General features: G+C 43.0%; 2 protein-coding genes and 3 non-coding genes across 8 annotated transcripts in view; 3 read left to right on the plus strand and 2 right to left on the minus strand.

Moving 5' to 3' along the window:
- Window positions 1–541: 541 nt before the first annotated feature.
- GNPTAB (N-acetylglucosamine-1-phosphate transferase subunits alpha and beta) lies at window positions 542–75,129 on the minus strand. 4 transcript variants are annotated; one of them, XM_066262938.1, is made up of 21 exons: window positions 74,891–75,128; window positions 53,680–53,765; window positions 43,679–43,798; window positions 40,738–40,779; window positions 38,651–38,856; window positions 31,225–31,289; window positions 30,825–30,959; window positions 20,251–20,412; window positions 19,035–19,214; window positions 18,667–18,837; window positions 16,931–17,054; window positions 15,774–15,977; window positions 13,969–15,074; window positions 11,631–11,830; window positions 11,189–11,408; window positions 10,401–10,514; window positions 8,460–8,545; window positions 8,113–8,211; window positions 6,746–6,913; window positions 3,683–3,773; window positions 542–1,987 (listed from the first exon to the last, which is right to left on the minus strand). In XM_066262938.1, exons 3-21 carry the CDS (start codon window positions 43,783–43,785, stop codon window positions 1,910–1,912), a joined length of 3,558 nt encoding a protein of 1,185 aa, XP_066119035.1. In that variant the 5' UTR covers window positions 43,786–43,798; window positions 53,680–53,765; window positions 74,891–75,128; the 3' UTR covers window positions 542–1,909. The 4 variants fall into 4 exon arrangements, with proteins under 4 accessions (XP_066119035.1, XP_066119012.1, XP_066119020.1 ...); XM_066262915.1 differs by having other exon boundaries at window positions 74,824–75,128; XM_066262923.1 differs by lacking the exon at window positions 53,680–53,765 and having other exon boundaries at window positions 74,824–75,129.
- A 1,768-nt stretch (window positions 75,130–76,897) lies between these two features.
- Window positions 76,898–76,999, plus strand: LOC136321698 (U6 spliceosomal RNA). The gene has a single exon (XR_010728827.1). It is a non-coding gene; the product is annotated as a U6 spliceosomal RNA (small nuclear RNA).
- Window positions 77,000–90,126: 13,127 nt separating this feature from the next.
- On the plus strand, window positions 90,127–90,230 carry LOC136321640 (U6 spliceosomal RNA). Its single transcript, XR_010728785.1, has one exon. It is a non-coding gene; the product is annotated as a U6 spliceosomal RNA (small nuclear RNA).
- Window positions 90,231–93,119: 2,889 nt separating this feature from the next.
- TRNAT-GGU (transfer RNA threonine (anticodon GGU)) lies at window positions 93,120–93,195 on the minus strand. Its single transcript has one exon. It is a non-coding gene; the product is annotated as a tRNA-Thr (tRNA).
- A 47,805-nt stretch (window positions 93,196–141,000) lies between these two features.
- The window catches only part of DRAM1 (DNA damage regulated autophagy modulator 1), a 62,149-nt gene continuing 58,970 nt past the window's right edge, over window positions 141,001–144,179 (plus strand). Inside the window, exon 1 of the mRNA XM_066262952.1 lies at window positions 141,001–141,495. Within this exon, the coding sequence (XP_066119049.1) occupies window positions 141,365–141,495 (131 nt within the window). The 5' untranslated portion in view covers window positions 141,001–141,364. The remainder of the gene's footprint in view (window positions 141,496–144,179) is intronic.

Genomic DNA, 144,179 nt, shown 5'->3' on the forward strand with positions numbered 1-144,179 from the left:
CTTTAAAGATTTTTTAACCACGTGACTACTCATCAACCTCTGAGGTTCCTCTGTACTTAATGATTCTACAGAATCATTAGATTCCATGGAATCCATAGAACCATTAGATTCTATAGAACCATTAGATGCATGGTTCTACAAAATCATTAGGTGAATGAGTCTATGAATATTCTAGGATTCTATAACCCATCGGATTATCTATTAAACTCCTAATTAGATGTGTATTCATCTAACCACAGAAATCTTCACCACACCCAAATGATCATTGCTCTACATTTCTGGAATCCTTCATTTTTAAAATAATTGTGATACCCCCTAAATTTTTACCATATTATAAATCCCAAGTAGAACTTACTTCCCCCCTACAAAATGATATCCTCTATTGTTATAATACTACCATGGCCTTACACTATTATCCATTTATTTTCAGTAGTGCTCCACACAGGCTGTGACACACTGTATAAGCATTTAAGTGACTAATGAATCTGGATAAAAATAAACTCGTTCCTCAAAGATTTAAAAATCAAAGCTTCAGACAAAATTTAAGTTGTTGAGACTTCAGTTGTTTTTTTAAGACTTCAGTTTTTGAAATACATAACAGCACAAACACAATATTTACATCACAAGTTCTTTTTACAAAATGTGTCAATTTAAAAGAATACTGTTGAGATCCTGATCTGAAATACCTGTGACAGTTCAAAGAGGACTCGTGGAATTTGGTCTCCAGAAATCCACTTCATAATGATATAAATAAAATATGGCTGAATGTCAGGGCTTACCCATAAATAAAATACTAATTCTCTTTCCCAATGGTCAGCAAACACTAGCTTGTGGCCCAAATCCAGCTGGTGGCCTGTTTTTGTACAGCTATAAGCTAAACATGGTTTTGATACTTTTAAAGGTTAAAAAAAATGTTTTAAACTAACTAAACAACAAAGAAGAAAATTCAAAAGAGACAGATGTGGCCTGCAAATATTTACTAAGTGGCTTTTCACAGAAATGCTGATCCCTGTATTATACGAAACCAATGGGAATATACTGATGGGTATAAAAAAGACAACACTGTACAGTGCCATTACCATCAGCAGAACTCATTTCTAAAGTGAGGCACTTCTGTTTCATAAGTACATTTCCAAAACATAATTACATCTGAAAAGTAGCTCTGCTACTTAACTCTAGCCCTTTTAATTAGGCCTCCAAATGAAATCACAGTTATTAGGGGCTAAAGTAAACAAGGACAAAGTATTTCAGATGTCAGTCATTGAGCTTGTCAGTAGTTGTAAAGTCACTTAAGACGACTTAACAGTCTAAAATATGAATAAAATTCATAATTTAAGATATTGCCAATAGGAGATAATATCACTGAATTATTTAAATAACATCTATAAAAACATTTTTAGATATCCCAATTCATTATTTTCAGAAGCAATAATTAGTTAACTTAGTAGCTACTTATTTTTAAAATGAGAAATGGAAAAAAAACACAGACCAAAAATGTAAAACCATAGCAAAAGGCTTTGGAATGCCAAAACCAGGGTCTCTGAGCAATCCCAAACTGGCCTAGGCTTTTCGTATTCAAGTTATTTCATCATGGTTGCTGTGGGAACTTTACAGCTGCCTCTTGTCAGAGAGCCTTTTCACTAAAAGAATGACAGGTGTCCATGAGCAAAAACCTTTACAAGTAAAACCAGTTCATAACTGCTCAACATATAAGTTTTCAGTGTGTTGGTTAAACAATTCCTGGTCAGTAGGCTATATTCACATGATAAAACAAGTATTGTATTGGATGTTTTTTTCTTCTTCCGGCCAAGCTGGCTAAGCATCATCACATCATGAAGACATCTCTGTGATGTCAAGCTTTCAAATGCTCAGTGAATGCTGAGGTAGATGATTTTCAAATGAAGATCTTCTACACCCTGATTCGATCGGGACTTGCTTCCTTCTGTATTCTTCTTCTGGGAAATATCTTTCGCTTAAGTGCAATTAACTAAATGATGAGAGACAGGAAATAAATTTTAATTCCATATTAACAAACTTTAAACTTTCTGAGAGTCATCTGACTGTAACCATTTCCACAGTCTTAGACATTAAAAACAGACAGCAAATAAGTCCCTTCTGAAACAAAATCAACTATTTTTGTTTGACTTGATAAGATTAATAATATACCTAGGTATGTGCCCACAAGATATTTAAACCAACAAGGATTGAAATTATTTTGGCCCAATCTCCACTTTTTAAAGACCTATAGCTACAGATTTTTACACTGTGATCATTAAGCATATTTATTTTAAAGATGTCTGTCAAGTCTTTCTATTGAAGAAAACTGGCTGTTTAGCCATTAAAATACTGTCTCTAAGTTTTTTTGTTTTGTTTTGTTTTGTTTTTTAGCAAGAGAGAGGGGTTGGGGGGAGGGACAGAAAGACAGGAAGGGGAGAGAGATGAGAAGCATCAATTCTTCATAGCAGTACCTTAGTTGTTCATTGATTGCTTTCTCATATGTGCCTGACCGGAAGGCTACAGCTTAGCCAGTGGATCTCTTGCTCAACCCAGTGACCTTGGACTCAAGCCAGTGACTTGGGCTTCAAGCCAGTGACCATAGGGTCATGTCTATGATACCATGCTCAAGTCAGCAACCCTGCGCTTAAGCTGGATGAGCCGGCACTCAAGCTGGTGACCTAGGGGTTTCAATCCTAGGTCCTCAGTGTCCCAGGCCAACACTCTACGCACTGTACCACCACCTGGTCAGTCTTCTCCAGGTTTGAAATGACTACATATGCAAGACAGAATTCTTTAAAAAAAATTTTTTAAGCCTGTATTAAAATCTTATCACCATTTTCCCCATACTTAAACATAGCAATAATCATTTGAAAACAGAGGTAATATCCAATTTATGAATTGGTTACAAGGCAAAAAGTTCTTATGTAATTTACTAGCTTGGAATTTGGATAAACATTTCTTTCTCATAGAAACATGATACACCTGAAACAGAAACTTGGCCATCATTAAAATAAAGTTTTGATGAGAAAAATAAATGTGTTTTTATGATTTCAATTCTGTCTGCTCCTCCATCTCAACTGCCTCCTGTTCCCCTCCGCGGCCAACAGATGGTCGTCCCTCTGCTGCCTTAATGCTGGCCAGCATACAGCAGGCTCATGGTTCCTCACTGGACTCCTGTTTTAAAAGCAGGTACCGTCGTCCTTTTAAGATTTTTTTTTTTTTAAGATTTTTAACTGCTGGGAACAATGGCAACAAATATCAAGAATAAGACTTAGAGCCTGGTCTGTGGTGGCTCAGTGGACAGGGCATCAATCTGGGATGAAACCCTGGGCTTGTGGGCAATATGATTTTATAGATGTTATTTAAATAATTCAAGGCACAATGAACAACTAAAGTGCCACAACTACAACTACGAGTTGATACTTCTCATCTCTCTCTCTTCCTGTGTCTCTCCCGCTTAAAAAAAAAAAAAGAATACTGGTAATGCATCTTGAAGATAAATGAATAAAAGGCTATTATGTTTGATGCTTGATTATTATGAAATATATGTGGCATATTGACATATAAGTTATAAACCGATAGAAATTCAAATTTTCTTGTGACTTTGTATCATTTAAAAAAAAAATCAGATACTAATATACCAAAAAATACTGTTTGATCCCCACATAAAATATATAAAACTTACCTGTTCAGCAAAAAATGAGAATATAGTAAACATAATCAGTGTTGCTAATACACAATGAGTCCAAAACTTCAATTTGTCTCGATATGCTCTCCTGTCCAGGGAGAGAAGAAAGCAATTATGTAACCCTGTGCATGGTTTCACTATATTATGTAGAATTATTTAAATACCAGTTTAGCAAAAACAACAACGTGAAACCAAAATAGTCTACAGGCAATTCTAAAATGTTAACACAATATATATCTAACATGAGTTCTGATTTTTCATTATATTTGAATTAGTAAAAGTTATTCAGGCAGAGAAGAAGACTTCTAAAGACAATTACTTCTAGCCCTGGCCGGATAGCTTGCTTGGTTAGAGCATCGTCCTGAAGCGCAGATGTTGCCAGTTCGATCCCTGGTCAGGGCACATACAGGAACAGATTGATGTTCCTGTCTCTCTCTCCCTTACTCTCTAGCTGAAATCAATAAATAAAAATTAAAAAAAAAAATTACTTCTAGCATTTAAACAAAAGCTCATTCATTTTTATTTATTCATTCATATTCATTTATTCACTCAGTCACTCAATAAATACTTCCTGTGGCTACAGAGATGAATTTCCTGCTCTCCAGTGTTTATAAGCCTGGGAGGTCACTGACATGCAGACAACTAGCCATCAAACGAGATGAACAGAAATATACATTATCAAAAGCAAAGTCTTGTGGAAAAACTTAGAGAAATGAGGAAAGAATCTCAGAGATGAGGACATTTCATTTCAGCCTTGAATGTAGGAAGGAAAGCTGAGTCCCACAGAACTGAATGAAGCCAGGCATGGTGGCGTCAGGGAGAGCTAAGCCAGGGGACAGCCTGTGGGCATGACCTTCACTGTTCTGTAAAACCATGTAATGGGATTTGAAAGTAATACTCCAGGGAAAAACAGATGAAATGGCAAGAGAAAGAGAGCGAGAGAGAGAGAGAGAGAGAGAGAGTGTGTGTGTGTATGTGTCAGAGTGAAAAGAGTGACCATTTGAAGGATGATGTCACAAGTTGATGACCAAAGGCAGGCAGTTGCATTAGTCTAGGTGTGAGAAAAGAGTGAGGGGCACAAGCAACAGGAGAGAGATTCTGAGAGTACAATCAACTGAACTTGGAGAGAGGATACTGGGGACAAAGAGCAGTATAGCAGCACAGTTACCTCATCTGTAACTTAAAAATAAATGAATAATTAATTATGAAGCTTAAATAAATGCTTAACATATGGCTTGGAAGATACACTAATAACTACCAAATTCAGGGCTTTGTGTTGAGTTCCAGATTCTCACGAACAACTGTTTGGTAGTAGATGACTCTTCCTCAAGTCACATATTCATAACGGCACTATCTCCCATACACTTTTTCCTACATCTGTTATCACAAGCTCAGTTAGTTCTAGTATCTATAGTGTCATTCAGCAAGAGTGTAGTTTAAAGAGCTAAGAAGCCATAGCTGAGGAGTTGCCCCGTAACCAGAGAACTCTATAATGGCTGGTGGTGAACCAAACTTCCCTCAGTCACCCATCCATTGAGTACCTACTATGTGCTAGGGAGGTATGGGGCACTGAGACACAGCTAAGACACCATCTCTGCCCCAGAAGAGGACTCACGGTCTACCAGCAGAGACGGGCACACCAGTCCAGACTGCTGTACAATGCACAGAGTGCTATACCCAACAAGGACAAGAAGAAAGCCAAGCAAGAAACCAGGGAAAGGTGACAGGGAACTCAAGAGCACAGTGTCCTGAAAGGAAAGAGAGAAAGGAGTTTCTAGAAAGCAGGGTAGGCATGGTGGGTCTGCAGTGAAAGACCACGCAGAAGCAGGATGAGGAGGAAGCCCCAGATCAGGGAGCTGCAAAGAACACCCTACGCCTCACTTGTCTCACTTGTACAACACAGACATCAAAGCTCTCTCAGGCTACTCTTAAGCCCACTTGTTTCTTATTCAAATTGAGCCCTTGAAAGTAAATTTAGGCACAAACTGGATTTGGGGAGGTAAGACTTGGACATCATCCAAAGTCTTTCTCCTTTGAGCTAAAGGAGAGTAACGGTGAGAAGCCATTCCAGTCATTTCTGGAAGACAAGACCCATTACTTAGTAATAGCTTCTTCTTACCAGAATAAAAACGTACAGATTTTAGCAATAAACACGCTAATTGTCTCACCCAACTACAAGACACCAAAGAGTTCTGCTCATTTCCTCTCTAAAATCTCTCCCAATTCTGTCTACTGCTTTCTCTTTATTCCTGGGCTGTGTCCTTGGTTTCAGAAAAACTGAAATGCTTATTATTTGCTCCTTGCCTCCAGTTCCCAGACTAAACTACCTCACTCCAACAACTCCCTCACCAATCCAACCCCCATACTACCCGTTAGTTATCTTTTCAAATCAGAAAGTCTGATCAAGACAAACATCTAAGAAAATCATCTCTATTGGGGAGCCCCATTCTCTAAAGAAAAATGTCTAATTCAGATGCACCCTTCCCAAGCTCTCCTTTACACTCCACAGCACCCGGACACCTCTGTGCCTTCGTATTCCTAGTGGCTGGCATGGGGGGGACAGGTATAGGGCCCAAACTCTTCCTAAATGAAAAGACAAAATTATCTTTCAGTGTTGGAAATGGTACTAAAATAAAGGATGAAAGGAACATTATAAAGCAGCTTTGACACAGAGTGGAATGTGAGGAATCAGGCTGGATTTGCCACTCATCAACCACTTCACCTGAGCAAATCAGCCCGCTCCTATTACCTTGTCCTCACATGTGACATGGCAGTAATGGTACCATTCATTGTAAAGAGCAGAGTAAACACATTGTCCAGCACAGTGTCTGCCATATAGCAGTACTCAAGAGACAAGGTAGCTACTCTGATGACAGTGATGACCATGAATAAAGCTTGGCAGGTCTGCTCAGCCAGTGAACTCAATAACAAGTATATTTCAGTAATTAAGCTCAATAAAAACTGTAAGTGTACCTCACAAAGAAATTACAGAGCAAACAACACACTGAAGAAATCTCATCACTCTGAAACAAAAAAATACACATACGCATGAGCACTTACCATTCCTGCAGCTCATGCATGTGAAGGAAACGGTTTCGATACTCCCTTGGCAGCTCAAACTGGGATGGTACGGGGAACATGGACTCATAGAAGTCCCTGAGAACAGCTTTCACTGTCTGGGCATCTTTATGGTTGTGATCAATGTTGTCATTCAGGCAAACAAACTTTCTGAAAATAACAGAGACCCAGGTTACTGGTTATCATAAAAAAGGATCCTGACCTCACAAAACAAGAAAATGAAAATTTCAGATATATTTTAAATGGACTTCTGTCCCAAGATGTTCCATTTACTGATATGATCCTCTAGGACAGTAATATTCTATAAAATTTTTCCTTGGATATTCCACACCTGTAAAACAGATCCTGGAAAGATAATCTTGAAAAGTGTCCGCTAGCTATAGAATAAATTAATGATTTCCTCTTGTAGTTTATTGACTGGGTCATTTTATTAGCAGTCAAAAGAAAAAATAGTAGATACCTAAAACCAAGTTTTTTGAACTTGTAGTAATATTGCTAAGAATAATCATGTAGATAATTCAGATAGCCTTATAGCTACAGATTCTATAAGTTTGATGATTTTTTAATATTTCTCCAACCAAGTTGTAAAATGCTGGAGTTCAGGCAAAATGCAAATTACAGTGGTACTTCCTGAACGTTTTGCCTTCAAGGCAAAAGTCACTAAACTGAGGGTCCATTAAAACAGTACTTAGGATAACCTTGCTTTTAGAGTACACTTGTTAAAAAACAAGAAACAAAAAAACAAACAAAAAAACCCCAACTAACCAAAAAAAACCCCAACTAACCAAAAAAAAACCCCAAACTTAAATCTAATAAAGACTTCAGATCCAACTGCCAATTTACAGGAAATACAGGGCATAGGCACATTTTAACTGAGATACAATCAGAGAAGTCTAAGGTGCAGAAATATATAGGCCTAATTATTTCAGCATATATCTTCTGAAACAAAATCAATCTCCTCTGTATAACAAGACCATTAACCCATATCTAAGAACCTTAACATTGACTAAACAATGCTACCTAATAGCTGGATGAAATAGGTGAAGGGAATAAGAAAAAATAAAACAAACAAAAAACCCAGCTCAGATACAGACAACAGTATGGTGATTATCATGATTATCAGAGGCAAGGGGGCGGGGCAGGTAGAAAAGGGCAAGGGGATCAATGGTGACAAAGGAGACTAGACTGGGCAGTGAACACACAGTACAATGCACAGATGATGGATTACAGAATTGTGCACTTGAAACCTATATAATTTTGTTAACCAATGTAACCCCAATAAATTCAATAAAATACATTAAAAAGTAAAAAAACCCAAAAACTTTATTAATTAAAAAGAAAAGCAGTACCTGGGGTTTTTTCTTATATCATCCAATTGGCCAACCACATGAGAAACATTGGTACGAATCATTTTAAACGCAATTTCTTCTTCTCCCATGATTTCAAATCTAATTATCATATATAAAGAGTATAAACACTTATGTGGATACGACAGGTTTTCAATAAGAAAAACATCTTATAAAACTTTAAGAGACTTATCATCCTTAAAATGAGTTAGTCTTTCAATCTTACTAAAGAAAACAATCTCACATAAATTTCAAAAGAATGATTAAACTGTTATAAAACTATGAAAATGCCAGACTCTTATAATAATTATTCTTAAACTAAACAAAGAGAAAATTGGACGTCTACTTACCGGTATTTGTTTTTGTCCTTGTATGCTTTGTGGATTTTGTCAGTCACCGGTTTACAGTTGGTTACCAGACTCTTAGTGACGGGTGGCTGTGAGAAGAGGCAGACATCACAGCGGGGCCAAAACCAGGATGAAGCAAGTGAAATACTCAGCTCAGGGGTAAAATTTAAGAGGGCATCAAAAGACTCAGTAATCAAGATGAGTATTCTTTTTTTTCAATTTGAAATTTTAAGGTCAGTTTATTAAGTTCATGCAAGGCAAGATGAGTATTCTTAAAAATCAAATTGGTGGCCCTGGCCGGTTGGCTCAGCGGTAGAGCGTCGGCCTGGCGTACGGGGGACCCAGGTTTGATTCCTGGCCAGGGCACATAGGAGAAGCGCCCATTTGCTTCTCCACCCCCCCCCTTCCTCTCTGTCTCTCTCTTCCCCTCCCGCAGCCAAGGCTCCATTGGAGCAAAGATGGCCCGGGCGCTGGGGATGGCTCCTTGGCCTCTGCCCCAGGCGCTAGAGTGGCTCTGGTCACGGCAGAGCGACGCCCCAGAGGGGCAGAGCATCGCCCCCTGGTGGGCAGAGCGTCGCCCCTGGTGGGCGTGCCGGGTGGATCCCGGTCAGGCGCATGCGGGAGTCTGTCTGACTGTCTCTCCCTGTTTCCAGCTTCAGAAAAATACAAAACAAAACAAAACAAAAAAAAAAACCAAATTGGCATACTATGGCCTGCAGGCTGATTGCCTGTTTTTGTAAATAAAATTTTAAGGGGCACATATCTGTTTACTAATCCATGTCATATGCTGAACTAACCAACACGTGATTGGGAATACCTCTAGTTTGCCCATGTATTTCCATCACTTTTGTGCTGAACTGGCTCACCAACAGCCACTGCTCAACACACTGTGTCCCCTCATAAGCAAACCTTCACAGGGCTCTCTCAGGACAGCAGTGAGGAACCCCGTCCCTGGACTGCACGATGACTGATAAATGGTTTCCTTCTTTCCAGAACCTGATTTTAACTGATTTCTTACTCTATATTCATTTACAAATGTGTTAGCAGAGGTTAATTATTATTTATATATGGCTTGAACACTTGCAACATGGTAAAATTTTAAAATAACAGCTAATTCTGATTTTGAAACTGAAAACTATTCATTACAGAAAATATGGAAAATACCAGTATAAAAAAAGAAAACTCACCTATGATTTAATCTATTGTCATTTCCATTACTTTTTACAGTGGTATGTGTGCGTGTGTGTGTGTGTGTGTGTGTGTGTAAACATTTAGGAGTTTTCCTTAGTTCTTACTGTGTATATGCGTCTACCTATTTCCCCCTAATTTTATTTTATAAACATTTTTCCATATAGCAGTAAATATTACTGTAAGTATCACATTAATGGCTATATTATCCCCCTGTTCCATCAATTCTAAAAGCACATCCCCCCCCCCACACACACACACACTTCTCTGAAACTGAGATGCAGCTTAAAAATCAACAGTCCTCCAATCAATTCAAATAAGTAGCGCTCCAGTATCATTGTGTGCACCTAGCGGTAAGATCAAGAAAGTGCCAGCATCAGAGCAACTCAGCTTTGATGAAAGACGGTATTCTACTTGATGAATATTTCCTTTGTTAATGTTTATCCTTTAGATTGTTCTCCCAAGCCAATGAGAATACTTTGGGACTACCTTTGGCCATCTGTCATGAATAAGAGGAGTCTGCTTATAGAATATAAGCAACTAATGCAAATATTAGCTTAAAATCCATTAGGGAGGAGAAAGATATTCCAAAGCAAGATATAAAATATTCTGGATTATCTGTGCTAGTACTTTCCACCAAAGACATATACATGTAGAACCCGCTTCTAGTTTCTGAAATGGCATCTAGAAATGGTGTGTATAACACCCGATCAAGACACACTTTCTGTTTTATATAAAAGAAACCATGTCACTTACCAGATTGGGGTCATAGTATGCTTCCTGAGTTGGTGGAATGTTGCTCAGTTGAGTGATATTAGCAGGAAGCATTTTTGAGCAATTTATTAACATGTGTTCCAGACCTGTTAAATCCTAACAAAGCAAAATAAAAGGATAAGCCTTCTATGTGCATTACAAGTAATGATTATAGCTTTAAAAGTAAAAACTACATAAAAGTCTCTAAAATTCTTTGAAATGCTTTCTTCAAAGAGAGTTTGACTATATGATTCTTTAAGAGAACAGAATGAGACACTATGAATATAAATATTTCAATTTTGTTTCAAAGTAGAATATCCTGAACTGAGAGGCACCCTTTCACACAAGCGAGTCCAGGGGATCACCAGACGGGATGCCCTGCAGTTAGTCAGGTTCACCATGGCACTCTCCAGGGGAGGTGCCCACTCCTGGGACTAGAATAGGCCATGAAGGGACTGGGAAGCACCCAGGGCCTGGCTGAGAGACCCCGTTGGCCACACCTGAGGCCCCTGAGTGAACTTGTCACAAGAATCTTATATGCAGGTCTGGTCTAGCTCTTCTCCAGACAATACAATAGCAATCCCTACTGCTAGCCTAAAAAAGAGTAATCTCAGAAAATATGAACTTCAATTTGATTTTAATTCTGGCACTAAAAACAGGCTAATTGTGAACACTCTTATTAAGATTACTTTTATTACATTAAAAAATGTAGAGGCAAAACAGAGAAAATATCAAAATTTAAAATTCCATTTAAAAATGCTGCAAAGCTTAGGGGGAAAAAAATACAACACCTGCAAACTTAAAGGCAGGTCATGAATTCTGGTAGCCAGTGTTCGGATTTCTCTGTCAGATAAGACACCAGATTGGTCGGTATCGACTTCATCAAAAACTTGAGATATATTCAGTGGCTGAACTGCACTCATGAGATAATAAAAATAAGAAAACGCAAACTGCATATCCTCAGAGTGGCGCACTTTGTGAAATGATGTCTTGTCAAATTCTTCAGGGAACCTGTACAAATATAACATATAATGAGCTCGGGATATTTAAAATATCTACAGCACCTAATGTTTGTAGAGTTAGCATATTTTTCCTTCCCACTTAACTAGACAATACATTCAACATATTAATCATCAAATATTAGAGCCATGAATTGAGCACAGCAGAAGATATAAATTTCAAGCAGCTTGGCTCCAAGCACAGGCGAGTGACCCAAACACAAGCCAGACTTACATATCTTGCAATTCTTGCATAACGGTTCGGTCAATCATGTGAGGCATGTGTGCAGGGACTTTCCTAGATGTGAATCCAAACTTGCTGTTTAGAATTTTATTTACGTATCGAAGAGAGTCTGCAAACGTATCTTTTAGTTGCCTCCCAGTATGTTTGCTGTCAGTAAAGTAGGCCAATTGTGTCTTCAGTGACTCTTCTTCCTGAAAAGAGAATTCCACGTAACACAGCATTATGTTTCGTGCACAAGCATACCTGGTTAACAAGAGATAAAGCTACCATTTTATATGTAATAACTAGTCATTAACCGTCCATGAGGGGCAAATGAAATGAGGACCCTAAGAGCAAGACTAGGTTTCAGTGGAAGTATCACCAACATTGGCTTGAAAACAATGGTTGAATAGGGAAGGTCTATTTATAAGGTATTTTTCAAGGACTAGTTGAGCAGGAGATTTTGTAGCCAATTCAATGCAACTTCTAGAAAACTTATTTACAATAAATTTGATAGTACTTTTGATATGGAGCTATTTCTACTGGTGATTTCAAAGCAGCAATTACTTGAGTTTTGAATACAAAGACAAGAATACAAAACTGGTTTCACCTTATAATTGTGTTAATACATATTATAAAAGGTAAGGGACACCACCTGACCAGGTGGTGGCGCAGTGGATAGAGCATCGGACTGGGATGCGGAAGACCCAGGTTCAAGACCCCGAGGTCGCCAGCTTGAGCACGGGCTCATCTGGTTTGAGCAAGGATCACCAGCTTGAGCCCAAGATTGCTGGCTCGAGCAAGGGGTCACTCAGTCTGATGTAGCCCCCGGCCAAGGCACATATGAGAAAGTAATCAATGAGCAACTAAGATGCCACAATGAGGAATTGATGCTTCTCATCTCTCTGCCTTCCTGCTGCCTATCTCTGTCCCTCTCTTTGACTCTCTCTGTCTCTGTCACACACACACAAAAAGGTAAGGGACACTATCAGAACCAATAAGAGGCAAAACTGAATGAACAGGCAAAGAATATGAATGTACTTCACAGAACATAAAATGCTTCTCAAGCTGATAAAAATGTAAAGAGATTAATAATAACTGGTGTCGTTTAGCCTATGGAGAAACAAGCAGTCATACTATGTGTGAAAGTAAGAAGTGGCCCAACATTTTAGAAGGAGATATTTAAATTTTTATGCACAGATCCTGTAAGTTAGCAATTCTACCTAGAGAAATAACTTCCTCAGGAGTAAGAAATGCTTACAAGAATATGTACTGCAGCATTATTTATACTTGCAAAACATTGGAAATAACTTGCAACTGTTAAAAAGAACAATGGCAGTGACATGGGCAGTTTGCCCGCACACCACGAAATCAAAAGGCAAATGAAGAGCAGTATAAGTACAGTGTAGTTCCACTGTTACAAAACAAATGAGTATATAGTTTGTACGTTTGCATAACCTACAGAAAAATACTAGAAGGACACCCACCAAACTACAAGAAATTTGGAAGGAAGGGAACTTTCCCTTTTTTTACTGTATCATATTTTGCACTGCTTACAATTTTTATCACCAACCTTTTGTAACTGAAAAAGGAGGAGTGCGGTGAGAAAACAAATCTAGACAAGAACTTTGCAGCCCTTCACTCAACGATTAGTCAGTGCCTCCTGCACAGGTACAAGATACTTCCTGAAGACAATGAAAGGAGCAGGGCAGTCCCCCTCTTCATCCTCTCTTCTTCCACCGTGACATCCAATCATGGATGGCGCACATCTAATTACCCTGCGTTTCCCAGCTGTCTGGGGAGTGATGGCCTTGAGAGACATACAAATGCCACCCCAGCACCGTGAGGGCTGTGGTACGGGAGGGAGGGCGCCCCAGCTTCGAGGCTCTGCTCATGCTGACCTGCTGCTGTCATGCTGGGGAAACCAGATAATCAACTTCTCTGCACCTCGGTTTTGTTCATCAGTAAAGCTGGGAAAATATCAGATCTGACTCGTACAATGTATACAAAAGCATTTCTTAAAATCACAACATGGCAAATAAAGATTACGATACCATCGCTATTGTACTGCTTACTTGGTGGGTGCCCCTGGCTGAATACCTTGTTCATTCACAATGAGACTGTTCCCTGCACTGTAACATGGGGACAATGATAGTAGAAACTGTTATAAGCTCTTTCTACCGCTAAGGTCATTGAGATATTAAATGAAACTGCTTAAGAAAAGCTTTTATTTTAGTGGCTGGTACAGAGGAATGCTGAATAAATGATAGCTACTATTTTGTATTATCATCACTTACAGAGTTATTCATTTTTCCTGAGCATGGGATGGGATATAGCTAGTGTAACTTACATCAAGAAGATCTTGGAAATACTTTTTTTTCTCCCACGGTAAAAAGCCCAGGTAACTGTCTGTGTAATGCTGCAGCTTTCTTCCCGGTAATACTTCGTTATCACCTATCTGATTTTTAGCACTGTCCTCCGTTATGTTTTTCTCAAGTTCTTTCCCTGTGATTTTCCTTTCTCTTGGCACATGTTTTTCCAGTGGAACAATGAGAGATGACAGCTTTTCTTTTGACACACTTTTGCCTCCTAATTTTTGGGTCTGAGTTTCAGATCTAAAGTTTGCTGCAGTTGCCACGCCCGGGGGTAGAGTCTGACGTTGGTAGTGACCATTCCCTTTCCTCGTCTCTGTTGGAAAAACTGATGTCTGTAGTCTTTCAGATGCCCCTAAGCTGCTTGGCAAGGTGCTTTGGTGAACCTGTTTTGCCAGTGGGGCCTCCAAACTCTCGTTCCTTTCATCTGTTACGACAGTGGGGTTCATTTTTACTTCAGCGTCCTGTAAGGTCATCAAGAAGGATTTCAGCAAGGCTGACTTGGAGATGTTGTATCCTTTCACAGTGATATCTCCACGTTCTAGTTGCAAATCCAAGTTTTTGAGACGCAACTGGGTCTCTTTTGGAAGGAGTGAAACATTTACCAGGGGAATTTCCACCTCCTCTTGGGATCTCCCTGTGGTGTTAACATCATGTCGCTTGAACTTTGGGAAGCGTTTTTCTTCAGGAATATCCTCAAATGGAATTTCCACCTCTGGGAGAAGTGTTATGGGACTAACCAAAGTCTGGTAAGACCTCTGGGTTGTAGAATTCAGTTTTGGTTCCTCTCTTGTGTCAACCTCGACTGTTATCTGGATTTTGAACTCTTCGTCATTTCTGTTCTGAAGTGTGAGATTAAAATGTATTGTAGTCGCATTCATGCCACTGTGCATTATGAGGTGGATGGTTTTCCACTTGTTGGCTATAGAAGCGTGTCGAATTATTGGGTTGTCACTATAGGCGCCTTCAATTCCCCTTTTGGCTATTTCTGCAAAGCTGAAATAAGGTAGGCATTCACCTTTTGGAATAACATAGTGAGTCTGGTTTGGGAGGAGAGTTACTTTATACAATTCATGAAAATGATCTAGAGAAAAAAACACAAACATGACTTTTAAAAAACCAGCAATTCCCCTCCCTCCCACTTCCTTTCATTCTTAGGGTTTGAGTTTTCACTTTCTGATAGTCACTTTACATGAAGTGACTTTACTTGAAAATAATTAGAAATCCTAACACGAGCCACCAGCATAGGGCTCAGTTCACTACGAGAAGCCATCACGATCATCAACATGGAATGCTTGCTGAGTCTGACTCACTACCAAGATATGGCAAATTCTCAAGCAAATTCTAATAATTGACTTCCATCTTTTTGTCCACTTGAAAAATACAACTTTCTGCAGAAACAACCTCTGTTAATAAGCTATCAACAAGATCCTGTATTCAAACTGTCCGTATTTTTATAAATTGGTCTTTTATTATTTCCAAATTAAGCCATCCCCATGTTTTCAACTAAAGTAAGTCAGCTTAGTAAAATAAATGAATAAATAAAAAATAAAAATAAAAAACAGACTCGAGTAACAAAGGAAAAGATATAGCGTAAGTATTTACTATTTTCTAAAGAGTTGTGTCCTTCTCTTACTTTAAACTTACAACTAGTTTGGATGCAAGGCTGGGAAAGGGATACACAAGAGAATAATTAATTTAACAACAAGGCGCCAAACTCTTTCTACTGGCCAAAGACTTTTATCCTCTTATTCTTAACATATTTTTATGACAATAAATATACCTTGCCCACAGTCGCCAGCATCAAAACCACAGGACAATACATTGCAGGCTTGGTCACAGAACTTATCAGCGAGCCAGGAGTTGGCGCATCCTTGATTACAGTACGAGACACTGTTTATTCCTCCTCCAAAGTGCCAGGGCTGTCCAGCTCCAATGTTCCCGGTCCCCCCGCCGACTGCACCATAGCGACTCCCTCCACTGTTCCCTGTAGAGGGAAGAGGAAAACAGAAGCTTGCTGTGCTTATTTATAATCTTGAAAAAGAGACACCTTATTTTTTCACAGTATTTTCAAGATTGATGCATGAAGTCTCAGTCAGAAAGGGATCACCCCGTTCCTTAGCAGAAGAGTTCATGAAGCTTAAGAAGAAAATAAACTATGGCCTGGCCTGTGGTAACACAGTGGATAAAGTGTCAATCTGGAATGCTGAGGTCACTGGTTATAAACCCTGGGCTTGCCTGGTCAAGGCACATATGTGAAGCAATCAACGAGCAACTCAAGTGAAGCAACTCTGAGTTGATACTTCTCAAGGGAGGGAGGGAGGGAGGGAGGGAGGGAGGGAGGGAGGGAGGGAGGGAGGGAAATTGAGAAGGGGACATAACCGAACAGTAGGCTGGGCTCATACTAGCTGTGCAACCAAGAAATAAGGACCTCATATATTTAAATGCTTTATAAACTGAAACTACATTTTTATTTTATAAATAAAAATAAAAAACTTGTTATCAACAAGTCAAAATATAAGCATGTAGGAAAGGGAGGCAAGATGCTGAGGAGAAAAGACATTTATTTCTTTGGCATCTCTTTGTCACTCACTGACCTAGACATTTGCTGCTGGAGCCCACCAGCATGAGCCCCTATAAGAATCAGTTAGAGTTGTTCTTGCTCTTGAGCTTACATATTAAGGGTATTCCCAATTTTCATATTTTCTATGAGAAAAAAGCATTTTCAAGTACAGGAACAATGTGGGAAAATGATCTCAACCATGAATAATATGAATAAACCAGGTCACAGGAGGACACTAGTCATCACCTCAAGAGAGTCTACGGATTACTGATTATCTCAACACATGAAAATGTTTAATTTATTGTACATGTTCAATAATGACTAGGAACGAAAAACTGCCATAAACAGAAGCAAATTCTACATGAACACATCCTCACCGGAGCAATCACCGCCGTCCCAGTCACAGGCTGAATTATTACAAGCCTTGTCACAATACCCATCTTTAATCCAGGAGCCCGGACAGCCCTCAGCACAGTTTGGCACTGGCCACGTCAAATAAACCTGGGAAAAAACAGAGACTATGAAGCGGTTTCTGACACTTTCCCTCTCAAATCAGAATTCCTTTAAAATGAAATTAAGCCTCTAGAAAATGTTAATATTTTCCATGGGCTGGTGACTGTACTCAAGTGGCATATTTTGCTTTAGGTTTGCCTGCACCTGTTGTCATTCCCCAAGTTCTGCCCTTCTGACGATTCTTACTGAGCACATTCATTCTGTTCAAAGGAGCGCAGACAAGGACTCAGCTCATAGATTAGTTTCTCACACCATCGTCTTAAAATACAGAGCATGGCAAAAGTAGGTTTTCAGTTGTGAGCAGCATGTGAAACAGTTTATTCTTGTATTATTTACTTAACTGTTGCACTATTTTCCATATGAAATGTAAACCCACTTTTGCCCCACCTTGTATATTTTGAAATAAAATAGCAACATGTCAGACTTAAATGGGAGTACAAATGCACGCCAAAGTAGGTGGATGTATACCACACAAGTCACTGCCTTGCTGTGACAACGGTCACTAACTCCTGACTGTATTAGTGCACGATCTTGCATCATGGCTGAGAAAACCAGCAGATGAACTCGAAACACCCTTCTCTGCAAGCATAGGGTTCTGTGACAAATTAACCAGCCAGCAATCTGAGTTGTAAGCCCACCACTTTCACAGTGAGTGATATGGCACATGGTGACTTTCTAAATTAAAATCATCAAAAAAAGATGCTTCCCTTTTAAAGTCTGCAGGCCTCTGCACAGTCTATCTATTTGGAATCTTAATTAACTTCTTCAAAGTTCATCTCAATTCAGATGGGAATTCTTCCCTATTCCTGTCCAATTTCAACCTCTTGTGCTCCCACTGCCCGGCATGGAAATCACTGTCCAGTGTCACTGCCTTCGTGCCTCTGCTGTCGAGCCACAGCTCAACTCTGCAGGCCCACAAGCTAACCAAGGGGAGGCCTGTGAACAGGGGCACAGGACAATGAGCACGCTGGAGTGGCTTAAACAGCAACAGAAAAAGTAGCTTTGTGCATTCAGCACTTATTGTTGCAGAGTTCTATCACAAGTTCATGGTGATAAGTCTCCAGCTTTGCAATAAATCCTTCTAACAATGCTACCGGAGTGTTCTTTTTTCCCAGTAGGCAGACAGGGAACACAGAGGTCAGGTCATTGCCCAGGACCGTCCTAAAGAGTTGGCTCCCGGGTCTGTCCTCATAACCACTTCTCAGTCCTGCCTCTCAAAGACAGAGTAAGACCAGCTTCTATAAAATATCCACATTTTAAGCAGAAAAATATGAACTCTTTCTATATTGGTCACCTTGGTGACAACATAACCATGATTCCATGTTTTATAGTGATTCTGCTTTTTTCTGCTATTGTTGTAGTAGAAAATATAGAAGGTCAGGGAAAAAGAGCAGGTTCTAGGTGTCTGAGAATGTAGACAAGTGAAAAATGACTAGGAAGTAGTTTTCTTTCTCCTAAATTGTTAACTACCCTGAGCTTAGCACTCAAAATGCTTACTTGACCAAATCTGAATACAGAAGTATATCTACTGATTCCTGACTTCTGCTGATAACTTCAAAGTGTCTTCCAAGCTAGGCATCCCTTCTTCTGGGGTACCCACCTTCTGACCTTTGGAGTGACTATAAAAATCATCTGGCCAGACATCCTTCCCAAACATGACGTCGTCATTCAGGTAAATAAACTTCTGGGACAGCCCTTCGATGCGATGAATGTGACTTTCAATAGCTGGTGAACTAAAGGTAGGCAAGTGGCTCAAATTTCGAAAAACATCCTTTTAACAGAAAAAAAATAGAGAAAACAGGTGGATGAGAATTTTGTTTCATTTTGATTTTGGAAGCAAGGGAGGCAAATGGAAGTATTAAAGGAAAGTGGAAATGGAGGTGAGGAGGGTGAAGAGAATGAAATTAGGGAAAAGTTTAAGAACAGAAAAGAAAACCACAGCCTTGTGATAGATGGCAAGTCACGTACCTGGTGTGTTACTATTGTCACTCGAGGATTATCAAGATTCAGCCAGGATGGAATCTGCCCATTGGTGACAATGAAAATATTCCGAACCCATGGCGCATGCCTCTCAATAGACCGCAGAGAGTATCTCAGTTCTTCATTATCTTCAAAGCGACTGGCAGAAACATCTTCATCCTGTTTAGACTGAGAAGAACATCTGGTGCATGAAGAGGTAAAATACCCGAGTGGCACCTCCTCCTCCAGTCTCCCCTGCCCTCTCTGCGCTCAGGGAGCTCCGGCAGACTTTTAAAGACCCAGCCTTACTTTGAAGCATTACGAAAACTGCAAAAGACTCAGCATAGTTACAACAACACAAATACACAGCATTTCTTTAACACACTTTTTAGGAAAGGTTCTTGGATCTGATTCCAAGTCACTTAAGTTCATATTAACCATTGGCAGTGACTGAAAAATTAAAAGCATTTGCCTGACCAGGTGGTGGCACAGTGGATAAAGTGCTGGCCTGGGACACTGAGGACTCACGTTCAAGACACCAAGGTCGCTGACTTGACAGCAGGCTCATTTGGCTTGAGCACAGGGTCGCTGGCTTGTCTGGAGCCCCCCAGTCAAGGCACATATGAGAAAGCAATCAATGAACAACTAAGGTGCCACAACTATGAGTTGATGCTTCTCATCTCTCTCCCTTACTGTCTCTCTCCCTCTCTGTCTCTCTCTCTGTCTCTCTGTCTGTCTCTCTCTCTCTCTCACTAAAAATAAAAGTACTGCTTGACCAGGCGGTGGCGCAGTGGCTAGAGCATCAGATTGGGATGCGGAAAGACCAAGGTTTGAGACCCCGAGGCTGCCAGCTTGAGCATGGGCTCATGTGGCTTGAGCAAAAAGCTCACCAGCTTGGACCCAAGGCTGGCTCCAGCAAGGAATTACTCAGTCTGCTGAAGGCCCCCGGTCAAGGCACATATGAAAAAGCAATCAATGAACAACTAAGGTGTCGCAACAAAAAACTGATGATTGATGCTTCTCATCTCTCTCCATTCCTGTCCGTCTGTCCCTACCTATCCCTCTCTCTGACTCTCTGTCCCTGTAAAATAAATAAATAAATAAATAAATAAATAAATAAATAAAAGTACTAATCAAGTCCCCTTCTTTCTCCTAATATAGTGACTTATAAATCTTAAACAACCCAAAGCAATTCAGGGTTTAAACACAACTCTGCATCCCTTACCTGGCTGATAGCACTCAGATCCCATAATAAGTATGCAGGGCTTATGGTCAGTTCTTTCCCATCAATGGTCATGTTCTTCTTAGTCTGCTTGTTCAGTTCTTGGAAATCTTTGGGGTTGTTCAATTTCAGAAGTGCTACACTGGCCTCCGAGTACAGCTGCAACTATAAAATAACAGGTTACCAGTGAGAAACTGAGCCCTTAAAGAAGAGACACCTTGAAATTCCCAGTTTGCTCTTTAAACTTTAAGTAGGTACATAATATAGACTATATTTTATATACAGTATACATCTAAATAAGTATTATACATATGTAAAGATTAAAAGTGAAATAGCAAATCATTATCACCCCCCAAAAAGAAAACCTAAACATGCCACTTATTCTAAATGAATAGAACAGACCAGAAATTACAAACAAGAGTGGCAGGGCTATGGTGAGTGGAATACCTCAGGCCTCATCTGCAAGCTGCATCACTACTCAGTGCCAACCAGTATGCCAGAGCCCCTGAATGGCCAGAATCTCTAAGGATACAGGAAATCTCCCAATTTCCTTTTTTTAAATTAAAAAAATTTTAACCTGACAAGTGGTGGCCTAGTGGACAAAGTGTTGTTCCAGAACACCGAGGTCAATAGTTCAAAGTCCCAAGGTCACTGGCTCTGAGCGTGGGGTCACTGGCATGAAAAGCCCAAGATCACCTGCTTGAGCAGGGGAACACTGGCTTGGCCCCAGTCAAGGTACATATGAGAAGCAATCAATGCACAATTAAAAGTGAAAGCAGCCTGACCAGGAAGTGGTACAGTAGATAGAGTGTCAGCCTGGGATGCAGTGGACCCAGGTTCGAAACCCCAAGGTTGCTGGCTTGATTGTGGGCTCATCCAGCTTGACCATGGGCTCACCAGCTTGAAGGTGGGGTTGCCAGCTTGAGTGTGGGATCATAGATATGATGCTATGGTCGCTGTCTTGAGCCCAACGCTGGTTTGAAGCCCAAGGTCACTGGCTTGAGGAAGGGGTCACACACTCTGCTGTAGCCCCTGGGTCAAGGCACATATGAGAAAGTAATCAATGAACTAAGGTGCTGCAATGAAGAATCAATGGTTCTCATCTCTCCCCCTTCCTGTCTGTCTGTCCCTATCTGTCCTCTCTGCCTCCTTCTCTCTCTCACTAAAAAAAAAAAAAAAAAAAAAAAAAAAATGTGAAAGCATCCATGAGTTCATGCTTCTCACTCTCTCTCTTCTTTCCTGTTTCTCTCTCATAAAAAATATAAACAAAAACATTTCTTTAAAAATACTTCATTAGGCCCTGGCCGGTTGGCTCAGCGGTAGAGCGTGGGCCTGGCGTGCGGGGGACCCGGGTTGGATTCCTGGGCAGGGCACATAGGAGAGGCGCCCATCTGCTTCTCCACTTCCCCCCCCTCCTTCCTCTCTGTCTCTCTCTTCCCCTCCCGCAGCCGGGGCTCCACTGGAGCAGGGATGGCCCAGGCGCTGGGGATGGCTCCTTGGCCTCTGCCCCAGGCGCTGGAGTGGCTCTGGTCGCAGCAGGGCGACACCCTGGAGGGGCAGAGCATCGCCCCCTGGTGGGCAGAGCGTTGCCCCTGGTGGGCGTGCCGGGTGGATCCCGGTCGGGCGCATGCAGGAGTCTGTCTGTCTCTCCCCTTTTCCGGCTTCAGAAAAATACAAAAACCCCAAAACTTAAAAATACTTCATTAAAAAATTTTTACACCTGACCAGGCAGTGGCGCAGTGGATAGAGCGTCAGACTAGGATGCCAAGGACCCAGGTTCAAGACCCCGAGGTCACAAGCTTGAGCACAGGCTCATCTGGTTTGAACAAAGCTCACCAGCTTGGACCCAAGGTCGCTGGCAAGCAAGGGGTTACTCGGTTTGCTGAAGGCCCGTGGTCAAGGCACATATAAAAAAGCAATCAATGAACAACTAAAGTATCGCAATGCGCAATGAAAAACTAATGATTGATGCTTCTCATCTCTCTGTTCCTGTCTGTCTGTCCCTGTCTATCCCCCCCCACCCCCTCTCTCTGTCTCTGTAAAAAAGAAAAAAAAAATAAATTACAATTGACATTCAATGGAAATCTCCCAGTTTTCAATGCTGGGTCAAATTTTTTTGATTGTCATACATTCCAACAAAACACGTCTGCTCACTAGTTCTGGAATATTACTGATCTGCAATGTAACCTCACTTGAATTGGTGGGGAGAACATTGCTAGCAGGGAAACCAAACAGCTTTTGTCCCCAACACCTAAGAGGAGTATCTTTGGCAGAGCTGAATGATGAACTTCCAAAAGCACATTTGGGGTCAAAATGTTAGAAGTAATAGTAAATCTAAAAGGGAACATCATATCCATCAACACGTTAAATAAACAGGCTTTCCCCACCTCTATCCAAGTCTACACCACCCTTGATCTGTTTATCTTCTAACCCTATATTATACACTTTCCCATGAAAAAGGCCTTTCAGAACTTAAAAAGGCAGGGAGAGGATTGAAAACCACTAATCGAGGATAGGGAAATCCTTCCACTGAACTGGCTCTTCTAACAGAGCCCACGGCCTTTTTTTCTTTTTTCTTTTTACTTTATTGGGAGTGGGGAGGAGAGATAAGAAGCATCAGCTTATAGTTGCAGCACTTTAGCTGTTCACTGATTGCTTCTGATACATGCCTTGACCAGGGGGCTCCAGCTGAGCCATGACCCCTTGCTCAAGCCAGAGACCTTGGCTCAAGCCAGCAGCCTTGGACTTCAAACCAGTGGCCTTTGGGCTCAAGTCAGTGACCATGGGGTCATGTTGATAATCCCACATTCAAGCCAGTGACCCCACACTGAAGCTGGATGAGCCCGCACCCACGCTGGTGACCTCAGGGTTTCGAACCTGGGACCTCAGTGTCCCAGGTTGATGTTATATCCACTGTACCACCACCGGTCAGACCCAGGGTCTTCTTTTTTAAATTTATAAACAGAAGCAAACATTATTATGGGCTCAGACTAAACTCTTGCATTTGTAACATACAGAAGCAAACATTATGGAATCAGACTAGGCTGTTGTATTTGTAACATAACTATACTTAGCTCATCTTTCTTTTTTTTTTATTTTTTTATTTTTATTTTTTTTATTTATTTATTCACTTTAGAGAGGAGAGAGAAAGAGAGACAGAGAGAGAGACGAGGGGAGGAGCAGGAAGCATCAACTCCCACATGTGCCTTGACCAGGCAAGCCCAGGGCTTCGAACCGGCGACCTCAGCATTTCCAGGTCGACGCTTTATCCACTGCGCCACCACAGGTCAGGCTACTTAGCTCATCTTTCAAAGGTTCCTGAGTTTATGTAGGCCCAAAATTACAGGTTAGAATTAGAATTTTTACTTATATCTTTCCCCCTTATTATGTAGGCCATTAACTCTTACCAGAAATTGTGTGTGTGTATGTGCTTGCATGTGTATTGTCTTCCTAACTAATTACCCTTTTTCCCTTTGTCAGTGCATGGCATGGACAAGCACTCACTGAAGGTCAGCTCTCACCGCTGTCCCCATCCCACTTCAGTGCACGGGGCAGATGGGATCAGGCCACGCAGGGCGCAGTCTTCTATCGGGGTACCTACAGTCTCAGTCCCACTTGGGCCTCCCCGCTCCTTCTCTACCTCCCACTGTGGCTTCCACAGCACCTCTGAGGGTTCCCTAGAGTGTAAAAATCACCATTCTAGAATAAATAAATACACTACTTTCATATTCTAATTTAATTTAAAGTTTATTGGGAAAACAATTTTGAAATTACAGACATTTTCCTAAGATCACTATACAATAATTGGAAGAGAGATGAAAAGTAGAAAGCATAAGGGAATACTTATGCATGAAAAAGATTTTCTGTCACCTTAATCAACCAACTTTTAAGTAGTATTGAAAAGGGTGGGAAGAAAGTACCCTGTGCTAGCCACTAGGTGGCTCCCTAATCCTGGCATCTTACTTTTCTGGAAAAGAGACAGAAGGTGGTAAGGAAATGTGGCTGTAATGATTGACAAAGGCTGGAGGTCTTACTTAGCTTGGGCAACTGTGGGCAACTGTGGGCAACTGCGGGCAACTGCCTCCATACATAATTTCTTACTTGAAATTATAAGTGTATCTAAATTCTTTAAAGCATAAGTTTCTCAAAGAGAGAACAGCTAGACATCAACTCCCTGCAGACCTACAAGGGACATGTTAGCATGATTAAGAAATAAAGCTTTCCAAGCCCTGGTTGGTTGGCTCAGTGGTAGAGCGTCGGCCTGGCGTGCAGGAGTCCTGGGTTCGATTCCCAGCCAGGGCACACAGGAGAAGCGCCCATCTGCTTCTCCACCCTTCCCACTCTCCTTCCTCTCTGTGTCTCTCTCTTCCCCTCCCGCAGCCAAGGCTCCACTGGAGCAAAGTTGGCCCGGGCACTGAGGATGGCTCTATAGCCTCTGCCTCAGGCGCTAGAATGGCCCTGGTTGCAACACAGCGACGCCCCAGATGGGCAGAGCATCACCCCCTGGTGGGCATGCCGAGTGGATCCCAGTCGGGTGCATGCGGGAGTCTGTCTGACTGCCTCCCCGTTTCCAACTTCAGAAAAAAAAAAAAGAAAGAAATAAAGCTTTGCTATTTTTAAGCCCCTGACACTTCAGGATGTTTGTTACTGTAGCATTATTGAGAATGATGTGATTGATAAATACCTATATATGGTGGTAGTACATGGTTAGGGAAAAACTATGCCAGCTGACACAATTGGAAAGCAAATAGGTTTTTTCTAGTAATTCTATAATTCAAACCTACTAGATCTTTAATATGTCCTTCTGGTTTTCTAAAGCTCAGTTCCAGAGTTTCTTGTTTAAGTAGTTAAGTATTTATTTTAGGAATAAAACCAAAAGAAAGGGCGCCATGTTTTAAGAAAGGTGCGTAAGACAGGTTCACGGAAGTTGCTAAAAGAAGGGGCACTGATATAGTATTACTACAACTTGTTACAACTTTGAACGTGCCCTGACCAGAGGTCTAAGGGGACAGAGTCCAGGCAGGACAACGTGTTGTTCCCACTCTGCTGCACTGTCCTTCCTGCTGAAACAAACGACTTGGTCAGCCTTCAACATCCCTATACCTAACCCTAACCTCTCTTGTTTTGCTACTTGAACATTTACTGTGCAAACAAACTGCTCCCAAAAAGAGACAATATAGAGGACAAACCTATGTCCTCCAGCTCTTCTGCACACCCACTCAGCAACAACTATCATGGAATTAAACCAAACATGAGAATACACTTGAGAACTTTGGGAAGATTTTCCACCTTCTCTAACATAAATTAAAGAAATAAACAAAATAAAAAAATAAAAATAAAAAACACCATAAATGAAAATGTCTAGCCTGACTAGTCAGTGGCACAGTGGATAGACCACTGGCCTGGGATGCTGAGGACCCAGGTTCAAAACCCAAGGTCGTCGGCTTGAGTGTGGGATCATAGACATGACCCCACGGTCGCTGGCTTGAGCCTAAGGTCACTGGCTTGAGCAAGGGGTCACTAGCTCAGCTGGAGCCCCCCCATCAGGGCACATATGAGAAATTAATCAATGAACAACGAAGGTGACACAACTATGAACTGATGCTTCTAATCTCTTTCCTTTCCTGTCTGTCTGTCTCTCTCTCACTTGCTAAAAAAAAATAAAAGTCTAAAAACACAGAATGATTTAGAATGTGCTGAAAATTAAGACCAATGGACAATCTGATTTCTCAACAGATGAATGAACCATTGTACCATAAAGCTCAAGCGACTCCTTGAGTCATCCCTCTAAGTGTCAGGCCCAAAACAATCACTATAGGTTTGAAGGTGAACAGGCAGTTCCTGTCCTGAGACGCTGCGCCCAGGGAGGGGTCTCTGGGGCAGAGCAGAGCTCTAGAAGGCAAAGGCCTCCTGGAGGAGCCTGGTTCAGCTGTTCAGGTCATGAAGTCTAATGCCTAACGGCTCTTTCCTCCCACGTGCCACAAAGCACCTCTAATTAGACACACCCTGAACTGAGGTCTGGGTTTCCTTCCTAAAACAGCTTCCTTTCCCCCCTGAAGCTCTGAGTGTGGTTAATGCCATCACTCCCAGCTTCTCTAGAAACATCCACTTCCTTTTTCATTTCTCCTTCCCATGCCCCCACCTATTCAGTCACCAGGTCATGTTGAGGGGACTCTGTCAGATGTTTCTAGAGCTACTCTCATCACTGTATCACTGACAAGGCACTTGCTGAACTCAAATGTCTTGCTGGGCTTGGGCAGCAGCGGTGGCTAAACTGGTTTTCCTGCCTCCAAACTCACCTTGTCTAATCCTTACCTGCCACACCTTCCCCTGCTGTTTCTTAGAGGGTCCCTCCCCCTCCTCCTAAAGCTGCTCCCGGAATCCAAAACAAAGGCCTGGCACCTCCCCAGGAGAGCTTTATTGCTCTGACCTTCGTCTATCTTCCCAATCAGAACACCAACAGACACCCTGCCTGGGCTCTGGCCTCCAGGAATAGTTTCCTGATTCTCTGCAAACACCATTGCTTTGCCTCTGCAAACACCATTGCTTTGCAAGCCTCCAGCCCTTTGCTCAGGCTGTTTTCTCTTCTTGGAGTGGTCTTCCCTACTCCCTTCTCTGCTGGGAAAAATCACTGCTATGCTCATGATCCAAGTAAAATGCTTCCTATTGCCCTGGCTAGTTAGCTCAGTCAGTAAAGCGTCATCCTGAAACACCAAGGTCATAGGTTCGACCCCCAGTCAGGCACATACTTTGGAAGCAATCAACATACGCACAACTAAGTGGAATAACAAACAAATGCTTCTCTCTCTCTCTCTCTTTCTCTCTCTCTCTCTCTCTCTCTCTCTCTCTCTCTTCCATCCTGCCTCTTTAAAATCAATCAATAAAATAAAATACTTCCTATTCTGCAACACCTTCCTTGCCCCCAGTACACCTAAAGCCTAGGTGCTCTCACAGCACTTTATCTATAAACACATTTGGAAGTGATCACACCCAAAAATTATTTAAATGTTTTTATTTCCTCAGTTATGCTTAGCACAGTACCTGCACACAGCAGGCATTTAATAATACTCCCTAAACAGAGTGGGAAACCAATGACAAAAAACTTCATTCTCAGGGTACTCATAATAAAACCAGGAAGTAGAACCTAAGGAAAAAGTCACTTGAAACATTAGGCTCCAATGCTGACACAGAACTTCTCTTCTTCCTCTTTCTCACTTTCTCTCTAGTCTCCCAAAAGTCCTAATCCCGGAAGCTGATTGCAGGTGTTGACATCATGAGCACAACCTGCAATGAACATTATGGATAGTTAACTTGACCCTCTGATGAGATGCTGGCCTCCACAAAGACATATCTAGGAATCCCAATAAATCTCCACATGGGTGAATGAACAGTGGAAGTGTTGTAAGGTACCAAAGGCTATAGAATTAATATTAATATTTTAGAAAGCTTAAAAAACATTTTGTTAATTTGGGCTAGGTGTACAGAGAAATTTTGTAAATGATCTCTGTACTTGTGACTAGCATAAAACTAAGACAGCCAATGACACTGTATTGTAAATGCAGAAAGAGAAAGGAGACTTGGATTCTCTGACCTTCCTCCATACCTATGGGGAAATGGGTGAACAGCTAGCCAGGTGTAGGGAGAGAAAAAAAAATTGAATTAAACCTTTTCTTATACTAATGGACCATTTACAGGCATTTGACCCCATGGAAACTACCTCTCCCCTCCTGAAAGCATGTAGTTAATGTATGTATCTCTGGACAAAGGAATAGCAAATGAACACCAGAAATTATAGGAATGTCTTTTAGTATGTAAAGTGACATTTTTACCATTGTGTTGCCTTGTAAGTTTTAATGTGTAGAAGCATCTTTTTATGAATCCTATGGACAGATGTTATAAACTTGCTAATGAATTGTGTCCCATCCCCCCTCCCTTCATCCTTTCCCCAAACCTGTATAAGAGAAAACAAAAGATATAGGCTTACACCATAATGTCAGGTTATTTCCCCGCCCATGTATAATTAATAGTATATAACCAACCCCTAGAATATTAGTAACATACAACTTGGGACTTTGGAACTGCCCCATGTAAGATATGTGCGGCTCTAACCAACTGAGCTCCCTTGCCAGGGCCTCCATAACGTTTTTGTGGTACCTGGAAATATGCTAGTGTCCAGCTAGATTAGTGTTGAATTATTTCTTAATGTGCAGTTATTTTAAATAGATATTGTATTCCTCCTTCCCCAAGTTATGTTGAGTACTGATTTAGGCAGATAAAGTCATAAATTAACATTGATTTCAGATTTCTTGGCTTTTTACTGTTGGTTCTAGAATTACAGACACACATACATCTTTACTTTTGATTGTCAACTCAGATTTCTTATGCAGAAAGAAGGACACTTTTTTTTTGAGAGGGGAAGGGAGGGAGTGAGGGAGAGAGAGAGAGAGAAACATCAACTTCTTGTTCCACTTAGTTATGCCATTTATTGCTTCTCACGTGTGCCCTGACCAGGGCTTCAACCAGCAACTGTGGAGGTTGAGCTAACACCCTCAGGCTTGAGCTGGCGATGCCAGGATCAAACCACAGACCTTGGCACTCCAGGATGACTCTTTATCCACTGTGCCACCGGCCACGGCAAGAATGACATTGGTGATTCTACTTACATAATTCCAAGTATAATACATTTTTAAGGAAAAGGAGTTTCATGAAACTTGTCCCTTCTCCAGTCAGGTTTGACAAACCCATGTGTCTTTGCCTGCTAGCTCACTAGTGAGTGCTGGTAGGTTTGTGCAGTCAAAGAATGTCAATCCAAGTAGTGGTGGGCCCTTTGGCAAACTAGTTTTGGGTGGGATGGAGTGGTTGATGTGAGTAGAGGGAGGGTGGGAAGTAATTTGAATTGGACAAGGCGTACCAGTAGGCTCCGTGCATGATTGTACTGCCTGCTGTTGTAAAGTATTCAATCCACAATTCCGTGGGTTTTCCTAGAGGCACGTAGTCCAAATAAGTTTTTGAAAAGTTTTATTAAAGGCCGTGGCACAATGGATAGAGTGTCGGACTGGGATGAGGAAGGACCCAGGTTCAAGACCCTGAGGTTGCCAGCTTGAGTGCGGGCTCATCTGGTTTGAGCAAAGCTCACCAGCTTGGACCCAAAGTCACTGGCTCGAGCAAGGAAGGGGTTACTTGGTCTGCTGTAGCCCACGGTCAAGGCACATATGAGAAAGCAATCAATGAACAACTAAGGTGTTGTAACGAAAAACTGATGATTGATGCTTCTCATCTCTCTCCGTTCCTGTCTGTCTGTCCCTATCTGTCCCTCTCTCTGACTCTGTTTCTGTAAAAAAAAAAAAATGCCCCCCCAATCACAGCTCTCCTCCACCACAACCTCCAGCTCCATCTTTTACCTCCAAATTGTTCAATGACATCAACATCAACAGGAACAAGAATTAAGAATCAGTAGGCTGCCTGACCAGGTGGTGGCACAGTGGATAGAGCGTCGGACTGGGATGCGAAAGGACCCAGGTTCGAGACCCCGAGATCGCCAGCTTGAGCACAGGCTCATCTGGTTTGAGCAAGGCTCACCAGCTTGAGCCCAAGGTCGCTGGCTCAAGCAAGGGGTTACTCGGTGTGCTGAAGGCCGCAGTCAAGGCACATGAGAAAGCAATCAATGAACAACTAAGGTGTCGCAACGCGCAATGAAAAACTAATGATTGATGCTTCTAATCTCTCCATTCCTGTCTGTCTGTCCCTATCTCTCTCTCTCTCTGTGTCTCTGTAAAAAAAAAAAAAAAAAAATCAGTAGGCTAAAAAGAGTGGAATTTAAGAATTTAAAGAACATTGCTTTATAATATCAAGAAAACCAGGGCCTAACAAATTCTCTAGCCAAGAACTTGATGCCCTCTCTTGTAAGAGAAAAGACATCCACGTTTCACAACCTGGAACGCTGCCGACAGACAGCAGGCATCCTGACATAAGGTCAAATGGAAAGTACACCTAATGGACTGCGCCCTACGTCAACTAGTAAATGGCTCTGAAAATAAACGTTAAGGAAAAGGCATGTCACAGGGCAGCCTCCAAAGTTAACTCTAACACAAATGGCACACTGGTCAAGCGTGAGGAGTTAATAAGTATAAAGCCTAAATACATTAATGGCTCAACTAGCTATTAATGAATGAAGGTTTCACATTATCCAATATTCCAAATATATGAAGCACACTTCCTTTGAGGGAAAGCTCTCAATAAATATGCAGGGCAGAGTCCGTGAATACTGACCACCTGTGTGATTTCTCCAGTCTCCTCCTGCCACGCTGCCATTTCCTTACACTGTAAACTCCATCTGGGCCTGTCTTTGTAGTTCACTGCTATATTCTCAGCAGGTATAACAGCACCTGACACATAGCAGAAGCCCATTTCTTAAATAAATGGTCATGCCTCTAGCTAGGAAACCAGCAAACCAAATTACTCTTATAAACAAAGGATCTCCTAAAAACAATGGGCCCTCTTCCTGTGGCAGAACAGAGAAAGAGTTATGCATTAAATCAGATGTTCTATACTGGTTGCTCTGTTTTCTAGGCTCTTACCAGTTTTATTTTAGAAGAAAGATTTTCTGGCAGTTTTGCTTTCAGTTGATTTGTTTCCTTAAATGTTGGTGGAAACCCACTCAGGAAAGCCAAATCTTGCATTAGCACTAGCCCAGGGACTTCTTTGTCTGTCGTCTAAAATAAGAGGGGGAAAAACAGAACTCACTTTCCACGTCATAAGGCTGGTGAAAACTTACAGCTGAGAAAACTAGCAAAGATCTAAAGTATCAGACAAGCTTCAAAGTAAAAATTAAGATTACATAAATCAACATTCATTAACACTAGCAAGTTAGCCTTAGAGAAAAACTAAACATTAAAAGCCTCTTGAAGAAAAACAGCTTATTACTCATATTTGTATTCTAGTCTACTGTAAAAACAAAATTAATTTAAAATAACATACCAAATAGCCCCTCCAAACTGTCTGTTTGCTGTTTCCCTTAGACATTTCAGCGTGGGCATCTTCAACTACAATAAAAAATACAATAAACAAACCTAATTTTTTTTTTTTATTTATTCATTTATTTTTATTTATTCATTTTAGAGGAGACAGAGAAAGAGAGAAGGGAAGAGGAGCAGGAATCATCAACTCCCATATGTGCCTTGACTGGGTTAGCCCAGAGTTTTGAACCAGCGACCTTAGCATTCCAGGTCGACGCTTGATCCACTGCGCCACCACCGGTCAGGCCCAAACCTATTTTTAATGAACACTTAACTCTAATGTCTGGCAAGACACTGTGCAATGCATTTTGAGAGCTGTTAAATCAGTATAATACATGGTCTCAAAGAAAGGTAGTTAGAGAAGACAAAACCATCCAACAAAAGGAGAACAATGTAATTAGGTGTATGATCAATGTTAAATTTTACAATATGGAAAGAGAGATTCATGTGGGCAGCAGAGATGTGGAAATGACAATCTGACAAATCACACCTGTAGGAGCAAACAGAAGGGGGTTCTTGAAAGTCAGGCCCGTGGCATTATATTAACAGTAAGGCCCTGGCTGGGCAGCTCAGTTGGTTAGAGCATCATCCCAACATGCCAAGGTTGAGAGTTCAATTCCCAGTCAGGGCACATACAAGAATGGACCAATGAATACATGAATGGGTGGAACAACAAATCAATGTCTATCGATGTCTCTCTTTCTCCCCCTTCCTCTCTCTCTCTAAAATAAATAAATAAATAAATAAATAAATAAATAAATAAATAAAAATTTGAAAAGTTATCTTAACAGTAGGAACACACTGTGGACCCTAGGGTTCTTTAAGAGTCATAAGGAATTGAGGTAATGCTGAATAGAGCAGACTAAGCTGGGGGTGGGGAGTGATGACACAGCCCAACTGGGAGAGAGTTCTACAGTGATGGGGACAAATGAGGTCAGCAAACTAGCTGCTGACATTCAGGGATCAGAGAAAACAGGACAGAGTCAGAAAGGGTATGTTTCTAATATTCAAAATGGGCACAGAAAGCCAGTTCTGTAAATGATAGCGTGGCGAGATGAACATCAATCCTGGCTAGTCTCAAATATACCATAAAAATACAGTTGGTGAGGACTGAAGAAAAGAAAGCGTCTGCCATACTCTGTTAATCTTTACAGGAAGCACTAGGGTTTGAGTTCATTATGAGTAAATTTATCAGCTGGCAAGACACTGTACAAAGGATCTGTCAGCACCCTTATCTCTCACCATTGATATGGTGGGTTCTACACTGATAGATCAGAGGATACTAACAGATGCCACCTGTGTATTTGTACATAACCTCAGCAAGGTAGCTAGCAAATATCATGCCATCTTTATGGATGTAATGGAGCCATACAGGCTAGACCAGGGGTCCCCAAACTACGGCCCGCGGGCCACATGCAGCCCCCTGAGGCCATTTATCCGGCCCCCACCGCACTTCCGGAAGGGGCACCTCTTTCACTGGTGGTCAGTGAGAGAAGCACATTGACCATCTCATTAGCCAAAAGCAGGCCCGTAGTTCGCATTGAAATACTGGTCAGTTTGTTGATTTAAATTTACTTGTTCTTTATTGTAAATATTGTATTTGTTCCTGTTTTGTTTTTTTTTACTTTAAAATAAGATATGTGCAGTGTGCATAGGGATTTGTTCATAGTTTTTTTTATAGTCCGGCCCTCCAACGGTCTGAGGGACAGTGAACTGGCCCCCTGTGTAAAAAGTTTGGGGACCCCTGGGCTAGACCTCAAGTTGGGCAGGTTATAACCAATTTTGACTGGAGAGTATGGAATTATAAAGCTACAATCAACCTCAAGAGAGGTTTTAGGCATCTGCCATAGGTTCTGTCTTGTTCAACAACCCATTAAGGTTTTGGAAGATACAGAAGGCATGCTTATGAAATGTGTGGCTTTACATAAAACTGACAAAGGAGGTATTTTCTTGGATAACAGACTAAGGGCTGCCCTAGTTCTCACAATTTGGAAGAATGAGTCCAATCTAGCAAAACAGGAGCACAAACAAAGGTAAGATCTTTAACTTCCCACCAAAAACCATCCACATGAACATGAATTAAAAGAGGTATTTGAACATTAGCACATGCAAGTTTTTTTCTTTAAAGATTTAGAAGTTTTAGTTGATAGTGATTTCAGTACGAGACACCAATGTGCTGTGACCATACTGAATTTCCATAGCAATTTTGTACTGTTAAACAGAAGAATGCTTAGAATAAGGTAATACTCCCCAACACTGATGACAGACCCATCAGGAAACCCTGTTGGGTTAACCTTCAGAATATCTAGACTCCAGCCTGACCAGGCAGTGGCGCAGTGGACAGAGTGTCGGACTGGGATGCGGAGGACCCAGGTTCGAGACTCTGAGGTCACCAGCTTGAGCATGGGCTCATCTGGTTTGAGCAAAAGCTCACCACCTTGGACCCAACGTCGCTGGCTCGAGCTAGGGGTTACTCGGTCTGCTGTAGCCCCACAGTCAAGGCACATATGAGAAAGCAATCAATGAACAACTAAGGTGTCGCAATGAGATACTTCTCATCTCTCTCTGTTCCTGTCTGTCCCGATCTATCCCTCTTTCTGACTCTCTGTCTCTGGAAAAAAAAAAAAAAAAAAGAATATCTAGACTCCAACCACTTTGCAACACCGTTTTTGATCCATGCCCCCTTCTCTCCTGCCTAAATTATTACAAATTTGTCTTTCCTCAGTCTCTTCCCACCACAGCAGCCAGGATGATCCTTCTGCAACATGAGTCAGATCCCATTATCCCTCTGCTCAAAACCTTCCAGTGATTCCTCATTAAACCTATTGATAGTTAAAGAAGAAGTCCTTCTCATGGCTACCAGGGCCCCCTGTTAATTCTCCAGACTCACTTCTTGTCCCCTTACCTCTTGTTCACTCTATTCCAGCGACTGTAGCCTCCCTGCTCTTCTTCAAACATGCCAGGCATCTCCTGCCTAAGAGCCTTCACACTGGCTATTCCACAGACCCAGGTCACTCCTTGCTCACCTTCTTCAAATTTCAACAGTCACCTTCTCGGCGAGTCTGCCCCAACCACCCAATTCCCCCTGCTCAGTCTTCCTCTCTAGTATTTATCCTCTACAAAGAATATAATTTACTCATATGTTGTATTTATCGTCTCTCTCTTTCTACCACAACACAGACTCGATACGGGCAGAGATTTTTGTCCCCCTGCTCACTGTTACATCTTCAGCACTGAGAACAGTACCTGGTACTCAACAAATACTTGTTGAATGGCAAGTCAATGTGCAGCTGGAACTACACTGAAATAGAATGTTCAATTCCAGTTGACATACTTCAAAAATAATAGAAACTAAAGCTCATTCTGAGAAGAGCAAACTAGGACAGAGCCAAGTCTTTTAAGACCCAGCTAAAGAAACAAGAATAAAAAGAAATGTCATGTGGGAAAGCGATTACAACATTAGGTCCGTAGAATCCTAAGGGGAACAAACTTAACCAGTGTGAGAAAGCTGTGAAGAAGCTCTGTGTAATTCCTTGTAAAAGGCAATGAAAAGTCAATTACAAACCATTTTGTGATTCCTTGTAAAAGTCAACTTAACAAGTGTGATAAAGCTGGAAAGAAGCACTTTGTTATGCCTTGTAAAAGTCAATGTAGTCCAGACGTAACATGAATTGCCACAAGAAAATTCACTTCCTATACATCAAAGGGGGATAAACATGACCACTTTGCTGAGGAGACCAGGTCAAGGCCACCGGGCTGGACTGTGTGACTGTGGAACTACCTTCCGAAAGACAGGGTCTAGAACACAAGTGAGGGGGAACAGAAGTGACACTTGAGAAGGAAAAGAAAAAGACAACAGATCTCAATGATTATCTAGAAAAAGGTTAAATGAGATAAATGAAGCATCAAGTAGGGCTACAAACTGTTTAGTCTAAATCAGGGGTTGGCATTGGCAGTCCAAGGTGAAATTCTAGCCTCTGCCTGTGTTTATTTGACCCCAAGCTAAGAATAGTTTTTACATTTTAAAAAGGTTAAATGATAAATTCTTATATAAATACCTACATAGCATCTGTCAATTTGATTCTGGCTCATAAAACCTAAAATATTTACTATCTGGTACTCTAAGAAAGGATTTGGCAATCCCTGATCTAGGTAACCGAGAACAATAAGGAGTGAGATTGTGGCCCACTATAAATGTAACCTCTGTGAAGGCAGGAATGTGTCTTTTTTGTTCTCTGCACTTTCCCGGTTACCTAGAACAACAACCAACTCAGAGCAGTGGCTCAAAAAACCTTTCCTGAATGAATGGATATAAGCAGAACAGTCAAATAGAAACCCAAGCAAGAATTCAAAACACAGCGTTTAGAGGTCTACAGTTTAATTCAGATTTTACTTATCAAAATTCACAACCTTTTAAGTCTTTGTGATGTTATAAAATTAGTAGAAGAAAATCCAAGATTCTCTCCATAGATGTTATAATTGAGTTATAATGGTTAACATATTGTCACTTATTTATTTATTTATTTATTGTATTTTTCTGAAGTTGGAAACAGGGAGGCAGTCAGACTCCTGCATGTGCCCAACCGGGATCCACCCGGCATGCCCACCAGGGGGCGATGCTCCGCCCATCTGGGGCGTTGCTCTGTTGCAACCAGAGCCATTCTAGCGCCTGAGGCAGAGGCTATAGAGCCATCCTCAGCGCCCGGGCCAACTTTGCTCCAATGGAGCCTTGGTTGTGGGAGGGGAAGAGAGAGACAGAGAGGAAGGAGAGGGGGAGGGGTGGAGAAACAGATGGGCGCTTCTCCTGTGTGCCCTGGCTGGGAATCAAATCCGGGACTCCTGCTTGCCAGGCCGCCGCTCTACCACTGAGCCAACCAGCCAGGGCCTATTGTCACTTTTTTTATTTCAGATGAAATGTTATCAGAGTATCTTCATTTTTATTCAGATGAAATATTATCAAATTGCCTTAATTTAAGAAAACCTTAATTTAAAAAAATAAAACTAAATTTAGCCAAACAATAAATTAGATAACATTATAATTTATCAAAGATTATCTCTTTACTTTCCCTATATACTTAAATATAACTTAAATAGAAAAACATAAGTTATTTATATTAAATAAGCCAGAAATAGATCTATGGTGAAAAGAAGGGGTAGAAATTTGTACTTGTAAAAGTTATAAATTTCTTTCAAATTATAGATACCTTAAGTACTAGGAAGTGAGTACTACACTAGATCCGGTTCAGGATACAAACTGCTGAGGGCTGAGGTTTCTGCTCAATAAAGAAATGAGAAAAGAAAACCACAGACTCCAGTGCAATCAAAAACTAAGTTGTGCCTGACCAGGTGGTGGCGCAGTGGATAGAGCGTTGGACTGGGATGCTGAGGACCCAGGTTCGAGACCCCGAGGTCGCCAGCTTGAGCGGGGGCTCATCTGGCTTCAGCAAATAAAAAATGCTCACCAGCTTAGACCCAAGGTTGCTGGCTCAAGCAAGGGGTTACTCGGTCTGAAGGCCCACGGTCAAGGCACATATGAGAAAGCAATCAATGAACAACTAAGGTGTCGCAACGAAAAACTGATGATTGATGCTTCTCATCTCTCTCCGTTCCTGTCTGTCTGTCCCTATCTATCCTTCTCTCTGACTCTCTCTCTCTGTCCCTGTAAATAAATAAAAATAAATAAATAAATAAACCATAAAAAAAAAACAAAAAAAAAACTAAGTTGTGAGCTGGTTTAGAAGCACTACAGGAATGTGGAAAAGTAAAAAGAAAATCACTAAATGTACTACTCCAAGACCTTCGTGGAGGAGACAGAGCTTGAGGGTAGGGCTGGGAAGAACAGGGGCTGCTAGGCGTGGAAGCGGAACAGGAAGACAATGTCACACACGGGAGAAGACAGAGCCACTCTGAGGAGATGCAAGGAGGGCAGGGGTGTGAGGGTCAATGGGCAAAACTGAAGCAAGTAAAGCTGAATGCTGAACACCAGGAAGAGGAGTGTGTACCTGTGAAAAACAAATACTATATGCCACTCCACTATTCTCTTTAGAAAGGGAGTGAACTGAGAAAGCAGAGTTTCCATTAACTGTGTATGCAGCTGTGTGCTTGATGGATTAGAGAGGAACTTCACAGAGCAGTGAGGTGGCTCACACTGGCGTCTGTATAAAGGAAGTCAGTCTGGTGGACAGGAAACGGGTTAGAAATGTAAGACTCTAAAAATCACTTGAAAAGTACAAATCAAATAATAGGATGAGATTAATGATTTGTTATGGAGGTAAAAAGTAAGAATAGTCAAAGATAGTTCCAAAGTTTTTGTTTGTTTGTTTTTTATTTTTTTGAGGTTAGAAGCTGGAAAGCAGTCAGACAGACTCTCGCACACGCCAGACTGGGATCTACCCGGCAAGCCCACTAGGGGGAGATGCTTTGCCCATCTGGGGCATTACTCCATTTCCTCTGGAGCCATTCTAGTGCCTGAGGCGGAGGCCATGGAGCCGTCCTCAGCGCCCGGGCCAACTTTGCTCCAATGGAGCCTTGGCTGCGGGAGGGGAAGAGAGAGAGAGAGAGGAAGGAGAGGGGGAAGGGTGGAGAAGCAGATGGGCACCTCTCCTGTGTGCCCTGACTCGGAATCGACCCCAGGACTTCCACACGCTAGGCCAATGCTCTACCGCTGAGCCAATAGGCCAGGGCCTGATAGTTCCAAAGTTCTAAGCAGGAAGGTATGACGTTGAAAGAAAAGAACCTTGAGAATAAGACTCAGTGCTGAAAAGGGAACATCACAGTTTTCAGTTTAAGTGAAAACCACAGAACCTCCACATAGAGGTCTCCACACAGAGGTCCAGCGCTGAGGAGGAATGAGACAAGAAGCTCGAGAAAGAGATGCAGGCATGGGGCTCAGCAGCTCAGCGTCTACGTGGGAGGAGGGGATCTCTAAGGATGCGGTGGTCTATGGAATTACAATTTAATTTTAATTCTGTAATCTGGCCAAACCAACTGTATAACCAGATGTTTCAGACTGTACAGGATGAATGCTCTAGGTATGTTGTCCAAACTATAGAAAACAACCTTGCAGAGTAGTTATTTGGTTTAAAAAAAAGTCTGTAGAATAACAGAGCCAAGAAATAAGGCAAATGTGAGTTCCATGTTAAAAGTCCTGACCTTAAGACCTTAAGCACAGAAAGCATGTGTATCACCCAGAGCAAGACACATGCAATCGCAACCCCTCTCTGTATTTTGCCTCTCTTTGTATTTAGTTAAAATTGAATTTCAAAAAAAAAATAAATTAAATAAAAGTGAATTCCTTTAAAACTGCATCACTTCTGTTCCATTCAGAAATTTTAAATTCAAACATCCAGAGATAATATGACTTTAAAACACTCACAAGAAGACCTTACCATTCTTAGCACTGTCGAAAACAACGACTGAAACATTCATTGAAGGGTTTTTTGGTTTTGCGACATTGACTAGGTCGCTGGCAGAACGAAAAGAAGGGCAGAGAGACGGCAGGTCCTTCAGGGTAATGCTGGCCGGCAGGGCTGGGTCCAGGACCAGCATCGGCACCTTGATGCAGTGGGTCAGCAGACACTCCAGCTGCTTCTCGCTGGAAAGAAACCCCAACATGCTCACAAGGACCTCCTTGAAAAACTAACCAACACTAAAGAGCTTGTTGGTACTACTAAATTTTCCAGATAATTTCTCTACAGCCTATTAAAAAATCATACTTTAATAAACAAGGGATTTTATCTCAAGAATATAAAACTTAGTAAGTTAGCAAGTATGATATAGAAAATCATTAAACAAGTGTAAATCTAGAGATTTCAAATTATTTTGATAAAATATGCCACCAAAATTTACTAACTCAGAGTGGCACAAAAATGAGCATTTCATTACAATATTTTAAAGATTATTCATAATCCTAGTGAAGCCCATTTATTAGGCTGATTAGCAAGTAGATGAATTCTGGTTGACAATTTACCAAGTCCATTAGAATACAATTAAATGCACTGGACCTGACAGGACAATAATGCAAACAAAAGCAACTAGGACAAGATTCTAAGAAGATTTTATGTAAAACATTTCTATCTAAACTTTAGTAAACTATAGTACGCTTACTTTATGGGATATTAAAAACTATTAAAACTGAAAAGTAAGAAGCATGAAGATCATTTTATTGACACAGAAAAATGTATTATGATATAAAAAAATTAAAATAGGGTAGGATACAAAATTGCATATAGATTATAAACTATAACTACAAAACATGAAAAGAGAATAATAAAACAATCATAGTTGCTGAATGAGGGCCACAGAATTTTCTGAGTTTGTTCTTTTCTTTCCTCTCCATCTTTCTATAATGCTGCATCATTATATATTTTAAATAATTTAAAAGGCATTTAAATACTTTAAATAACTTAAAAGCCATTTAAAAATAACAGTATTAACAGTGGTATTTATAAATAAGTATACATAATTAACATAAACATGATTCAAAAGGTACTTCTGGATCTTAGAATTGCTCAGGATCATTTTTCCCATGAATATCTCTTTTAAGCCTAATGGGGAAATGGGGAAGTGGCCACGAGCAGAGATTTCCACTTCTCAGTGAGACAGTCTTATTTTAAGGTTCTAAGTCATATATGATTCAAATCAACATAGAGATATTGACTTTTGTCACTGAGCTGAAATTCCCTTCCCAGTCCTCAAATATAAGTTGCATACTTTGATGGCATTTAAAGATAAGAGCCCTGGCCAGTGGCTCAGAGGATAGAGTATTGGCCCGGCGTATGAATGTCCTGAGTTCAACTCCCAGCCAGGGCACCCGGAAGAAGAGACCATCTGCTTCTCTCCCCCTCCCTCTCCCCCTTCTCCTCCTCTTCTCTCCCACAGCCAGTGGTTTGATTGGTTCAAGTATGGCCCCAGGTGCTGAGAATAGCTCCATTGGAGCGCATCAGCCTTAGGAGCTGAAAATAGCTCAGTGCTCAAACTTCAACCCCAGATGGGGTTGCCAGGTGGATTCTGGTAGGGTGCATGTGGGAGTCTACCTCACTATCTCTCCTCCTCTCCCCTAAAAAAAAAGGTAAGAAAATATACATTAAACACATAATTAAATAATAGATATAAATAAAAACACTGGGTATAAATTGAAGTTTAAGCAGACTAAGAGAACCATACACCAAGACAGATTAATGGAAATGCTAAAGAAAAAAAAACGTTCTAACCCTTCCAAAAAATGATATCCTTTGGTTAGCGACAACCCAAATAACCAGAGTTCTCAGTCAAATTCGCCTTCAGCACTGCAAAATTTTCCATCTAATGGATGCGTGTAATTTGGCGGTCAAAAACTAGCCAAAGAGGGGTTGAACAGGAGCAAAAGAGTTAATACAAAATACCGTGTTTCCAACAGAAACAAGTGAGAAGCTAGCTGGGAGTTTCACTTCAGCCCTTCAATTTTTATTCCTGGGAGGAAAATCAAACTGCTTACCTCTTTTTGGTTGGTTCTGTTGTGTTCTTCCCAAGGATTTCTCTAATGAAAGCAAATACATTTCATTACATATGCATGGACACCAGCCCTAAACTTGAATAAGAGATGACTTACAACACTGGTTTTCTTGATCACACCACTGGAACTAACCAGTAGGTTAGGAGGTACTATGATGCTTATAATGTTATAAATTATAGGTTTCAATGAAAATGCGATCAACAAATATCATCATGCACCTTCCACAGTAACCATGACAGTTTACTTTAAATCTAAGCTTTCACATTTTACTAGTTAGACATGGTAGCAGGCTGTCAAAGTCGTTTTCGTGCACTAGGAAGGTCTTACGTTATTCTCTAATGCTGAGAGAGACTGTTTGTTGCAGCATAACCTGGCCAGTGACCTGCAACTGGGGTGCAGCCATAATATTCACAGAGAAGTGCATGGGGCTCTCAGCAAACACTGCAGAGGACGCAGAGGGGAAGTTAAACAGCAGCCAGGTCCCTAGCTCTCAGGTTCTCCAGAAGCCTACATTGCCTTTCCCAGGTAAAGGACATAATATAATCAAAATTTCACATTAAAAAAATTACCAAAGTTTCTAGTTCCACAGTGACCTGTAGTGGCACAATGGATTAAAACCTCAACCTGGAATGCTGAGGTCACCAGTTCAAAACCTCGGGCTTGCCCAGTCAAGGCACACATTAGAGAAGCAACTACTATGAGTTGATGCTTCCTCCCTTTCTTTCTCTCGCTCTCTCCTTCCTCTAAAATCAATAAATAAAATCTTTTTAAAAAGAGCCCTGGCCGGCTGGCTCAGCAGTAGAGTGTCAGCCTGGTATGTGGAAGTCCCGGGTTCAATTCCTGGCCAGGGCACACAGGAAAAACGCCCATCTGCTTCTCCACCCCTCCCCCTCTCCTTCCTCTCTGTCTCTCTTCTCCTCCCGCAGCTGAGGCTCCATTGGAGCAAAGTAGGCCTGGGCGCTGAGGATGGCTCCATGGCTTCTGCCTCAGGCGCTAGAATGGCTCCAGTCACATTGGAGCAACGCCCCAGATGGGCAGAGCATCGCCCCCTGGTGGGCATGCTGGGTGGATCCCAGTTGGGCTCATGCAGGAGTCTGTCTGCCTCCCCAGTTCTAACTTCAGAAAAATACGAAAAAAAAATCTTATAGAAAAATACACTTTTAACTGTATCAATTGGAAAAAGATTTAAATCTGTAGGCCTATTTTGTTTCCTTTTTAGAGAGAGAGAGAGAAATAGACAAAGACAGAGGCAGACAGGAAGAGAGAGATAAGAAGCATCAACTCGTAGCTATAGCGCTTTAGTTATTCACTGATTGCTTCTCATATGTGCCTTGACTGGGTGGGAGGGTAGGTGAGGGGCCTCCAGCTGAGCCAATGACCTTAGGCTTCAAGCCAGGGACCTTGGGCTCAAGCCAGTGAGCCTGTGCTCAAGCCGCTGAGCCCGCACTCAAGCTGGACAAACCCGCACTCAAGCTGGACAAACCCAGGCTCAAGTCGGCAACCTCGGGGTTTCAAACCTTGGACCTCAGCGTCCAAGGCTGATGCTCTATCCACTACATTCCATCCACTGAGCCACCACTGGTCAGGGTAGGCCAGACATGGCCAAAATACGGCCAGTGTAATGAGTTTATATGGCCCGCGATTAAATTTTTAGTATTCTCCACACAACGCACTGTGAAAATAAAATCAGTGGTACTTTTAAATTGTTATACATAAACTACAATATCTTCAGTAATCTTCAGCTCAACTTGTATTTGTGAACAAACTTTTTCTTTAATAAATCTAAATAAAAGTACAAGATCAAGATTGAATGATTTACATTTGCAGGCTGTGTTAAGAATAGCTACTACAGGCCCTGGCCGCTTGGCTCAGTGGTAAAGTGTCGGCCTGGCGTGCGGGAGTCCCGGGTTTGATTCACGGCCAGGGCACACAGGAGAAGCGCTCATCTGCTTCTCCACTCCTCTCCCTCTCCTTCCTCTCTGTCTCTCTCTTCCCCTCCCGCAGCCAAGGCTCCATTGGAGCAGCATTTGCCCGGGTGCTGAGGATGGCTCTGTGGCCTCTGCCTCAGGCGCTAGAGTGGCTCTGAGTGCGGCAGAGCGACACCCCAAGATGGGCAGAGCATCGCCCCCTGGTGGGCGAGCAGGGTGGATCCCGGTCGGGCGCATGCAGGAGTCTGTCTGACTGCCTCCCCATTTCCAACTTCAGAGAAATACAAAAAAAGGAAAAAAAAAAAAAAAAAAAAGAATAGCTACTACAAGTATAGAGCCAGATATTAAAAAAATAATAGGCGATGCAAAGCGCCTCAACATGTCACATTAGTTTTTTTGTTAATTTGTTGTACTAAATTACTTATATTTATTCATAAACAAATTATATAATAAAATTTTGTTTTCTTAAATGAATCGTTTTTGTATTTAACATTTTAAAATTTTAATATTTTGTCCGGACTGTGAAAAATGTTTCTAATCTGGCCCGGGCATAAAAACTGTTGGACTCGCCTAGGCTAGGCCTATCTTATTTTTTAAGAGAACAGTCCATCTTCCTGTACAGCTATTTTACATAATAAAACCTTACTTCTTAATGATACCTGGGACTCAGACTGAGTGAACAGAAAGCCCAGAGCTCGCTTGGGAGGCTCCTCCACCTTTAGGCTCCTCAGAGACCAAGACCACCACTAGAGAACCACAGTCTAAAATGGCCACCTGACCAAATGAGGCCAGATCTCACCAAAGTGGCTGAAGCCTCATCAGGTACCAAAAAACAAGGGTCAGACATATAGTTGCTAAGAGCTTGCAATGGCATAAATTTGAGGTGCAAACTTTTGTTTGGATAGCATGGTAAATGTCACCTTTCTCTTCTGAGCTGTATTGTGACTCGTACTTACAGGACTTTTTGTGTTTTGTTTTTCAAATCTCAGTTTTACCTCATTGCTTTCTGCTCCTCTTCCATCTGTTGCCTGACTTGCTGTAGTTCCTTCAGTAGTTCAAGATCGGTGCCATTCACCCACGTGTACACCACGTCAATCGGCATGGGCAGACAGAGCCTAGAGCAAACCCACAAGTCCTCCAGTTCATATGCATTTTCCAATACATTTGCAAATAAGAAAGAGTATAACAGGTTTAAACTTAGAGGTTATGAAAAAAAAATCAGTGAGCAGGCAATTCCACCATGGCATTATGTCACATAATTGCATGTTTTCAAACTGGGGCTGAGGGACTAATATATGTTGAGAATATTCTTTATGCAGTTCATGTACTTTATGAAGTTTGCATGGTTTAATTCTCAAAACCACCTTGTAAAGAGGGTGCTATCACTCTACATTTGAGATTGTGGGGAGGTCTCAGAAGCTCATATTAAACTGTTACATTCTTAGTTTAGCAAATTGGTATACAAATGCAGCCAAACATAAGGGAAAAAAAATAGAAGCTTAAAATGACCCAAAAAAGAATCCTCAGGCAGTCCAGAATGAAGACTTAGCTCTATTTAATGTGATAGCTTTCCTGTTCCTTGCTGCCCCCAAGCCTAGAATGTCCCTCTCCTAGAATATAAGCTCCAAGAAGGCAGGAAACTTCCCTGTTTTGTTCCCTGAACAAGAGTGCCTAGCACACAGAAGCTCAGTATTTGCTGAATGAGTCGATGGTTTCTACAAGACACTCGCACAGAAGAACTTCTCAAACCTGTGTGATTTTTTTTCCTTATTATCTTATCCTCAAAATAAGGAGTCAGGCAGGCTTGTAATTCTTGAGTATCCTGTGTTTCTGTTCAGGCTATACCCCTGGCTGAAAGCCTTCTTCCCTGTCTTTCATCAACCTACCCATCTTTCAGGGTATGCTCTGAGCCTATGACACAGGTGTTCATAGAGACACATGACACATACTTTCTAGTTTGGTCTTTTCCAAGTAATGGTATGGTACAGTTCTGGGGCTTTTGTTTTTATTTTGAAGGCCAAGGACCAAAGCTGACCCTCCTTTTGTCCTCCTCACAGGCCAGGCCTAGGTCAAGGCCCACAGCAGTATGAAGGGCACAGGAGCCTGACCAAAACATCACGCCTTTGCTTGTGGCTACAGTCACATCACTCAGCACAGGGTTAATTAGCTCATGGAAAAATAAATGTGCTTTGGTGGATAATTCTTTCATTTTATCAAAGGAAGAAATATCGACACAACAACCACTTTTCACTTAAAAGAAGCAGGTGAGATGAGAGGAAAGTAGTATCTACCCATTCATTGAGTAATTATTTATTGAGCACTTAGTATGTGCTAGGCACTGTTCTACATGCTGGGGAGTCAGTTTTAAAAAAAAAAAAGAATCACACATTCCAAGCTTTCCTGTAAAAGTAACTATCTGCTAGTGAAGATTTTTTAATAGAATCAAGAGCTATCCACACATGTTCACTTGAAGAAAACAAGGTAAGTATATATAATGCATGTATGTGCTGGTTCTTCTAATAAGGCTATATTATATGGTCAATTTAACTCTTTGGTGTTAAACTAACAAACCTAAGGAGATCGTGTGATCTGCTCCAGGTCAGTGAGTCAACTTGTTTTTCTATTAGACATGGTAACAGTGAGTGTGAGCCTTCAGTTCTAACCACAAGACCACTATCTTAGTTTCCAGAAGAGAAGGAAGTCTTTATCTTAGACTGAAGACTATATAAGTCACCTATGACTCAAAACCAAAGCTGTGGTGACAGTGACACAACTTTCATTTTAATGAACAAAAAGGCACTTAACTGTCTGTAGGTTCTATATTCCCTAAGTAGGAAAGAAAACTTAGAACTTAAATAGTATCTTAGAACCAAAGAGTTGGAAGAGGTATTATATTTAATCTAATACCTATGTTTTAGAGATGACAAAACTGAGCCCCAAACTGACTTAAGGCCTCACAATTAGTAGCAGTAAATAATTTATATATTCACTTGTTACTGACACATAAAACAATTATTTTTCATTCAGGGCAAACAATATTAAAAGACAGAAAAACTAGTAAAACAATGAAATTTCCTATAAACATTATGCTATTCTAAAATATATTAGAACATGTGATATGTTATATATGATCCATTAGGCAATTTTAAAATATCCCTGCATAAAAATCAAACTATATTTTAATACAATCGAAGACTAGATAAAGAAATATTTAACATACACACACACACACACACACACAATTCTTCAGAAAGAGAGCAAGAATGATGAAAACTGGTATCTTCAATATTTGGATTTTCTAAGCTAGTTTTCCTTCTGTTTTGAAACCCCCTCGGGTCAGGGATTTATATAACTGCACCATCAGCGTCTAGCACAGCATAAGGCACAGTAGGTTGAAAACGTACTCAATAAACGGTTGAGTGAAAAAAAGAAAGACAATCCATTTTGAGCTTTTCTTAGAAAAAGTCAGTGCTATTAAAATGAAAACTGGAGAAGCCAGGAGATTATATTTCACTAAGGACTCATTATGCAATAGCTCTCAAAGTGTGGTCCTCAGGCCAGCAGCTTCAGTATCCTCAGAGAACATGTTAGAAATGCAAACCCCTGGGTCCTTCCGAGACCCACAGACTCAGACACTCTGGAGGTGGGGAGAAACTATGTTTTCCAAGCCTTCCATGGGATTATGATGCACACTAAAGTCTGAGAACTGCTACACTAAGAAGATGGTTCTCAAACTTTTTAGTCTCCTGACTCTTCACACTCTTAAAAATTACTGAGTCCCTGAAAAAGCTTTGGTTACAGGTTATAACCATGCATACCTGCCATATTTAAAGACAAGATATTTAAAAATATTTCTTAATTCATTTTAAAACAAAATAAAACTCTCACATGTAAACTGTTCATACAAATAAGGTTGTTGTTTTTTTAATAAAAATATTTCCCAAAATAATAAAAAACTTCAGTGAGAAGAGAGGCATTGTTTTCCTTTCTGCAAATCTCTTTAGTGATTTAGCAGAAGAAAGCAAACACCTCAAATCTCCTGTATTCAGGCTGTCCCCCTTATGCTGTTTTGGTTGAAGTATATGAAAATAATGCAGACTCACATAGATATGGGGTTCTCGGGTTACGACAGTTCCATTCCTAAAACAGTGACGTAACCCAAATTTTGGTGTAAGTCGAAACACACTCAACACAAATGGAACACTTGTACTTTTAACAGACCAAAATGACGTAGGTAAGTGTACTAGGGGACGCCAGCTCTCACTCATACGCTACATTACTGTGTATTCTTCTGCCACGCACAACTAAACTAGTTCACTCACGTAGTCTGTAAGTACAACGCTAACGGCATAAGCTGAAAACACGTCTCAATTTTTTTAACTTTTTATGGGAGTGAGCATCATAAACTAGAAATGTCGTATGTCAGACTGTCATAACCCAAGGACCCCCTGTATAAAGTTGGAAAGAGGAGTATTTTAATAGCCCTTTCAGATAACAGTGGATATTCTTCTTTGCTGCTACACTAAAATAAGTGGTAGTATTTTTATATTTTATTATTTTATTTTATTTTTTCAGTGAGAGGCAGGGAGGCAGAGATAGACACCTGTATGTGTCCTGACTGGGATCCACTCAGCAAGCCCCCTACCAGGTGATGCTCTGCCCATCTGGGCTGCTGCTCTGTTGCTCAGCAACCAAGCTATGTTAGTTCCTGAGGACGAGGCCATGTAGCCATCCTCAGCGGCCAGGGCAAACTTTGCTCAAACCATTTGAGCCAAGGCAGTGGGAGGGGAAGAGAGAGACAGAGGAGGGTATAGAAACGGGGAAGAAGATGGTTGTTTCTCCTATGTGCCCTGACTGGAAATTGAACCCGGAACTTCCACATTCTGGTGGACGCTTTACCACTGTAGCCAGGGCAGTAGTTTCTTAAAAATTAGTTACACTGTGCCTAACCAGGCTGTGGTGCAGTGGATAGAACATCGGACTAGGACGTGGAGGACCCAGGTTCGAACCCCTAGGTTGCCAACTTGAGCCCAAAGTTGCTGGCTTGAGTGAGGGTCACCTGCTCTGCTGTAGCCCCCCGGTCAAGGCACATATGAGAAAGTAATAAACGACCAACTAAGGTCTCATCTCGCTTCCTTCCTGTCTGTCTGTCCCAATCTGTCCTTCTCTCTGTCACAAAAAAACCCAGAAAACAAACAAACAAAATGGTTACAGTGTGATTTCTGAAACCACATTAATAAACTTTCTGTGCTTTTACATTAAAATTCATTGGCAGTGGCGCAGTGGATAGAGCATCAGACTGGGATGTGGAGGACCCAGGTTCGAGACCCTGAGGTCTCCAGCTTGAGTGCGGGTTCATCTGGTTTGAGCAAGGCTCACCAGCTTGGACCCAAGGTTGCTGGTATGAGCAAGGGGTTACTCGGTCTGCTGAAGGCCTGTGGTCAAGGCACATATGAGAAAGCAATCAATGAACAACTAAGGTGTTGCAACGAAAAACTGATGATTGATGCTTCTCATCTCTCGGTTCCTGTCTGTCTGTCCCTGTCTATCCCTCTCTCTGACTCTGTCTCTGGAAAAAAAAATTTTCTAAAAAAAAAAAATCCACTGATCTTTCTTGCATCTGAATGGCTCTTTCACCCATGCAGTAGTCTCTAATGTCAATGTACTGGTTATCTGGAACAACATACTGAGCTATGCAGACCTGCCAAATGATGACACGTTTCTTTAATTTACTTATACAATATTTACAAGTGTGATTTTTTGCATTATACCACAAATCTAAATCAGAAAAGTCTAGAATATTGCAAAGCTGGTAAGAAAACTTGGTGGAAACAAGTTTTCCAAAATTCAAATTTTCACTTTAAAGCTCAAGCTTTATCATTCACAGCAAATACTATTATAGTAACTTGCTTTCCTTTAAGAGATAGGATCGTTTTGTTCACCATCTGGAAAATACCTACCAATAACCAAGTCTGAGTAATCACACTTGAACTTGACCTTTCGAGTTATAACAATGGTGTTCCAGGAAACAGAAGAGCTAGTCAGGCTGCAGCCCAACCAACCACTCCAGGGCTTTTCCTCAAGACGATCCCCATGCAGTCATATGCTTTATGTCTGCTTCTAATTCCATCACATAGATAGTAAAGAAACATTTACTCAGAAGGAATATTAAAATATACTGCTCACAAAAATGAGGGGATATTTCAAAATGAATATGAAGCTATAAAATATCCCCTCATTTTTGCGAGCGGTATATTTTACTGCTTCACCATGAATGCTTTTAAGTGAAACTAGCTTTTCCTCACCCCTGCAAACATGTGGTGAAGAACATGATGACTCACGCTAAGTAAGGTGTGGCAATTTTACTCACACCACTTTTGTATCTTCAGTGCTACTGTCAACACAATAAAAAGCAAGTAATACTATAGTGTGGTTATAGAAATAGTTTTGATTCCACAGATCCCCAGAAACTATGAAATCTGATGTTTTAAGAAAACCTAAGGGAAAGATCTAGAGTTTCCCTACTTCTGTAGTTACTTGGCTTCAAGCTATTGCCCCTTCTAGGCTAGAAAATTTCTTTACAGCAGATAGTCATATCTCAGAGTCTAAAACGGAGTAAGACTCAAAGATTCTTCACTGAAGGAGCAAATTCAGGGTACCATTTATTGGGTGTGTTAGGGACCAAAGCAAAGAGTAAAGCTCTTGGTCAACTCAAGAAATCACAGAAGCCCACCTGACCAGGTGATGGTACAGTGGATAGAACATCGGACTGGGATGCAGAGGACCCAGGTTCGAAACCCCAAAGTGGCCAGCTTGAGAGCGGGCTCATCAGGTTTGAGCAAGGCTCATCAGCTTGAACCCAAGGTCACTGGCTTGAGTGAGGGGTTACTCCATCTGCTGTAGCCTCCAGGTAAAGGTACATATGAGAAAGCAATCAATAAACAACTAAGGTGCCGCAACGAGGAATTGATGCTTCTCATCTCTCTCCCTTCCTGTCTGTCTGTCCCTATCTGTCCCTCTCTCTCTGTCACTGTCTCTGTCACATACACACACACAAAAATCACAGAAGCCCTCTTCAGTGAGATAGTGAAGACTATAGCAGTGCATACATCTAATTAGCACAGTTATTTTTAAAACAACCCACTTGATAGAAATCACTTAAGTGCTCACAACAAGTGAACAAAGGGAGAAGGAAGTGTTTCTAAGCTGGGGACAAGGACTCCAGAGGAATCAGTGATATAGTCTGGAGGTTCTCAGAAAACTGTCAAAGTGTGTCAGTTGACACCAATTATTACTTAGAGCCTCATTAGGTTTTCTGGTTTGGGGAGAGTAGAGGGAAGGAATTGTGGCATCTATCCTCAGGGGAAAGTGACAGTCAGGATCTCTCAGACAGCTTATGGCCTCTGACATTTAGAGCCAGGTCTTTTGTGAGGTTAACGACCTTGGCAACTACCCCACAGTTGTTCTGGTCTCCTCTTGTTCCTTGCCCTGTAGTGACTTGTTGTGTGCCATTGTAATGGAAAGGAAAGTCAACAGATGCTGCATAAAGTCAATAAACCAAAAAGGAGAGGACTGTTTATTTTTTTTAAAGGTGAAATGACGATCATCAGAAGAACCCAAAACAAAAACTCACTAACAGTGGCTCCTCTGGGTGAAAGCACATCCAGAATGGAAGAGAGGCTTTCCTTTTTCTGTCTCTGTATTGTTTAAACCGTTTGCACCATAGACATTTATTGATATAAGATAAGTACGTTTTATAGACAAAAACCCAAAAGAGCCTGTGTGATTCATTTTAGCTGCAAGAAGGGAAGGGAGACACTGGAAAAGACTGGTTCCATCAGGTCTGTCCTGTAAGAGAGGAAAGCTCCCCAAAGGAAAGAAAAGTTGAAGGCAGCACTCAAGACTGGCTGCACCAAGAAGCTTGGCCTTAAGGAGCCAATGACCCAACACATTGCTGTTTGCTCCTTCCCACAGCCACAGCGAGGCCGCAAGGTGTGAACCAAAGGGACAGGTGAGGCTCCAGCCCTGGTTAACACAGACCAAAGAATACTGGGCAGAGCTCAGCACTGGCTATAGAGCAGCCACCCAGTTTCCTCATCCTTCTGGGGGAATTACCTTTACCTCTCAGAAATGGGGAAGGATAAAATAAGACTGGGTAACAAAGTATTCAATAAACTGCAGGGGCCTGACCAGGTTGTGGCGCAGTGGATAGAGCATTGAACTGGGACATGGAGGACCCAAGTTCGAGACCTCGAGGTCGCCAGCTTGCGCGCGGGCTCATCTGGTTTGAGTAAGGTTCACCAGCTTGAGCCCAGGGTCACTGGCTCAAGCAAGGGGTCACTCAGTCTGCTGTAGCCTCCCAGTCAAGGCATGTATGAAAAAAACAATCAATGAAACTAAGATGCAACAACAAAAAATTGATGCTTCTCATCTCTCTCTCTTACTATCTGTCCCTATCTGTCCCTCTCTCTGACTCTCTGTCTCTGTCACAAAAGTAAATAAATAAATAAAATAAACTGCAGGGCAGGATTACTCTTTGGGAGTCAGATTTTCCATCTAAAAAATGTGAGGATGTTTGATGCGAAAAATTGAACCAGTGCTTGTTTGATATCTTCTTCATTTTTGAATTTTTTGCCTTTCAAAATACTTTGTAAGGACAAAAACAAGTGATAGTTGGAGGGTGCTAAGTCCGGGGAATATGGTGGATGCGACAGACATGCTTCTGTAGCATTTCTTCCTTGTTGAAATTCATAAAAATTACAGTGGCGTAAATGAACTTTATCAGTAGCCATGGGTACGCTATCGCTTCACACATAAGACTAATGTGAATCAACTTTGTTTTAGTTAATTTGCTACGTCAGTATGTATACATGAAGTGATAAAAATAGAGAGGCACACATGCGCCAAATAAACGTGCTTACGTGTCGAAACTTGTGATAGAAATGGACAGAACTTTCCGGTAGACCATATATATATATATATGACTAGATAAAGAAGATGTGGTACATATACACTATGGTATACTACTCAGCCATAAGAAATGATGACATTGGACCATCTACAACAAAATGGTGGGATCTTGATAACATTATATGGAGTGAAATAAGTAAATCAGAAAAAACCAAGAACTGCATGATTCCATACATTGGTGGTACATAAAAATGAGACTAAGAAACATGGACAAGAGTGTGGTGGTTATGGGCGGGGGGGGGGAGGAGGGGAGGGGGAGGAGGGGGGCACAAAAAAAACTAGATAGAAGGTGTCAGAGGACAATCTGACTTTGGGTGATGGGTATGCAACATAACTGAATGACAAGATAACCTGGACATGTTTCCTTTGAATATATGTACCCTGATTTATTGATGTCACCCCATTAAAATTAATAAAAATTTATGTATAAAAAATATATGTGAGGATGGACTACAAGGTTCTTTCAGATGGGTGTTGTCTTGGATAAGTTAAACCATATCTACAACTTGGAAAGACCACATCAGCTGCTGTATTTAAAGCATGGGTGATTTCATGACTCATCATTTAAGTCAAAGTAAACTACCATATTTCCCCATGTGTAAGAACAGGGGTCCCCAAACTTTTTACACAGGGGGCCAGTTCACTGTCCCTCAGACCATTGGAGGGCCTGACTATATAAAAAAACTATGAACAAATCCCTATGCACACTGCACATATCTTATTTTAAAGTAAAAAAAAAAAAACGGGAACAAATACAATATTTAAAATAAAGAACAAGTAAATTTAAATCAACAAACTGACCAGTATTTCAATGGGAACTATGCTCCTCTCACTGACCACCAATGAAAGAGGTGCCCCTTCCGGAAGTGCAGCAGGGGCCAGATAAATGGCCTCAGGGGGCCGCATGAGGTCCGCGGGTCGTAGTTTGGGGACCCCTGTATAAGAAGCTTGCATGTATAAGATGCATCTTAGTTTGGGGGCCCAAAATTTGAAAAAATGATATATATATTACATAAAGTTATTATTATTATTTTTTTGTATTTTTCTGAAGTTGGAAACGGGGAGGCAGTCAGATTCTGCATGCGCCCGACCGGGATCCACCTGGCATGCCCACCAGGGGGCGATGCTCTGCCCATCTGGGGCGTCACTTTGTTGTGACCAGAGCCATTCTAGCGCCTGAGGCAGAGGCCACAGAGCCATCCTCAGTGCCAGGGCCAACTTTGCTCCAATGGAGCCTTGGCTGCGGGAGGGGAAGAGAGAGACAGAGAGGAAGGAGAGGGGGAGGGGTGGAGAAGCAGATGGGCGCTTCTCTTGTGTGCCCGGGCCGGGAATCGAACCCGGGACTCCTGCACGCCAGGCCGACGCTCTACTACTGAGCCAACCGGCCAGGGCTACATAAAGTTATTGAACTCAAGTTTTATTCAGCATAAAATTCATACAACTCCTCATCACTGTCAAAACACCCATCCAGCCTGACCAGGCAGTGGCACAGTGGATAGAGCATTGGACTGGGATGTGGAGGACCCAGGTTTGAGACCCCGAGCTCTCCAGCTTGAGTGCGGGCTCATCTGGTTTGAGCAGAGCTCACCAGCTTGGACCCAAGGTCACTGGCTCGAGCATGGGGTTACTTGGTCTGCTGAAGGCCTATGGTCAAGGTACATATGAGAAAGCAATCAATGAACAACTAAGGTGTCGCAATGCGCAATGAAAAACGGATTGATGCTTCTCATCTCTCCGTTCCTGTCTGTCTATCCCTGTCCCTCTCTCTGACTCTCTCTGTTTCTGTAAAAAAAAAACAACAAAAAAACCGCTCCCATCCATTAGCTTGTCATCTGTGTCTGATGACGAATCGCTGTCTCCAACAATGAATGCAAAAAGAAGCACAAAAAAGCAGGAAATACAAGTAAAAAAAAATCTACAACCACTGTATAAGATGCACCCAGTTTTTAGACCCCTAAGTTTTCAGGAAAAGGTGCGTCTTATACATGGGGAAATATGGTACTTCCCAAAACGGATATTTTCTCACCGATTCTGAAAGGACTTTCCAGCAATATTGTCTCTGTAGGAATCAAACAAAACATGGTACTGATCCCGGCTCCATTCCAGAACCACCTAGGAAAAAAACAAGAAGAGAAAAGAAAAAGAAACACTGTGTTACTTGCATCAAGTACTAAGAGTTTATAATGTTCATTTCATTAAGAATTGCTAAAGGAACAGGTAAAGCAATCAAGATCAATCCATTGCTCAGTGTCTGCTAAATACCAGACATTGTGCTCAATCCAGATGAATAAGCTACAATATGAGGATAGTTATACATATGAAAATCAAAGAGTTCGAACAGGATGTGATAGGAGACTAAGGTCTTGGAGGAGTTCACAGGTAGGGAGACAGAGACAGCCAGTGCCAGAGGAGCGTGCTCAAAGGTTGAAAGCAACAATGCAGCTGGCTTTGGCTGGAGGGCAGGGAGCAAACTGGAGAGAAAGGTGCCGGGAAGGGAAGCTGGGCCCTGACTGGGATGGGCCTTGAGTCTCATGGAAAGCAGGGGACGTGCCTGACCTGTGGTGGCGCAGTGGATAAAGCGTCGACCTGGAAATGCTGAGGTCGCCGGTTCGAAACCCTGGGCTTGCCTGGTCAAGGCACATATGGGAGTTGATGCTTCCAGCTCCTCCCCCCCTTCTCTCTCTCTGTCTCTCCTCTCTCTCTCTCTCTCTCTGTCTCTCCCTCTCCTCTCTAAAATGAATAAAAAAAAAAAATACCATTACCGTTTAAAAAAAAAGAAAAAAAAAAAAAAAAAAGAAAGCAGGGGCACTGAGGGGGTTTAAGGCAGCTACTCGATCCATCCAAAACTTGGGAAAGGCTCTTCTCACAGCACAGAACAACACACAGACTGACAAGATATCAGGGGTGATGACCTTTCCACCTCTGAGTTTTCAGCTGATGACCTTGCTAAATATTTCAGAAGAAAACAAAAGTCTTGGCTCTGGCCGGTTGGCTCAGTGGTAGAGCGTCGGCCTGGCGTGCAGGAGTCCCGGGTTCGATTCTCAGCCAGGGCACACAAGAGAAGCGCCCATCTGCTTCTCCACCCCTCCCCCTCTCCTTCCTCTCTGTCTCTCTCTTCCTCTCCCGCAGCCAAGGCTCCATTGGAGCAAAGTTGGCCCTGGCACTGAGGATGGCTCTGTGGCCTCTGCCTCAGGAGCTAGAATGGCTCTGGTTGCAACAGAGCAATGCCCAGATGGGCAGAGATTCGCCCCCTGGTGGGCGTGCCAGGTGGATCCCAGTGGGGCACATGCGGAGTCTGACTGCCTCCCCGTTTCCACCTTCAGAAAGATACAAAAACAAACAAACAAACAAAAAAACAAAAGTCTTTATGGCAGAGACAGAGAGTCAGAGAGAGGGACAGATAGGGACAGACAGACAGGAAGAGAGAGAAATGAGAAACATCAATTCTTCGTTGAGGTTCCTTAGTTGTTCATTGATTGATTTCTCATATGTGCCTTGACCAGGGGGCTAGAGCAGACCGAGTGGCCCCTTGATTGAACCAGTGACCTTGGGCTCAAGCTGGTGAGCCTAGCTCAAACCAGATGAGCCCGTGCTCAAGTTGGTGACCTCGGAATATCGAACCTGGGTCCTCCACATTCCAGTCCAATGCTCTATCCACTGTGCCACAGCCTGGTCAGGCGAAAACAAAAGCCTTTAGATAGGAGCTGCCTCCTGTCTGCTTCCCAGATCTATAAACCTGCCCATCCATATGCTCCATTTTCTTCTCCACTCCTTTCACCACAGAGGAATGTACCTCCTCCTTGCAAATGTCCCATCTCTGCCTTTTCGCTCTGGATCTCATCAAGTCATCTTCTAAAGACTTTGCCTCCTTTCTCTTTCCCTCTCAATTGGGATTATTACCAGCAGCATATAAAAATTCCCAGTATCTTGGGAGGAACTTCCCTTCACTCCACACCCTACTCCAGTAACTCCTTGCTCTCTAAATTCTCTGTCTCTTTCAAGGACAAATATCCTTCCTTTCAGAGTTGTCTCCCATAAATCTATCCCATCCACCCTACAGCCCACCCCACTTCAGTGGCCCTGCCAGACCTCCACCCTGTCAAGTCTATTTTTCCTGGTCTCTCTCTTACTCAACTGGTAGTGGCTGCCCAGCTCCTCTTTACTGAACCACTTTCTTGGTTTTCCTCCCATCACACTGCTGGCTCCTTTTCAGTCTTCTCTTCCAGTTCACCCTCTTTTCTCCGACCTTTAATGTGTCCTTTCATTCCCTTCCTCCCCCTGGAATGCCCTCCTTCCTGACAAGGCTTCTTCCCAGCTTCCTATCCCAACCCTAGGACATGGTCCTGCTACAATGGGATGGCTGTGGGAGTGTCCTGGTCATTTAGATTTCATTCCAGCCAGCAGAAAGGAGAGAAAGGGCAAGACATGCCCCCCTTTTAAGGATACTTCTTGCAAATGGCACATCTGTTTGCACTGACCAGAACACAGTCACACGATAACATCTGGTAGAAAGGCAGGCCTTGTGGACTGTGTGCCCAGCTACAACTGCTCATTTCTGTTTGTGGCATTTGGGGTTTTCAAGATCTGGCCTCTGTCTACCTTTACCACTTACCCTTACTTATTTTACCGGGATGCTTCATAAATACCACAAATTCAACTAATAATTCTCCTACTCAGTGTACTGACTTATATAAACAGATGGCTTCAAAATGTGTCAGCTTAAAAACTAAAGGTCTAGCCTGACCTGTGGTGGCGCAGTGGATAAAAGCGTCGACCTGGAAATGCTGAGGTCGCCGGTTCGAAACCCTGGGCTTGCCTGGTCAGGGCACATATGGGAGTTGATGCCTCCAGCTCCTCCCCCCTCTCTCTCTGTCCTCTCTCTCCTCTCTAAAATGAATAAATAAAACTTAAAAAAAAACAAAAAACAAACAAACAAAAAAAAAAACTAAAGGTCTAATGTGCCTTTACTAGGTTCACAAAGAGATATAAGCAAAGTTCCCAACTTGAAAGAATGACAGACAATTTTAATAGCGGTTTATTGCTGGCTCTAGCTGCACTAAAGGAGCACCTAGGAGAACACTACAATGACATCCCTGAAAAAGTCATGTTAGCAGAGTCTTAAAGGATGAACAGGAGTCTGTTGCAGTTCAGCTAGAGAACAGGGCGTGTGTTAGAGGGTGTGCTGCCGGACTGGATAGAGGTGAGGCCAGGAAAAGAATCAAGCATAATTGCTAGGTTTTCAGTACAACTAGTACGACTGACTGAATAGACCCTGGGACCACTTACTGACACAGGAAGAACAGGTGCAGTAAGAATGAAACCTGGTGGGATTCAGGGTCCCATTTTAGTCATGGGACTATCTGAGGTTATTACACAGGTACACAACTGGCATCTGACTGGACTGCAAATCCCTGGAGGAGAGGGGATGAGCTAACCTTTAGCACCAGCTATAGCACCAAGCCCAATGGCAGGTACTAGAGAGAATGCTATCTATTTTCAATGTAATTATATCAACTTGTGTCAACGTACTGAGCTGGAACAGAAGTGATTCTCCATCAATACCCCTGTACCCAGAAGGTAGGATGAGGCAAGGTATTCAGTCTCTATGGGCTGTTTATTCAGCTATTTAGTAAAGGGGGTCTGACCAAATTGTCTTTGAAATCCCTTCCAGTCCTAAAAGTACAGGGTCAAGCAAAGTAGATTTACAGTTGTGAGTATGTAAAACAGTTTATGCTTGTACTATTATTTATCAATTTTTGTATTATTTTCCAAACAAAGAACTTAAACCTATTTTTGCCCCACCCTGTATTTGACTAAAGGCGGTGTGGAGCTGTGTGACTGACACTGTAAATGACACAGTTTTGCTCTGCACCCACATGTTAACTCCATAGGACACCACATCCCTTCCTATATTCAGCCTCCTCTGAGTCTCCTGTTCCTAGTTTTAATCCCATCGGCACGTAAACTTGGTCCTCCTCCGTCATAACCATTTCCCTTTTCTGCTTAGATCAGTTCTCAAACTAGACCCTACTATCAAAATCTTGCCAAACTCTTTTTTAACTGAATGAATATGCCATATGAGAGATCAAAAAGGAGGCTTGTAACTCAAATAAAATTCATATAAGGTTCATATTTTCTTAATACTATCCAGGAGGGAAAAGAACAGAAATTTAAATGGGCAATTATACAATTATTTAGTCTGGCGTAAGCCATAAAAATACAAATACCTTCCAAACAACAAAGAAACCAAAACAGACAAACCTATAGTTATACCGATCTTGTTTTCAGTCATTATTAGCAATAAACAAAACACCAGAGGAGAGATTAGAAAAATACAAAATCAAGCCTCTTTTCCTCCACAAAACCTTTCCATTTCCTTCAGCCCAATCTGAATGCTTCATTCTCAGAACTCTGAGTAACGTTTATTTGTATCACTTACTTGGAAATCAGTTACTACCTTGTGTAACATTTCTTGCCTTGTATCACTTAGCTTTTCTTGTTATTTCACTCCCCAGTTAGCACCTTTTCAGACCAATCAAGTTATAAACTACTTGAGTCTATTTATCATCAGCTCATACTGAGAACACATCACTGTACACTGTATTCTTCTCAATAAATGTCTGGTTACAACAGAAGTGATTTAAGAGACGATGGGACTGGGGAAGCTGGGACATCTTCTGGGAGAAACTCCCAGTACTCCTACTAGTGGCTGTGTAACCTTGGGTAAATTACAAATGTTCAGGCTTCAATTTCCTCCACTAGGAACTTAAGTACAAAATCTATTTCATCAGCTGCTGTAGAAGGACAGTGATTCTGGAGAAAAGTGGGCGATTAGAGCACCTGAAAAGAATGCTGGGCACAGAAGTCGTGATAAACAAAGCCTATCTTCCTGAACCGTCATTTCAATAATGGCAAGACATTTAAAACATTATATTGGTAGTAATTCAAATTTGTATGAAACAAAATGGGAAATAGATGCAATTTTTACAGATAAAATGTTGGCCTTCAAAAAATTGCTACTTGAGCTTGACCAGGTGGTGGCGCAGTGAATAGAGCGTTGGACTGGAATGCGGAAGGACCCAGGTTCGAGATCTTGAGGTCGCCAGCTTGGGTGAGGGCTCATCTGGCTTGAGCAAAAAAAGAAAAGAAAAGAAAAGAAAAGCTCACCAGCTTGGACCCAGGGTCGCTGGCTCCAGCAAGGAGTTGCTCGGTCTGCTGAAGGCCCCCGGTCAGGGCACATATGAGAGAGCAGTCGATGAACGACTAGGGTGTTGCAACGGAATACTGATGATTGATGCTTCTCATCTCTCTCTGTTCCTGTCTGTCTGTCCCTGTCTATCCCTCTCTCTGGCTCTCTCTCTGTCCCTATTAAAAAAAAAAAATTCCTACTTGCCATTTTGATATTCCACGCCCCCATGCACATAAGTACAGGTACACATGCACATGCCTCTCTACACTATTCTCCACAGAGTATTTATTTTTCTCTGCTATTAAGGGTAGTTTTTTGGCAAAATTTAAGACGCAATGAACTAAAATGAAATATTTTTTTTAATATTTTATTTATTTATTTAGAGACAGAGAGAGGGATAGATAGGGACAGACATACAGGAATGCAGAGAGATGAGAAGCATCAATCATCAGTTTTTCGTTGTGACACTTTAGTGGTTCATTGATTGCTTTCTCATATGTGCCTTGACTGCAGGCCTTCAGCAGACTGAGTAACCCCTTGCTCAAGCCAGCGACCTTGGGCTCAAGCTGGTGAGCTTTTGCTCAAACCAGATGAGCTGGGCTCAAGCTGGCGACCTCAGAGTCTCGAACCTGGGTCTTCCACATCCCAGTTCGACGCTCTATCCACTGAGCCACCGCCTGTTCAGGCAAAATGAAATATTATTTATTAAATACTACATGAGCTCTGAAATACCTCAAAAACAATATTGTTTATAAAGAATTGTAAAAATCATCAGAAAGTCATTTACTACACTAGTAAAAATATTTATCACTTTTAAGACTCCATTTCAATAATCATGGCATTCGAGGTATTCAGGATCAGTTGTTCGCCCTGGCCCAATAGCTCAGTTGGTTAGAGCATCGGCCCAAAGCACAGAGGTTGCTGGTTCGATCCCCATTTGGGCACACACAGGAATGGATCGATGTTCCTGTCTCTCTCTCTCTTCCTTTCTCTCCCTCTAAAAATCAATTAAATAAACATTAAAAAAATAAAATAAAAGTCAGTTGTGCCTGACCAGGCCGGTGGTGCAGTGGATAGAGCATCGGACTGGGATGCCGAGGACCAAGGTTCGAGATCCCAAGGTTGCCAGCTTGAGCGTGGCTCATCTGGTTTGAGCAAGGCTCACCAGCTTGGACCCAAGGTTGCTGGCTCGAGCAAGGGGTCATTCGGTCTGCTGTAGCCCCAGTCACGGCACATATGAGAGCAATCAATGAACAACTAAAGAACCACAATGAAGAATTGATGTTTCTCATCTCTCTGCCTTCCTGTCTGTCTGTCTCTCTCTGACTCTCTCTGTCTCTGCCAAAAAACATCAAACAAAAGAATAAAAAAAGTCAGTTGTTCATCGGTTTTCATGAAATGGCAAGAAAATCGGTCTTAACATGTTGACGGAGAGGACTAGGTACACACAGTCACCAAGCACCATCACACGCCAAGCTCTTCTCCCCATCGAACCCCTGTAACAAGGGGACAATTGTGAGGCAGGTGCTAGGATGGCTCATTTTCCGAAGAGCAGCTCCAGGCGCTCAGCAGTGTGTGGCAGGGCTGGGGTTGGAATCAACACCACCCCAGAGCCCCGCTCCCGGCCAGGTTCGCCCAGGCCCTCTGCGCTTCCCCAGCCTGCCTCCTCGGGCTCCTTCACAGAGCCAGCTTGTCAAATGCACATTTAGGAATGTGGTCATTCAGCCGGTTTTGAAACTGGTATGTTTATCATCCTTAACTCAATGACCCAGGACTATTTTCATTTGCATGTTTATAAATGAACACAATCATATAATAAATTTGTGTTTTTACTCAATATTTTTACAACGTCTTAATAGTCTTTCAACTGGTTTGCACACACATATATATAAATACTAAAATTTTCAGATTGCAAACTTTTTAATATTATAAAAACTGTTACACACTTTTTTTCCCGTTACACACTTTTATAGAAGATTTTTATGATTCCAGGTAGGATCAAATACATGCCCATGGCAAAATATAATAATAGTGAATGAGATGCAAGCCCCATAATCCTTTGTATCAGAGGAATTCCCAGTGAAGGAAAGGGAGGTCACTACTGAGAACAGATATATCATGCAAAAACCATACGATTTGCAATCAGAAAACATGAGTTTAAATCTGGCACTTATCAATAACAAAATCTAGGGCACTTCTCTATTGTCAATTTCTTCTTCTATAGAATGAGGATATTAATGCCACAGTGTTATTTCACAAGACTGTTTAGACGAAGTAAATGCTTACATGAAAACTGTTCATATGTCTCTTAAAGACAGCATCTACAATGCTGTACTATATAAGTTACCTGTTTAAACATGTGTCTATAACTCTGTGAGCAACTTAAGGCCAGGAACTTGATTTCTTTTTATTTGTATTCCCAAATCCTTGCACAGTGCCTGGCACAGAATCAATAACATTCTAGAACAAATGACTATGGCTACTAGTTTTACAAGGCAAGCATCTAGGAACAGCTTACCACTCCATAGCTTCCCCCAGAACTTTCTGCTTTCAGATCCATTCCCAGATAATCAAGGTAAAAACTAAAGGGCTAGCGTTATAAAGAGACAACAGCAGGCCCAGGCACACAAGAATATGTTTCTCTCTGGCCCTGGCCAGTTGTCTCAGTGGCAGAGCACAGGCCCAGCATGTGCATGTCCCGGGTTCAATTCCCTGTCAGGGCATATAGAAATGACCATCTGCTTCTCCACCCTTCCTCCTCCCCCTTCTCTCTCTTTCTCTCTCTTCCTCTCCCGGAGCCATGGCTCGCTTGATTCAAGTGCATTGGCCCTGGGCACTGAGGATTGCTCTGTGGAGCCTCCACCTCAGGTGCTAAAAATAGCTTGGTTGCAAGCATGGCCCCAGATGGGCAAAGCATCGGCCCCAGACTGGGGGGGGGGGGGTGCCGAGTAGATCCCAGCTGGGGCACATGCAGGAGTTTATCTTCCCTCCTCTCACTTGGAAAAAAATTTAAAAAAATAAAACTCTCTCTCTGAACAAGCACATGGCATTTTCTCAATTTTTCAGGCAAAGAAATGTCATGCTACCCTGTAGGACTTGAGATGTCGGGCTCTCTAATCTCAAGCAGTAAGAACTCTAAGCAACACTGACAGCTTTTCATATACTGATAATCATAAGTTTCTGTTATCAGATGATAAAGGTTCTTCCTAGTTCCTGAAAACAAAATTTAGTTTGCACTAAGAGGTACTACTAGAGACCAAGATCCATATCTTAAAGATATCCTAAGCATTATCTTTTCTACTAACTCCGATCTTCCGCTGATACCAATCAGGAAGTCATATTGGCTCATCTCCAGAAGCATTTTCCCATCACATTTGATTAAGCACGCTCATTTTACTTTCCTGTTACCTTGTAGCTTACAAACAACAGAAATTGATCTCTAACAGTTCTGGAGGCTGGGAAGACTAAGATCAAGATGCCAGCAGACTTGAAGAGCCAGCTTCCAGGTTCATGGCCAGTTGTCTTCTCCCATGTCACCTAACATGGTGGAAGGGGCCCAGGAGCTCTCTGGAGTTTCTTTTATAAAAGCACTATCCGCCTGATCAGGTGGTGGTGCAGTGGATAGAGCGTCGGACTGGGATTCCGAGGACCCAGGTTCGAGACCCCGAGGTCGCCAGCTTGAGTGCGGGCTCATCTGGTTTGAGCAAGAGGCCACGAGCTTCAACCCAAGGTCGCTGGCTCCAGCAAGGGGTTGCTCGGTCTGCTGAAGGCCCACGGTCAAGGCACATATGAGAAAGCAATCAATGAACAACTAAGGTGTTGTAACACAAAATGAAAAACTAATGATTGATGCTTCTCATCTCTCTCCATTCCTGTCTGTCTGTCCCTATCTATCCCTCTGACTCTGTAAAAAATAAATAAATAAATAAAAATTTAAAAATAAATAAATAAATAAGAGCGCTAATCCCATTCATGACTTAATCACCTCCATAGGCCTCGCCCTCACCTCCTAAAAGTAAAAAGACTTGCCCAAAGTCAAGCAATACATTAGCAAGCAATAATGCCAGTTTCTAAAAGCAAATATACCTGTTTCAGGCCTTTGTACAACTGTAATAATCAATATCGAGAGCCTGCTGATTCTGAAGCACTGCACTCAAGGTGGTATTTTCACCCGGATTCCCACTGCCCCACAGCCTGCGGCAACCCTTTTCTTCCACCTGTAGTTCACCTTCGCATGCTCTCTGGAGCAGTCATTCTAATCAGAGCTGATTCTTCACTCTTGCTTAAAATTGTTTGAATGATCCCCATTTTCTTCAGGATGAATCAAAATTTCTTAGCCTCACTCAACAGGCAAGTCCCAGACTGGCCAATGCCTGCCTTTCCAGCTTTGACCCCGGGTGTGCTGCAGTCCTTCAGAACTACTTTTGTTCCTAGAAGGTGACAGTGCCTCCCACACCTGTCCCTTTACACCTATGGCATCTTTCACTTTAAAAGGGGGGGGGGGGCTGCCCTTTCATCCCTTAGCCAGCTCCTTCAAGATCAAGCTCAGGTGTCACCCTGTCTGAGAAACTGCCTGACAACCACATCTAGGTCTTCAACTTAATTTATCACAGTGGTTTTTAAGTTGGTCTATCTGCTTGTCCATCCCCGTCTGGAGAGTGAATTCCCCAAGAGCAGAAAGAAATCAAACAATCTTTGTGTCTCTGTAAGCAGTAAAGTAGCTGGCCTAGAGCAAATACTTCCATAAATCTCTACTGAACGGATACCTTCTGAGATTTTAGCAGAGAAGCTTTATCCAATTTAGAATTAATCAGAGACAGAAATGAAGTTAATGGAATGAGGTAATGAAGCGGGGCAAGGGGAGAAAGGTATACTGAGGGGGAAAGAAGATTAGAACCTAAAAGAAGAATTTTAGAATGCAATTTTCAAGTGAGCAAATGGTTATTTTATTTTTAGTTTTAGTTTTTGGATTTTTCCGAAGTTAGAAGCGGGGAGGCAGACAGACAGACTCCTGCCTGTGCCCAATCAGGATCCCCTTGGCATGCCCACCAGGGGACAATACTCTACCCATCTGGGGCATTACTCCATTGTGGCGGGAGCCATTCTAGTGCCTGAGGTGGAGGCCATGGATGGAGCCATCCGCAATACCCGGGCCAACTTTGCTCTAGTGGAGCCTTGGCTGCAGAGGGGAAGAGAGAGATAAAGAGAAAGGAGAGGGGGAAGAGTGGAGAAGCAGATGGGCTCTTCTCCTGTGTGGCCTGGCCAGGAATCGAACCTGGGACTTCCACATACCGGGCCTACGCTTGGCTACCACTGAGCCAACCGGCCAGGGCCGAGCAAATGGTTTTTAGTCTGATTGTAGAATGCATTTGGCTCTCCCTACACAAATGTGATTTAATGTATAATATTTTGGAAAGATTACATTTTTCCTGCTTAATTCAGTGTACATATGAATCACATACAGGCTGACTAATCAACTGCTAAAGGGACTGCATGGGGATCATAAGATTGGAAAAATCAATCTAAAAAGAACAGCAAGAGCTTCAAAAGATACGTTGTGAATATGTAACCTCTTACAGCTACACTTGTTTGTTACATTTTAGACAGAACTAGAATAGCACATGGAATTATAAGGTGCCAGTGGTATTATATTAATGTATCAATACTAACTCCCCCTGCTTTCATATCAACCATAACAAAGCACAGTCAGGTAAAGAAATCACTGTGAACTTTTCCGCTCTGTCTCTAAGAAAAGATTAAACACTCTTCAGTGTGACATTGGCATCAGCGCAGAAGGAAGGTCTCCTGCTGCTGTCTTCATGAGCATAATAGCCAAGGGAAGAACCATTCTGGGACAGGACACTTGGAATTTAATTAGCATTTATTAAACACCTTGTACCAGGCAAGGTATCTCATATATGATACATTAGACATCTTATTTAAACCATCTTTCCTCACTAGACTCAATCACATTCAGTGAGCAAAAACAAATTTTTATAAGCCCTTATTAAAAATATATTCATTGAGAACCTATTGTTGTTAGGGTAGGGTGAGCAAATGAACTTGTTCATCTTGCTCATTTTTGTACCCCAAGAAGTCAGCATAGTGTTTGGCACATAATGGGACATAAAGGACAGATTACTTGGCCGCCTAAATCTCCAATCTGTCCACTTCTCTTACATGTCCTTCTATCAGTCCAGGCCAAGGCTCCTGACTAACTGCCCTGCACACATTCCTGTGTCACTCTAATTCTGCAGACATTCTAATTCAGGGTCTCTGATAACTCTCTGTCATGGGAGGTGTCCTGTGCAACACAGGATGTTCAGTGGCATCCCTGGCCTCCACCCCCTCCCTACCTGCCAGTACACAATAACCTTGAATGGTATCCCACTGTTCTCAGGACAAACACCCAAATCCTGAACACCTGTTCTACCAAGTGCTGGCAGCAGGGCACTGACTACACCAATCTCTCCTGTTCTCCACCCTCCAGGCACATGGACTCAAATGCAACTGACCTTCAAGATCTCCTCACAGTTTCCAGGGCCTGAGCACTACTAGCATCTGGGGCTGGATAACCTTCACGGTGAGGCTGTCCTGTGCACTGCAGAATGTTCAGTGGAATCTCTGGCCTCCACCCACTAACTGCCAGTAGCACCAATTCCACCCCACATCCCAGTCATGCCAACCCAAAATAATGTCTCCAAACATTGCCAAATGCCTCTGGGGGTCAAGACAGCTCTCAGCTGAGAACCTTCAGTAGACCTGCCCTCTTCTGTCCTCCACCTCAAATTCTGACCCTTCAAAGCTGAGCTCAAACTGCATCAAGAAGGCCTCCCCCTGCCTGACCAGGCAGTGGCTCAGAGGACAGAGTGTCGGACTGAGATGCTGAGGACCCAGGTTCGAGACCCCAAGGTCGCCAGCTTGAGCGCAGGCTCATCTGGTTTGAGCAAAGCTCACCAGCTTAGACCCAAGGTCGCTGGCTTGAGCAAGGGGTTACTCGGTCTGCTGAAGGCCCACGGTCAAGGCACATATGAGAAAGCAATCAATGAACAATTAAGGTGTCACAGCAAAAAACTGATGATTGATGCTTCTCATCTCTCTCCATTCCTGTCTGTCTGTCCCTATCTATCCCTCTCTCTGACTCTCTCTCTCTGCAAAAAATTTTTTTAATTAATTAATTAATTAACACCACATACCACATTTCAAAAAGAAGTGTCGGACCAAGATGTAAAGCTTCCCGAGGAAGTGGTTGAAAACTCATCTTAATCACAAGTAGAAACGTGCAGAGGAGGGTTTTCAGAAGCTGCTACAGGCATTCTGTGAACTGTGCTCCACCTCATTTGATGGGGAGGGATGGAAATCTCTCTCCCATCAGCTCAAGCCCAGGAAAAGGACTCAGTGCTATGACCCAGCTACAGGTCTGTGCAGTTGGGTGGATGCCACAGCTGTCTCCCACCTGAGAAACAGAAAGGCCTGGCTGGCTACCTACTCTGAGGACAGGAGAGAGGTTGCTGCTATGCAGCATCTGCCCACACTTCCCTGCTCTGAGCTGATGAGAATCAGGGTACATGTCCCCAGAATACAACACCTTGACAGAATGAATATTTCAAGATAAAAAAATCTGAGAAACAGCAGGCACTGGCAGGATTTTCTGACCTGCCCCTGAAGCAGGTCATAAGACCTTCTGTGAGAGCTGCCCTCTCTATACCTGGAGGAAGGGAGCACCCTGTTCTCCTAAGAGGGAATTTTGCTGAAAAAGATTCTGAATGAGCAGGCCTGTGTTTCCCCAGTTTACTAAACTTAGCTCATCATACCCTTTCTGTCCTATCACAACTTTCCCTCCTCATAAAACTAGCATTAAAATACTCAGGTTTGCCTGACCAGGTGGTGGCACAGTGGATAGAGCGTCAGACTAGGATGTGGAAGGACCCAGGTTCGAGACACCAAGGTCACCAGCTTGAGCGCAGGCTCATCTGGTTTGAGCAGAGCTCACCAGCTTGGACTCAAGGTCGCTGGCTCAAGCAAGGGGTTACTCGGTTTGCTGAAGACCCGTGGTCAAGGCACATATGAGAAAGCAATCAATGAACAACTAAGGTGTCGCAACAAAAAACTGGGCCCTGGCCGGTTGGCTCAGCGGTAGAGCGTCGGCCTAGCGTGCGGAGGACCTGAGTTCGATTCCCGGCCAGGGCACACAGGAGAAGCGCCCATTTGCTTCTCCACCCCTCCGCCGCGCTTTCCTCTCTGTCTCTCTCTTCCCCTCCCGCAGCCAGGGCTCCATTGGAGCAAAGATGGCCCGGGCGCTGGGGATGGCTCTGTGGCCTCTGCCTCAGGCGCTAGAGTGGCTCTGGTCGCAACATGGCGACGCCCAGGATGGGCAGAGCGTCGCCCCTGGTGGGTGTGCCGGGTGGATCCTGGTCGGGCGCATGCGGGAGTCTGTCTGACTGTCTCTCCCTGTTTCCAGCTTCAGAAAAATGAAAAAAAAACAAAAACAAAAACTGATGATTGGTGCTTCTCATCTCTCTCCATTCCTGTCTGTCTGTCCCTATCTATCCCTCTCTCTGACTTTCTCTCTGTCTCTGTAAAAAACAAACAAACAAAATAAATAAATAAATAAACTCAGGTTTTCCCTAGCTGAATGTCTTGGTTGGTTAGAGCAACATCCCACAGTGCAGAGGTTGCTGGTTCAATACCCATTCGGGCACATAAAGGAACAGATCAATGATCCTGTTTCTCTCACTCTTTTCCCTGCCTTGCTCTAAAATCAATAAAATAAACATTTAAAACACTCAGGTAGGCCCTGGCTGGATGGCTCAGTGGTAGAGCGTCGGTCTGGCGTGCAGGAGTCCTGGGTTCGATTCCCAGCCAGGGCACACAGGAGAAGTGCCCATCTGCTTCTCCACCCCTCCCCCTCTCCTTCCTCTCTGTCTCTCTCTTCCCCTCCTGCAGCCAAGGCTCCATTGGAGCAAAGTTGGCCCGGGCGCTGAGGATGGCTCTGCCTCAGGCACTAGAATGCATCTGGTTGCAACAGAGCATCGCCCCCTGGTGGGCATGCCGGGTGGATCCTGGTCAGGCACATGTGGGAGTCTGTCTGACTGCCTCCCCGTTTCCAACTTCAGAAAAAAACAAAACAAAACACTCAGGTATAACCACTTCTTTGGGTTTTTACTTCCTTATGAAGGCTCCCATCACGTAAAAATTAAATTAAATAAATGTGTATGCTCTCCTTTTGTTAGTCTGTGTTCTGCTACAGAGCCTTGTTGGTGAAACTGCTGAAGGTCAGTGGACCACAGACATATAGACAAGGGTATGAAACATGACATCCCCATGAGAAGAGATGCCGAGGTGCAAAGCCTGCAGAATCTCAGCATTTAAAACACAGGCACAGTGAGTGGGCAAGGGGAATAAGGATGGTCTTTGTGAAGAAAGAGGAACTGAGAATTTCCAAACTCATAAAGTACTAGGTGCTATAAAAAGGTCGGGTGACATTTCTTCTCTTACAACATGCTAAATTTCATTAACAAGCACAACAAATGAAGACCCTCAAGAGTAAGTCAAACCAAATTCAACAAATTACCACATTAAAGATATACTGAATCATGACTGAAAGACTTCTTATGGGGGCACACTTGAGTAGTATTTAACAAAACTACATAATACAACCACCTAAGTAAGAATACAAGTGTCACAGATAAATTAACAGGATATTAAAAGTAGAAACAGCCCACTTTTACATCCTAAGAGCTAAGAGCTACCCAAGTCACAATGCCAATATTAAGGAACAGGAAAGGAAATGGGTTTGACTCAAGCCAGGGTCTAGGACAGGGGTCCCCAAACTTTTTACACAGGGGACCAGTTCACTGTCCCTCAGACCATTGGAGGGCCGCCACATACAGTGCTCCTCTCACTGACCACCAATGAAAGAGGTGCCCCTTCTGGAAGTGTGGTGGAGGGCCGGATAAATGGCCTCAGGGGGCCGCATGTGGTCCGCGGGCCGTAGTTTGGGGAAGCCTGGTCTAGGACATGTTGCTCTGGCCATTCCTGTGATAACAGCCTCGTGATTTCCCTCTGGGGAACCCCTCTCAGATCACATGGCTCACTCAGACTGAGAGCCCTGTTCACAGCCTCAGCTCTGGGGATGATTCATATGGTGAATGAGAGCACAACAAGGGCACCTGGGTAGGCAGGCCACTGGTCCAGCTGGCACTATGAGGACAAGCAGCTCTCTTTTTACTGGGCTTACCAAAATGGTAGTTCAGAGGCTGGAGCTGCTAGCAGCAATCTTTGCTTCCATATGGTAAGAGCTTCCCTGAGACCTAACCAACAGAGGGGAAGAATGGGAACAAAAAGAGATTCCTGATGACATCATGTGGGCACCGTGATCCAACCCTGCCAAAGTTTCACCCTATCATTTTCAAACACACCAGTCAAAAACGTATACCTTTTCTTGTAAGCCACATCTGAGTTGGGATTCTGTCGCAACCAAGTGCTGGTGACTAATAGCAGCAAAATTTTAAAGCACGAATAATTCAAGAAGAAAAAGCCCCTTGTAAAATTCTCAACTTCCTCTAGGATGTGTCAACCCATAATTTTCTTCCCTTCCTCTGATTTTCTAAGCAATTACTCAAGCATTACCTAACTCAAGCATTCAATTACCTACTTCTTTTATTATTACTCAGTACTCATGGTCTCTTCTCAACTATACAAAGATGGTCAAGGAGGAGCTAAAAATTCTTTGTATCTTTGACAGCAACTTCCACTCTACAAAGTACAATCAGACCAATCATGTAAGAGAAAGCGAAGGTAACTACAGATGGTCTACGTCAAAACTGAAAACATAATGGAAATGAGCCTGAAAGGATGCTGGTTAAGGTCATCTCTATTCATTCACTCATTTGGGTGCTAAGAATACGGCAAGGAATCAGGTCCCAGCTTTGACAGCTGCGCTGTGTATCTCTTCCAAACCCCTCCAAAGAGAGAAGCCATTTAATGGGACCTAACGACCACTGGCATTTTCTCTGTAGCACAAAAGTCATTACATTATAGTTCTCATGTGAAGCACCCAATAAATCTACATTCAAAGAACATTAACACTAAAAAGGGGTCTCAGAAATCTTGTCTAAAAGTTTTCAAACATTATTTGTAGCAATGAAAGCTTTCCCCACCTGCAAAAGAAGCCTATAGAAAACAGGTAAGCCTAGCTATCCCAACCCAGGAGGCAGCTGGAGCACCACAGACTGGGAACCACTAAGGATCACAGTTTATGGTGGGACCAGAACCAAGGCAGAGGCTGCCTCCCACCTCTCAGGCCAGGTCTCTTTTGACTTCACCTATTTGTTGCTTTTGGTAAAGAACACATGTAAAATATATCTGTTCAGTGAGTGACCTACTCAAATACAAACATGGTAACTAATTTCTTTCTTGAAACAGGGTCAGTATGAGAAACTGGTCACCACAGCTTAACATAACTTGAGCTGGACCCAGTTTTCAATCTCCTTTTTCACTGAACAATAATCTCACTGATCCAAAATAGTGGTAGAAGGCAGGTGAGCAAAAGGGACCGGGGAGGCCAGGGACAGTTACTATCCATTGTGGCAGATTCTGTCTAAACTTATCTGACTTCCTCATGGAAGTTAAGTTTTGACTATGTGTTCCCATACTTAGTGCACAGAAGAAGGGGTAAGGGTAGAGAAGCAGATGGGCGCTTCTCCCATGTGCCCTGGCCGGGAATTGAACCAGGACTACTTCCACACAATGGGCCAACGCTCTACCACTGAGCCAACTAGCCAGGGCCGAAGTGATGTATTTTACACACACACACACACACACACACACCAGGCACACAGACATATACACATATACACCCAGCAGAGATCTACAATCCTCTATTCACAATCCTGAAATCCAAAAAGCTCTCCACAGTGAAAATCTTCTTGTGTCTTATTTGGCAGCAAAACTTGACCTGACCTGAACTTATCTCGTGGCAAAACTTGGCCTAAACTGACTTGAAGTTATTTATAGTCTTTATTTTCCTCACTGAGCGTGAACAGTCAGATGTCCCACTGTAAGAGATATTGGTGTTTAATCATAAGGTAATTCAGTAGTTCTAGAAGTTTCAGATAAGTGATTTGTGGATTTATAATTCAACTAAGTAATGATGACCTTAAATAAATTTTTACTCCAAAATCATGTTTTAAACTCTAAACAGTATCAACTAACAAAGGACAAATATTTAGTCAGGACTTTCTAGGGTAAAAAGAATCTTAAGAGCACAGTTAAGCAAGTGCCCTCATTTTAGATGAGGAAACTAGACTCCCCCAGGGTACACACCTGCCCTAGGCAACCAGTTTTACAACAAACAAGTTCCCACCTGCCGCTCGCACCTCAAGGCAATGAACTTCAGTGCCCGTTAGACCCCACCGGGACCATCCTCCTCGTACATCTGGATCCAGCTCTGCTTTTGCTTGATCAGAGTTCCCAAGGATTCTCCAGAAAATCCTTGGTTGAACTTCAGGGGAAAAACTTAAAAATATTAAAAAAAAAAACTTCCCTACTTCAATTCCACTTTTCTGTCTCAAAATTTGGATGAGTGTACAAATGGCTTGTCAAAAGGTAGCAGCCAATACCACTTATTCTAAGAGAGGGGGGAAAAGAAATATTATGAATTCACAGTTAATAATGATAAATAAAAGGATGGTCCTTCTATCCATTACAATTAGTGGAGTTATTAACAAACCGGTAATATTAACTCTATGATGACAGTATTATATTTCAAGAGTTTATTTCAAAATAAGAATTAAAGACATAGCCTGACCAGGCGGTGGCGCAGTGAATAGAGCATCGGACTGGGATGCAAGGACCCAGGTTCGAGACCCTAAGGTCGCCAGCTTGAGCGCGAGCTCATCTGGTTTGAGCAAAGCTCACCAGCTTGGACCCAAGGTCGCTGGCTCGAGCAAGGGCTTACTCAGTCTGCTGAAGGCCCACGGTCAAGGCACATATGAGAAAGCAATCAATGAACAACTAAAGTGTCTCAATGCGCAAGGAAAAACTAATGATTGATGCTTCTCATCTCTCCATTCCTGTCTGTCCCTGTCTATCCCTCTGTCTCTGTAAAAAAAATAAATAAATAAAAGAATTAAAGACATAAAACAGTTGATTATAATAATAATAATAGCAATAGTCACTATCCTTTAATGACAGTCTGTTATGTCTCAGGAACTGTGTGTGGTACTTTACAGAGAGGTGTTATTTAATCCTCACCAAACCCGCAAGGAAAGTATTCTTGCCTCCGTTTTAAAGATAAGGAAGCTGAGGTTCAGAGAGGTTAAGCATCCCTTCCGAGATCATACAAAGGACAGTCAGGGCTGTTTGAGAGACCAGGAAGAGATGTGCTTAAGAGTACAGCTCTGGAACCGTAACCGCCCAGGTTTGAAGACCAGCTCTACCATGAAATGGCTGGATTACCTTGTGCAAGTGCCTTAGTTTCATCACCTGTAAAACAGGAGTAATAATAGTACCCATCTCACAGGGTGATGTAAGAATTAACTGAATGAATATATGTAAAGCAGTTAAGAGAGGACCTGGATCCTACCTGACCTGTGGTGGCGCAGTGGATAGAGCCTTAACCTGGAATGCTGAGGTTGCCAGTTCAAAACCCTGGACTTGACGGGTCAAGGCACATATGGGCCTGACCAGGTGGTGGCGCAGTGGATAGAGCGTCGGACTGGGATGCGGAGGACCCAGGTTCGAGACCCTGAGCTCACCAGCTTGAGCGTGGGCTCATCTTGTGTGAGCAAAAAGCTCACCAGCTTGGACCCAAGGTCGCTGGCTCAAGCAAGGAGTTACTCGGTCTGCTGTAGCCCCACGGTCAAGGCACATATGAGAAAGCTATCAATGAACAACTAAGGTGTCACAACAAAAAACTAACGATTGATGCTTCTCATCTCTCTCCGTTCCTGTCTGTCTGTCCCTATCTATCCCTCTCTCTGACTCTCTCTTTGTCTCTGTAAAAAAGAAAAAAAAAAAAAAAGGCACATATGGGAGTTGATGCTTCCTGCTCCTATGCCCTTCTTTCTCTCTCTCTTCCCCTTCTCTAAAATAAATAAATAAAATCTTTAAAAAAAAAAAAAAAAAGAGAGGACCTGGATCCCAATAAGCCCTATGTATTAACTATTATCATGATTATGAATACTGGCACCAGCATTCAAAGCATTCAAACCAGATCTGCCTAATCTGGCAGTTCTTTTCCACTGGGCTGTAGAAATTAACTACAATATTAGCAGTATTGAGTCAGCTGTCTCCACCTCCAATGCCACCTTGCATTGACGTTCTTTGCCTCTCATTTCTTTTCTGTTCCATACTTTAAGATCTGTGGTCACTTCAAGACTGACAAAAGTCCTCCTTTTGGTAAATATATAACCAGGCATTAAATAAATAAAATAAAAAATTCTAATAGCTGATGCCTTTAAGTCACCTGCATACTTAGGAGGTGTGAATAAATACCTAATTTAAATTACTAACAGCCAAAACAAATCTTATCAGCAGTAAGACACAACTACGCATAGATACAGTTACTATATTAAGTTGCAACACATGAAATAAAGATAGAACATCAGTGGTATATTAGTTACATATTCCACACTTAAAAATATGGGGCACTTTCTCACTCTTATAAAATTTATTTTCATTAGCCCCTGGATCAAGAACTACTAAAAGTGTACACCTGGAAACCATGCCATATTATTCATTCATTCAACAAATATTTAGACGGCATACTCTGGCAGTACTTGGCACAGTGCTTGTGCCAGGGCTACAATAATTAAACAGACAACAGAAAGCACACTCTCTTATGGAGCTTACAATCCATTACGGGTACAGACTTCAAGCAAATGTATACTGTAGCATTTCTAAAAACCACTGTGGTAATTAAAACCCTTTGCAACCTCTTATGAAATACAGACATATGGGCAGATTTAGAGTAACTTTCCTACTAGTTGCTATAAACACATTTTTAAAAGTGATGTTTGCTAAAATCATATACAGGTACTCTTTCAGTTCTGACTACTCATGATTACTGTACACCTGTTTATGATAAAGAATATCGTATTAGATCATCGATAATGAAATTAACTATCCAACCTAAGCCAAAGGGTTGTTTCAGTCATGACAATATTTAGCATGTAAAGTATATCCAGAAGGGCACAAAAATCTATTAAACCGGGTGTTTCCACCTCCCAAACCTGTTGCTTGGACCCTCTGAGGAATTTACATTCTGATCGGACTCCTTTATTGTATATTAACAAGAAAGGCCAGGCTTGTGTGACCTGGAGTCTAAATTATTACCTTATCCCATGGCCCAAAGGCTTGTGCTGGCTCCAAGAGAGGTGCTGGAGTCCAAGGTGTCCTGGTCACATGAAGGGGGCCTCACTGCAGGTGATCTCGGGACAGGGCAAAGAGTTTGGAGCTGCCAAGACATCTCTCACAGCAGTGTGTGCACATCTGCCAGTAGGGCTAACGGATGAAGTATAGTTGTCCCAAATGACAGAGCAAAAATGCAAAAAAGTCCCCTTGCACACCTAAGTCTTTTAAATTTGGGGCCAGTACACTCTCCCCATTTCAAATACACATGCAAATGACAGGGTATTGATACAGTATACAATCAATAAGACCTTCAGGAGAAAATCAATGACTTGGGGGACTCTGAAGAATGCACCTGGTGGAAAAGGGAATCAGCAGAACGAGCGCCTATTCCCCCGAAACAGTTGGGAGAAAGAAATCTCGACCCCAGATGCCGAAATCCGATCTGAGTCCTCCGAGCCTCGGAGGAAAGGGCAGGCGCTGGGATTCGTCGCCGGGGCGGCAGAGAGGATGGGGAGGCAGGAGACAAGCGCGCCCCGGGGCTCGGCGAGGGCGGCAGGGGGTCGGGGGCCGCGGCGGCGCGCGGGTTCCGGGCGCCCTGGCCGGGGCTCCCGCGCCGCTACTCACCTCTCCAAACTGGAAGGCGGAGACGATGGTGACAACGACGCCCACGAAACAGACGTAGAGCCCATACCTGTGAGACAGGCAGGTATAGGTCTGTCTCTGCAGGAGCTTGAGCAGCATCACCCCGGCCGCCGCCACGCCACGCCACGCCCGGTGGAGCCAGAGCCACCGCCTCAACGAACCGCCATTCAGCGGCCCCAACCTGGCCGCCCCGCGCAGGTCACAGCCTCTGGCCCCCGCGCATTGCCTCTCCGGCGACTGACGCCCGCTGGGCTCCGCGCCGCGGCCACCGCTTCCGGGAGCCGGAGCCCACGCCCTCGGCGCGGCGGAGGCGGACCCGCAGCCCGCGAGGCGGCCGGCACCGCCCAGGTCTGGCCCGGAGACTAGCGGCGGGGGCGGTGGGGCCGTCAGCGCCACCTGGAGGACGGAGGGGTGGAGGGCTGAGGAGCGCCCTCCCGGTCTGCGCGTGCGCGGCGGCCCTCCTAGCTGGGCCCTGGACCCCAAAGCCGCGTTGGGCGGGCGACCAGAGACGGCGGCCGGTGCCTGAAATGATTGTGTGTGACAGGCGCGCTGTAATGTTACACATACTTTTGCGCGCACACCCTTTTCTTCATTTACAATAATTAGGAAATTATGGTTCACAGGGCTCCTTTCCCCTCTAGCTCTCAAACCATATTGCTTGAAAGAGGGAACTTTGGAGCTAAATGTGCCAAAACTAAAATTAATTTGTTAATTAACTACTATATGTATTTAGTGTCCCGTGCCTAGCATAGCACTTGTCGCGTATTCGAAAATTAACTAGACTCGGCCACTGTTCCCAGAGAGCCTCGTTGGGGAGATAAACACATAAACCACTAAGTATAAAAAAAATCGTGATAGAAACGGGTGGTTATTTAATTCCACTTTGGTAAAGGTGATTTCTGGGAGGGTCTACCTTTGGCGCCACTTATTTGTGAGGGATTTTTTTCTTCCCTCTGAATATACCCTTGTTAATATGACTTTTGTCTTAAATCTAGCCATCTTGGGAAACAATACACTTATCCACGGTTGCTGTCATTCACAGCATCTTTAGAATGTTCTTCAGAACCAGTTTCAGGATACACTCAAATGGATGGTCAAATGCAATAGCAGACTTACCAAAGGGATTATCCTTCTCCAACCAAAGGCAAAGTATTTCCACCTTTCACTCAATTCTTTTAATCCTTCTTTAGGAGAAGCTGATACACGTTATACATACATGGCAAAAATCATAGCAGTTGTGCAAGACACTTAATAAAGTTCCAAGATCTTTCAAGCATGGTAATAGATATAAAACAGTCTGTCATTCAACAAGACTCTCTTGTTTGTTTCCACAATAATGATGGCCAACATTTACTAAGCATCTATTGCACCTGGGTTATCTAATCTTTCCAACAATTTTTCATGTAGATAACATTATTACGGCCATTCTACAGATGAAGAAACTGAGGCCCTAAGGGGGAAATAACTGTCTAACATTATACAGCTAGTAAATGACAAATTGAGACTTGAACCTGGCTGTGATTAGGGGGAGATGGGTCCTGCAAACGCGAGGTCAGATTCTGTCTTTGTTTAAAATCTGATGTTTTGGTGCTTGCTTTGGCAGCACATATACTAAAATTGGAATTGAAGTGTAGAAAAGAAAGGTTCTTAACATGAATAATTTTTGGCAAAACTTACTTTCTCTAAAACAAAGAGACTTAGCAGAACTTACTTTTTCTGAATAAACTCCCTATTTTTGGCCTTGAGGCTGGTTTCCCAGACTGTGACCTTGGGCTAGCTTTGCAAAGTCGTAGGTGCCCTCAGAATGTTTCTCCCTGAATTAATCCTATAGTTAATCATTGTAAGAAAGCTTGTTTTCACTGCTTTGTTTTACTGTTATGCTTTCTCCCCTCATTCCTCAATGAGTATATAATTCCACCTATAAAACCTAACTCCAAAATGCAGTCAGGGCCGCATTGATTTGAAGGGCTTTGGCCTCCTTGAGGTCCACATGCATAGCTAGCTAATAAAGACTCCTTAGTTATCTAATTTGGCTCCATGATTGTGTGGCAAGATGTCTGTTATCTCACTGTTCCATCATAACAGAATGATGCAGAGAAGATTAGCATAGCCCCTGAACAAGAGTGACACTCAAATTCATGAAGCATTTCATATTTTTATTTTTTTTTAATTTTTTTAAGGTTTTTTGTTTTGTTTTGTTTTTTGTATTTACAGAGACAGAGAGAGAGTCAGAGAGAGGGACAGACAGACAGGAATGGAGAGAGATAAGAAGCATCAATCATTAGTTTTTCGTTGCAACACTTTAGTCGTTCATTGAGTGCTTTCTCACATGTGCCTTGACCACGGGCCTTCAGCAGACCGAGTAACTCCTTGCTCGAGCCAGCGACCTTGGGTCCAAGCTGGTGAGCTCTGCTCAAACCAGATGAGTCTGAGCTCAAGCTGGCGACCTCAGGGTCTCGACCCTGGATCTTCCGCATCCCAGTCCAATGCTCTATCCACTGCGCCACCGCCTGGTCAGGCTATTTTTATTTTTTTAATGTTTATTTTATTGATTTTAGACAGAGAAGAAGGGAAAGAGAGACAGAGACAGGAACATGGATCTGTTCCTGTATGTGTCTTGACTGGGGATCAAACTGGCAACCTCTGTGCTTCGGGAGGATGCTTTAGTCAACTGAGCTATCCAGCCAGAGTGTTTTATATTTTTAAATAAAATATTGATATTTTGATTTTTTTTCAAATTAATATTGATCTTTCAAAATATTTCATTAGCCTGACCAGGTGGTGGCGCAGTGGATAGAGCATAGGACTGCGATGCGGAAGACCCAGGTTCGAGACCCCGAGGTCACCAGCTTGAGCGCGGGCTCATCTTGTGTGAGCAAAAAGCTCACCAGCTTGGACCCAAGGTCACTGACTTGAGCAAGTGGTTACTCGGTCTGCTGAAGGCCCATGGTCAAGGCACATATGAGAAAGCAATCAATGAACAACTAAGATGTCGCAACAAAAAACTGATGATTGGTGCTTCTCATCTCTCTCTGTTCCTGTCTGTCTGTCCCTATCTATCCCTCTGACTCTCGCTCTGTCTCTGTAAAAAAAAAAAAAAATTCATTAAAGTATTATTCATCTTGTTTAGTTGAATGCAAAAATAAGTAGAACAATAGATGATACTCTCTCTCAAATCAATCAATCAATAAAATTTTTTAAAAGAATACAGTATTTGGCTTTTTTTTCTATAAGCCATGAGGCTTCTCAGTAGGAGAATGAACTGATTAGATATGCATTTCAAGGTTAATCTAGCCATATGAAACTTGTAGAAATGATTTTAAACTATCAGTATCTGGCCTGACCGGGCAGTTGCACAGTGGATAGAGCGTCGGACTGGGATGCGGAAGACCCAGGTTCGAGACCCCAAGGTCGCCAGCTTGAGCAAGGGCTCATCTGGTTTGAGCAAAAGTTCACCAGCTTGAGCCCAACGTCGCTGGCTAGAGCAAGGAGTTACTCGGTCTGCTGAAGGCCCACGATCAAGGCACATATGAGAAAGCAATCAATGAACAACTAAGGTGTTGCAATTGCAATGCGCAACGAAAAACTAATGATTGATGCTTCTCATTTCTCTGTTCCTATCTGTCTGTCCCTGTCTATCCCTCTCTCTGACTCTCTCTCTGTCTCTGTAAAAAAACAACAACAAACTATCAGTATCTGAACAGTGGGAAAATACACACACACACACACACACACACACACTGGCATCTCACTTATCTGGAAATCTTTTATCTGGTAACCAGATAAAAGAAGATCCAGAAAAACCAAGATAGCAAAAAGACTGTTGGAAACCCATGAGAAAAACCCTCAGTCCCTCTTTCAAAATATGATAAATATAATTCTGAGAAACTTTGTTCTCTGGCTTCTTAGTTTATAGCTGATCAGAAAAGATTTTAAAAATTGGCAAGGCCCTGGCCGGTTGGCTCAGCGGTAGAGCGTTGGCCTAGCGTGCGGAGGACTCGGGTTCGATTCCCGGCCAGGGCACACAGGAGAAGCGCCCATTTGCTTCTCCACCCCTCCGCCGCGCTTTCCTCTCTGTCTCTCTCTTCCCCTCCCGCAGCCAAGGCTCCATTGGAGCAAAGATGGCCCGGGCGCTGGGGATGGCTCTGTGGCCTCTGCCTCAGGCGCTAGAGTGGCTCTGGTCGCAACATGGCGACGCCCAGGATGGGCAGAGCATCGCCCCCTGGTGGGCAGAGCGTCGCCCCTGGTGGGCGTGCCGGTGGATCCCGGTCGGGCGCATGCGGGAGTCTGTCTGACTGTCTCTCCCTGTTTCCAGCTTCAGAAAAATGGAAATAAATAAATTAATTAAAAAAAAATTGGCAATTTCCTTTTCTGTTCTTCCCCCAAGCAAGAAGTAATTGTTAACAGATCATCTTGAGAAAAAATGAGAGAAAAAAATGTTTGAAAGAAGTGAAACTGGTTCAAAAGGTATAACTATCTTGGGGTAACAGTGTAGAGGCAAGAGCAGAGCGACACGGGGAGGCACCAGTATCTCCCGGCATGACAGGATGGTCATAGAGTGGTGAACCCAACCTTTGAGAAAAATACAAATAATGTTTAGTGTTTGTTTATTCATCATTTATCAAGGAACACTTTGTGCTGGGTATTTTCCCAGGACCCGAGGCTACCTAGTAAGTGACCTACATACCTGGAGGGATGTCCTTGGAAGACACAGTTTCTGCTCTCCTGGAATTTACCTCCAGAGGGACAAAAAAGCATTGCGTTAGTATTGTGAGGGGGACTAACCCAGCCTGGGAGATCGAGAAAGCTTTGTGGGGGAGGTGGTGCTGAAGTACAGGCTTGTGGACTACAAATGGGGTGGGGTGGGAAAGGAGGTTCATTCCAGGCATGGCTGACATGTTGAAAGCTCTATTCTAAGCCAAGAGCATCTGAAGGTGCAATAAGATGGAGCTGGTTTGGCCCCATTAAGAATTAAGAATGAAGAACTTAGCCCTGGCTGGATAGCTCAATTTGTTAGAAAGTCACCCTGATGTGCCAAAGTTGCTGGTTTGATCCCCAGTCAGGGCACATGCAAGAATCAACCAATGTCCTGTGGTGGCACAGTGGCTAGAGCATCAACCTGGAATGCTGATGTCGCCAGTTTTAAACCCTGGCCTTGCTCAATCAAAGCACATACAACAAGCAAGCAATGAACAACTGAAGTGAAGCAACTATGAGTTGATATTTTCACTTTATACTCACCCTCCTCTCCCCGTAAAATCAATAAATAAAATCTTAAAAAAAGAAAGAGACCCGCCTGGCCTGTGGTGGTGTAGTGGATAAGGCATTGATCTGGAATGCTGAGGTTGCTTGTTCAAAACCCTGGGCTTGCCTGGTCAAGGTACATATGAGAAGCAACTACAAGTTGATGCTTCCTGCTCCTACTCCCCACTTTTCTCTCTCTAAAATCAATAAATAGAATAAAATAAATAAATAAATAAATAGACCCAAGGAGTTGACGTTAGATTGGTGGAAGTACAGTTGCCAGATAAAATTCAGAACACCCAGTTAAATTTGAATTTCAAATAATTTTTTTCAGTATAAGTATATTCCATTCAATATTTGGGAGTTACTCATATGAAAAAAAATATTTGTATTTGTAAAGCCAGTAGCCATGGCCACCATCACAGCCACCTGGCCTGTGCAGGTTCGCATTAGATTCGAAGAGATGGTAATGAAACAATGGAGCCACAAACTGGTAGGCCATTAGCTTTAATCCTAGCTTGCACCTGGTGGGCAAGTAAAACACACACTGGGCTCCAAGACCCACTCATTCAGTGCTCACAAAGCTACTGACTTATCCGAGTTTCCTAGAATCAAAGGTGTAAAGCCAGAAGCCACGGCCAGAGCCACTATCACAGCAGCCGCCTGGCCCATGCAGGTTCGCATTGGATTCAGACAGTCGGTAAAGAAACAACAGAGCCACAAACTGGTGGGCCATAGTCTTTAATCCTAGCTTGCACCCGGCGGGCAAGTAAAAAATACACACTGGGCTCCAAAACCCATTCACACTCAGTGCTCACAAAGCCACTGACTTATCCGAGTTTCCTAGAATCAAAGGTTTCTAGCTCACCAGCCTTATTCTCCTCAGTTCCCCACCTCCTTCCTTATCCCAGATACAAACTCTACACAAACTGGCTTCTCACTCAGCACTCCACCATCTTGGCTGCTTTTCCTGGCCTCCTCCACGTGGCCTCCTTCTGCTGCTGGCTCTACTCTCTCTGCTCTCTCATGCTAACCTCAGGAACCAAGAGCGTAATCTCCTGCTCTGCCCCCATTTTATAGTGTAGAAATCCAAACCCTTAATCCAATATACAAAATAGGGAAGTCTCTAATACAGTCACCTCTCTGAGGCATGATTGGATTGTACCACCCCACATCAAAAAAGGGTGGGAAAGGCTTAATCCCAAAACCAAGCCCCAGGCTACAAGGATTCTCAACACACATTAATATCACCTGGGCAATGGCCTCACGTGGGCAGCGCTATTTTTAACAAAGTGAGCATAATATATTTTATCTGCCCAACAAAAGGTTTCTAGCTCACTAGCCTTATTCACCTCTGTTCCCCATCTCCTTCTCTCTACACAAACTCTGCACTAACTGGCTTCTCTCTCAGCACTCCGCCATCTTGGCTGCTATAAAGCCAGTAGGCACAGCCAGGGCCACCATCAGAGCAGGCGGGCCCATGAAGGTTCGCATTGGATTTGGACAGTCGGCAAAGAAACAACGGAGCCACAAACTGGTGGGCCATAGTCTTTAATTCTAGCTTGCACCCGGCGGGCAAGTAAAAATACACACTGGGTGTTGGGCAGATAAAATGTATTATGCTCACTTTGTTAAAGAGGCCGTTGCCCAGGTGATATTAATGTGTGTTGAGAATTGTTGTAGCCTGAGGCTTGGTTTTGGGATTAAGCCTGTCCCACCCTTTTTGGTGTGAGGTGGTACAATCCAATCATGCCTCAGAGAAGTGACTTTGTATTAGAGACTTCCCTACTTTGTATATTGGATTAGAGGCTGTGAAGCTACAGTATAAAGTGGGGGTGGAACGGGAGTTTGCTCTCTTTGGTTCCTGAGATTTTCAGCAGAGGAGAGAGTAGAGCCAGCAGCGGGAGGAGGCCACGTGGAGGAGGCCAGGAAAAGCAGCCAAGATGGCGGAGTGCTGAGTGAGATGCCAGTTTGTGTAGAGTTTGTATTTGGGATAAGGAAGGAGATGGGGAACTGAGGAGAATAAGGCTGGTGAGCTAGAAACCTTTGATTCTAGGAAACTCGGACAAGTCAGTAGCTTTGTGAGCACTGAATGTGAATGGGTTTTGGAGCCCAGTGTGTATTTTTTACTTGCCCGCCGGGTGCAAGCTAGGATTAAAGACTATGGCCCACCAGTTTGTGGCTCCGTTGTTTCTTTACCGACTGTCTGAATCCAATGCGAACCTGCATGGGCCAGATGGCTGCTGTGATAATGACCCTGGCCATGCCTCCTGGCTTTACACTGGGCTCCAAAACCCAGTCACATTCAGTGCTCACAAAGCTACTGACTTATCCGAGTTTCCTAGAATCAAAGGTTTCTAGCTCACCAGACTTATTCACCTCTGTTCCCCATCTCCTTCCTTATCCCAGATACAAACTCTACACAAACTGGCATCTCACTCAGCACTCCGCCATCTTGGCTGCTTCTCCTGGCCTCCTCCACGTGGCCTTTCTCTGCTCTCCTCTCTAATGCTAATCTCAGGAACTAAGAGCGCCAACTCCCGGTTCTGCCCCCACTTTATACTGCAGCTTCACAACCTCTAATCCAATATACAAAGTAGGGAAGTCCCTAATACAAAATCACTTCTCTGAGGCATGATTGGATTGTACCACCCCACATCAAAAAAGGTAGGAAAGGCTTAATCCCAAAACCAAGCCCCAGGCTACAAGGATTCTCAACACACATTAATATCACCTGGGCGATGGCCTCCACGTGGGCAGTGCCACTTTAACAAAGTGAGCATAATACATTTTATCTGCCCAACAGCTGCCTCTCCTGGCCTCCTCCACATGGCCTCTCTCTGCTCTCCTTTTATGCTCTCTCCTCTAATGCTAATCTCAGGAGCTGAGAGAGCAAGCTCCTGGTCTGCCCCACTTTATAGTGTAGAAATCAAAACCTTTAATCCAATATACAAACAAGGAAGTTTCTGATACAAAGTCACTTATCTGAGGCATAATAAGATTCCTCATGAGAGTGCACTACCCTCATCAAAAAGGGTGGGAAAGGCTTAATCCTAAAACCAAGCCCCAGGCTACAAGGATCCTACCTCCCCACAGGCCACCCCCAACACACATTAATACAGGGGTCCCCAAACTACGGCCCCTTGAGGCCATTTATCCGGCCCCCACCGCACTTCCAGAAGGGTCATCTCTTTCATTGGCCGTCAGTGAGAAGAGCATAGTTCCCATTGAAATACTGGTCAGTTTGTTGATTTAAATTTACTTGTTCTTTATTTTAAATACTGTATTTGTTCCCGTTTTGTTTTTTTACTTTAAAATAAGATATGTACAGTGTGCATAGGGATTTGTTCATAGTTTTTTGTTTGTTTGTTTGTTCTTTGTATTTTTCTGAAGCTGAAAATGGGGAGGCAGTCAGACAGACTCCTGCATGCGCCCGACTGGGATCCACCCGGCACGCCCACCAGGGGGCGATGCTCTGCCCATCCTGGGCATCTCTCTGTTGCGACCAGAGCCACTCTAGCGCCTGGGGCAGAGGCCATGGAGCCATCCCCAGTGCCCGGGCCATCTTTTGCTCCAATGGAGCCTTGACTGCGGGAGGGGAAGAGAGACAGAGAGGAAGGAGGGGGGGAGGGGTGGAGAAGCAGATAGGAGCTTCTCCTGTGTGCCCTGGCCGGGAATCAAACCTGGGACTTCTGCACGCCAGGCCGACGCTCTACCACTGAGCCAATCGGCCAGGGCCATAGTTTTTTTTAGTATTCTGGCCCTCCAATGGTCTGAGGGACAGTGAACTGGCCCCCTGTGTAAAAAGTTTGGGGACCCCTGCATTAATATCACCTGGGCAATGGGCTTCCATGTGGGCAGCGCCATCTTTAACAAAATGAGCATAATATATTTTATATGCCCAACTCAAAGGTTTCTAGCTCACCAGACTTATTCAACTCTGTTTTCCATCTTCTTCTCTCTGCACAAACTCTGCACAAACTAGCTTCTCACTCAGCACTCCACCATCTTGGCTGCTTCTCCTGACCTCCTCCATATGGCCTTTCTCTGCTTTCCTCTCTAATGCTAATCTCAGGAACCCAGAGAGTGCAAGCTTCCGGTCTGCCCCACTTTATAGTGTAGAAATCAAAACCTTTAATCCAATATACAAACAAGGAAGTCTCTGATACAAAATCACTTATCTGAGGCATAATGGGATTCCTCATGAGAGTGCACCACCCTACATCAAAAAGGGTGCGAAAGGCTTAGTCTTAAAACAGCCGCAGGCTACAAGGATCCTGCCTGCCCATAGCCTGCCCCCAACACACATTAATACAATCACGCCCATCCCAAGCAATCACCTGGGCAACGGGCTTCCGCATGGGCAGCGTCATCTTTAACAAAGTGAGCATAATATATTTTATCTGCCCAACACCTTTCCCTTCAGGGCTCCCAAAGCTACTGACTCATCTGAGGTTCCTAGAATCAAAGGCCTCTACCTACCAGCCTTATTCTCTTCTGTTCCCCATCTCCTTCTCTCTGCACAAACTCTGCACAAACAAACTGGCTTCTCATTCAGCACTCCGCCATCTTGGCTACCTCTTCTTTCCAATGCTGATTTCAGGAACCAAGCGAGAGAGCTCCTGGTCTGCCCCACTTTACAGTGTAGATATCAAAACCTGCCTGACCAGGCGGTGGCGCAGTGGATAGAGTGTTGAACTGGGATGCAGAGGACCTGGTTTGAGACACTGAGGTCGCCAGCTTGAGTGTGGGCTTATCTGGTTTAAGCAAAGCTCACCAGCTTGGACCCAAGGTCACTGGCTTGAGCAAGGGGTTACTCAGTCTGCTGAAGGCCCGTGGTCAAGGCACATATGAGAAAGCAATCAATGAACAACTAAGGTGTCGCAACGAAAAACTAATGATTGATGCTTCTCATCTCTCCATTCCTGTCTGTCTGTCCCTGTCTATCCCTCTCTCTGACTCTCTCTGTCTCTGTATAAAAAAAAAAAAAAAAAAGAAATCAAAACCTTTAAATCAATATGTAAATAAGAAAGTCTCTGGCCTGACCTGTGGTGGTGCAGTGGATAAAGCGTTGACCTGGAAATGCTGAGGTCGCCGGTTCGAAACCCTGGGCTTACCTGGTCAAGGCACATATGGGAGTTGATGCTTCCAGCTCCTCCCCCCCTTCTCTCTCTCTGTCTCTCCCTCTCCTCTCTAAAATGAATAAAAAAAAAAAAAAAAAAAAAGAAATATATAGAAAGCATATATTTAAAAAAAAAAAAAAAAGAAAGTCTCTGATACAAAGTCACTTATCTGAGACATAAATGGGATTCCTCATAGGAATGTACCACCTCACATCATGCAACAGTCAAGGGTGGAAAGGGGGAAAGCTTAGTGTTGAGAAGATTTTAGAATTAAAACTAAGCCTTAGGCTACAAAGACCCTGCCTGCTTACAGACTGTCTCCCACACCCCATGCAAACTATAAGTGAGCAAACATATATATCATATTTGCAAGCTTATTTTTTTGTTTTTGTTTGTTTGTTTGTTTTTGTGACAGAGACAGAGAGAGAGACAGATGGAAAGGGAGAGAGCTGAGAAGCATCAATCAGTTTTTTGTTGTGACAACTTAGTTGTTCACTGATTGCTTTCTCATATGTGCCTTGACCAGGGGGCTACAGCAGAGCAAGTGACCCGTTGCTCAAGCTGACGACTTTGGGCTCAAGCTGGTGAACCTTGCTCAAATCGGATGAGAACGCACTCAAGCTGGCGACCTCGAAGTTTTGAACCTGGGTCCTCCATGTCCCAGTCTGTCGCTCTGTCTTCTGCGCCACTGCCTGGTCAGGTTTTGCCAGCTTATTTGACCCACATCATTTATCTGAAATTCAAATTTAACTGAGCATCCTGTATTGTTATTGGCTAAGTCTGGCGCCCCATGTAGGAAGCTACTGGAGAGTCAAGGCAAGAGGTGACAGTGGCTTAGAGGAGGGTCGGTACAAGGTCAAGGGGAAGGCAGGCGTATTTAGTAAATTGAATGGTCAGAACTTGTGATTGCTCAGATGCAGTAGGGAGAGGGTGTCTATTGTGACTAAATTTTGGCATGGACAGCTCAGTGGATAAAAGTACTGATTCTCTAGATGGGGGACACCGGAGGAGTATGCCTATACAATTTCAAAATGGAGTAATTTCTGATAATAGAAAAAAATTGATGTTTAGTAATAGATAGATAAAATTCCAGCTGCCCTTTTGTTGTCCCACCTGGCTGCCTGATCTCACCCTTACTTACTGGAAAATCACCCCTGAGGCACAAGAGTTCCAGGAAGCTGGTCAACCTGCCCCAAGAAGGAGCATTCCAGAAAGCTGAAATCCTAAAACCGTAAAAGGGAACATACCAGAACTTTTGACTCAGTATTTCCTCAGGCTCTTCCAAACACTATAAAATTCACCTCATAGTCTGTAACCAGTGCTCTTCTCCCCCAAGAAATGCTCGGCAGGGTTCTTTTCTTCCTTTCAATAAAGCCTGTTACTCTGGTCTTTTCAGACTCCCATGGATTCCAACATTGAGTATCTTAGGTTCAGGTAAACTATGCAGTTTACAAAGGTAGATTATCTTATTCTCGAGATATTAGATAAAGAATCACTATATTCTTATGAACCTCTCCAATTTTCTAACTACAAGATCCACAACAAAATAAAGTATTTTTTCTTTTCAGTATGTTCTGTTTTAATAGTTCTTTCTTACATTAGGATGAAAACTTCAAACATAATAAAAAGCCTCTCTGATTAAAAAGAAAAGTTAACCTTTTGGTAGGGCACAAAAAAGGAGCAATAAAACCTAACTCACAGATGATAAATTGTGGTCTAAGATAAGTTTTATTAAATGGCAAGTTGTTAAAAATACTTTTAAATTGTGAGATTTCACTGACAAATCCTAATCTTAACTTCCAGTTGTTAAATATAGTAAATGGAAACATCTCGCCATACTGGAGCCACACTTCCGCATGGCAACAGTCCACTGTGGCTAAGTGGGGATGCCTGCCCACTGCATAGGACACGTGATCACCACGATTCATTTCTCTCTGTTTCATCTCCCCATCCTTGAGGTTAGGGGTTGTAAAGCCAGCAGTCAAGGCCAGGGCCACAATCACAGCAGCCACCTGGCCTATGCAGGTTCGCATTGGATTCGGACAGTCGGTAAAGAAACAGCGGAGCCAAAAACTGGTGGGCCATAGTCTTTAATCCTAGCTTGCACCCGGCGGGCAAGTAAAAACATACACTGGGCTCCAAAACCCAGTCACATTCAGTGCTCACAAAGCTACTGACTTATCCGAGTTTCCTAGAATCAAAGGTTTCTAGCTCACCAGACTTATTCACCTCTGTTCCCCATCTCCTTCCTTATCCCAGATACAAACTCTACACAAACTGGCATCTCACTCAGCACTCCGCCATCTTGGCTGCTTCTCCTGGCCTCCTCCACATGGCCTTTCTCTGCTCTCCTCTGCTCTCTCTTCTAATGATAATCTCAGGAACCAAGAGCGTAAACTCCTGTCCGGCCCCCATTTTATAGTGTAGATTCATAACCTTTAATCCAATATACCAAATAGGGAAGTCTCTACTACAAAGTCTCTTCTCTGAGGCATGATTGGATTGTACTGCCCCACAGCAAAAAGGGTGGGAAAGGCTTAATCCCAAAACCAAGCCTCAGGCTACAACGATTCTCAACACACATTAATATCACCTGGGCAACGGCATCTTTAACAAAGTGAGCATAATACATTTTATCCGCCCAACAGGGGTCAACTGACATTTATCATGGTAGTACACTGTTACTTACTTTACAGATGGGAAATATTTCTTTTCACACACTTTATCAAAAGTGATAAATGGAAGGTGGAGAGAGCCACACAGTTCAAGTAAAAAGGAGAGGGAGTTTTGGGTGTGTATAGAAATGAAGAGATTCTTAGGTGTGTTTGTGACACCCAGCCTGAGTCACCCAAGTTACATTACCTGCCTCAATGACATTATTGGCCTGGTACTTGAGTATATGATGCCCTAATTAAAGCAACAGTTAAGATTGTTGAGTGTTGCCTGACCTGTGGTGGCATAGTAGATAAAGGAATGACCTGGAATGCTGAGATTGCTGGTTCAAAACCCTGGGCTTGCCTGGTCAAGGCACATTTGTGAGTTGATGCTTCCTGCTCCTCCTCCCTTCTCTCTCTCTCTTCTCTAAAATAAATAAATAAAATCTTAAAAAATATATATTGTTGAGTGTTGGTCAAATAAGTTTGTAAATATGACATATATGTTTGCTCACTTATAGTTTGCATTGGGTGTGGGGGACAGGCTGTAAGCAGGCAGGGTCGTTATAGCCTAAGGCTTAGTTTTAAGACTAAGCTTTTCCCCACACCCTTGACTGATTGCATTATGTGGGTGGTGCACTCCCATGAGGAATCCCATTATGTTTCAGATAAGTGCTTTGTATCAGAGACTTCCTTATTTGTATATTGAATTAAAGGTTTTGATTTCTACACTATAAAATGGGGGCAGACTGGGAGCTTGCTTTTTTTTTTTTCTTTTGCATTTTTCCGAAGCTGGAAATAGGGAGGCAGTCAAACAGACTCCTGCATGCGCCCGACCGGGATCCACCCGGCACGCCCACAAGGGGGCGATGCTCTGCCCCTCTGGGGTGTCACTCTGTTGCATCCAGAGCCATCCTAGCGCCTGAGGCAGAGGCCACAGAGCCATCCTCAGCGCCCGGGCCATCTTTGCTCCAATGGAGCCTCGGCTGTGGGAGGGAAAGAGAGAGACAGAGAGGAAGGAGAGGGGGAGGAGTGGAGAAGCAGATGGGCGCTTCTCCTGTGTGCCCTGGCCAGGAATCGAACCCGGGACTCCTGCACGCCAGGCCGACGCTCTACCACTGAGCCAAACGGCCAGGGCTCTCTCTTGGTTCTTGAAATTAACATTAGAGCAGCGGTTCTCAACCTGTGGGTCGCAACCCCAGCGGGGTCACCTAAAGCCATCGGAAAATACATAATGCATATTACGTATTTACATTTTGAATCATAACTGTAGCAAAATTACAGTTATGAAGTAGCCACCAAAAATATTTTTTGGTTTGGGGTCACCGCAACATGAGGAACTGTATATTGCAGGGTCACGGCATTAGAAAGGTTGAGAACCACTGCATTAGAGGAAAGAGCAGAGAAAGGCCACGTGGAGGAGAGGAGAAGCAGCCAAGATGGTGGAGTGCTGAAGGAGAAGCCAGTTAGTGCAGAGTTTGTGCAGAGAGAAGGAGATGGGGAACAGAGGTGAATAAGGCTGGTGAGGTAGAAACTTTGATTCTAGGAAACTAGGATGAGTCAGTGGCTTTGGGAGCCCTGAATAGAAAGGGAAGTGTTTTCCCACTATGTGTATTTCTTTTTTTTTTTTTTTTAAGACTTTATTTATTCAATTTTCAGAGAGGAGAGAGAGAAAGGGAGGGAGGGAGAGAGAAGGAGGAGGAGCAGGAAGCATCAACTCCCATATATGCCTTGACCAGGCAAGCCTAGGGTTTCGAACCGGCGACCTCATTGTTCCAGATCGACGCTTTATCCACTGCACCACCACAGGTCAGGCCTGTGTGTATTTCTTTTATTTTTTTTATTTATTTATTTTTTTAAATTATTTTATTTTATTTTATTTATTCATTTTTAGAGAGGAGAGAGAGAGAGAGACAGAGAGAAGGGGGGAGGAGCTGGAAGCATCAACTCCCATATGTGCCTTGACCAGGCAAGCCCAGGGTTTTGAACCGGCGACCTCAGCATTTCCAGGTCGATACTTTATCCACTGCACCACCACAGCTCAGGCCTGTATTTCTTGCCCATTGAGTGCAAGCTAGAATAAAGATGATGGCACATCAGTTCTTGGCTCCATTGTTTCTTTTTTTTTTTTTTGGCTCCATTGTTTCTTTACCGTCTGTCCAAATCAAATGCGAACCTGCATGGGCCAGGTGGCTGTGATGGTGGCCGTGGCTACTGGCTTTACATTAAGTAACAGAATTTTGTTGAGATTAAAACCAAAGCAAGTGCTCGCTTTGGCAGCTCATACACTAAAATTGGAACGATACAGAGATTACCATGGCCCCTGCACAAGGATGACGCGCAAATTCGTGAAGTGTTTCATATTATTTTTCTCATGTTTTAAAGATGCAATAAAAATGACTTGACACACACAAAAAACAAAACAAAACAAAAAAACCAAAGCAAGATTTATTCTTTCTTCCCCCATCCCTCTGCACTTCTGAGTTCTTTGCTCCCAAAGGATAAGTCCTGGGATAAGCAAAATCTTATCAAAATCAGTTAGAATGCTACAAGAAATTCTCAGAAATGTTAAAGGCAAAAGACAAAGAGATAAACTGTAGTGTACTATCAGGACCTTCAGGTCGAGGAAGGGATGTAGACAGGACCACTTCATGGAGTAAAACCAGAGGGTTTCCATCAAGGGGTTTGCAATGACTATATTTTATTCTAGGACACACTTTTTTCCCCCCTTCCAATATTTTACTAATACTCTGATGTGTCTTGCTACCTCTCACCCCAGAATATGAGGGGTGTACCTGCCTGATGAGGCTGAGAGGAACTGAACCGGTCTGCCAGATATAGAAACTCTGATACTCCTATATCTGCCACGCATGGGAGAGTCAGTGCCCTGGACCAAAACCAGGGCCAAGGCCCATGGGAAGTCTGTCTCACTCAGGGATGTGATATGGGCTGCCCACTTGTTCCTAGAAGTAAAACGACATTCTCCATTTAACTTTTTTTTTTAATTTTTTTTATTTTATTTATTCATTTTAGAGAGGGACAGAGAGAGAGACAGAGAGAGGGGGGAGGAGCTGGAAGCATCAACTCCTATATGTGCCTTGACCAGGCAAGCCCAGGGTCTCGAACCCACGACCTCAGCATTTCCAGGTCGATGCTCTATCCACTGCGCCACCACAGGCCAGGCCTCCATTTAACTTGATCAGTACAAAAGCTGACACTTCGATCTCCATCTGTCTGTACCTTGCACAGTTTTCTGAACTGCTGTAAGACTCAGAAGGCAGGAGAATGCTTTTATTGGGCCCTAAAACATCAACCATCTTAGGGTCTTCTTTTGCTCAGTTTTGATGAAAAATGAGCAACCAAAGTAAACAATCCTGCATCAAAAGGAACCTCTGCCTGACCTGTGGTGGCGCAGTGGATAAAGCATTGCCCTGGAATGCTGAGGTTGCTGGTTCTAAACCCCAGGCTTGCCTGGTCAAGGCACATACAAGAAGCAACTAGTGGCCTGACCTGTGGTGGTGCAGTGGATAAAGCCTCGACCTGGAATGCTGAGGTTGCCGGTTCGAAACCCTGGGCTTGCCCAGTCAAGGCACATTTGGGAGTTGATGCTTCCTGCTCCTCCCCTCTTTTCTCCCCCATCTCTCTCTCTCTCTCTTTCTCCCCCTTTCTCTAAAATGAATAAATAAAATCTTAAAAAAAAAAAAAAGGAAAGAAAGAAAAAGCCCTGGCCAGATAGCTCAGTTGGTTAGAGCATCGTTCTGAAGTGCGGAGGTTGCCGGTTCAATAACCAGTCAGGGCACATACAGGAGCAGATTAATGATGTTCTGTCTCTATCTCTCCCTCTCTCTCTAAAATCAATTCAATAGACCTGACCTGTGGTGGCGCAGTAGATAAAGCATCGTCCTGGAATGCTGAGTTCATCGGTTCAAAACCCTGGGCTTGCCTGGTCAAGGCACATATGGGAGTTGATGCTTCCTGCTCCTCCCTTCTCTCTCTCTCTCTCTCTCATCCTCTCTCTCTCTCTCTCTCTCTCTCTCTCTCTCTCTCCTGTCTAAAATGAATAAATAAAGTCTTTAAAAAGAAAACAAAAAGGAACCTCTTGTCCCAGGCCTACAAAACATACCTGTTGTATATACAGTGTGTCCGTAAAGTCACGGTGCACTTTTGACCGGTCATGGGAAAGCAACAAAAGACGACAGAAATGTGAAATCTGCACCAAATAAAAGGAAAACGAGTTTCATACCTATTCAGTGCAGTTCGATGTGGGCTCCATTTGTTGCCCTACACACATCCAAATGATAGTGAAGTTTTTGCCACACAAAGGTAAGGATGTCTGGTATAACAGAGTGAATAATGTCTGTGATTCTGTTTTAAGTTATTAATGTCATTGACACATTCAATGTACACATGTTGCTTCACATAACCCCAAAAGTAAAAGTCTAAGGGCATCAGATCCGGGGATTGTGGTGGCCATGGCTTGACAGAACCCCTGCCTATCCACCGCCGGGGGAATGTTCTATCCAGAAACTCACGAACAATGGTGTTGTAGTGTGGAGGAGCGTCGTCCTGTTGAAAGACATCTTCTGGAAATTATGGCACTGCATACAATTCCAACATGTCAAGATAGGACTTTGCCGTCACAGACTGCTCCGCGAAAAAAATTGGGCCTATCACCTTATCATGCATCAGGCCACACCACACGTTCACTTTAGGGGTGTTTCGTTCATACTCAAGGTAGGCATGAGGATGTTCAGCAGCTCATATTTGGATGTTATGGAGATGAACATGTCCACAGATATGGAAGGTCGACTCATCACTAAACACAATCTTCTGCAAAAATCTTGCATTGTCGATCTCATGAAGCATGTCTGTATCAAACATGCATCGTGTGGGTCTATCTGCCAGTTTGATAGCATGCAACAGCCGCAATTTGTACCTCGTAAAACAGAGACGTTTCTTTTCTTTCTTTCTTTTTTCTTTTTTGTATTTTTCTGAAGCTGGAAACGGGAGGCAGTCAGACAGACTCCCGCATGTGCCCAACCGGGATCCACCTGGCACGCCCACCAGGGGGCGATGCTCTGCCCATCTGGGGCGTCGCTATATTGCGACTCTAGCGCCTGAGGCAGAGGCCATAGAGCCATCCTCAGCACCCGGGCCATTTTTGCTCCAATGGAGCCTTGGCTGCGGGAGGAGAAGAGAGAGACAGAGAGGAAGGAGAGGGGGAGGGGTGGAGAAGCAGATGGGCGCTTCTCCTGTGTGCCCTGGCCGGGAATTGAACCCGGGACTTCCGCACACCAGGCCGACGCTCTACCACTGAGCCAACCAGCCAGGGCCCAGAGACATTTCTTTAACACCTTATGAACTGTAGTCTTGCTTAGGCGTAATTGTCAAGCATAGGCATGCACAGATTTTTTAGGGCTCCTTAGGTAGCTATCCCGTATAGCCTCTACAGACTCGTCACTGACTGATGGCCTACCAGAACGGGGTTTCTCCACCAAACTGCTGGTTTTCTTCAACTGCTTCTCCCACCGAGTAATGTTATTCCTATGTGGTGGCGCTTCATTATAAACATGCCAATATTCAAGTTGCACTTTGGTCACGGATTCAAATTTAGCGAGCCACAGAACACACTGAACTTTCCTCTGTACCGTCCACATCTCGACTGGCATGGCCGTGGGCTGCTCCTCTGTGTACACGGTGTTACGTCATCATCTGCACATGCACACATGCTGCCACATCATCCTACAGAAACTGGGAGGGTTTTCCTTTTATTTGGTGCAGATTTCACATTTCTACCGTCTTTTGTTGCTTTCCTGTGACCGTTCAAAAGTGCACCATGACTTACGGACACACTGGAGAGATGGTGTACTTTACTTGGAAAGCCATACTGTGAGCTGATAAGAAAATTGAACTTAAACAAAAAGCTTTAACTAGCAGATTAAAAAGAGTTGGCATAACACCTGATAAATCTATATTTAGCTTAGCTCTTGTATTATTCAAAGTAAAAAGAAAAAGTGTTCACATTGTGAAATACGTTTGCTTTCAAAGCTTTAGGCTTGAAAAACTTGCTTGTTACCAAGAAACATATTTTGAGCCAGGTGGTGGCGCAGTGGATAGAGCGTCGGACTGGGATGCAGAGGACCCAGGTTTGAGACCCCGAGTTCGCCAGCTTGAGCACGGGCTCATCTGGTTTGAGCAAAGCTCACCAGCTTGGACCCAAAGTCGCTGGCTCAAGCAAGGGGTTACTCGGTCTGCTGTAGCCCCACGGTCAAGGCACATGTGAGAAAGCAATCAATGAACAACTAAGGTGTCGCAACATGCAATGAAAAGCTAATGATTGATGCTTCTCATCTCTCCATTCCTGTCTGTCTGTCCCTGTCTATCCCTCTCTCTGACTCTGTAAAAAAAAAAAAAGAAAGAAACATATTTTGATTTTATCCCTCTTTCTTTTCAGGATAAGCAGTGTGAGTTCATAAAAAAAAAAAAAAAAAAAATATATATATATATATATATATATATATATATATATATATATATATCTGTTGAAAGTGACCTAATCTATCTTTCTTTCTTTCTTTCTTTCTTTCTTTCTTTCTTTCTTTCTTTCTTTCTTTCTTCTCAAAAAGGAAGCCAGGACAGTTTTTAATTTTTTCAAAGCCTGATTTGTTGTGGCGCAGTAGAGAAAGCATCGACCTGGAACACTGAGGTCACTGGTTTGAAACCCTGGGCTTGCCTGGTCAAGGCACGAATGGGAGTTGATGCTTCTAGCTCCTTCCCCCTTTCTCTCTCTCTCCCTCCCTCTTTCTCTTTTATCTCTAAAATGAATAAATAAAATCTATTTTTTCCCCAAAATAGTAAATAAAACAGAATTATTAAGACATTTAATTGCTTCTGTCTTAATCACTAGTTCAATCCTGGGGTCACTGGTTCAATCCTGAGGGCACCGGCTTGACCCTAATGTCATTGGTTTGGAGTCCCAGTCAGGACACACATGAGCAAGTAATCAGTAGGTGCACAACTAAGTGAAAAAATGAGTTAATGCTTTTCTCTCTCTAACCTCCCATCTCTCTCCTTTTTTCTCTCTCACATCAATGAGGGGGAATGTAATTGCTTCTGATAGAATGCCAAGAACCAATATATAACATATCCCACTCTTTATTTTTGTGTGTGTGATTTCAAATACATCACATATATAAATAAATATACATAATTTTTATATACATGTGATCATACTTTATTCCATTCATTTTATATTCATTTATGGTTTTGTTTGTTTTTTGTATGTTTCTTCCACAGAATATAGAAGAATTGCATTGTAGAGGCAGGAGACTTGTCCATTTTATTCATATCTTGTTCATATTCTTATTCTTAGCATTGTCCTTGACTACAGTAACCAATTGATAAAAATGTATTATATAAAAGAAAATCTCTTGCCTGACCAGGTGGTGGCGCAGTGGATATAGCGTTAGACTGGGATGCAGAAGACCCAGGTTCGAGACCCCGAGGTTGCCAGTTTGAGCAAAAAGCTCACCAGCTTGGACCCAAGGTCTCTGGCTCGAGCAAGGAGTTACTTGGTCTGCTGAAGGCCCATGGTCAAGGCACATATGAGAAAGCAATCAATGAACAACTAAGGTGTCACAACGAAAAACTGATAATTGATGCTTCTCATTTCTCTCCGTTCCTGTCTGGTTGTCCCTATCTATTTCTCTATCTGACTCCCTCTCGGTAAAAAAACAAAAACAACAACAAAAAAATAAATACAATTGTAAACTGTTTAAGTGAAGCCTGCTCAGGGACATTCAAATTTAAAAAAAAATAAAATAAAATAAAATAAAATAAAATAAAATAAAAAAGAAAATCTCTTACACTGATAAAAGCACTAAATATAATGTTGGCAGCTACTGAAGTTTTGGTGAATTTTTTTTTTTTTTTTACAGGGACAGAGAGAGAGTCAGAGAGAGGGATAGATAGGGACAGACAGACAGGAATGAAGAGAGATGAGAAGCATCAATCATCAGTTTTTCGTTGCGACACCTTAGTTGTTCATTGATTGCTTTCTCATAGGTGCCTTGACCGCGGGCCTTCAGCAGTCCGAGTAACCCTCCGCTTGAGCCAGCGACCTTGGGTCCAAGCTGGTGAGCTTTGCTCAAGCCATGAGCCCACGCTCAAGCTGGCGACCTCGGGGTCTCGAAACTGGGTCCTTCACATCCCAGTTCGACGCTCCTACTCACTGCACCACGGCCTGGTCAGGCCTGAAGTTTTGGTGAATTTAATTGCAATGTGTGGTTAGAGAAAATGATATGGAGAACAATTCTGAATTTTGAGGTAGAACTCTGAACTGGGATCAAACATTTTGGTTTGGGGGATTTCCAGAAATGTACTCAAGTCATCCAGGTTTTATGGTGATTGTTATTTACTCTGTTTATTTGTTTCATTGTGTGTATTAATTTTTTGTATCTTCTCAATTTTTTCTTTATACTTACTATTTATTCTATTTTTCTAGGGTTTCTTATTTCATTGATTTGTGCCTTTATCTTTGTAATTTTCTTTCCTCTTATTCTCTGAATTTGCTCTGTTTTTCTTGGACTTGTTTCTAAAATTTAACACTTATCTCAATTTGTTGCCTTTATTGCTTATAACAAATGTTTCAAAACTATAAACTTTCTTCTAAATGCTAATGTTATTGCATCTCATAAATACTGGCATGGGATGCAGGTGCACACTGGGAGTTTGAGATCTGCTGGGATGCCTGGCCTGGGCACATGACGTCCACCTCAGGGGAACTACGGCAAAGTAGTTCCAAGCATAGGGCAGGGTGGTAGCTGGGCTCTCTGGGCGTGCATGGCTGGGGCAGAGCACCACTGATGTTCTCGCCTACTGGTGCACTAACCCACCACACAGCAGGAGGAAGGAAAAACAAAACAACTGCACACTGGAATCAGGAGAGACTTTTTATTCTGTAATGTCCTTCTACCGCCCTCTACTGGCAAAGCCTAACATCGTACTTACTACAAAGAAGAAATGCTTGGAGTCCGGTCTGTTATCACAGAGCAGTTCTGAAAGGGTGAATTTAGAGCTAAGAGGCAACAATTGATAACTGACACATCCACGAACCTAGGGTACCCTCTAGAGAGGGATGATATTTAGATACTGCTAATCAGATAAATTTACAGGTTTAATCTGCAAGTGAGTGACATCGGGAGAGGAACATGGCAAAGGGCACCTATCTTAGCTAGTGTATCAGTGCAGATGTGGAGTGGTTCTGCAGACAATGGCAGAGTCAGCAGCTCCTTTGGCAGCTCAGATAAGCTGAGGTTTTTGAGAACCCTTCCTACAAATTCAACCTAAGAACTCTTGTGTCAGCCCTCCTCATGGTTTATGGGTGAACCAGCTGAATCTCTTTCTGCTTTCTTTAATCTACACATAATTAATCTGACCAAAACATGGTAGGGGGACATAGTCTGTATGATATTGATATTTTATAATTCATTGAGGCTTCCTTTGTTGCCTAGCACATGGCCAATTTTTGTGAATGTTTCAGGTACTCTCAAAAATAACATATTCTGCTTCACTAGGGCGTGGCGCAGTGGATAGAGCAGGGGTCCCCAAACTTTTTACACAGGGGCAAGTTCACTGTCCCTCAGACCGTTGGAGGGCCAGACTATAAAAAAAAAACTATGAAAAAATTCCTATGCACACTGTACATATCTTATTTTAAAGTAAAAAAACAAAATGGGAACAAATACAATATTTAAAATAAAGAACAAGTAAATTTAAATAAACAAACTGACCAGTATTTCAAGGGGAACTATGCTCCTCTCACTGACCACTAATGAAAGAGGTGCCCCTTCTGGAAGTATGGCGGGGGCTGGATAAATAGCCTCAGGGGGCTGCATGCGGTTCACGGGCTGTAGTTTGGGGACCCCTAGGATAGAGCGTCGGACTGGGATGCAAAGTACCCAGGTTTGAAACCCCCAAGGTTGCCGGCTTGAGCGCAGCCTCATTCAGCTTGAGCAGGGACTCACCAGCGTAAATGTGAGGTTGCTGGCTTGAGTGTGGGATCATAGAAATGACCCCATTGTCGCTGGCTGGAGCCCAAAGGTCACTGGCTTGAAGCCCATAGTCACTGGCTTGAACCCAAGGTCTCTGGCTTAAGCAAAGGGTCACTTGCTCTGCTGCAGCCCCTGGTCAAGGCAATCAATGAACAACTAAGGAGACTAAGGAGCCACAACGAAAAATTGATGCTTCTCATCTTTCTCCCTTCCTGTCTGTCCCTATCTCTGTCTCTGTCACACACACAAAAAGAATCTATATCTATTTGTAAAAGCTAACTTTTACCCTTATGTTTAAAGATGGAATCAATTTCCTGATATCCAAGCCTTTGGAACTTAATGATCTCTGTGATTTCTTTTTTAATTCATTGATTTTTAGAGCAAGAGGAAAGGAGAGAGACAGGAGGAGGCAGGGGACATCAATTTTATTGTTCAGCTCATCCATGTCGTCATTTGTTGATTCTTGCATGTGCCCTGACTGAGGCTTAAACGTGCATATTGAGATGATGCTCTGTCTAACCAATTGAATTCCCGACCAGGCCTTCATAATTTCTTTCTTTTTTAAAAAAATTAATTAACTAATTAACTTTTTACAGAGACAGAGAGAGAGTCAGAGAGAAGGATAGACCGGGACAGACAGACAGGAACAGAGAGAGATGAGAAGCATCAATCATTAGTTTTTCATTGCGCGTTGCAACACCTTAGTTGTTCATTGATTGCTTTCTCATGTGTGCCTTGACCGTGGACCTTCAGCGGACCGAGTAACCCCTTGCTGGAGCAGCAACCTTGGGTTCAAGCTGGTGGGCTTTTGCTCAAACCAGATGAGCCCGTGCTCAAGCTGGCGACCTCGGGGTCTCGAACTTGGGGCCTCTGTATCCCAGTCTGATGCTCTATCTACTGCACCACCGCCTGGTCAGGCCATAATTCCTTTTAATGTTTTTTAGTTTTCTGCTAAGAATCAAAGCAGTGAGCAATCGACATATATATTGATAATTCAACTGATTATCTAACTCATTGTAATGTTAAGTACATCATTAAATAGGAAGACTTGTGCATCTTGCATGGTGGGACTTCTAAGATACTGTCAGAGTATGCTGATATTTTAATAGAATAATGTCTTCTGTTTTTTTTTGAGAGGAAAACAGGCACCTTTAGTCAAGATTGCCAGCAAACTAAGAAAACAGGGGGCATATCCTAGCCCAAAGCCTGACTTACAGTCTCGGTTGTGGAGGTTGATTATATATTCTGTAGGGGGTTGGGGATGTAGTACAATGGGCTGCATGCAGTTCATCCTGTAGGGGTCATAAAGCAGGACAGCTGGTTCCCAGAATTGTAGGAGTTACTACAACAATAAGTTACTACAACGATGCTTTGACAGTACTTTAAATTTATGATAGTCACTGTAACCAATCTTAAGGAAACAGTGTAAATCCATGTAAATCCAAGTGATGCCAACTAATCTAGTACAGGCACCAAATTCCAGAATAAGTTTATCTAAAATACAAATGCCATTGTAAAAGACTAACATAAGTGGTGCCTCTGACTTTTCAGGCTAAAAGAGTGAAGAACTCACTATGGTAAGAATCCCTAGAGTACCCTGGCCGGTTGGCTCAGTGGTAGAGCGTCGGCCTGGCGTGCAGGAGTCCCAGGTTCGATTCCCGGCCAGGGCACACAGGAGAAGCACCCATCTGCTTCTCCACCCTTCCCCCTCTCCTCCCTCTCTGTCTCTCTCTTCCCCTCCCGCAGCCGAGGCTCCATTGGAGCAAAGTTGGCCCGGGCACTGGGGATGGCTCCTTGGCCTCTGCCCCAGGCACTAGAGTGGCTCTGGTTGCAACAGAGTGGAGCCCCGGAGGAGCAGAGCATCGCCCCCTGGTGGGCAGAGCGTCGCCCCCTGGTGGGCGTGCCGGGTGGATCCTGGTCGGGCGCATGCGGGAGTCTGTCTCTCCCTGTTTCCAGCTTCAGAAAAATAAAAAAAAAAAAAAAAAAAAAAAAAAGAATCCCTAGAGCAGGGATCAGGAACCTATGGCTCACAAGCCAGATGTGGCTCTTTTGATGGCTGCATCTGGCTCACAGACAAATCTTTAATAAAAAATAATAATGTTAAAAATATAAAACATTCTCATGTATTACAATCCATTCATTTCCTACCGCTCATGTTCATGGTTGTGGGTGGCTGGAGCCAATCACAGTTGTCTTCTGGGACAACACCAAATTTTTATTGGATAATGTGTAATGTACATGGGTTGTTGTATGGCTCTCATGAAATTACATTTTAAAATATGTGGCATTTATGGCTCTCTCAGCCAAAAAGGTTCCCGACCCCTTGGTACCCCAAGGGTACCAAGAAAAAGGGTTAGTGTGAAGAGAGGGAAACTCATGAAAAAGAAAACCAGATTTTCTTCTGTCATCAGGTACAAACTAGCCACAGGGTTCTTTCAGTGGCTCCAGTGTGAGGAACATGTGAAACAAACCAACAAATCTAAAAGCTGCATTCTAAGTTCCCTTTCAATGTGGACAGTTCTATTCCTGCTTAGGGCTGATCCGCCCTTTGAGTTCTTAACTTAAAGCAGTAGCGTTACATGCCTGACCAGGCGGTGGCGCAGTGGATGGAGCGTCTGACTGGAATGCGAGGTCCTAGGTTCAAGACCCCGAGGTCGCCAGCTTGAGCGCGGGCTCATCTGGTTTGAGCAAAGTTCACCAGCTTGGACCCAAGGTTGCTGACTCAAGCAAGAGGTTACTCAGTGTGCTGAAGGCCCACGGTCAAGGCACATATGAGAAAGCAATCAATGAACAACTAAAGTGTTGCAACAAAAAACTGATGATTGATGCTTCTCATCTCTCTTCGTTCCTGTCTGTCTCTATCTATCCTTCTCTCTCAGTCTCTCTCTCTGTCTCTGGAAAACAAAACAAAAAAAAGCAGCAGCGTTACAATTGCAATTGAGATGAGCTAGAACTAGTTTTACACATGCTTCCCATCTCACTTCACATTGATCTAGATTCAATAGATAAAGTCATTCTTTTTGGCTTTATTTTTACTTCACAATGTATAGATTCACTGCTAATTAATTTGGGGAATTTTTCTCTAGATAAGCTAGAGACAGGCTTTCATATTAAGACAAATTTCTCTCAAATATTAAATAAACAAAAAGTCATGGGTCAAAGCCTCAATGTCTGTTCAACAGTCATGGAATGTTTTTGTCTCTATTTCTATTCTCCATCCTAATTCTTTTTCAATTTTGTTCAGTATTCTCTATTTCACATTTTAAAAACACCAACTTTATTGAAGTGTAATCTATGTACCATAAAATTGACATATTTTAGGTCAACAATTATTTTAGTAAATGGATAGAGTTGTTCAACCATCAACATAATCTGAAATTAGAATTTAGAATATTTGCATTACTCTAAAAGTTCTTTTATGCCTGTTTGCAGTTAATTCCCACTCCCACCTCCAGTTCTAGGCAACCACTCATCTGTTTTCTGTCTCTCTAAGTTTGTCTTTTCTAGAAAATGGAACAGAATCATACAATCTCTAGGCTTCTACATGTTATAGTATGTATTATTAGTTCAATCTTTTTCATTGCTGAATATTATCACATTGTATGCTTATCACATTTTGTTTATCCTTTCCCTGGTTGATAGACGTTTGAATTGTTTCCAGTTTGGGGTTGTCATGTATAATTCTGCTGGGAGAAATCATATACATATCTTTAGGTGGACGTATGTTTTTATTTCTCTTGGATAAATATGGAGAAATGGAATTCTTGGGGTGTATGGTAAGTTTATGTTAACTTTTAAAAAAACTGTCAAACTGCCTGACCAGGTGGTGGCGCAGTGGATAGAGCGTCGGACTGGGATGCGGAAGGACCCAGGTTCGAGACCCCGAGGTTGCCAGCTTGAGCGCGGGCTCATCTGGCTTGAGCAAAGAGCTCACCAGCTTAGACCCAAGGTCGCTGGCTCCAGCAGGGGGTTACTCGGTCTGCTGAAGGCCCGCGGTTAAGGCACATGTGAGAAAGCAATCAATGAACAACTAAGAAGTCGCAATGCACAACGAGAAACTGATGATTGATGCTTCTCATCTCTCTCCATTCCTGTCTGTCTGTCCCTGTCTATCTCTGCCTCTGTAAAAAAAAAAAAAAAAAAAAAAAAAAAACACAAAAAAAACAAAAAAAACTGTCAAACTATTTCCAAAGTGACTGTTCCATGTTACATTCCCACCAACAATACAGCAATGCAGGACGGTCCAGTTTCATTTCATCCCCTCTAACACTTGATACTGTCTGTCATGTCAATCATAGTCATTCAGTATAGTTTCTTTTCTTTTTTCATTCAGTGTAGTTTAGATTTATATTTCCTTCATTTCCATAATGACTAATAATGTTAGCATCTTTGCAGATTTTTATTAGCCACTTGCATATCATCTCTGCTGAAATATCTTTTCAAAGCCTTTGCCTATTTTTTTTAATTGGGTTTTTTCTTTAACCTTTAGCAACCTGGTTTCTATCCTCACTCTGTTAAAACTGTTCTTTGAAATAATAAAATATTACTGAAATAGTGAATCCTAACAAATCCAATACTGTTTGTTTTTTTTCCAATACTGTTTTTTAAATTATTATTATTCACTTGCTTCTGACCCTTCTGTAGTATTTGATAGTGTCTTCAATAACCCCTTCTGTTAATGTTGTCTTACTTTGGTGTTTGGGACAGAATACAGTGTGTCCGTAAAGTCATGGTGCACTTTTGAACGGTCACAGGAAAGCAACAAAAGATGATAGAAATGTGAAATCTGCACCAAATAAAAGGAAAACCCTCCCAGTTTCTGTAGGATGATGTGGCAGCATGTGCGCATGCGCAGATGATGACGTAACACCGTGTATACAGAGGAGCAGCCCACGGCCATGCCAGTCGAGATGTGGACGGTATAGAGAAAAGTTCAGTGTGTTCTGTGGCTCGCTAAATTTGAATCCCTGACCAAAGTGCAACGTGAATATTGGTGCATTTATAACGAAGCGCCACCACATAGGAATAACATTACTCGGTGGGATAAGCAGTTGAAGGAAACCAGCAGTTTGGTGGAGAAACCCCGTTCTGGTAGGCCATCAGTCAGTGATGTCTGTAGAGGCTATACGGGATAGCTACCTAAGGAGCCCTAAAATATCTGTGCGTGAGCCCACATCAAACTGCACTGAATAGGTATGAAACTGGGAGAGTTTTCCTTTTATTTGGTGCAGATTTTATATTTCTATTGTCTTTTGTTGCTTTCCTGTGACCAGTCAATAGTGCACCATGACTTTACGGACACACTGTACATAGTTTCCTGATTTTTCTCGAAGATCTTTGATAACTCCCTTTTCAGGGTGATAGCCCTCCTGCTGGCCTCTTTAGAGGGTCCAATCCACATAGACTAGACCTATGCCCTCTGCTTTTCTAGTTCTAACTTGAATTCCACGGCAAAATATAGTATCTTTAAGGAAATGTCTAAAAGGAAATGAGATATTTAACAATGTCTTCAGGGAAACAGTAGTATCAGAACCTGGTGATGGCTGGATCTGTGGAAAGGGGCTGCCCAATGGGAGTTGAAGTAGTGGGTTGGAAATGCAGCCACTGAGAGAAAGGAGGCAGCTAGACAGCAAGGTAGCAGGGGAAGACATAGCCCAGACTTTATGTTTCCATCCCTTGATCTCCTACTGGTGCCTCCAGTTGGTTGAGACCTGAGGCTAAGAGAGGCTGGGTAAAGCCATCGATGGGGTCACCAAAGCAATAGGAATGAATCTAGGAGCAAACGAAGAACAACCAACACAATCGTCTATTGTTCTTTCCCATTTGGTGTCTAAAACAGGTCTCATCTTAGTGCCCAAGTCCTGTTTTAAATTCTGTGTCACTGTCAATGTCATTACTCTTCTAGTCTCCCAGGTTGGAATATCAGAAAGTACTCCAACCCTCAGTCAGTGATCTGTTTTGCTAATTAATTCTCTATTCTGTATTTGAAATTAAACATATCATGAGGTTGAACTTGACGATTGTTAAGATCTTCTATCAATGTGAAATTCCATGGTTTTATGGCACTCAACATTGCATCATGATTTTATTGAAATTTTCAAGTGTGTACACGTCACTTGAACAAGACTGCAAGTATTTTTAGGGCTGGGTCAGTTCCTCTTACTTCTTCAAGTCCTCTTTGTGCCCATCAGTATTTTCTTAAGTTAGGGCCTCAGCAAATGTTTATAAAAGGAATAAATGAATGATTCAGACATGGGCCTAACACTTGCCTAAGTCTTTTGTCCAAATTATAGATTTTGAGAGCAAATAATCAATACATTTTGCCACTGAGGCTTCACTCATCACAGTATGATAAGAATAGAACCTGTCAGTCAAATTATTCTCTTTCTGTGAAAGATACTTTCTCTGCAGATAATGTCTAATAAATATGGTTAAGAACCAAAAGGGTCTGTCTACTTAGCAAATATTTACTTTCATGTATTATTTCTATGAATATTAATACTCTTTTTGTTTTAAACTAAAGTATGAGTTTTCTTATGAAAGTGTTATATTCTTAGTATAAAATAAGCCAAAGAAAACAAAACCTTCTTGGTTTTTTTTCTCTGTAAATGTTTCTCCTTGCTTTTTTCTTTTTAAGATAATCTTTAAATTATATAGGTCCAGTCCTGGCCAGGTATCTCAATTGGTTCGAGTGTTGTCCCGATATACCAATACTGCAGGGTTAATCCCTGGTCAGGGCACATACAAGAATCTACCACTGAATGCATAAATAAGTGGAACAACAAATCATTTTTGTGTGTGTATGTGTGTGACAGAGACCGAGTCAGAGAGAGGGACAGATAGGAACAGACAGACAGACAGGAAGGGAGAGAGATGAGAAACATCAATTCTTTGTTGCGGCTCCTTAGTTGTTCATTGATTGCTTTCTCATATGTGCCTTGACTGGAGGGCTACAGCAGACCAAGTGATCCCTTGCTCGAGCCAGTGACCTTGGGCTCAAGCTGGTGAGCCTTGCTCAAACCAGATGAGCCCGCGCTCCAGCTGGTGACCTTGGGATCTCCAACCTGGGTCCTCCACATCCCAGTTTGATGCTCTATCCACTGTGCCGCCACCTGGTCAGGCCAAATCAATGTTTCTCTCTCTCTCTCAAATCGATAAATTTAAAGAAAATTCAAAGTAAGTTGCAGAAATCAGTACACATCATTCCTAAGCACTTCATCTTTTTAAAATACCTTTAAAACACCTTTATTTTTTTTTAATGTTTATTATTATTATTATTTTTTTTTACAGAGACAGAGAGAGTCAGAGAGAGGGATAGACAGGGACAGACAGACAGGAATGGAGAGATGAGAAGCATCAATCATTAGTTTTTCGTTGCGCATTGACCTTAGGTCCAAGCTGATGAGCTTCCGCTCAAACCAGATGAGCCCGCACTCAAGCTGGCGACCTTGGGGTCTCGAACCTGGGTCCTCGGCATCCCAGTCCGACGCTCTATCCACTGCGCCACCGCCTGGTCAGGCCCTTCAAAAAACCTTTAAAAATAACCTTATACAGCCTGACCTGTGGTGGCACTGTAGATAAAGCATTGATCTGAAACACTGAGATTACCAGTTCAAAACCCCAGGTTTGCCCAGTCAAGGCACATCTGAGAAGCAATTACTACAGGTTGACACTTCCTGCTTCTCCCATCCTCTCTCTCTCTAAAATCAATAAATAAAATCTTTAAAAAATAATCATACATATTGCTTGACAACTTGCTTTATAAATATATCACCATTTATTCAACAAGCTGGTATTTTTTTTATTGAGGGTTTAACATGTGCAGGATAGTGTGCTAGGTTCTGGGATTATAGTGATGAGCTAAGCAAATGCAATCCCTAAATCATGGACCTTGCTCTAATAGAGCTTTTGCAACTCTTTCTGTAGCAGTAATAATAAAAGTAATAATTGATATTAGTATAACAATATTATAACAACAAAATAATAATTATTATAATAATATTACAACAAAGCCTAATATTTGCTGTATGTGTACTATATCCCTGGCACTGTTCTAAGTACTTTTTAACATATTAATTAATTTAACCCTGTAAAAAATAGTACTCTTCGTTTTGCAGATGATAAGAAATAGAGAAATTAAGTAACTTGCCAAAGATCACAAAGCTAGTAAATGACAGAGCAGGAGAAACACCAGGTAGCCTAGCACCAGAGTCCACAGGTTGTACCATTATGCTACCGCATCTACTGTATGACCTCCATGTTCATGATCTACTCTATTCTTTTTACAAGTGCATAATAGTCCATAGAGAACTATTTTGATACAATATATTTAGGGATGTTCTCACTTTTTAAATATTTTTACTGTTATATTCAATGACACAGTGACTATCCTTATCCTTAAATTTTTGTGCATGTGTACAAATATTTCTGTCAAGTAGGTTTTGTTGAGTCAAAAAGTATGCATTTTTAAATTTGATAGATATTGGCTAACTGCCCTCCAAAAATGCTGTGCCCATCAATATCCCTTCAATGGAATTGTCTATGGAATCAGTCAAGATTTGATGCCTGATTCCCTCTTGATACTGGTTAAAATCTCAGTTTTCTCATCTATCAAATGGGTATAATTTATAACCTATATGTCTTTTAAGATTGCTATAAAAGTTAAGTGAGATAATTCACAAAAATATCAGAGCATTATTATAAGGTTAAAACTTTAAATATCACAACCCACAATTGTAGGTTCTTTGTGTTTACTTATTTATAATTGATTCAAACATTCTCACTAACCTCCACTCCACTTTGTTGGAGGGAGAAGGGGAGCAGCAAAATGGGATTCCACAGAGTTAACCTTGTCAGGTAAAGTTATCTTAGCCTCTGCCGGTTAAAAATATCTATTGTTGGGTAACTATTCAATAATCTCTAACTCCGCATCAGAGCCATTTCATCCTCCTTCACCCCTTACTTATGTTGGAAGAAAAAAATAATTTCTCCTCCTACCCTTTTAAGTTCTTCTGGTGGGACTAATATTCAAATTAACATGAGACAATTTAACAAGAGAAAATGACCAAATGTATTATGCATATACAAAAGAGGGTTTCATAAGAGTATGACAGCTTAGGACAGTTTAGGTAGCTAAAGCTTTTATGCCATTTTGAGCTAAAGAGAGGATGGGGTGTTGTGGTTTGAGACTTCAAAGGTCAAGAAAGCAATTCACATGCAGATGGACAAGCAAATATGTGGTTAAATAAATGTTTGTTGAACCATCTTTAACAATGGGACACATAGAGGACTTTGATCAAATAGGCCTTGCTAGGTTCCTCCCGGTTTATTGCACACTAGTACATAAACTACAGTTATTTTATGATAGTAGTGCCCTTCCTGGAATAGGTCTTCCATCTAAATTTTTTTAGGCAGGTAGGGGTGGGAACAGAAGCATCTAGAATGGAGCCACTAATGTCATGGGGCCTAAAATGGAGTTGAGAGGCCCTTAAGGAAGTCAAACTTACATATATATCCACACCTAGAAAACACCTGAACTTTTGAAATTTTTTGTGGTCTTGCTGCAAAGCCAAATCTGGATCTTTCTTCCCCTTTTTCATGCTAACACCTACCTATTGGTCAAATAAGTTTGTAAATATGATATACTAGAAAGCCTGGTGGTCATACGAAATGACCGCTGTTCTAGATATTATAAATTGTAATTAAAATGATTTGTGCAAAGGTGTCTGCTAATTCAAACTGAATTACCCAGGGCAGGCGGCGAGGACGCCCCTTTGCATAGTGCCCCACGGGGTTTCCCCCTTCTACTTGCTTAATTGCTTAAAGTAGAGTGCAATGAAGGAAACTACTGGTGGTACATTTCTTAAGAGCCACCGCTAGCTCAATAAATAAAGGTGATTTAAATAATAAAATGTTAATTCACATGTCAAAGATCTCTTTGTACACAACATTTCTTGTGTAGATCTTTCCATCATTTTTAAGCTCGCCTTGCAGAGGACCATCAATTATTTTTAATTTTACGTCCGTTCTTTCACGAACTCTTGAACAGGCAACATAAAGTTGACTATGTCCAAATGCAGGCTCAGGTAAAAAAAATGCCAACACACTTAAGCGTTTGGCCCTGAGACTTATTGATGGTCATAGCAAAGGCAAGTTTTACAGGAAATTGTCTACGTCTCAATTGAAACGGCAACCCTGTTTGAGAGGGAGCCAAATCAATTCTTGGAATGACATATATTTCACTTGTAGAGGAGCCAGTCAAAGACTTAGCTATTATGACATTATTTTTCAATTGGAGAACCTCTAGTCTTGTACCATTGCAAAGACCCCTTCTGGTGTTAAGATTTCTTAACAGCACAATAATTGCTCCAATCTTTAACCTCAATTTGTGAGGTGGCATGCCAGAAGGCGGGACTATTTGAATGCTGTGGCAACTTCACCCCATTGGCTAGTACAGTTACACAAGCAACCAATAAGCTATCGGTGACAAACAGACACTTAAGCCGCATATAATAAAGATATGTTTGCTTGCTTACAGTTTGCATTGGGTGTGGGAGACAGGCTGTAAGCAGACAGGGTCGTTATAGCCTAAGGCTTAGTTTTAAGATTAAGCCTTTCCCACCCTTTTAATACTAAGATCTTTTCAAACCTAAGCTTTTCCCCACACCCTTGACTGTTGCATGATGTGGGGTGGTGCATTCTCATGAGAAATCCCATTATGCCTCAGATAAGTGACTTTGTATCAGAGACTTTCTTGTTTGTCTATTGGATTAAAGGTTTTGATTTCTACACTATAAAATGGGGCAGAGGAGCCCATGCTGGAGGAGAGCAGAGAAAGGCCATGTGGAAGAGAGGAGAAGCAGCCAAGATGGTGGAGTGCTGAAGGAGAAGCCAGTTTGTGAAGAGTTTGTGCAGAGAAGGAGATGGGGAACAGATGTGAATAAGGCTGGTGAGGTAGAAACTTTTGATTCTAAAAATACTCAGATTAGTCAGTGGTTTTGGGAGCCCTGAATGGAAAGGGAAGTGTTTTCTCGCTGTGTGTATTTCTCGCCCACCGGGTGCAAGCTAGGATTAAAGCTAATGGCCCACCAGTTCTTGGCTCCGTTGTTTCATTACCGTCTGTCCGAATCAAATGCAAATCTGCATGGGCCAGGTGGCTGTGGCTACTGGCTTTACACTGTCTAACATAGCATTCTGAATAGTCTGAAAAAGAATTGGTCAGGTTCAGGTGGCTGCCTTCAAGCCATCAAGGGAGGCTCACTCTGTCATTGAACTATGGGTGCGTCCCTGCGGCCACGCTGAGCAAGCTGAGGTACACTCTGCAGAATGGTGTTTTCTTTCTTTCAAAGCAAACAACCAGGCCAAAACCCCTTTTGTGTCTGGTTTGTCTCATAGCACCTTTAGTGTTCCCTGATTTTCTCTAATTGAGCCCTTAGATTTCAACAGGGAGCAGGGGCTGTGTTCAAAGCCAATGTCTCCATCTCTAATTCCTGTCCCCACACCTTCCACATCCTGTACCACCAGACCACAGGAAGGCATCCCAAAGGGTACAAAGATATGCTACTTCAAATTCTGCCTTTTGGGCATTTGGATTATTTTGAGCTAGAGGCCACTGAGAGCCAGCAGATGCAGTAAAGTCTTTAAAATAGGGCACAGCTTTCACTTTTGTAATGGAAAATTACATGCACAAAGGACTTTTCCATTGTGAAATGTGACTCCCTCTCCCTAGCAGGAAGAGGAGGCCTCTGAACCACTCTTATCAGCAGGAAACCTTTCCCTTACATCTGCATTCCAGATCTTACTACACAACCTTCATTTACCGTATTTTCCTAGCTACTTTCCATAACTTACCTTCTTCCTGCCCTCCCATGACCCAGAAGGCCAAAACCCTGTTTTCTTTGTTTAGCCTAAGATGATGTATAAACCCATGTCCTAAGTACCACTTTGGGTTTCTCACCAGCAAGTGCTCCCATGTGATTGCATAAAGCACATGGACTTGTTTGTTTTTCTCCTATTAATCTGTCTTTTGCAGTCTAATTTATAAGACCCTAGCCAGAGACCCTAAAACAGAAAAAAGTTTTTCCTTCTGTTGGTCAAATAAGTGTAAATATGATGTATATGTTTGCTCGCTCTGAGTTTGCATTGGGTGTGGGAGACAGGCTGTAAACCGGCCAAGTCAATATAGCCTAAGGCTTAGTTTTAAGACTAAGGCTTTCCTGCCCTTTTAATACTAAGATCTTTTCAAAACTAAGCTTTTCCCCACACCCTTGACTGTTGCATGCTATGAGTGATGCACTCTAATGAGGAATCCCATTTATGCCTCAGATAAGTGACTTTGTATCAGAGACTTCCCGATTTGTATATTAGATTAAAGGTTTTGATTTCTACACTGTAAAACAGGGGTCCCCAAACTTTTTACACAGGGGCCAGTTCACTGTCCCTCAGAACATTGGAGGGTCAGACTATAAAAAAACTATGAACAATTCCCTATGCACACTGCACATATCTTATTTTAAAGTAAAAAAACAAAACGGGAACAAATACAATAAAGAACAAGTAAATTAAAATCAACAAACTGACCAGTATTTCAATGGGAACTATGGGCCTGCTTTTGTTTATTTATTTATTTATTTATTTTGTATTTTTCTGAAGTTGGAAACGGGGAGGCAGGCAGACAGACTCCTGCATGCGCCCAACCAGGATCCACCCGGCACGCCCACCAGGGGGCAATGCTCTGCCCATCTGGAGCCTCACTCTGTTGCAACCAGAGCCATTCCATCGCCTGAGGCAGAGGCCACAGAGCCATCCCTATTCCCCGGGCCAACTTTGCTCCAATGGGGCCTCGGCTGCAGGAGGGGAAGAGACAGAGAGGAAGGAGAGGGGGGAGGGGTGGAGAAGCAGATGGGTGCTTCTCCTGTGTGCCCTGGCTGGGAATCGAACCCGGGACTCCTGCACGCCAGGCCGACGCTCTACCACTGAGCCAACCAGCCAGGACCTATGGGCCTGCTTTTGGCTAATGAGATGGTCAATGTGCTCCTCTCACTGACCACCAATGAAAGAGGTGCCCTTTCCGGAAGTGTGGTGGGGGCTGGATAAATGGCCTCAGGGGGCCGCATGTGGCCTGCGGGCCGTAGTTTGGGGACCCCTGCTATAAAATGAGACAAACCAGGAGCTTTCTCTCCCTAGGTTCCTGAAATTAGCATTGCAGAGGAGAAGCAGCCAAGATGGCAGAGTGCTGAAGGAGAAGCCAGTTTGTACAGAGTTTGTGCAGAGAGAAGGAGGCAGGGAACAGAGGTGAATAAGGCTGGTGAGGTAGAAACCTTTGATTCTAGGAAACTCGGATAAGTCAGTGGCTTTGGGAGCCCTAAATGGAAAGGGAAGTGTTTTCCCACTGTGTGTATTTCTTGCCCGCCTGGTGCAAGCTAGGATTAAAGCTAATGGCCCACCAGTTCTTGGCTCCATTGTTTCATTACCGATTGTCTGAATCAAATGTGAACCTGCGTGGGCCAGGCGGCTGTGTTGGTGGCCACGGCAGCTGGCTTTACACCTTCCTTACATTCCTTAGTCTAAAGATAGTTTTTTTCTTCTCTTTTTCTGAGGCAATAAACATCTCCCAGCCTTAAAGTCAAGACTGTTTGTAAGAGAAGCAAACATTACAGATAAAAAACACTGTTTGGCCTTGGCCGGTTTGCTCAGTGGTAGAGCGTCTGCCTGGCGTGCAGGAGTACCGGGTTTGATTCCCTGCCAGGGCACACAGGAGAAGTGTCCATCTGCTTCTCCACTCCTCCCCCTCTCCTTCCTCTCTGTCTCTCTCTTCCCCTCCCGCAGCCAAGGCTCCATTGGAGCAAAGATGGCCCGGGCGCTGAGGATGGCTCTGTGGCCTCTGCCTCAGGCGCTAGAATGGCTCTGGTTGCAACAGAGCGACGCCCCAGATGGGCAAAGCATTGCCCCCTGGTGGACGTGCCGGGTGGATCCCTGTCGGGCGCATACAGGAGTCTGTCTGACTGCCTCCCCGCTTCCAACTTCAGAAAAATACAAAAAAAAAAAAAAAGAAAGAAAGAAAGAAAAAAAAAACAACAAAAAAGAAAAATACAGAAAAAAAAAACCCCAACAAAAAAACCACTGTTTGGGGGGAGTGTTTCTCTACAATATTGTGTTACATCATCCTTGAACTAGGAATTTTCAGTGTTTTCCCACCTCACCTTTTATAATTAAAATAAAAATCAATGCCCTGGCTAGGTAGCTCAGTTGGTAAGAACTTCATCCTGATGTTCCAAGGTTGCGGTTTTGTTAGGTTAGGTAGCTAGTTAGACATGAGCTGGGACAGGAAAAGGAGGGGGAGGGATGAACTGCCCCCATGCATTCTAGGTGTGCAGGATCTACCTCACCACACCCAGACTGATGGTTTCCAGTTCCCTGAGAGGGTGTCAGCCACATAGCACTACAATGAAGACAGATAAACATGAAGAGGAAGTTAGAAAGAAAAAAATATATATATATAATGGGAAAGTCCAGGGAGTAAAGCCCATAAATACTTAAAGTAGGTAAAATCGGGGCACTCATTCTAGCAAGTGAGTTGCCCGCTCAGGCCTCCCTAAGTGCATTCCTGCACAGCTAATAAACTGTGCTTTGCTTGCTATACTTTGTCTCTTGATTAAATTCTTTCTCTCAAGCAAGACAAGAATCGAGGTTTTGTCGTTTCACTGGTAACACCTTCTGATTCCTGGTCATGACACAAACAAGAATCAATCAATGAATACACAAGTAAGTGGAACAAAAAATTGTTTCTCTCTCTCTCTCCCCTTTTCCCTCTCTCTAAAATAAGTAAGTAAATAAGGCACATATAAGAAGCAACTACTATGAGTTGATGCTTCCCACTTCTCTCTCTCTCTCTCTCCTCTATCTAAAAAAACTTAAGGTAAGCATTGACACTTGTTAAAGAAAAACACCTCCCTAGTACATGACTACCTTCCATGAACTGCTTTTAGTTAGAAAGTTTTCATTTCAGACCATCCTGTGTAGTTACTTTAGGTCCCTGAGTCTGTAAGGCCACCATGCAGGCTTTCCCTGAGCTTGTCAGGGTCAGCATGTGGCCTGTTGTGGTTTTTTTTTTAAGATTTTATTTATAGATTTTTAGAGAGAGGGGCGAGATATAGGGAGAAAAAGGGGGTGGGGAGAAACAGGAAGCATCAACTCGTAGCAGCTGCTTCCCACATGTGCCTAGACCAGGCAAGCCCAGGGCCTCGAACCAGTGACCTCAGCATTCCAGGTTGAATACTTTACCCACTGTGCCACCACAGGTCAGACACAGAGAACTGGCTGATGGTTGTGACAGGGGAGGAAATTTGGGAACTGGGTGAAAAAAATGAATGGTTTAAGAAGTACAGATTGGTAGTTACAAAATAGTCATGAGGATGTAAAATATACCCTAGAGAATATAATCAATAATAACTACATGTGGCGCCTGGTGGGTACTAGAGATATCAGAGGGAACACTTTGCAAAGTATATGATTGTCTAACCACTATGCTAAAAATACCTAAAATTAATATAAAATAATATTAAATCTAAATGTAATTAGAAAAATAAAATAAAAATAAGCCTGACCAGGCGGTGGCACAGTGGATGAAGCATCGGACTGGGATGCGGAAGGACCCAGGTTCGAGACCCCAAGGTCGCCAGCTTGAGTGCGGGCTCATCTGGTTTGAGCAAAGCTCACCAGCTTGGACCCAAGGTTGCTGGCTCGAGCAAGGGGTTACTCAGTCTGCTGAAGGCCCCCGGTCAAGGCACATATGAGAAAGCAATCAGTGAACAACTAAGGTGTCGCAATGAAAGACTGATGATTGATGCTTCTCATCTCTCTCCGTTCCTGTCTGTCTGTCCCTAACTATCCTTCTCTCTGATTCTCTCTCTGTCCCTGTTAAAAAAAAAAAAAAATGCCTATAAAATAAAAATAAGAGCCTGACCTGTGGTGGTGCAGTGGATAGAGCCTTGACCTGGAACGCTGAAGTTACTGGTTTGAAACCTGGGACTTCCCAAGTCAAGGCACATATAAGAAGCAGTCAATGAACAACTCAAAGTAGAGCAATTTTGATCTTGCTCCATCTCTCTCTCTTTCTCTCTCTAAAGTCAAGAAATAAAATTTTTTAAAGTAATAATAATATTATAAAAATTGTGACCATAAAATTTTAGAGCCCGGCCCTGGCCGGTTGGCTCAGTGGTAGAGTGTCGGCCTGGCGTGCGGAAGTCCTGGGTTCGATTCCCGGCCAGGGCACATAGGAGAAGCGTCCATCTGCTTCTCCACCCCTCCCCCTCTCCTTCCTCTCTGTCTCTCTCTTCCCCTCCCGCAGCCAAGGCTCCATTGGAGCAGCAATTGCCCGGGCACTGGGGATGGCTCCTTGGCCTCTGCCTCAGGCGCTAGAGTGGCTCTGGTCGTGACAGAGCGACGCCTCAGATGGGCAGAGCATCGCCCCCTGGTGGGCATGCCGGGTGGATCCCAGTCAGGCGCATGCGGGAGTCTGTCTGACTGCCTCCCTGTTCCCAGCTTCAGAAAAATACAAAAAAAATAATAATAATAAATTTAGAGCCCAATATCAGTGATGATAATAATAATGACAGTAATGACAGAGTTGAGCAATAACACAGAAAACTGGACTATGTAAGAATCAGAGTGCACAATGATAAAGTTGCAGGTGGGGACCATGACCTTCTCCTCCCTTAAGTAGACAAGGAACATTAAAAAACTGGACATTCCAGATCACCTCCCTCCAGACATCCGGGTTGACTCACCTGGGTGTGGAAGGTCCCCTAGCTTACTTACGGTTAATCCTCCCCCCTCCAAACGACTACTAGCCCCCACCCTTGAATCCCCTATTTAACTATTTAACCCTACCTGTTAGAGAACCAGTTGCTGACCTCCGCCTTAGGAGTCAGCCCAGCAGATGACCCCCTAATAAACTTTTCTTGCCTGAACTTGGGTGTCCTCCTTCAGCCGACCTTACGCACATTACCTCAGATTTGTCTGCTACTGAGCACCCTGAGCCAGGTTTCAAATTGCTTTTTTAATTTTTAATTTTATTTATTTATCTATTTTTTACAGAGACAGAGAGTGAGTCAGAGAGAGGGATAGACAGGGACGGACAGACAGGAACGGAGAGAGATGAGAAGCATCAATCATCAGTTTTTCATTGCGCGTTGCAACACCTTAGTTGTTCATTGATTGCTTTCTCATATGTGCCTTGACCGCAGGCCTTCAGTAGACCGAGTAACCCCTTGCTGAAGCCAGCGACCTTGGGTTAAGCTGGGGGGCTTTTGCTAAAACCAGATGAGCCCGCGCTCAAGCCGGTGACCTCGGGGTCTCGAACCTGGGTCCTCTGCATCCCAGTCTGACGCTCTATTCACTGTGCCACCGCCTGGTCAGGCCAAATTGCTTTTTTTAAAATAATGTTTACTGGCCCTGGCTGGATAGCTCAGTTGGTTAGAGCATTGTCTGGAAGTGGAGAAATTGCCGGTTCAATCCTTGGTCAAGGCACATACAGGGACATATGTATGTTCTTCTCTCTCAGCCCCTCCCTTCCTCTCTCTCAAAAATCAATCAATAAAAATTTAAAAAATATTTAACCCAAATAATGTAAAAACAAATTTCCTGGATGAGACTGTAGGGGACGGACAAGTTTTCCTTTACCTCCAAGTTTCTTCTGGCTAATAATAAAATAGACATGAGACAGATTAGCAAGAGAAAATAACAGGTTTAGAACATATATGTGTATTGGAACCTGTTGGGTAGGTAAAATATATTATGCTCACTTTGTTAAAGATGGCACTGCCCACATAGAAGCTGGTTGCCCAGGTGATATTAATGGGTATTGGGTGTGGGCTGTGAGCAGGCAGGATCCTTGTAGCCTGGGGCTTGGTTTTAGGACTAAGCCTTTCCCACCCTTTTTGATGTGGGGTAGTGCTCTCTCATGAGGAATCCCACTATGTCTCAGATAAGTGACTTTGTATTAGAGATTTCCCCTATTTTGTATATTGGATTAAAGGTTTTGAATCTACACTATAAAATGGAGGCAGACCGGGAGTTTGCTCTCTCGGTTCCTGAGATTAGCATTAGAAGACAGAGCAGAAAGGAGAGCAGAGAGAGGCCATCTTCTTTAATCCTAGCTTGCACCCAGCGGGCAAATAAAAAACACACACTGGGCTCCAAAACCCACTCACATTCAGTGCTCACAAAGCTATTGACTTATCTGAGTTTCCTAGAATCAGAGGTTTCTAGCTCACCAAACTTATTCACCTCTGTTCCCCATTTCCTTCCTTCTCCCTGCACAAACTCTGCACAAACTGGCTTCTCACTCAACACTCCACCATCTTGGCTGCTTCTCCTGGCCTCCTCCACATGGCCTGTCTCCCCTCTCCTCTTGCTCTCTCCTCTAATGATAATCTCAGGAACCAAGAGAGCAAGCTCCTGTTCTGCCCCCATTTTATAGTGTAGATTCATAACCTTTAATCCAATATACAAAATAGGGAAGTTTCTAATACAAAGTCACTTATCTGGGGCATGATGGGATTGTACCACCCCACATCAAAACAGGTGGGAAAGGCTTAATCCTAAAACCAAGCCCCAGGCCACAAGGATCCTGCCTGCCCACAGCCCACAGAGACAGACATTAATATCACCTGGGCAACGGCCTCCACGTGGGCAGCGTCATCTTTAACAAAGTGAGCATAATACATCTTATCTGCCCAACACAGACAGAGAGAGAGTCAGAGAGAGGGATAGACAGGGACAGACAGTGTTGGGCAGATAAAATGTATTATGCTCACTTTGTTAAAGATGCCGTCGCCCAGGTGATATTAATGTGTGTTGGGGGCAGGTAGGATCATTGTAGCCTGGGGCTTGGTTTTGGGATTAAGCCTCTCCCACCCTTTTTGATGTAGGGCGGTACAATCCTATCATGCCTCAGAGGGTGACTTTGTATTAGAGACTTCCCTGTTTTGTATATTGGATTAAGGGTTTGGATTTCTACACTATAAAATGGGGACAGAACGAGAGCTTGCGCTCTTGGTTCCTGAGATTAGAGGAGAGAGCAGAGGAGAGCAGAGAAAGGCCACGTGGAGGAGGCCAGGAGAAGCAGCCAAGATGGCGGAGTGCTGAGTGAGATGCCAGTTTGTGTAGAGTTTGTATCTGAGATAAGGAAGGAGATGGGGAACAGAGGTGAATAAGTCTGGTGAGCTAGAAACCTTTGATTCTAGGAAACTCGGATAAGTCAGTAGCTTTGTGAGCACTGAATGTGACTGGGTTTTGGAGCCCAGTGTGTATTTTTACTTGCCCGCCGGGTGCAAGCTAGATTAAAGACTATGGCCCACCAGTTTTTGGCTCCGCTGTTTCTTTACCGACTGTCCGAATCCAATGCGAACCTGCACGGGCCAGGAGACTGCTGTGATAGTGGCTCTGGCCCTGGCTTCTGGCTTTACAGACAGGCAGGAATGGAGAGAGATGAGAAGCATCAATTATCAGTTTTCGTTGCAACACTTTAGTTGTTCATTGATTGCTTTCTCACATGTGCCTTGACCGCGAGCCTTCAGCAGACCGAGTAACACCTTGCTTGAGCCAGCGACCTTGGGTCCAAGCTGGTGATCTTTTTGCTCAAGCCAGATAAGTTGGCGACCTTGGGGTCTCGAACCTGGGTCTTCCGCATCCCAGTTCGATGCTCTATCTACTGCGCCACATCCTGGTCAGGCTAGAAACCTTTGATTTTAGGAAACTTGGATAAGTCAGTAGCTTTGTGAGCGCTGAATGAGTGGGTTTTGGAGCCCAGTATGTGTTTTTACTTGCCTGCGGGTGCAAGCTAGGATTAATGATGATGGCCCACCAGTTCTTGGCTCCATTGTTTCATTACCGTCTGTCGGAATCCAATGCGAACCTGCATGGGCCAGGCGGCTGTGATAGTGGCCGTGGATACTGGCTGGACAGAACCCAATATACATGAGACAGTCAGAGACCCCACATGTCATAGGGTTCAGAGACAGAAATGGGGATTGAGCATATGAGACATCCTGAGCTAGGAATGAGGTCATGAACCTTGGGGGCTTTAAAGTGTCATTGCCAGATGATAAGAACAGAACAGAAAATTTTAAAAAAAGAAAGAGGTCCTGGTCAGTTGGCTCATTGGTAGAGTATTCGCCCAGCATGTGGAAATTCCAGGTTCAATTCCCAGCCAGGGCACACAAGAGAAGCACCCATCTGCTTCTCCACCCCTTCCCCTCTCCTGTCTCTCTAAATCTCTCTTCCCCTCTCTCAGCCAAGTCTCCACTGGAGCAAAGTTGGCCCGGGCCCTGAGGATGGCTCCATGGCCTCGCCTCAGGTGCTAGAATAGCTCCGATTACAGTGGAGCAACACCCCAGATGGGCTGATGTAAAGCCAGAAGCCACGGCCACTATCACAGCAGCCGCCTGGCCCATGCAGGTTCGCATTGGATTTGGATAGTCGGTAAAGAAACAATGGAGCCAAAAACTGATGGGCCATTATCTTTAATCCTAGCTCGCACCCGGTGGGCAAGTAAAAACACACACTGGGCTCCAAAACCCAATCACATTCAGTGCTCACAAAGCTACTGACTTATCCGAGTTTCCTAGAATCAAAGGTCTCTACCTCACCAGCCTTATTCACCTCAGTTCCCCATCTCCTTCCTTCTCCCTGCACAAACTCTGCACAAACTGTCTTCTCACTCAACACTCCACCATCTTGGCTGCTTCTCTTGACCTACTCCATGTGGCCTTTCTCTGCTCTCTGCTCTCTCCTCTCTGCTAATCTCAGGATCCAAGAGTGCGAGCTCCTGTTCTGCCCCCATTTTATAGTGCAGAAATCAAAACCTTTAATCCAATATACAAAATAGGGAAGTCTCTAATACAAAGTCACTTATCTGGGGCATGATGGGATTGTACCACCCCACATCAAAAAGGGTGGGAAAGGCTTAATCCCCAAACCAAGCCCCAGGCTACAAGGATTCTGCCTGCCCACAGCCTGCCCCCAACACACATTAATATCACCTGGGCAACGACCTCCACGTGGGCATTGCCATCTTTAACAAAGTGAGCATAATACATTTTATCTGCCCAACAGCCGAGCATTGCCTTCTGGTGGGCATGCCGGGTGGATCCCAGTAGGGCACATGCAGGAGTCTGTCTGTCTGTCTCTCCACTGTGCTTCTCACTTTGGAAAAATACAAAAAAACAAAAAAAAAGAAAGAAAGAAAAGAAAAAGAAAAACCAACAGCAGCAAAAAAAAAAAAAAAGAGAGAACAGAAAAAGTTCTTGTAAGTAGACTTTTGCCTTGCCCAACTGTAGGTCAGAAGAGGTTATCTCTGATTATCTCTTATTATGGGCAAGGCCCCTGAGGGAGGGGCAGAAGTTTCTCTGGAACCTGTGGCTAAACTTGCCTTTAGCTCAAAGTAATCTGCATACCACAGAAACACGTCAGAGTTTGGCTAGTTCTGAGCCCCCACAAGACCATGAAACCTAGATTGTGGTCATTGTGAAGAAGACCCCATCCCTACAGAGCCATGTCCGTTTGGACATTACCTCTCTCATTTTAGTTTCTTTTTCTACATCCAAAGGATAAAACCGGATGACCTCTAAGGAGCTTATCTACGAATCTACAATTTTTCCTGAAATACTCAGATGGTTTATTGTCTAAGAATGTGTCATTGAGCTGTTGTTATTCATGGGTTAACTCCTTACTGAAAACAGCATAAATCACTGCTGTTTTGCAACCCTCCTTTTCTTTAAGGTTGAGTTATTAAAGTTAGCCGGACTGTTAGACCCAATTTAGGCGCAGGCACAGAAATCACATGACTGAGATTGGTAAACAAAAATTCCTGGAAAGAAAATACATTTTTGTTTCTATTTACCTCTTTCTCCTTTACCTCTTTGTCCATGACCTTATTTCACCACTTACTTCCTCAGATAGGATTCTGTCCTAACTCACAAATGTGACTTGATTGATTAATTGATTTTATAAAGGAAAGGGGGTGTTAATTTGTTGTTGCATTTATTTATGCATTCATTTGTTGATTCTTGTGTGTGCCCTGAACGGGGATTGAACCTGCAAACTTGGTGCATTAGGACAACACTCTAACCAACTAAGGCAGCTATCTGGCCAGGGCAAATGTGAGCATTTTTTTTTTTTTTTAATTTTTATTTATTTATTCATTTTAGAGAGGAGGGGGGAGATAGATAGAGAGAGAGAGAGATTGAGAGAGAGAGAGAGAGAGAGAGAGAGAGAGAGAGAAGGGGGAGGAGCAGGAAGCATCAACTCCCATATGTGCCTTGACCAGGCAAGCCCAGGGTTTTGAACCGGCAACCTCAGTGTTTCTAGGTTGACGCTTTATCCACTGCGCCACCACAGGTCAGGCTGTGAGCATTTTTTTAAAAATAGTTTTTATTTATTCATTTTAGAGAGGAGAGAGAAAGAGACAGACAGACAGAAAGGAGGAGCAGGAAGCATCAACTCCCATATGTGCCTTGACCAGGCAAGCCCAGGGTTTTGAACCAGCGACCTCAGTGTTTCCAAGTCAACACTTTATCCCACTATGCCACCACAGGTCAGGTGAGCATTTTTTATTCATATAATACTTTTGCCTGCTGACCAGCAGTTTCTGTCATCATTCTAGCCATTTTCAAATCTTACCCAAATCATGTCAAAAGAAGACCAGCTGACAAAACCTTTCCCTCATGTCTGTGATATCTTCACTATGTAGAGAAATAAATTTATGAGATTACTGTAAACTTGAGCATCACAGTTCAGTTTTTCCATAGGTAATGGCCACTATAGCATGAGAAAACCCTCTGCAGAATGGTTGAAGTGTCTAGAGAATTAAGGTTAGCTAAACTGAGAAAGTCAGGTCATATGAGTTCCTATATTTGCAAGTTAATTTAGAAACTACTCATAAGGGGAAGGGAGAAAAAAACTGACCTCTTAAAATTTACAAGAAATTGTCATAATGGAAATTCCCAAATTCCTCTCATGTGTTCTCTTATTCTTCTCTGGTAGCATAAAACCATCTGCCAAAAACAAAACAAAACAAAACAAAAAACCCATCTGCCAAAACATAATATAAAAAAGTCATAATTACCCAATTGACATAATTGGTATTATTGCCCAAACGTATAATAACTTGTAACAATCAGGGTAGCCTCATAAACAGGTATTACTCTCACTAAGGGCTCAGGTTTCTCTCCCTCTTTAAAGAAAATTTTTTTTTAAATTTATTCACTTGAGAGAGAGAGAGAGAGAGAGAGAGAAAAGAACAGCCATTGACTGGCTGTTCCACTTATTTATTTATTTATTTATTTATTTATATTTTTTTATTTTTTTATTTTTCCTAAGTTGGAAACGGGGAGGCAGTCAGACAGACTCCCGCATGCGCCCGACCGGGATCCACCTGGCATGCCCACCAGGGGGCAATGCTCTGCCCATCTGGGCATCGCTCTGCCACAATCAGAGCCATTCTAGTGCCTGAGGCTGAGGCCCTGGAGCCATCCCCAGCGCCCGGGCCAACTTTGCTCCAACGGAGCCTTGGCTGCGGGAGGGGAAGAGAGAGACAGAGAGGAAGGAGAGGGGAAGGGGTGGAGAAGCATATGGGCGCTTCTCCTGTGTGCCCTAGCCGGGAATCGAACCCGGGACTACCACACGCCAGGCCGACGCTCTACCACTGAGCCAACTGGCCAGGGCCTGTTCCACTTATTTATGAGTTCATTGGTTGATACTTGTATGTGCCTTCAGTGGGGATTGAACCCACAACCTTGGTTTATTGGGATGATGCTCTAACCAACTAAACCACCCAGCCAAGGCTGATTTCTTTTAAGTAACAGAAATTTCTAAACCTTTGTTGTGTTTTTCTGATTTCTGTACTCAGTGACAAGGGATTAATAATGTCTCTTATGTGATGCTAATATGTTTATGGTATGTACAATTGTACAAAAACCAGAATATATAGGTAATGGCATCAAACTAGTATCAAGCATTCATCTGTACACATTTTTTCAAAAAATATTTATTAACCATTTATTTTGTGCTAGCGGTTGGCATTGTAGATACAAATATAGGAAATTCAATTTCTGCTCACAAAGAGTTTAGAGTCTAGTAGATAGGTTGACAAGTTAATATTGTAAAATATGTAACAGAAATAGCCCAGAATGCTTTGGGATGGAGAGGAGTGAAGCAGAGGTCAGATCTTAGGAGTGTTAGGGAAGACTTCCTGAAAAAGTCCATTGCTGTGGTGAATCCATTCAGCACAGAGTTCCCAGCACCTATGTGAAGCCCTGCTCCCAGCCTGGCACTATAGCAGTGAATTAAGCAGAGAGTCCTGCCTGACCGGGCGGTGGCGCAGTGGACAGAGTCAGACTGGGATGGGGAAGACCCAGGTTTGAGACTCCAAGGTCGCCAGCTTGAGCAAGGGCTCATCTGGGCTTGAGCAAAAAACTCACCAGCTTGGACCCAAGGTTGCTGGCTCCAGCAAGGGGTTACTCAGTCTGCTGAAGGCCCGCGGTCAAGGCACGTATGAGAAGGCAATCAATGAACAATTAAGGTGTTGCAATGCGCAACGAAAAAACTAATGATTGATGCTTCTCATCTCTCTGTTCCTGTCTGTCTGTCCCTGTCTATCCCTCTCTCTGACTCTCTCTCTGTCTCTGTAAAAAAAAAAAAAAAAAAAGCAGAGAGTCCTGCTCTTGTGGAGCTTAGAACACCCTGAAGAAAGTCTGACAGTTGAATATCTAAAATAAATAAACAAACAAATTAATAAATAAAATGGACAATTTATTTTTTAGAAGTTAATCATGCAAAAGTGAGTATAGCTTAGGCACTAGAAAAATCTGGCTCACTGTATAATCTCAGTCCTATTCAAACATGTTGAGAGTATGTTGAAATTTCCTGGTTTTGTGAACAGAGGGGACTTCTCTCCATTCCTGGGAACAGGGCCCAGAATACAGTCACCGCTCAGGGGTCCCTGCCATAATAAACACACACACATGCATGGGAGGGGCCATTCACATGGTGACAGAAGACCCAAATTATGACATCTGTATTCTGACAATTTCACTTGCCAGAAGCAGGAATATTCAGAGACAAAATTCTACCTAATTCTTACCCCCCAAGAGCATATTTTAATTTAATTTCTAATCATAAAAGGGAGAGTATAACTTAGACAAATTACATTTTATTTATTTATTTTGTTATTGGGTCTGTAGTTTATTGCAGGTAGGCTTAAGGGCACTAAGATTCAGAGAGGAGGGAGGCGGGCTGTGGGCTCTGTGCTCAGAATCCTACAGAAGGAGGGAGGGTCAGAAGAGAAAACTCAGGATGTGGTCTGCCAGATGTTGGAGGACCCAGCCCAACCACAGAGGAGCTGCAGTGAGGCCCTGACCCAGCACCTCTCAAACCCCATTCTTCAGGGTGACAGCTCCAGAGATACTAGGCTACTTCATGAAGATGGAGTTCCGGCCCAGCCGGGCACGGGCATCCATGGTGGTACACATTAGTATGTGTACCCTTTTCTCGGAGCAATGCTTACACACACTAACTCAAATAAAGTCACTTGTTTCAACAAACTCTTATAATAGAAGGATGCTGCCTGACCAGGCAGTGGCACAGTGGATAGAGCATCAGCCTGGGATGCAGAGGACCCAGGTTCGAGACCTTGAGGTCACCAGCTTGAGCGTGGGCTCATCTGGTTTGAGCAAAACTTCACAAGCTTGGACCCAAGGTCGCTGGCTCAAGGTCGCTGGCTCAAGCAAGGGGTTACTCGGTCTGCTAAAGGTCCACAGTCAAGGCACATATGAGAAAGCAATCAATAAACAACTAAGGTTTCGCAATGCGCAACGAAAAACTAATAATTGATGCTTCTCATCTCTCCTTTCCTGTCTGTCTGTCCCTGTCTCTGACTCTCTCTGTTAAAAAAAAAACACACAACTATTTTGATTTACTTATATATGTATTGAATTGCAGTAATATTTCATTCACTTTAGTTCTCCTGTATTTGTTTGTTGTTTATAGCAGTGTTTGCTAACATATGTCTGACCTTCTCTGTGAATCTAGAAATACTGCTTTAAGTGAGTTAGACAAGGTGGGAGAGTCAAGTTAAGTAGACTTAGGTTGACAGTCTCTTTTTTTTTTTTTTCTTATCTTTTTTTTTTAATTAAACTTAATGCAGTGACATTGATAAATCAGGGTACATATGTTGAGAGAAAATATCTCTAGATTATTTTGACATTTGATTGTGCTGTATGCCCCTCCCCCAAAGTTAAATTGTCTTCTGTCACCTTCTATCTGGTTTTCTTTGTGCCCCTCCCCTCCCCTAACCCCTCTCTCCTTCTTCACCCCCTCCCCCCTCCCCCAACCTCCCGCCCCTGTTGCCATCACATTCTTTTTTTTTTTTTTTTATAAATTTTTTATTAATTCATTTTATTTTATTTATTTTTAGAGAGGAGAGAGAGAGAGAGGGAGAGAGAGAAGGGGGGAGGAGCTGGAAGCATCAACTCCCATATGTGCCTTGACCAGGCAAGCCCAGGGTTTCGAACCGGCAACCTCAGCATTTCCAGGTCGACGTTTTATCCACTGCGCCACCACAGGTCAGGCAACCATCACATTCTTGTTCATGTCTCTGAGTCTCATTTTTATGTCCCTTCTATGTATGGATTCATCTTAGTTTTTTTTTTTTCTGATTTACTTATTTCACTCCGTATAATGTTGTCAAGGTCCATCCATGTTATTGTAAATGATCCGATGTCATCATTTCTTATGGCTGAGTAGTATTCCATAGTATATATGTACCAAAGCTTTTTAATCCACTCGTCCTCTGATGGACACTTGGGCTGTTTCCAGATCTTCACTATTGTGAACAATACTGCCACAAACATGCGGGTGCATTTCTCCTTTTCAAGCCGTTCTATGATGTCCTTGGGGTATATTCCTAAAAGTGGGATAGCTGGGTCAAAAGGCAGTTCGATTTTCAGATTTTTGAGGAATCTCCATACTGTTTTCCACAGTGGCTGCACCAGTCTGCATTCCCACCAGCAGTGCAGGAGGGTTCCCTTTTCTCCACATCCTCGCCAGCACTTATTCTGTGTTGTTTTGTTGATAAGCGCCATTCTGACTGGTGTGAGGTGATATCTCATTGTGGTTTTAATTTGCATTTCTCTAATGATTAGTGATGTTGAGCATTTTTTCATATGCCTATTGGCCATCTGTATGTCCTCTTTGGAGAAGTGTCTATTCATCTCTTTTGCCCATTTTTGGATTGGGTTGTTTGTCTTTCTGGTGTTGAGTTTTACAAGTTCTTTATAAATTTTGGTTATTAACCCCTTATCAGATGTATTGTCAAATATGTTCTCCCATTGTGTAGTTTGTCTTTTTATTCTGTTCTTGTTGTCTTTAGCTGTGCAAAAGCTTTTTAGTTTGATATAGTCCCATTTGTTTATCCTGTCTTTTATTTCACTTCCCCGTGGAGATAAATCAGCAAATATATTGCTCCGAGAGATGTTGGAGAGCTTACTGCCTATGTTTTCTTCTAAGATGCTTATGGTTTCACAGCCTACATTTAAGTCTTTTATCCATTTTGAGTTTATTTTTGTGAGTGGTGTAAGCTGGTGATCTAGTTTCATTTTTTTGCAAGTAGCTGTTCAATTTTCCCAACACCATTTGTTAAAGAGGCTGTCTTTACTCCATTGTATTTCCTTACCTCCTTTGTCAAATATCAGTTGTCCATAGAACTGTGGGTTTATTTCTGGGTTCTCTGTTCTGTTCCATTGATCTATATGCCTGTTCTTATGCCAGTACCAGGCTGTTTTGAGTACAACGGCCTTGTAGTATAACTTGATATCAGGAAGTGTGATACCTCCCACTTTATTCTTCTTTTTTAAGATTGCTGAGGCTATTCGTGTCCTCTTTTGGTTCCATATAAATTTTTGGAATATGTGTTCTATATCTTTTAAGTATGTCATTGGTATTTTAATTGGTATTGCATTGAATTTATAGATTGCTTTGAGTAATATAGACATTTTAATGATGTTTATTCTTCCTAACCATGAGCACGGTATATGCTTCCACTTGTTTGTATCTTCCTTGATTTCTTTTATCAATGCTTTGTAATTTTCCGAGTACAAGTCTTTAGTCTCCTTGGTTAAGTTTACTCCTAGGTACTTTATTTTTTTGGTTGTAATTGTGAAGGGGATTGTTTCCTTAATTTCTCTTTCTGACTGTTCATTGTTGGTGTATAAAAATGTTTCTGATTTCTGAGTATTGATTTTATATCCTGCCACTTTGCTGAATTTATTTATCAGGTCCAGTAGTTTTTTGACTGAGACTTTAGGGTTTTCTATATACAATATCATATCATCTGCAAATAATGATAGTTTTACTTCTTCTTTTCCAACTTGAATGCCTTTTATTTCTTCTTCTTGTCTGATTGCTGTGGCTAGGACTTCCAGGACTATGTTAAATAAGAGTGGTGAAAGGGGGCACCCCTGCCTTGTTCCTGATCTTATGGGTATTGCTTTTAATTTTTGCCCATTGAGTATGATGTTGGCTGTGGGTTTCTCATAGATGGCTTTTATCATGTTGAGGTATGTTCCCTGTATTCCCACTTTGCTGAGAGTTTTGATCATGAATGGGTGCTGGATTTTATCAAATGCTTTTTCTGCATCTATTGAAATTATCATATGGTTTTTCTCCTTCTTTTTGTTTATGTGATGAATCACATTGATTGATTTACGAATATTGTACCAGCCTTGCCTCCCCAGAATAAATCCCACTTGATCATGGTGTATGATTTTTTCCATATATTGTTGGATCCGGTTTGCTAATATTTTGTTGAGGATTTTAGCATCTATATTCATCAGAGATATTGGCCTATAATTTTCTTTTTTTGTGTTGTCTTTCCCTGGTTTTGGAATCAGAATTATGCTCACCTCATAAAAGGAGCTTGGAAGTCTTCCTTCCTCTTGAATTTCTTGAAATAGTTTGAGAAGGATAGGAGTTAGTTCTTCTTTGAATATTTGGTAGAATTCCGTTGTGAAGCCATCGGGCCCCGGACTTTTCTTTGTTGGGAGATTTTTGATAACTGTTTCAATCTCATTTGGTGTAATCGTCTGTTTAGGTTTTCTGATTCTTCCAGATTGATTTTTGGAAGATTGTATGTTTCAAGGAATTTGCCCATTTCATCTAGGTTGTCTAGTTTTTTGGCATACAGTTCTTCATAGTATTTTCTTACAATATTTTGTATTTCTGTTGTGTCAGTTGTTATTTCTCCTCTCTCATTTTTAATTTTATTTATTTGAGTCCTCTCTCTCTTTTTCTTGGTGAGTCTACTTAAAGGTTCATCAATCTTGTTTACCTTTTCAAAGAACCAGCTCCTAGTTTCATTGATCCTCTGTATTGTTTCTTTAGCCTCTATGTCATTTATTTCTGCTCTGATCTTTATTATTTCCTTCCTTCTACTACATTTGGGCTTTACTTGCTGTTCTTTTTCTAATTCTTTTAGATGCAGGGTTAAGTTGTTTATTTGAGCTTTTTCTAGCTTCTGAAAGTGTGCCTGTAGTGCTATGAACTTCCCTCTCAGCACTGCTTTCGCTGTGTCCCATAAATTTTGAGTTGTTGTATGCTCATTGTCATTCGTTTCCAGGAATTTTTTTATTTCTTCTTTGATCTCATTCTTAATCCATTCATTATTTAACACCCTGCTATTTAGTTTCCATGTGTTTGAGAATTTTTGAGCTTTTCTGCTGTGATTCATTTCTAGTTTCATGCCGTTGTGATCGGAGAAAGTGCTTGATATGATTTCAGTCTTCTTAAATTTGTTGAGAGCACTTTTGTGCCCTAACATGTGGTCTATCCTAGAGAATGTACCATGAGCACTTGAAAAGAATGTATATTCTGCTGCTTTAGGGTGAAAGGATCTGAAGATATCTATTAAATCGAGTTGATCTAGTGTTTCCAATAAGTCTGCTGTTTCTTTGTTAATTTTCTTTCTTGAGGATCTATCTAGCGATGTTAGTGGGGTACTGAAATCCCCTACTATTATAGTATTGCTGTTGATCTCGCCCTTTAAATCCATCAAAGTCTGTTTTATATATTTGGGTGCTCCTATATTAGGTGCATAGATATTTCTAATAGTTATATCTTCCTGTTGGATTACTCCCTTTATCATTATGTAGTGGCCTTCTTTATCTCTTACTATATCCTTTGTTTTAAAGTCCAATTTGTCTGATATAAGTATTGCTACCCCAGCTTTTTTTTTCATTTCCGTTTGCATGAAATGTTTTTTTCCATCCTTTTACCTTCAATCTATGTGTGTCTTTTGTTCTAAGGTGTGTCTCTTGTAGACAACATATGTATGGGTCCTGTTTTCTTATCCACGCAGCTACCCTATGTCTTTTGATTGGATCATTTAATCCATTTACATTTAAGGTTATTATTGATATGTAGTTGTTTATTGCCATTTTCTTCTTTAAAGGTGTATTCCTTTTTTTGCTATATTCTTTTCCAACTTTGATCTGTTTACAACAGGCCCCTTAACATTTCTTGCAGCGTTGGTTTGGTTGTAATGAATTCCTTGAGTTGTTTTTTGTCTGGGAAGCTTTTTATTTCTCCTTCGATTTTAAACGATAGCCTTGCTGGATAAAATAGTCTTGGTTGTAGGTTCTTGTTCTGCATTACTTTGAATATTTCTTGCCATTCCCTTCTGGCCTCAAGTGTTTCTGTTGAGAAGTCGGATGTCATCCTTATGGGGGCTCCTTTGTAGGTGATAACTTTTTTTCCTCTTGCAGCTTTTAATATTTTCTCTTTATCGCTTAGCTTTGGTATTTTAATTATGATGTGTCTTGGTGTAGGTTTCTTTGGGTTTCTCTTTAATGGAGTTCTCTGTGCTTCTTGGACTTGTGAGAGTTTCTCTTGCATTAATTTAGGGAAGTTTTCAGTTATGATATGATTGAACAAAGTCTCTATCCCTTGTTCTTTTTCTTCTTCTTCAGGAACCCCTATGATGTGGATGTTATTTCTCTTCATGTTGTCACAGAGCTCTCTAAGAGTTTCCTCTGACTTTTTGAGTCTCTTTTCTCTTTTCTTCTCTGCTTTCATGCCTTCATTCCAGTTGTCCTCCAACTCGCTGATTCAATCCTCAGCTGTATCCATCCTGTTTTTAATTCCTTCCATTGTGGTCTTCATTTCTGATATTGTATTTGTCATCTCTGACTGATTCTTTTTTAATATTTCAATATCCTTTTTTATACTTGCTATTTCTTTATTTAGGTTTTCAAACTGCCCTTCCATTGTTGTTCTAAGATCCCTAAGCATCCTTACAATCATTATTTTGAACTCTGCATCTGGAAGTTTGATTATTTCCATATCACTCAGCTCATCTCTCAAAGGTGTCTCTTGTGGTTTCATTTGGGTTGCACTCCTTTGTCTTCTCATAATGGTGTTTTATTTGTAGAGTTGGTTGAGTCTAGGCTTGGTGTTGTCTGCCTCCAGTTTTCAGTTGTGTTATTTCTAGGTCTTCTTGGGTTGGTATCAGCTATTATTTGTAATCCACTTTCGGATTTGGGCAGCTTTGAAGTCTTGATTTGTTTGTTTTCTTAACAGGTGATAGTCTTGTTAACTGATCTCAGCAGGGGGCTTCCTTGAAACTGTAACCAGGAATGCTGTGGGTGTAACCTGAGACGCTGAAGGTCTCTTCCACCAACTAATCTCACTGGGGGCAGGGTTTTTTCTCAGCTTCGGTAGGGGGAGGTGTATCTCAGATCTCCATGGAGATCTGAGTTACTGCCCCTCCTCCCCACTTCTTGTTTTCAGCTGTGTCTTGTTGCGCTGATTGGAGCTGGATAGATGTCCGGAGATCTCTGATCTGGAAGCACTTCAGCTCTGTTTTGTGAAAGGTTCAGTCCCTCCCCCAGCTATGGCCACCTCCAGCACGAATGAGTCAGCTTTTTTATTTCGTTTCTTGCATACCTTAGCCCCTCACAGTCTGTCCCTCTCCTTGTCCTTTCCACTTGGGAGATAAGCTGGTCTTTTCAACCCACCTTGCTCCCTGGTCGCCAGGTAAGTGGCTGTGAGCAGTAGTTTCTGCTCTTTTTCTTCTGTGAAATCCTCTCTGGGCTCTCAGCCTCACCCCCCCCCCCTGCCGTTCCTGTAAGCAGAGGAGATTCAGGCACTCCTTACCAGGATTATTGTGGCTTCCTCTTTGCTCCTTGGTTTTTGAGAGCTGTTCTTGCAGTTCAGTGTTGGTTTTTCATGCTGATTTTTCCTAAATTGATTTGTATTCCAGTTTGGTGTTGAGAGCTGGGCGTCTGTGCATCCGCCTACTCTGCTGCCATCTTCAAAAGTCTCTATTCACTGTATGTGGCTTCACAGGTCATCGTGGGCAGTGGCATCCAGCCAGCTGATGGGGGAAGAGAGAAAGAGAAGGGATACCCACTTTTTCACCACCCATACTAGGAGGTGACTCACATCTACCCTTGGTAAGAACTAGTCCTCTAATCCCACCAGGAGGAAATTAAGTCCTTTTATGAGAAACCCCTTCCCAGCAAGAGCTACACAGAAAAGCAGGAATCTTTCATTGTAGGTGAACATCGAATCATTTCTGTGACAACATGTTTTCTGTTTCTACCATATAATTTAGAAAAGTATGATCACTTAGCACAGTGATAGAAGATTACAAGATTTATTGTGGTGACCATATATAAAGGCACATAAATGTCAAATCACTATGGTGTACACCTGAAATTAATATAATATAATATTATATACTAACTGTACTTTCTATTTTCTTTTTTAATTCAGTGAGAGAAGGGGAGGTAGAGAGACAGACTCCCCATACTGGGATTTACCTGGCAAGCCCACTAAGAGGCAATGCTTTGCTCATCTAGGATGTTGCTCTGTTGCTCAGCAACTGAGCTCTTCTTAGTGCCTGAGGCAGAGGCCATGGAGCTATCCTCAGTGCCCAAGGCCAACTCACTCCAATTGAGCCATGGTTGCAGAAGGGGAAGGGAGAGAGAGAGAAGCAAGAAGGGGACGGATAGAGAAGCAGATGGGTGCTTCTCCTGTGTGCCCTGACTGGGAATTGAACTGGGGCCATCCACATGCTGGGCCGATGCTCTACCACTGGGCAAACTGGCCTGGACTATGCCAACTATACTTTAACAAAATAAAATAAGATAGGAGCAAACTAAAAAAAAGTAACATGTCTGATCTGTGGTGGCACAGTGGATAAAGCATTGACCTGGAACACAGGTCAGTGGTTCAAAATCCTGGGCTTGCTGGGTCAAGGAACATACAACAAGCAAGTAGGAGTTGATGCTTCCCTCTCATTCTCCGCCCTCTCTCTTTTCTCTCTCTAAATAAATAAATAAATAAAAGTAACATGGTTGTCATAAGGTGACTAATGAAGTAAGATTAAATATAAAATCTAAATAAAACAAAAATAAATAAAGATCTTAGCATTGAGTTTGTGGTGAATAAATTGCTATAACTTTTCTTTTCTTTTTTTTTTAGTTTTATTTTATTTATTTATTTTTTTGTATTTTTCTGAAGTTGGAAATGGGGAGGCAGTCAGACACACTCCCGCATGCGCCCAACTGGGATCCACCCGGCATGCCCACCAGGGGACGATGCTCTGCCCATCTGGGGCATTGCTCTGTTGCAACCAGAGCCATTCTAGCACCTGAGGCAGAGGCCAAGGAGCCATCCCCAGCGCCTGGGCCATCTTTGCTCCAATGGAGCCTCGGCTGCGGGAGGGGAAGAGAGAGACAGAGAGGAAGGAGAGGGGGAGGGGTGGAGAAGCAGACGGGCGCTTCTCCTGTGTGCCCTGGCCGGGAATCAAACCCGGGACTTCTGCACGCCAGGCCGATGCTCTACCACTGAGCCAACGGGCCAGGGCCCAGAATTGTAATCTTAACATCTACAGAGCCACAGTATATTTGTCAAAACTAAGAAATTAAAATCAACATATTACTATGAACTAAACTTTATTTAAACTTCACTTGTTTTTCTACTAAGATTCTTTTTCTGTTCTGGAATCAAATCCAGCTACCATATTGAGTTTAGTCATCATGCCTTCTTTAACCCCTCTACTATGTGATGGTTTCTCAGGCTTTCCTTGTTTTTCATAACCTTGACACTTTTAAACGTACTAATCAGGTATTTTATAGAACGGTCCTCAATTGGCTTTTGTTTTATCTTATTTTATTTTTTGTTTTATTTTATTTTTTGTTAGAAGACTCAATATTGGTTTTGTTGTTGTGTTTTGTTTGTGTGTATGTGTGTGTCAGAGACAGAGAGAGACAGAGAGAAGGACAGACGGGAAGGGAAAGAGATGAGAAGCATCAAATTTTTTTTTTTTTTGAGAAGTATCAATTTTTTGTTGCGGCACCTTAGTTGTTCATTGATTGCTTTCTCATATGTGCCTTGATGGGGGGGGACTACAGCAGAGCGAGTGACCTCTTGCTTAAGCCAGTGACCTTTGGGCTCAAGCCAGTGACCATGGAGTCATGTCTGTGATCTCACACTCAAGTCAGAGACCCCGTGCTCAAGCTGACGAGTCCACACTCAAATTGGTGAGCCTGTGCTCAAGCCAGAGACCTCGGATTTTGAACCTGAATCCTCTGTGTCCCAGTCTGACTCCCTATCCATTGCACCACTGCCTGGTCAGGCAACAATATTGTTCATTTTTCTTTTTCTTTTATTCCTTTTGTTGTCTTTATTGGGGTGATATTGGTGAACAAGTTTACAAAGATTTCAGGTGCATAATTCTAAACATCATCTGTACACCGTATCATCTGTATACATCATGTGTTCACCGCCCCAAATTTGATCTCTGCTCATCACCAACTATTCCCCCAATACCCGCCTCCATATCCCTCCACGCCCCCACCCCAGCACTCACCACCACTGTAATGTGTGTCCATGAGTTTTAATTTTTTAATTTTTTTTTTTTTTTTTTTGTGGCAGAGACAGAGAGAGGGACAGATAGGGACAGACAGGAAGGGAGAGATGAGAAACATCAGTTCTTTGTTGTGGTTCCTTAGTTGTCCACTGATTGATTTCTCATATGTGCCTTGACCAGGGGGCTACAGCAGACTGAGTGACCCCTTGCTCGAGCCAGCGACCTTGGGCTCAAGCTGGTGAGCCTTGCTCAAACCTGATGAGCCCGTCAAGCTGGCAACCTCGGGGTCTCGAACTCGGGTCCTCCGCATCCCAGTCCGATGCTCTATCCACTGCACCACCACCTGGTCAGGCTGTGTCCATGAGTTTTTTCCTCTTTTTTTTTTCTTTTCGCTCAATCCCTCCACCACTCTCCCCCTACAACACTTTTCTTTTGATTAAACTGCAAGTACGGGTTTTTGAAAAAGTACCACAGAAGTGTAGTACCTTTTCATCACATCATGTTACGATATTATGCCAATGTCTAAACCTATACAGTAAAAAGATTTTATAAGAGTTTATTTGAGCCAAACTGAGGACATATGCTGGGGAGCAAGATCCCAAATGATCTGGAAAATAACAGTTTCCCAGCTTTTTTTTTTTTTTTTCTTTATTTCTTCTGAAGCTGGAAACGGGAGAGACAGTCAGACAGACTCCCGCATGCGCCCGACAGAGATCCACCCGACACGCCCACCAGGGGCGACGCTCTGCCCACCAGGGGGCGATGCTCTGCTGCGACCAGAGCCACTCTAGCGCCTGGGGCAGAGGCCAAGGAGCCATCCCCAGCGTCCGGGCCATCTTTGCTCCAATGGAGCCTTGGCTGCGGGAGGGGAAGAGAGAGACAGAGAGGAAGGAGGGTGGGGGTGGAGAAGCAAATGGGCGCCTCTCCTATGTGCCCTGGCCGGGAATCGAACCCGGGTCCCCCGCACTCCAGGCCGACGCTCCACCGCTGAGCCAACCAGCCAGGGCCTCCCAGCTTTTTTTATGCATTTGAAATCAGGGAGGGAACATAAAGAAGGTGGAGGTTGGAGAAAGCAAGGCAGGGACTGGATTACAGGACAGTTAACAAGATTATGTGCTTTCTTGAGGGTAGTTATAGCTTATGTCAAACGTATGGTAACCTAGATGGACAAGGCTTACTTAAGGCAAAGATAAAACTCCTACTAAAAAGTTATAGCTTTGGGCATGACTACCCACCAGCTTAGGAATTTATGATCAGATCACCATGTGAGGTCACTTTCCATAGAACCCCCTTTTCCTCCACATCAATATTAAAAATAAGAACTTACTGCTGATGATATTAATTGGTCATCTGGTTAAGGTGGTGTCTGCCAGATTTCTCCTCTGTAAAGATATTTCCCTTCCTATACTCTAGTCTTCAGAAGAAAGTCACTAAGTTCAGTCCACATTCAAGGACAGGGGCGGGTGGGGGGCTACTGCAACTTTTAGAATGAACAAATAATTGAGGTTTTTAGTGCCTGTGAATAAAAATATATAGAATAAGGAAATATGGTGAGGGAATGGAATTATCCATGCCAGTTTTTATACTCTTACCTGGTATTAAAGAGCTGAGTAATGACCAAAGACGAAGCTGCTGTGTAAAGCCAGAAGCCACAGCCTGGGCCACTATCACAGCAGCCTCCTGGCCCATGCAGGTTCGCATTGGATTCGGACAGTCGGTAAAGAAACAACGGAGCCACAAACTGGTGGGCCATAGTCTTTAATCCTAGCTTGCACCCGGCGGGCAAGTAAAAACATACACTGGGCTCCAAAAGCCACTCACATTCAGTACTCACAAAGCTACTGACTTATCCGAGTTTCCTAGAATCAAAGGTTTCTAGCTCACCAGCCTTATTCTCCTCAGTTCCCCATCTCCTTCCTTATCCCAGATACAAACTCTACACAAACTGGCATCTCACTCAGCACTGTGCCATCTTGGCTGCTTCTCCTGGCCTCCTCCATGTGGCCTTTCTCTGCTCTCCTCTGCTCTCTCTTGCTAATCTCAAGAACCAAGAGCGCCAACTCTCGTGTAGTCTACCCCCATTTTATATTGTAGCTTCACAACCTCTAATCCAATATACAAAATAGAGAAGTCTCTAATACAGTCACTTCTCTGAGGCATGATTGGATTGTACCACCCCACATCAAAAAGGGTGGAAAAGGCTTAATCCCAAAACCAAGCCCCAGGCTACAACGATCCCCAACACACATTAATATCACCTGGGCGATGGCCTCACGTGGGCAGCATCACCTTTAACAAAGTGAGCATAATATATTTTATCTGCCCAACATGCTGAATTGTGAATTTCAAAGAGTTGCTTTTGCAAGAAACACAACCATTTAAATAATGAAAGACCCATGGACCTAATGCAGTGCCCCACCTTTTGGTCCTAGTTATGTTGGACTAGGAAATTCATCAATTAAAAAATATGGGGAATACTGTAAAGCCAGAAGCTATGACCACCATCATAGCCACCTGGCCCATGCAGATTTCTATTTGATTCTGACAGACGGTAATGAAACAACAGAGCCAAGAACTGGTTGGCCATCATTTTTATCCTAGCTTGCACCCAGTGGACAAGAAATACACACAGTGGGAAAACACTTCCCTTTCCATTTAGGGCTCCCAAAGCCACTGACTTATCCAAGTTTCCTAGAATCAAAGGTTTCTACCTCACCAGCCTATTCACCTCTGTTCCCCATCTCCTTCTCTCAGCACAAACTAGCTTCTCCTTTGGCACTCCGCCATTTTGGCTGCTTCTCCTCTCCTCCATGTGGCCTTTCTCTGCTCTCCTTTCTCTGCTTTCTCCTCTAATGCTAATCTCAGGAACCAAGAGAGAGCAAACTCCCGGTCTGCCCCATTTTATAGTGTACAAATCAAAACCTTTAATCCAATATACAAACAAGGAAGTCTCTGATACAAAGTCACTTACGGTGGGAAAGGCTTAGTCTTAAAACTAAGCCTTAGGGCCGTGATGGCGAACCTTTTTATAAAAACCACCCACTTTTACAGTGCTGGTCAACCTGGTCCCTTCCGCCATCTAAGGCCATCACGGTCTTAGGGTATAACGACCCTGCCTGCTTACACCCTGTCCCCCACACCCAATGCTAACTGTGAGCGAGCAAACCTATATATCTATATTTACAAACTTATTTGACTAACAAATACCTTGTCAGTATTGCAGGTTCAGAGATTCCAGACCACTGCAACAAAGTGAATCTTGTGAAAAAACAAATCACATGAAATTTTTGGTTTTCCAGTACATATAAAAGCTATGCTTCCACTATATGTAGTCTATTAAGTGTGCAAATAGTATTATATCTAAAACAATGTGCGCATCTTAATTAAAAACACCTTATTGTTGAAATATGCTATCTGAGCCTTCAGTAAGTAGCAGTTATTTTGCTGGTGGAGGTGGATCAGGGAAAAGTAGACTGAAAAGTTTCTGGAGAGCTTTCATCATTCTAGATGCCATTAAGAATATTTGTGACTTGTGGAAAGAAGTAAAAATATTGACATTGCCTGACCTGTGGTGGCGCAGTGGGTAAAGCGTCAACCTGGAAACGCTGAGGTTGCCGGTTCAAAGCCCTGGGCTTGCCTGGTCAAGGCACATATGGGAGTTGATGCTTCCAGCTCCTCCCCCTTATCTCTGTCTCTCTATCCTCTCTAAAAATAAATAAATAAAAAAATTAAAAAAAAAATTGACATTAATAGGAATTTGAAAGAAGTTGATTCCAACCCTCAGGAATGACTTTGAGGGGCTTCAAGACGTTAGTGGAGGAAGTCACTGCAGATGTGGGAAGAGCGAGAGAACCAGAATTGGAAGTGGAGCCTGAAGATGGGACTGAATTGCTGCAATTCATGATGAAATTAATGAATAAGGAGTTATTCTTTTTCTTCTTTTTGTTGTTTTGAAAGTTTATTAAAGCTGGGAATAGTGAAACAAGGAAGGGCTTAGAGTAGAAGAAGTAACAGAAGAGAGCTTAGGTGGGGCTGCTTTGGTGTACTGAAAAGTGAGAGGAAAGGGACCTTGGGGACAGGTCAAGGGGTTAGCTTAGGACAGGCTGTCACTGCCATCACTATCCTAGCTGGGGACCCTTAGATTTTAGGAGATGCACTCCTGAGAGGGAAGAAAAGGATAGGTATGCTCCCGGGGCCAGGGGGGGGGGGAGGTAGCTGCTTCTTATGGATGGATGAACAGAGAAAGTTTTGTTGAAAGTGGTGTCACCGTAAGAAACATCCAAACCTGTAAAAGAATTTTTTTTTCTTATTTTTATTTTTTACAGAGACAGAGAGAGAATCAGAGAGAGAGGGGGATAGATAGGGACAGACAGACAGGAACAGAGATGAGAAGCATTAATCATCAGTTTTTTATTGCAACACCTTAGTTGTTCATTGATTGCTTTCTCATATGTGCCTTGACCGTGGGGCTACAGCAGACCGAGTAACCCCTTGCTCTAGCCAGAGACCTTGGGTCTAAGCTGGTGAGCTTTGCTTAAACCAGATGAGCCCGCACTTCAAGCTGGCGACCTCAGGGTCTCGAACCTGGGTCCTCTGCATCCCAGTCCGACGCTCTATCCACTGCGCCACGGCCCTGTCAGGCTGTAAGAGAATTTTTATGAGTTTATTTGAGCAAACTGTTGACAATTGCCAGGAAACAAAATCTCAATGTATTGAGAAAATGCTCTGAAAAACACAGTTTCATCACTTTTTTTATATACCTGAATCAAAGGGGAAGACATAAGAGGGTTGCATGAAATCCATTGTCCAAGGGGGAAATGAATGGAGTAAGGTTTGTTCCCGGATGCCTCTGGTGCCACCTCTGGGCTGAGTCTAGAGCAGTCTCCAGGAAAGGAAATACATACCCTGCCTTTAGACTAGGAGCAGTCAACCTTTTATTTATTTATTTATTTATTTATTTATTTATTTATTTATTTATTTATTTATTTTCAGGGACAGAGAGAGAGTCAGAGAGAGGGATAGACAGGGACAGATAGGAATGGAGAGAGATGAGAAGCATCAATTATCAGTTTTTCATTGTGACACCTTAGTTGTTCATTGATTGCTTTCTTATATGTGCCTTGACCGTGGGCCTGCAGCAGACAGAGTAACCCCTTGCTCGAGCCAGCGACCTTGGGTCCAAGCTGGTGAGCTTTTGCTCAAACCAGATGAGCCCATGCTCAAGCTGGCGACCTCGGGGTCTCGAACCTGTGTCCTCTGCATCCCAGTCCGATGTTCTATCCACTGCGCCACCGCCTGGTCAGGCTAGTCAACCTTTTTATACCTACCGCCCACTTTTGTATCTCTGTTAGTAGTAAAATTTTCTAACTGCCCACCGGTTCCACAGTAATGGTGATTTATAAAGTAGGGAAGTAACTTTACTTTATAAAATTTATAAAGCAGAGTTACAGCAAGTTAAAGCATATAATAATAATTACTTACCAAGTACTTTATGTCGGGTTTTCGCTGTTTGGCAGAATAAATCTTTATTTTTTTTTTTTTTATTTTTATTTTTTATAGGGACAGAGAGTCAGAGAGAGGGATAGATAGGGACAGACAGGAATGGAGAGAGATGAAAAGCATCAATCATCAGTTTTTCGTTGGGACTCCTTAGTTGCTCATTGATTGCTTTCTCATATGTGCCTTGACCGCGGGCCTTCAGCAGAGTGAGCAACTCACTGCTGGAGCCAGCGACCTTGGGTTCAAGCTGGTGGGTTTTTTGCTCAAACCAGATGAGCCCACGCCCAAGCTGGCAACCTCAGGGTCTCGAACCTGGGTCCTCCGCATCCCAGTCCGATGCTCTATCCACTGTGCCACCACCTGGTCAGGCCAGAATAAATCTTTATAAAACAACTTACTATAGTTAAATCTATCTTTTTATTTATACTTTGTTGCTCCGCTACTGCCCACCATGAAAGCTGGAACGCCCACTAGTGGGCGGTAGGGACCAGGTTGATTACCACTGCTTTAGACAGAAAGGAGGGTAGAGAGAGCTCTACCTGCTTTTGCTGCTTAATTGCCTTCAGCTCAAAATAGTTCTTACATCAAAGCGCCACAGTGTGAGGTGACATGGTGGTTTCCTTTCACTAGTGAAGTTGTCTTCTAAGCTCTACTATTCTGAGCAGAGGGTCTACGGTATGGAAAGTTTTTAGAGGAAGCATCACTGTGTCTCAGGGCTGCCTGATACCATATGTATGTATGTACAGTTATAAATATACACCAGTTTTTTTAAAATATTTTTTTATTTATTGATTTTTAGAGAGAAAAGAGTGAGAGAGAGAGAAGGGGGAGGAGCAGGAAGCATCAACTCCCATATGTGCCTTGACCAGGCAAGCCCAAGGTTTCGAACTGGCGACCTCAGTGTTCCAGGTCGACGTTTTACCCCACTGCGCCACCACAGGTCAGGCATATACATCAGGGTTTTGTTTTGTTTCATATACACCAGTTTTAAATATATACATGTATACATATTTTAAACATCAAAATGCCTATTGCTGTTATAGTCAGATAATTCTTGTAATAGTGTGAAAAGTGATGAGCCAATTGGATTCCTTATTATACAAGCAACAGGAAGATCAGTTGAATTCCATTTGATGTCATAATTCCTCTGCCTCAGGGAGGATTTTTAAAAGCAGATGCATCAGTAGTAGAGTAGGGAAGAAGAGCAAGGGGAAGGAAAAACCAGAAAAGAGTGGTTTGCAGAACACAGAAACCTAGGTAGAGATGTACAATGCATCACTGTGGATGATAGTTTTTGTAATTTTTTTTCATTAACAGTTGACATTCGATGTTATTTTATATTAGTTCCAGGTGTACAGAACAGTGCTTAGACATTTACTTTACAAAGTGACCCCCCCACACACTATTATTCTAGTACTCACCTGGCACCATACATAGTTATTTGCTCTTGTCATTTTTAAAAAAGCCTTAGAGTTTTGCTTTATTCAGTATGGTGCTAATGTCCCCCACAGTCCCAATGATCTGAAATAGGACTCTGTCCGTATTCCTACACTCTCCTCACCACCAAAACCCAAACCAAACCAAACCAAAATGCACACAAGAAGATTCTTAGTAGGGCTCTGGTGACATGGCCTCTCCATCCACTGCTTTGCACTTATTTCAATGATTTTTTAGTTTCAGAAAAACAAGCACTCTCCCAGTTGCTGCCTTTTCTCCTGTTTCCTTGGCTTGGACCGCTAATCTCACTTTTTTTTTTTTTTGCCTGGAGAACAATCCTTGACTTTTGAGAATGCTCATATCTGTCAGGAAACCTTCCCTGGTTTTTCATCCATTCACCAGCCCCTCTTTCAGCTATGTGTATAGCTCTAATTTTTTTTTTAAAAAATCATCTCCAATCTATTTAACACAATTTTATTTTGGACATCTGTTCTCTAGACCCCGCAAAACTACTTAATCTTTGTATCCTGCCTCCTGGTAGGGTGTGGCACCCAAGAAACGTTTATGCAGCTGAAATAAACCCATGTTTGGTCACCAATGACCCAGTGACCTCCACCACATACCTTGGGCTCAGAATCCCTACACTATATCTCAAAATCACCATGCTTCTAAGTGCCTCCAGGACATGAATTCCTTGTTGTACATTTTGAAATGTATTAAGTCACCATTACTCATCTTACTGAGGTCATGGCTCCAAGCCAGGCTAACCCTGATTAGTGAGAGGAGAAAGGGAAACCTAATTTTTAGGAAACAAATACTACTCCAAGTCCACTCTGGTGGAAAGCAGACCGTGGGAGACTTACCAGGAGCTAGCCCCACTCCGACCTTCACCTGCCCCTACACACTCTAGGTTTTCAGGTGGTCACCATCCAGGCGGGGTCACATTCGTGCCGCGTGGCCTAGCCAAGTTGTCACTGGACCCTTGGCCGGACCCCTGCAACAGGAGCAGCAGCAGCAGCGCGGCAGGATGGGGTGGCTACCCTCTCCCCAGCGACGTGTGGGCGGCGGCACCGGGGAGGGGAAACCCTGGGTGTTCGAGGCCTGACACCCCGGAAACCCCGCGAGGAGGAGGGGCCGGGAGATCAGTTTCTCCGAGGTTGTGCAACCACCAGGGCAGAGAGGCGGACATTCCCGCCCGCGTCCCCCGCCCACCCCGACCCCCGCCGAGTCCGAACCAAAAGCGAAAGGAGCCGCGTCTGGCCGTGGCGTCCGCCGGGAGGTCGCCGCGCGCTTCCAAACCGGCGGGGCCGCCACTTTGTGACTTCACTCGCTTCGCAACAAGCCCGGGCCACTCGCGCCCCACCCACCCCGGCCCGCCGCTTTGCCGCCCGCCGCCTCCTCGGCTTTCCGCGCTTCTCCTCCCTCCGGGGCTGGACCTGCCTCCGCCGTCGCGGAGCCTCGCGTCCCGCCGCCCGTGACTGTCCGCGCGGTGGCAGCCGCCTGGCGAGCCGGCACGTGGCGGCCCCCGCCCCTCGGAGCAGCCCAGCGCCCAGCCCCGCTCAGTGCAGCGCACTCGGCGCCGCGATGCTGTGCTTCCTGAAGGGAATGGCCTTTGTCCCCTTCCTCCTGGTGACTTGGTCGTCCGCCGCCTTCATCATCTCCTACGTGGTCGCCGTGCTCTCCGGGCACGTCAACCCCTTCCTCCCTTACATCAGGTGAGGGGCTAGATGGGCGGAGGGCCGGACGGGCAGGGGCACCGCGGGAAGCGCTGCTGATGCTGAGGGCAGGGAGCCTGATCCAACCGGAGTCTTTCGGAAAGATCGAGTGGGGTCTGACAACGGGGAAGAGCAGAGGCTGCATCCTGGCAGATGTGTAGAGAGGCAAGGGGTACAGAGCTGAGCGGTCCGACGTAACCCTGAACACTGAACAGAGTGGCATCGGGAGGGTTGCGGGATAGACAGAAGTTTCAGACTGGGTACCGCGCAAACTCTCTGGAATACGCTTCTTTGGCGATGATGGATGATAGTTTATTGAGAGTGCAAGTTGGAGATCCAGGTGTGCTCTAGAACAGCTCCCATATTTCACTTCCACTTCCCGGCATCCTCCTGAAGTGGCTATCTGGTTCATTTTTCATGAAAGGAAACTAAGTTTAAGCAGATGTTGAAATACCATCAACATGATACTGAAGTCACAGCTAGGAAATGGTGGAAGCAGACTTCACACCCAGATTCGCCCCTTGCCAAAAGCAACACTCCAGGTCTTTGTGAGCCAGGCTTAAATTAAGCTCTGCTGGAAGGAGCTGTCCTGAGACCCCCTCCCTCTATGTTCTTTCTATGCCCTCAAAGTCAGAGCCTTCAAGTTATCAACAACTTATGACATCTCTTGTGTTGTCATTGTGCCTTTTCATTTTTTCATGGGTTTTGGCCTCTGCCTTTTTAGGGTCACTTCATCATTCAGGTCCTGGTCCGCTTTGTGTGGCTCCCAACTCTGTGCCTTGCCCACAGCAGTGTAGACTAGAACTATTCATCTTCATTCAAGTGGTGTGACTCCCCTGGATCTGTATTGGCTGATGAGGGGATAATAAAGCTGGTGACACCCAAAGTTTGTCCCAGAGATGCTACAGTTTATAGAGCCTCCCCTGCAGTCCTTCTGCACAATATTTTGTAATGTTTTCTTTGTGGGTGAAGAAAGGGAAATGAAGGTGAGGCAAGAGGAGACTAGAGTTTAGAGATGCAAGGGAAAGAGTGTTTTGGAGATAGGGCACATCTGCAGTCATGGTGGTGGTTTTGTTCCTGTAGAAAGAGGTGCTCCGTGCATCAAGCAAATTTCCCATCCCGAAGTTTGTGCCCCTGCAGAAGAAACCTGGGATTCAAGTCTTATGGCTCATCTCAGTCTTCTGCCCTTTTTTTTTTCTTTTTTCATTTTTCCGAAGCTGGAAACGGGGAGGCAGTCAGACTCCCGCATGCGCCCGACCAGGATCCACCGGCATGCCCACCAGGGGGCGATGTTCTGCCCCTCTGGGGTGTGGCTCTGTTGCATACAGAGCCATTCTAGCGCCTGAGGCAGAGGCCACAGAGCCATCCCCAGCGCCCATCTTTGCTCCAATGGAGCCTCGGCTGCGGGAGGGGAAGAGAGAGACAGAGAGGAAGGAGAGAGGGAGGGGTGGAGAAGCAGATGGGCGCTTCTCCTGTGTGCCCTGGCCGGGAATCGAACCCGGGACTCCTGCACGCCAGGCCGACGCTCTACCGCTGAGCCAACTGGCCAGGGCCTCATCTCAGTCTTAAGTGCCATTCTCTCCCTCCTCTTGATTCTGAAGCAAAATAGGAGCTCTTAGACGTGTTAAAAGCTCCTCTTGCTGCAATGCTTTTATTATTATTACTTTTTTTTTAAGATTTTATTTATTCATTATAGAGAGGGGAGAGAAAGAGAGATAGAAGGGGGGAGGAGCAGGAAGCATCAGCTCCCATATGTGCCTTGACCAGGCAAGCCCAGGGTTTTGAACTGGCAACTTCAGCATTTCCAGGTTGACTATCCACTGTGCCACCACAGGTCAGGCTTATTATTATTACTTTTTAAATATGAATTCAATAGAGCCGAACTGATCATATATGTATGCCAGGGAGCAAGATCTCAAATGCTCCCCTCCCTGAAGTGCTTTCTATTGAGAAAAGAGTAGCTGAGTTTATCCTGGATCCGAAGGTCAGGGACAGATAATACGTATTTGATACACATTGGCCAGGCAGCCAGAGGCAGGGTTTGAGTCTTTGGGAGGTGTCTCATATAGTTGTAATTAGTATCACCACAAGGTGAACTTGAAATGTTAGACATTCAGAAATGGGGAAACGAGCTGACAAGACGAACCACTGGAGAGATACTCAAATCACAGATATGCCAGGGAAGAGAAGAAATTTAACAAGGAAAGGAAGCTTGTAGGGAAAGCAGAATTACAGGAGAGAAAGGCATGAGATTGTTCCCTTGTTGCCAGTTGTCATCAGCCTACATCCAAACAAACACGTGGATTGCTTGTCCACATGTGTCTGGTGCTTTTAGGTTGTCTGTATGTACTCTCTACCTACGAAGAGCAGCTGAAGCACTGAATTGCCTCTGCCCCTTCTAGAAAAGCAAGTCATTGAGGAAAAGGCAAGATGTAGATAAGAACTAGACATTAGGACCTCATGGCAGTGCCAGATTTATCAGTTTTGTCCAGAAGTATTCAGCTTTATGTTCTATAACTCATCTCTGCTGTCAATACCTCCTACTCTTCCTTATCCCCACTCCCTCCATTTTTTTCAACAACATTGGCTTCCTTCTTGTGTCTTAAATGTGTCAGACTCCCCTCATATCCAGTCTTATTATTCACCATAGGATCTATTACCTTTTTTTTTTTTTTAATTTTTAT

This window comes from Saccopteryx bilineata, chromosome 1, assembly GCF_036850765.1.
Source record: "Saccopteryx bilineata isolate mSacBil1 chromosome 1, mSacBil1_pri_phased_curated, whole genome shotgun sequence".
Taxonomy (NCBI): domain Eukaryota; kingdom Metazoa; phylum Chordata; class Mammalia; order Chiroptera; family Emballonuridae; genus Saccopteryx; species Saccopteryx bilineata.

Excerpts from the sequence above, each read along its gene's own strand:
- GNPTAB (XM_066262915.1), bottom strand. The coding sequence starts at position 74,940 with ATGCTGCTCAAGCTCCTGCAGAGACAGACCTATACCTGCCTGTCTCAC. Across the intron at positions 43,799-53,679 it reads GGAAAGTCCTTTCAGAATCG|GCTCTGTCTGCCCATGCCGA; the intron begins GTGAGAAAATAT and ends GGTTTGCTCTAG. Across the intron at positions 10,515-11,188 it reads ACCTGCCTTTAAGTTTGCAG|GATTTAACAGGTCTGGAACA; the intron begins GTGTTGTATTTT and ends TTGCTTTGTTAG.